Source organism: Cibotium barometz, chromosome 24 (genome assembly GCF_041138505.1).
Source record: "Cibotium barometz isolate CiBa-2024 chromosome 24, ASM4113850v1, whole genome shotgun sequence".
Classification (NCBI taxonomy): Eukaryota; Viridiplantae; Streptophyta; class Polypodiopsida; order Cyatheales; family Cibotiaceae; genus Cibotium; species Cibotium barometz.
Genome location: NC_141069.1, coordinates 10,001 through 145,000, shown reverse-complemented (window position 1 = coordinate 145,000; position 135,000 = coordinate 10,001). Strand labels below are relative to the sequence as shown.

At 43.4% G+C, this 135,000-nt stretch overlaps 1 protein-coding gene across 3 annotated transcripts; it reads left to right on the top strand.

The window, feature by feature from the left end:
• Positions 1-14,645: 14,645 nt before the first annotated feature.
• LOC147624771 (E3 SUMO-protein ligase SIZ1-like) lies at positions 14,646-77,871 on the top strand. 3 transcript variants are annotated; one of them, XM_086817991.1, is made up of 18 exons: positions 14,646-15,031; positions 15,831-15,911; positions 15,996-16,059; positions 16,307-16,382; positions 46,255-46,414; positions 46,602-46,732; positions 48,726-48,794; positions 49,099-49,186; positions 49,324-49,399; positions 49,511-49,584; positions 49,677-49,784; positions 66,957-67,124; positions 67,267-67,371; positions 67,628-67,708; positions 67,799-69,032; positions 69,206-69,415; positions 69,539-69,660; positions 77,194-77,871. In XM_086817991.1, the coding sequence occupies exons 1-16, from the start codon at positions 15,005-15,007 to the stop codon at positions 69,352-69,354; spliced, it is 2,691 nt and encodes an 896-aa protein (XP_086674117.1). In that variant the 5' UTR covers positions 14,646-15,004; the 3' UTR covers positions 69,355-69,415; positions 69,539-69,660; positions 77,194-77,871. The 3 variants fall into 3 exon arrangements, with proteins under 3 accessions (XP_086674117.1, XP_086674118.1, XP_086674120.1); XM_086817992.1 differs by having other exon boundaries at positions 77,185-77,871; XM_086817994.1 differs by having other exon boundaries at positions 77,078-77,547.
• Positions 77,872-135,000: the final 57,129 nt, after the last annotated feature.

Below are 135,000 nucleotides of genomic sequence, written 5' to 3'. Positions count from 1 at the left end.
CTTCATAGAGTAACTTGCTTTTATATTGGAAGGACATGAAGAGTTCATAGGTGCATAACATGAGATCTTTGGATGTAAACAATGGGGTGAATGCTTGCTAGAGTTTTCTAACACACACCATTTTGGAGACCTCATTGATGGCATTATGGGCATGACATGGCTAGGGTATTTCATGGTAGTTACATGCTACTTTAGTGCACCATTGATGGGCAAAATCATGGCAATTTTGGAGCCTTGAGAGGTACTATGCAGTTTTGGGACAAATTTAACATCATTTAGAATGTGCAAATTCTTGGATGTTTCTTAGATGTCATTGATGCCACATGGCAATCTTATGATGCCTACACTTATATGGGTTTCATTATGATCATTTTTAGCTTATCACATGTGAAACTCTTGATAGGTCATGCCTGTGAGATGAATGCTTGTGGCAAAGTCGCTCACATCTTAGAACAACTCCATGATGCACCAAAATCCTGGGTCTCGATCAATTATCTCATCACACTATCAAAATACATAGGGAATCGATGCCAACAAGGCCTCCATGTCCACATGCATGGCCGCCATGTAGAAGAGCATTCCAAATCCAAATTAAAATCACCACAGCACAAAGTGTGGGAACACACCTCATAAAACACCCAAAGCGTGTGAACACCCTAAAGTGTTTTGAAGCATGGGAGAAACCCTCATGGTCAAATAAAGTGTGGTAATCGAATGCTCATACTAGGTGGACAAGAGAGAAATGCTCAGTGATAAAGTCGCAATGTGAATGAACAAGGGTAGAGAAGTGTGAAAAGGGCAAGGTTAGACAATTGTGAAAAGGGCAAAGTAAACCTTAAGATTTAATGGAAATATGTTCCCCTTCTTTCTTCTCAAGAAAAGAAAATTTCTCCTTCTCCTTATGCTCTACAACCAATGGCCCTTCTCCCGCCAAGCACTATATGCTACCTAGGGTCTATAGTGCTCTATGTTGTTTACATTTGTGAAAATAAGTCTCCTTTATGTAGCTCACTTTGATTGGCCTGCATAGTGCTGTTGGAGGCAGGCTTCTTCTTCTTTTTGCTAAGCTTAGAGCTTTGTGAAGCTCTGTGATAGGCCGTGATTAGCTATGCTATGATGCATTCACTTATGGTTTGTCCAACCTCACAGCAGGTAGTCGCTTCCATTAGTGTAGATACTATCCTAGTTAGAGATTTGTTGGAAACGACGTAATGTTGGCGATTCAAAACTATGATTCAGGACTTTGTTGGAGATGACATAATGTTGTTGCTCTAGATTAATAGCCATGTAGGAATGCTTTTCTCTAATATACCTAGAAAGCTCGAAGCTTTATCTTCCCCTTTTTCTTTATGTTGGCGTTATGCTTCACAACAACAACAAGCAAGAAAATTCAAGAGCAGCTTTCTCTGTAAAGGCACTTTTAAGGGCACCTTTCAAACAATGATAGTGTAAAGGCACCTATCAATTTGTGTCTCCTCTCGAGTTCCCTCTAACATCAATTCCTATCAAGGTGTGCCTCCTCCCATGCTGTAAAATCAATTCCTCTTCCTCCTCGTCTTCATCTTCCTTTGCATTCTTGTAGCAGATGGCTGAATTTTTTTCCATTCTCTTCTCTTCTCCACAACCATAACATAAAGAGATAAGAGTACATACCATAAGGGAAAGTACTCTCCTACTATAACTTACAAAGGTTGGTCCAGAGTGTGAAGGTTCCCAAACTACTACATGAGCTGGCGCTATACTTGAGCATTTACAGAGTTTCTCTATGCCCAATACCTTTTTGAAGATGTAGCCGCCTAATCTCCCTCACAAAATAATAATTCACCTTAATGTGCTTCATCCTTATCATGATGGACTAGGTTATTGGCCACAGTTATATGCTACTCATATTGTCACAATAAATGACAATGGTGCTATTCATGGGTTCACCCATATCACCAAGTAGCTTCTGAAACCAAGCAACCTCACAAGCTACTACCTCATAAGATACCATAGCATCACCCCCCTGTACTCTGCCTCTGTACTGACAAGACGACTGCTAATGCTATTTCTTACTGGTTCAACTCATAGCAACACTCCTAAAAGAAAACATAAAGCCATTTGATGGATCTCCTTTTTTGAGACTACCAACCCAATCAACATCATGTAGTTAATTCATCTCTAGTCACATCCAAGCATGGCTTCCTAGGGGCCTGCATAAATTGACTCATAAGTCTAATAGCATAAATTGATCAAGGTATCCACTATGTGCATGTACATAGTGGGGTCCTCCAAAAACTCACATGTATCTACAGTCTTTGCTCCAATGGCATTTAAATAGGCGTATAACCTATCATACTATACTTGAACAATAAAATGGTATGATAGGTTTATAGGTTATTATACCATACTTAGACAACATTCCAAGCCATAATACCTCTGTAACAAAATGCCATCAGCTAATTTCACCACCTCCATACCAAGAAAATATTGTAGCTCACCCAAATCTTTCATCTCAAACTTTTTCTTCAAAAGTATCTAGTCAACATCACTATCACCAGTGATAATCAAGTCATCCACATAAATAACTAACATCATGATCCGATGTATATCAACATCACTATCACCAGTGGATCAAGTCATCCCACATAAATAACTAACATCTTGATCCCTATATCTATCTTTTTCACGTAAAATGAAAAATTTGCATTGGATATCTAAAATCTAATGGTAACAAGATACTCTTCAATCTTGTTTGATCATACTCTAGGTGTCTGTTTCAAGCTATACAAGGCTTTATGTAACTTGCACTCAAAACCTAGATGTGCATCACTCTCATAACCTGGTGGTTACATCGTGTAAACTTCTTGTAACATACAAGAATGCATTCTTTACATCCATCTGATGTAAAGGCTAACCCTTTGGTATAGCCATACTAATGATAGCTCTCATGCACCTGAGGTTAATGTCTCCTCATAGTCAATGCCATATGTCTAAGCATTACCCTTGGCACAAGTCTTGTCTTATACATGTTCACAAGGTTCACAGATCCATCTTATGCTTGACCTTATACACCCGCTACAAAGATAAGAGTACATAATATGAAAAGGTACTCAACCCGCTACAAAGATAAGAGTACATAATATGAAAAGGTACTCAACCAAATACATACTAGGGTTCTCTATAGTGTGAACCTAACTAAATGAGCTAGCGCTATAACTATGCTAGTCTCTAGAATGGCTGTCACACATCCCGTCATCCCACACTGGTCGCATATCACCCATGATCTCACCAACCATGCCAGTGGTGTAAGTGTGGGGCCTATCCCCTAGTAGGCGGGTCATCAATGTCCACCGCCTCACTAGATGAGCTCGATATCTCAACACTCTGGAGCATCAAACCATATGACTTGTCATGGTGAATGGTTTAAACATATAAAGCCAATGGATGTGAAAGGCTATGTGGAGACAGGTGATGATTCCCAGCTGGCATCTTCCCATTTTTTATTTCCAAGTGCTTGCTCAAAACAAGTAGGTAATATCTCCTATATTGCTTTAACAATGTAAGCATAGTCATGGGTTGTATATCCATTATATCTAAACCTATCATCTAACCTCAGTAGATTTTCATACACCTGGATCACTTTCGGGTGTCCTCAAAACAATCATGGTTCTTCTTGCACTAGGAGTAACCACACTGATGATGGAATGCCAAGAGTCCACATGCTGACAGACTAGGCATAAAAGGTTGATCTACCTTTTTCTTCCCTTTGCATGATACATGTATAATAACACCTATAGTACCATGAGATGATGCATCTACATTCCTTACATGTGTCCTCAACCTGCCTAACCATGGACTAGCATTGGGTTTGCTGCTAGAGGACTCTCCAAGTCCACTAAGCATCTGTGATTACTACTCTACATGTGGGACATCATCATTACTTCTTACATCTACATCTTCAGTTGCCTTCATTGGTGTATATTAGCTAATCATCTCATAAAAGACATCTCTGCTTACTCGCATCTTATGAGTGGTAGCATTGTAGCATCTATAATATTTTTACTCTAGATAACATTTTTCTACCTTTGGATCAGCTTGGTTCTCACTTCATTATAGGAACATGTAAATATGTAATACATGCAAACACTTTCAAGTGAGACACATTTAGTTTTATGCCTATAAACTCATGTTTAGGCATCATGCCATGAATAGTGCAGTGGGGGTCACGTTCATACTATAAACACGTTCATACTATAAACACATCAATTGTTGCTTTAACCCAAAAATAATATGGCATATTCTTTCCAGACATCAAGGCACGAGCAACTTCTACTATGTGCTTATTTTTCCTTTTTGTGACATTATTCTATTTACGGAGCATGTGAATTGCCTCTTGATTCCTTGTTTTCTCAAGAAATCACTGAACTCGTTGGAGAAATATTTTTCTCCACCATTTGATCTTTAGGCATTTGATATGTATACCTTTTTCCTTCTCGATCAAGGCCTCAAATCTCTGAAAGTGAACAAACACTTCACTTTTCTCTTTTATGAAGTACCACATCTTCCTAATGTTAGTGCGTGATGACGACTAACATACCCTTATAATCTTAGGCAAATTCACAATAATGAACCACACAGAGATATAATAAGGTGTACGTGTGTCAATTCATATATTCAATGTAAACTCTCTCTCTCTCTCTCTCTCTCTCTCTCTCTCTCTCTATATATATATATATATATATATATGCCAATTCAAATTTCAATGTAAATCTCAGTAAGTGTTGGTGGCTGACTCCTAACACTTTTTGGCGATCTTATTGTGCTTTCATTTTTCACAGGAAGGCGATGGCATGGTGGCCCTCTTTGCTTCTTACATCTACATCCTCAGTTGCCTTCATTGGTGTATATCAGCTACTACTCATCTCATAAAAGACATCTCTGCTCATCTCATAAAAGACATCCTCAGTTGCCTTCATTGGTGTATATCAGCTACTCATCTCATAAAAGACATCTCTGCTTACTTGCATCTCATGAGTGGTAGCGTTGTAGCATCTATAATATTTCTACTCTAGATAACATTTTTTCTACCTTTGGATCAGCTTGGTTCTCACTTCATCATAGGAACATGTAAATATGTAATACAAGCAAACACTTTCAAGTGAGACACATTTAGTTTATGCCTATAAACTTATGTTTGGGTGTCATGCCATGAATAGTGAAGTGGGAGTCATGTTCATACTATAAACACATCAATTGTTGCTTCAACCCAAAAATAATATGGCATATTCTTTTCAGACATCAAGGCACGAGCAACTTCTACAATGTGCTTTTTTTTCCTTTTTGCAACATTATTCAATTACGAAGCATGTGAATTGCCTCTTTATTCCTTGCTTTCTCAAGAAATCACTGATTTGATATGTATACCTTTTTCTTTCTTGATCAAGGCCTCAAATCTCTGAAAGTGAACAAACACTTCACTTTTCTCTTTTATGAAGTACCACATCTTCCTAATGTTAGCGCGTGATGACGACTAACATACCCTTATAATCTTAGGCAAATTCACAATAATGAACCACACAGAGATATAATAAGGTGTACGTGTGTCAATTCATATATTCAATGTAAACTCTCTCTCTCTCTCTCTCTATATATATATATATAAATATATATACATACATATATATATACATACATATATATATATATACATACATATATATATATATATATATATATATATATGCCAATTCAAATCTTCAATGTAAATCTCAGTAAGTGTTGGTGGGGCTGACCCCAACACTTTTTGGCGATCTTATTGTGCTTTCATTTTTCACAGGCAGGCGATGGCATGGTGGCCCTCTTTTCTTCTTCCATCTACATCCTCAGTTGCCTTCATTGGTGTATATCAGCTACTCATCTCATAAAAGACATCTCTGCTTACTTGCATCTCATGAGTGGTAGCGTTGTAGCATCTATAATATTTCTACTCTAGATAACATTTTTCTACCTTTGGATCAACTTGGTTCTCACTTCATCATAGGAACATGTAAATATGTAATACATGCAAACACTTTCAAGTGAGACACATTTAGTTTATGCCTATAAACTTATGTTTAGACGTCATGCCATGAATAGTGCAGTGGGGGTCATGTTCATACTATAAACACATCAATTGTTGCTTCAACCCAAAAATAATATGGCATATTATTTTCAGACATCAAGGCACGAGCAACTTCTACAATGTGCTTATTTTTCCTTTTTGCGACATTATTCTATTACGGAGCATGTGAATTGCCTCTTGATTCCTTGCTTTCTCAAGAAATCATTGAACTCATTGGAGAAATATTTTTCTCCAGGCATTTGATCTGTATACCTTTTTCCTTCTCGATCAAGGCCTCAAATCTTTGAAAGTGAACAAACACTTCACTTTTCTCTTTCATAAAGTACCACATCTTCCTAATGTTAGCATGATGATGACTAACATACCCTTATAATCTTAGGCAAATTCACACTAATGAACCACACATAGAGATGATAAGGTGTACCTGTGTCAATTCATATATTCAATGTAAACTCTCTCTCTCTCTCTCTCTCTCTCTCTCTCTCTCTCTCTATATATATATATATATATATATATATATATATATATATATGCCAATTCAGATCTTCAATGTAAATCTCAGTAAGTGTTGGTGGCTGACCCCTAAACACTTTTGGTGATCCTATTGTGCTTTCATTCTTCACAAGCAGGCGATGGCATGGTGGCCCTCTTTATAATACAATGTTTTTCTTTTTGGTGAATGGTGGTGATCGTCATGCTGGGGCATCTACATTATGTCCTTGACGACGTGCGTGAAAAATGTGCCCTAACGAGGGAGGCGACCTAATGCCAATGCATGAAAACCATGCCCTAACGAGGGAGGCAACCTGACGCCAACACATGATGGTGACGAATGATAGACCAGTATGATGATGTGAATCAATTCTTTGATTTTTCAGCATTCTAAAGGAAACTCTAGGCATGGCTAGTTTGCAACCTAGTTGTCAAGAGGAATATCTTAGTGATGAACGTCAAATTTTGGATATTCCACCACATGATGTCATTCCAGCCATGGATCCTTGAGTGGTGGTTGTCGCCAACTTGACATTGATAAACTGTAGTTCCCTTGACAGCTCTAGCAGCTCCATTATGAGAAAATAAAGTACATTATTTTTAAGGGGAAGCATTTGGAGAATCTTGATACTCATGTTAGTACTTTTGAGAGACAATGGTTCTCCAATGGTAATCAAAATCAATCGGATGGTTTAAAATGGAATGTGTTCACATCCACCTTAGAATTGCAAAGTTAATGTGGTTGGAAAAAGAACAGTATGCTAATGCATATTTTGCGACTTATGCAGCATTGCATGACACATTTCTTCAGTGACATCGCACTACTAAGACATCTTTGAAGGTGTTGTTAGATAAGATTCGATCTAATGGGTCCCTTCCTTCATCGAATCCCGCTCACCAAGGATATTGTGTGTAGAGAACCTTTATCTCTAAGCCTGTACATAAAGTTCCATGGTGGGAAGGGAACCATGAACAAGGTTTGGCACTTAATCGCTAATGACAACCTCAATTTCAATGGGGATTTGACAACATAGTTGTCCTAGAATCAGTGCACCCGACCCATGTGCTCACCTTACTCACTTATCAAAAGGTTTGGAACTACCACAATAGGGTGCCCCTCATCATCCTCGCCAAGCTGCACTTTGGCCAACTAACAACCTCTGGGCCGAAGCCTTCACTGAGCTCCTGGCAGAGCAAGCAAGGTACATTGCATACCCATGCTCTCTAAGATCCTTTGTCATGCCATTGACAAAGAGCGTCCCACCCCTATGCCTTGCCCAACCCGTTCATGTCTTATGGTGCCTCGTTCCACCACAGTTCCACCAATACCCCCAAGCCACACTCTCTTCCAAAGACACCCAAATGAGCACCATGCTGTAATCCATATGTTTCTTCTTCAAGGCCCAATAAACGGAGGAACCTTCAACTAGCTACTCACATTGGCTCTAGCCCAACTGTGACGTCAACCTCTTATCATGCCACCTTCAATTTTCCTTAGTCCACCCAAGAAGAAGAAGCTCCTCTTCGCTCCATTAGAGCCTTAGGACTTCTTCACCCCCCCTAAGGAGTGGCTTGCGGATCCCTAGCTCTAATGATGCCCATCGACAGAGTCACCTATTGACCCATGCGCGACTTCTACCACCCTCCCCAAATCCATCACCTATTCCCACTCCACACCACATCCGCTTTGGTTATCCTTCCACTTGTGGGAGCATCCCATAGGCACCTCCAAGACACCCTCACATATGCGACTAATTGGTCTCTCATGGACCATCTCTTTTCCCTAGGGTTTTGGCTTAATATTTTGTAACTTTTTCTAGTACTTCTGATCTTGACACTCATCAGTGGGTCGATCTTATCAGCCATGTTACTAAAACCTCCAGGAGCCACATCCTCTGGTAATAATAAGAGCTTAAGAGTAGGGATGCCTACATTGGGGAAGAGGGCCAGAAACTTACCCATGCCCAACAATTCCTTCAAGTTGCCCATGGGAAGAGTACCACGTTTAAAGCCAAACTCAAGAAGTCCTTGGGCAAAATCCATCGGCTCCAACATGAGCTTATGTCAGTCAAAGCAACCCGGGAGGAGCTCAGCCCCACACATGAGCAAGACCTCCGCCCATCAATGCCAAGCCCTCAAGACCACCAAGGTTGTGGCAACACAGGCACATGAAGCTGATAGAGACCAACTTCTAGACGAGCTCAAGCAAGAAAAAGCCAAAGAGGCCCAAGCGGTCCATGCAGCTAACCAATTTTCCAAGGAGTGTGTTGTTGCCCTCACCACAACACATGAAGCCACCAAAACCCTCACCGATTTCCAAGAGGAGTACAACCTCACAGCGAGCAAAGTGACTCCTCCTCCATAAGAAACCTTTATTTTTCGAGGCACATGCCAAAATTCATCACACGTAGACCCTTGCCTCAGATGATACCGCGTTGGAAGGGTGTGACTAATGAAATCTAGACATGCTTCTACCAACCTAGGCACATTGCCAACCATGACCTAATCTACCATGGATACCCTTACCCTTATCAACCGCACCTTGGTCCTATACTTCTACTAACCTAGGCACATTGCCAACCATGACCTGGATAGCCTTACCCTTATCAACCACACCTTGGCCCTATGCTTCTTTAGTTTAATATCTTTTAATCGAGCTATCATGTCTCCACTTTCCACACCATTTTAGCCCGCATCAATGCTATGTGGCACCCACCCTTGTAACCCTGTTATTCTTTGACCAAGCCATCTCCTTCATGGACACTACATTGCTATACTCTCTGGAGTCCCATCCACTTGTGTGTCATTTTTTCATCAATTCCATTCTCTATACCAAGGAAGACCATTTCCTCAACCTCATAGCACCACATGGCCTCAACTACCCCATTTATGTAGACTCACTTCACTCGGCCATGTTAACCATGTTATTACAGTTCTATTTCACATTGGGAATAGCCCCCTAGAAGGAAAGCTCTATCTCATGCTTGTAGGGATGATGCAAGAAGAAATCCTCCTTGGAAGAGAGTGGATGGGCCACAATAGGTGTCACATAGACTGGGAAGCAAGGATGGCCACACTACAACTTGCCTCCGGACAAGTTACCGTCCTATGGACAGACGAAGAGCCGTAGCCTATGAACTTCACTACAACAAGGCATATCATACTCGTTAGCAATCCTAGCCCCCAAGATGACTGAAAAAGATATGACTGTACCACCAAAAAAGTGAAAGATCCTTTACCATAAGCCTGGCCTACTTCCTACCCAATCTTTTATGGGCCTAGTTCTAGTACAAAGCTCTTGCCTAGGGATACCTAAACCAAAAAATAAAAAGGGAAAAAAAGAGAGAAGGGAGTCGAAGAAAGCAGAATGTAAAGTGTCAAAGAAAGTAGAATGCAAAGTGTCAAAGAAAGTAGAGTGTTGGAGTTTTCACTAGAAGAAGCTTCTACATATGCCCACCTTTTTCCCCAATGCCCATGCACATCACATGTGCAATATCCACGGGCTCTTCATGTAATAGGCACTATTCTTTCATAAACCTACATTGAGCCTCATCACTGAGAACTGTCTCCAAATACATTTTTAGATGAGGGGGACAATGGCGGCCTGGCCCATGGTATGACCCATCACTTGAACCTTCTTATATATAGTAGGACCCTTCCGTGCCTCGTCTTTGACCACCCCACCCATTCAATCCACCTACCTCCAGCCTACATGCGACAACACTAAGTCCATTGTGCCATATCTCCCTTGCAGGTATGGACACCACCATGCACAAATCTGCTCGTATGCCTCTAACAAGCTAGTGATCTCGACTCTCCCCAAGAAAAGGAATGTCAAGTAAATGCCAAAGAAAGTAGCAAAAAAAAGTCAAAGAAAGCAGTTGCATTTTTAAGTTTTTCTAGCCTAGTGTGAAAACTAGTCACTTGCATATAAGCCATTTTTTATCATAACCAAGAGATAATCTTTCCCTTGCAATAGTTTACTTGTGAGATCTATTTCTTCCCTCTCCTTGCTTGCTTGTATTCTTTTGAATTCATGCTTCCTTGACTCTTCCTTGATAATGCATGATTGAGTAGGTTTAATTGTAGGCTTTCCTCTTTGATTAGCTTTTTCTTCCTCTGTTTTTTGTGACAGAGTACTATCACATGAAGGATCCTCTTGCCTCCATCTAGGCATTCAAAGCTCTCCCTTCACCCCTTTGGCAAAGGAGCATTCTGGTGTGATAACAGAGTGAGGATGCGACGGGACCAGCTAGCACATCCACATGGGAAGTTATAATTACAGCTCTTAAACCCAATGACATATGCTTTGGCAAGGCTAAGTTCTTGACTTGAAAAACTCCCCACACGACGGAGGGTAGAGGTGGTATAGCTGGGATTGTTTGTAGGTACATTGCTTAGATAGCCTCATTGCCAACCCACCCGCAAACCCAAAACAAAATCCCACTACCACCAAACCTAAATCAACTTCAACTTCCACCTAGATCCTTGTAAGTTTTTGATGTGTCCCCTTCACTCACATCCTTTTGCCATCGACACTTGGGAACATAGAACCGGATCGTCCTTCCTACCTTGTGGTCGACTAGGCCCCCCCCCCATCCTCACACTCATGCCTTTCATAGATCACATCCATGGTCTCCACCACACCTTATCAAGGCACTCCGACATCAGATCCCATTCTTACACGCAACATCTATGCCCCATGCGAACACCTTGCATGTTTGCCTTCAATCTAGTTGTCTTGCATGGTGTAGTCTCCTTCCATCCATACCGGGCATGCTGGGACTTTATCAAGATGCCACCAAAGGATCCTCCATCTTGCCCAATCCCAATCACAATCCATGGAGATGTTCAAATTCATGTATCCAAACAACAATCTTCACACTCACACAACGTGCTTAATTCCATGAGGCATGCTCTGCATCTCCCTATAAGGCATCAAACTTGTCTACATCTGTGCCAAACAAGCGAGGTAGATATGCCCAAAAAGGTCAAAGCAACACTGCATGCCCAAGGTCTGGCATTGCTCGACAACCTCACTTTTCACCTCGAAGCCGCACAAGCTCTATAATGTTTCACTTCTTTCCACCATTTGCACCATGCTTCTTCACGCAAGTAAGGCCACAGAGCCACCAATGCTTCAAAAAGAGGCTCAAAAAGTGTTCGGATCCATTTAGTCATGTCTGACAAGCCACCACCCATAGTTCACGGTTGTACTTGTCAGACTAAGTGTCCCAAATTCTTCCCTTCTTATGGACGATCCAACATCATTCACACTCACCTTATTGGCCAACCCCATAACACATCCACCACCAATTCCTTATCTTAAACCACGTGTCAAAGAGTTGAAGAAAGTAGACAAATAAATGTCAAAGAAAGTAGAGTGTTAGAGCTTCACCAGGCCCATCCATTGCTCAATGTCCATGCATGTTACCTACAATATCCACAGGATTTGTATATAATAGACACATGGTGACGGGGGCACAAGCCTAGCCCATGGTATGACCCATCACCCTTCCTACCATCAACAAAAACCTTCCACTCTTGAGCCACTCTTCAACCACACCACCCCCACTGATCCACCCTGCCTCCATCCTAAGCGCTCAACAACTCTATCAACTATGGGCATAGCCATGCATAAAGTCTGTTGCCATGTCCTAAATTCTCACTCCCCGAGAAGAAAAGGGATGTCAAGTAAATGTCAAAGAACTTAGAAAAGAGAGTCGAAGAAAGCAGTTGAGTTGGAGAAGTCTTTGCATTAGCGAAATGTCCACATATGAGCACACCTTCCGCCCATTTCCTATGCAAGTCACCTGTATATTTCACTACGATCATGACATGCATATACACATACACTTGTAACTAACCTTGTCAATGCCAACCCTCTAGGTGCATTTCTGGATGGGAGAACCATGGCGGGCGCAAACTTGGCCCGTGGTATGACCCATCGCCTAGAGAACCCCGTACCTTCAATGAACCCTCATGCACATATTCTCTGGTTTGACTCCAATTCCATACCAACAAAAATCGCCCTGGATGATGTATTCGCGCGTCAACAAAGAAGTTGAATCTCTAAGCATCATGATGTGAGATCTGAGCATGATACTGTGTCATGCTAAGATGTCTCGGACCACCATCTACCCATGTAGATCATCCCATGGTTGTCTTGGTGCTCCTCATTCCACCTATTATTGAGTGCGGGCCACTTCTACCAAAACACTTCCACAACCATTAGGGCGGAGGCCTAGCATGAACAACCTTTACGTTGCCTATCACTTTCTATGCCACCTTGATAACCTGCTTGCCATCAGGACTACCCAAAGCTACATTTCACATTGCCTTGTATTTGGGTACAGATCGGTCCTGAACTATACCACTTAACCTCGGTTGCCACCTTCATGGCGTATCGTGGACCATCCACTTCTTGGCAATAGCTTCACCATCGACTTGGGTGATGTGAGGATGCGGTCACCACCAGTAGGAAGGGGGATATGTTAACCACTCCATTGATTAACATGGTTTCGCCTGCCTAACCTATTATAAGGTGCTTTGTCGTCTTACTTGCATGAAATGGCACTTAACTTTTGCATTTGTAGCTCAAAAGCAAGACCCAATGACACATTCTTCGGCAATGCTAAGGTAAGCTCTTGATTTGAACATGCAAAGAAGTAGCTAATTAGCAATGGACTATGTCTCAAGCAAATGTGAATCATGAATCATGTGTAGGATTAGTGTCATGTTACTTTTTCATGGTCCCAATTCATTAAAAGCAATTATAGTTAGTAAATATAAGGCCATAAATTGGCTCTATTATGTCCAACCTCATTTAAAGTGTGATCCTTGGCTAATTTGTTTGACATAAATGATACTTCATCCAAGAGTGGAGCATTGGCACCATGCTAAACCTTGTTTAGAGTGTGATTTGGCCAAGTTCTCTAGTATAAATGATACTTCTCCAAGATTGTGCAATTGGAGACTTATATGACTTCAAAAGTCCTCGAATCCTTTTTACAAATCCACAAAATTTAAGGATGTTTATTATCAAATAGTATGAGTCATTGATTCGCAAATCAAGAGAAGAATATACTATAAATGTTACGATGAAGTCTCGTTCGATAGTCCACATAGAATATCTCCCTTTCACTTATTATGATATCCCCACAATGCTTTCCAATGATCGTTCTTTTATATTCAAAGCACACAAATGCATGCATAGAGTTCATACAAGGAAAGCAGAAGGTAAACTCACCTCCCAACTGTAGGTTCATCTAGCCACCCCCAAGCTTGGGAGAGATAGATGCATGTACCACTTTAGCATGAGGCCTTTAGATCTTTAGACCATGTTACGACCAACCTACCATGTATGTCTCATACCACTATGGGAGAGATAGATGCATGTACCACCTTAGCATGAGGCCTTTAGATCTTTAGACCATGTTACGACCAACCTACCATGTATGTCTCATACCACTATGGTAACATCCTAGAGGCTTGGCAATTCGTTAACCCACCAATGTATACTCATGAGCCCTCCTCATGCTTATATAGGACTTTGGCGCTATTTTTATCCAATTGTATAGCTCCCTCAATAGTCAACTGCCTATGTGTGTCCCTCCCTTGGCCCATAGACATCGACTCATGCCCATGCCAAGAATGTAATACTGGGTCTTTGAGATGCCACAAAACAAGTCGATATCTTGAGGTAGTAATAAGGATTGCATGGTTGTGTGTTTGGTTAAGTGTCCTTTTGTCTACACTCTTAAGCTTGGCATTGCCCAACATTATGGATAAAAGTTGAGAAGTGTTTGGCCATGGTCCTTGTGCCTTATGTGCCCCCTCATAAGAATACCCTTGGTTGTGTGTTTGAGTGAGTGTCCTCTTGTCTTATCCTCATTCTTACACTCTTAAGCTTGGCATTGACCAACATTATGGATAAAAGTTGTTTGGCCATGGCTTATGCATGAAATTTCCCCAAAGAGAAGAACTGCCACGTGGCAAGTCCAGAATAGTCCCGAGAGGCTGTGGGTTCGTAACTAGTCGCACTTGAAGTGAAAAGGCATCGTCACGCTTGCCATGATCGCATGGTGAAATGTGCCTTTATAAGTTGTCAAATTGATTTTCTGTGACTCCCCTCTCCTCCTCGATTGCCATTGCCGGGCGTTACCGATCGTTAGTGAAGGCAAATCCCTTGGTCATTGATCTTTTTTCGTTAGCAAAGAGGGGGGCTCGTGTCCTGTTGGCCCCCTTTTGCTCCCTTCCTTTGTGGATGGCTCTGGTATTGCGGAAGGAGCAGGAGCGGCATCAGCACCAAGCAGCAGATGAAGATGTGCAGGCAATCCCCGCATCACTAAGCGGCTTAAAGGCACTCTCGATCGAAGCCATCGGCACCGCCCATTAACGCGCACAATCATGGATAAATTGGTCACTCTCTGCCAGGTACGGCATGCACTCATAGCAACCTCACTGCCTTATGAAAAATTTATCTGCTGGCATGTGTACAGAAGCGCGCAGGAGCGATTCTTTGCCGCACCCTACAACTAGATTTTTGATGTCTCTTGTCATTTGATTCACTTGGAACGATATTGTCGGCTGCATATATGTACATACAAGGTGCATTTGGAACAGTGGCTGCATATACCTAACAGGCGGACCTGCATACAAGGGCCGTGGGTGCACATACATAAAAGGCTCACTTGGAACATAATTGTTAGCTACTCATACGTAAGCCAAACTTTTTTGAGACATATATTATATATTTAGTTATAGGCGTCCAGTGGGTGTAGGCTGGCGTGATTCAAATCTGGGTTTGTGCCTGGCAAGTCTAATCCCTCTATCACCAGGCATTACGTTGGTGGACACACAAGTCACGTTTTGAATGGTATTGCTGGCTGCTCATACATACAAGGCTCACAAGGAACACTATTGTTGGCTGCACGTACATACAAGTCTTACTTTGAACAGTATTGTGGCTGCACTTACATACATGGCCTAGTATTCTTGGCTGCATACATGTACATACAAGGCTCTCATTTTTGGCTACTTTTATGCCTTGCACAAGCGTTTAGTCTTACTCTAGGGGTAGCATGGTTGCAGTACTCTCCTGCAGCCTAGTCAACTATTGTTTTTTTTTTTTTTTTTTTGGGGGGGGGGGGGTGGGGGCTAGTGGACATTTTACCTTATACAAAGTTTCATGCCCAAAAATGTGGTTGGTTTTGTGTGTCTTGGAATTTGGCAGGAAAAGCTTGAAACATTTCGTATCAAAGAGTTGAAGGACGTGCTCACCCGCATTGGTGCAGCAAAACAGGGAAAGAAACAGGTGACCTTTTGTGTATATCATAGTGCCAATAACGTGCATCGGTTTGGGTGTTTTATATCAACCTTTGCTGTTGAATGATAGCAGGTACTTATAGACAAAATAATGGCAGTTATTCTTTCTCCCGAAAGGCAACAGATAGGTTCAAGAGGTACATCTTTCCTCTTACACTGTGGCTGGTTACTGGTTTCATAATCTCTACATGATATTAACCACTTCACTATACACTTGACATCACATGGATTTTCTATGGGAACTCTTGTGTTTGTCCTTGTGCCGTGCATTGATCAATTGCATATTTTCTCAAGACACAGCTATATGGGATGGCTGTTCCTGGCCTTGAGATGATTGGTTATGGTCATCATTTGTTAACTTCCTGTTTGCCATGACCTGATCAGGGTCGAGGCCTGAAAGCTCAACCAGATATGCCTTAAGCCGTGAGGATGTTGCCAAAGTGATTGATGACATTTACAGGTCTGCATTTTCTCTGCAGCAGCTTGTTTTTCTCCATTTTTGCACAACACGCTTAGTATAGGAGGAGCATATGTTTGCAAGTTGAATCTTTGTTTTTGTAATGCGAGATACTCATATCTCAAATGTGAGCGAGAATGTCCTTACGAGTGATTGCTGAAGCCTGAGGCTCTGAGCAAGCACAACTTGCATTAAAGGGTTCTCATTACTACTGTCACGAATAAAGCGAGTCAGCCCTTTACTGTTTCATGTATGAAGATAATGGTTTTGTTAATAAGTTACGCTTAGCCGTTAATGGATTGAGTCCAAACTGAACCCTCTACAGCCTCTACAGAGGCTAGGAAATCGAGAGACATGAACACAAATATAAGTGGATATACATATCATTGAATATCAATGCAAATGTAGAATTGTAATTATAATTGAATATAAATATAAATTTGTATTTTGTTATAACTGTGAATGTAAATAATTATATAAAGAAGGGAGTTTAATCATGGATTATTATACGTACTTTACCTGATGCTAACTGCAAAGTTAGCCGGCCTAATGTTGGGTTAGGGGACCCTGAAGATTAGTGTAGCAGGCTGCCGTGTTGGAATTTGGGGGCCACTTCTTGGGAGGTAACCCAGTAGTGTTCATGCCACTGCGCGATTAACCTCCACCACTCTAATTCTTTCCAAGCCACGAAAATTAGTGGGGGAGGGATGAGAATGGCCCTAGTCTTCTATTACTTATAGATGATCCCATTGCTTGGGACTCTATGCATGTGGGATGTAGGCGGCCAGGCCACGACCTTCCAACACCCTCCCTCGCCTTCTTTTTGGCCCGTGATTACACCTGGCATGTCAGCAAGCTTGTCTATCCGCTCATACTCGCATTCGGCCTTCGTTCAGCTCCGTCAAAAGGAATTGGCAAGTTGACCGGCTCCACTAACAACTTCCCAACGTACCCTCCCTAGCATTGATACCATGTTGGAAATTGGGGCTACTTCCCGAGAGGTCACCCATCCCAATAGTGTTCACGCCACTGCGCACTTAACCTCCGCCACTCTAATCCCTTCCAAGCCATGAAAATTGGTGGAGGAGGGATGCGAATGGCCCTAGTCTTCTATTACTTATAGATGATCCCATTGCTTGGAACTCTATGCATGTGGGATTTAGGCGGCCAGGCCATGACCTTCCAACATGATGACATGGGCTTAGGGTGCTAATTAATGTTATCCTATAAGTTATAGTTATTTAGAGATCAATAGTGGCTATATAAGTGGGATGAGCCTATTGAGTGGACTATTGTATAATGTATTCTACCATACTGATGAATGATAGAGGCCTTTGCTTAGGCCTAGGACATGGTCCACTCCAAGCCTTAGCCCTTGTGCATTGGGGTGGCGTGATGGTGTAGGTGAGCTAGCCTAGGCAACCCTTAATTTGGGAACTAATCTTGTTTGTCCAATGTTTAGGAGATCTATGGGCATAAAAGTTGGTATGAGGGCCTGCCTAAAGCACGAGAGGACAATGTTGAAGCACGGACAAAGGTTTGTGTAAGTATTCACCTGGGTGTATCACATCATTGCACATATCCGGTACCATCTGCTGCTGCTGCTTCTGCCAGGCACATTGCTTCATCATCATCGCCTGACAGGACAGCACCTCAGCGTTTTATCATCTGGCCAGATCACGGGACAGCAGCCAGATCATGGGACAGCAGCCCACTCTGTGCTACAGACCGCACCATGGGACAGCAGCCCTCTTTGCTACATTCAGTGCTTACATCAGCGTTTTCATCAGCATTCTCATCAGCGTTTACATCAGCATATCATCAGCGTTTTACCACAGCTTATGGGACAGCAGCCATCTCTGCTATAGTGAAGCATATCGGCGTTTTTACCACAGCTCATGGGACAGCAGCCCTCTCTGCCACATAGAGCACTTCAGCGTTTTTCCTCAGCTCTCACCATCGGGACAACCCACTCTCTGCTACATCACGCCATCGGGACGACAGCCTTTTCTGCTCTTCACCTACCACCTCAGGTGAAACTGGCCTCTGGTAGAAACCAAAGTGCGGTAGACTAGCAGTCACCCAATCCAATTGTAGTCCAGACAATTAATTAAATAAACAGGAGCTAGAGTGCTCCAAAACAAAAAGGAGAATGACACCTGTTGGCCCCAAAGCTTGGCGCCCCTTTCGGTATTTCTTTATTCAATTTCAATGGAAAGATTTAGATGATTACAACATGGCCATCCATGGCTCGTATGTTTGCAAGTCCAATCTGCCAATCCTCAGTACCTCTTAGCATAGAAGTTACATAGCCTTGTTTCCCACGAACTGTTATCACCTCTAATATGTTAAGTCTGTACATCCATGAGGCTTTGAATAAGCATCTGATTGAACCATGCACATAGCCATAATCTCAGCCATGAAAACCAGTCCACAAACTCATCCAAAACAGCCCACAAACTTGTCCTGTTTCCACCCTTTGAACTGCCAAACCCTTCCTCTCACAAAGGGCTAGAGAGAACCACTCTAGACCAGTCTTGAGCCAGTGAAAAGAGAGACTTCAAAAGACATCACCTGCAGTCCCACTTGCTCACAAAGAAAGAGAAACTTACAATCTTGATGTCGGTTTCCACAATGAAGAAAAGACTCGAGGAAAAGCCCTGAACTGTCATGTCCTCTTGTCTTGCAACCGGAAGAGGGAGAGAACTTGTGAGAGAACCTGCTGTCCAGCCTTGTGTTCCCTTCTCACAACTCACACTTTCAAACTGACAACCATCTTCTTGCCAAAAGCAAAGGAAGGAGAGAGAGAGAGAGAGAGAGAGAGAGAGAGAGAGAGAGAAAAGAGTCTTGAATCTCTGTTCTGTAGCACAGCCAACAATCAGCCTTTATGATCTCCCTCTTGAAACCAGTCCAGTAAGCTCCTGTACCCTCTTCAGTCCTGAATTCTGCGCTGCCTACCTACAGTCCCTCTAGAAGGCAAGCATAAAAGAAGCGCAGCCCTGCAGCCCCTGAAAGAAACGCAGCCCTGCAGCCCCTGCCTGTATGCGCCTCTTTTTCAGAAAGATCTCCACGCCTGCAGCTTGTATGCGTTCTGTTTTCAGAAAAACTCTCCACGCCAGCAGCGTGTATGCGCTCTGTTTTCAGCCACGCCAGCAGCGTGTATGCGCTCTGTTTTTCAGAAAAGCTCTCCTCTCCCGTGCGCTGCCCGCCAGCCCTCTTTCCCAAAAGCAAGAGAGAGAATAGAGAGAGGGAGGCGTGTACTTCCAACAATGGAGTAGCCCCTTCTCTCCATAAAAATCCTAGGGCCCTTTTAAGTTTATTAAAACTTATGCCTAGGGGCCACCCAGGGTTATTAACATTAAAATATTAAATCCCTTGGTCCCCCTTCACACTTGGGGATGTCCACACATGTTACCATTTGTCCGGGCACCCAAGTATGAACAGTTAAATTTTTATCTTGCTCACCGACCACCATGCTCACACTTCTGCTGCACCCATTTTCACAGGGTCATGACATCAGGTACGTAGCACCCTTGTCACTAGAGCCTGCACCCCTCAGGTACGCAACACCCTTGTCACCAGAGCGTGCACCCTTCAGGTTTTGTAGCACCCTTGTCATTAGAAGTTGCACCACTACACCACTCGGGACGGCAGCCCTCTGTGCTCTTCACCTGCCACCTTAGGTCCCGCAACACCCTTGTCACCAGAGCTTGCGTCACCTCATCTTCCGTTGCCACTACCACCTCGGAGTGCCTTTGCATCCACCGACGCGAGCCTTCGACACCGACCACCTCTCGGAGTGCTTTGCCTCACATCGACGCGAGCCTGTCACCGACTGTGCTTCAGCTCCGACATAATCCTTGCTTCTGCGCTGGTCTTCTTCTCAAAGTCTCCTCACATTAGAGGGCTTTTGTACATATTTTGACTCACCATTATATATAGACTCACTCACCTATTTCATGCTGGGTTGTTTTGCTCTGATCTCTCGTACATTTGGTCCTTTTGTCCTTTTGCCCTCACATCCGGGGCCCAACCCAGTGGGCACCCAAATGACTTAGGCATGTGAAGAGGACAATTTAACTATACACTGTAAACACCCACGTGTGATGAAGGTTGGTGGAAAAAACTAATTGTCGAAGGCATGCAGGGATTCAAGAATGGCTTTCAAAAAAGGAAGGCAAGGCCATTGGAAATCGATCGCTTTTGCTCCTAGCTCTCCATACGTTGGTCACCTTTGCTACATGTTGCTGCTAGCCGTCTTTGTTACAGGTTGCTACTGGCCGCCTTTGCTACAGGTTGTTGCTGGTTGTTTTGCTATAGGCTGCTGGCCGACCACCTACAGGCTGCTGGTCGACTGTTTTAGCTTGGTCGTACAGCCCCTTCAGTTGCTGAAACCTCTTATCTACTTGTTGGATGCTCAAAGCTCTTCAAATTGGACATTATTATGATCTCTTGGCTGATAACCGGTTCCTTAAACAGGCCGGACAGCATCTTTATCTTCCAATGAGTCTCCTTCCACCGAGTGTACACAGTCGAGGTGCAAGTACGGGCACACCAGCATCGTGTGGGGACCCGGAAAACCAGTACCGTGACTGTTCACTCCAGTAAAGGGCGGGAGGATTTCTGGAGGGACATCAACTATGAAGGGAACACTTCTCCGACCGTCTTGTTTGGTATTTGTATTCACTCCTAGTGCATTCATGGCAAATCTGGCTTAAAATCCCATGGAACATTGTACAAACAAAATACTACAATAATATATTTGGTATTGAGGGGGGGTCAGCCTGGGATTCCAGCCCCAGTGTGGTGTCACTAAGCACTTTCTCTTTTCTAGTTTCGTCTTTGTCTTGCGCTGTATTTAAGTGTTGCTCACAATAGATCACGATACGGTGCCCAATACGTGATTACACCTTGTAGGGTGCATCACATTGGTATCAAAGCAGGGTTGTTTCCCTCTCTTCAGTGGGGAAACGATCTTGTGGGCTTGGACACCATGTTGATAGCACACTTGACACTATGGACAGCCAAGCAAGACGTGAAGAGGTGCTCAACTCTAGAGGGTACTCTAGTACATTGGCTGAGGTATGTAGAGGCTGTCAATGTACATTCAGACTTCTGCCAAGTCTAAAGGTTTATGAAGAGGAGCCCAATGCATTGAGGGCTGAATTGGATCATGTAAAGAGGCAATTGTAGGCAAGAGAAGAGGAGTTGAAGCTTCTTCATGAGAACCTGCAAGTTCACAAGCTTATTGAAGCCACCAAAGTTGAATGCATGGTGGACCGTACTTTTGACTCCATGGCCAGGTTATTGGGTGTGAAGCCAAGGGAGTTGGCCCTTACTTACCTTATACGGAATGGAGATGTAATGGAAGGTGAAGCGGGTGTTCTTAAGTTCAAAAAGCCTCCTCGCATAGAGCGAGGTGGTGCCATTTCCCACGCAAGATGGTTGTGTAGAGGTTCTATATAGATAGGCCTAGGGTGTAGGGAGTGAGGTGGTGACTTCTCGCCATGCTTCTTCACCACTTAATGCAAGGGAAGAGAGACGTGCTTATGCCAAAGAGGGTGGACAGCCAGGTGGTTATGCACATGCAGGACATGAGCATCATGTAGGACATAGTACTTTGCCCATAGAATTGGCTAGTGGGGAAACCACACATGGGCTGAAATTTTCTCGTTATACAGGTGATGAATATGATGAAAATTCAGCTCATGGTACTCATGCCCAAGAGTATTCCCGTGAGCATGGTGATGCAAGAAGAGATGTATTTGTGCATGCAGGTAGGCCACCGATTCAGAGGGCACATGCCACTGTGCCTCATGTATCTGGGCATAATGTGCAGGATGCCCATGCATCTAGGGCTGCCCCATTGGATAGGAGTAAGAGAAAGAGAGAAGAGCAACAGCCTAATACAAGAAGGCTTAGGACTTTTAAGTAGGTGACAAATCCATGAAGTTTAATTTTGAAGCTTACCATGGGGAGTATGATGCTTCCAAGGTGATGGCTTTTGTCGCTCTGTTTGACATTGCATTTAGTGACGAGGCTTTTTTCTGAAAAGTAAAAAATAAGACATGTAAGCGTGTTTCTTAAGGGGACACCCGCTCATTGGTGGATTGTAGAAAAGCTCTTAGGAACTCCTATTGCCACTTGGGAGGAGTTCAAGGAGAAATTTTATGGCCAATTCCTACCTCCAAATGCAGTTAGGCAAATAACTAAGAAGTGGGACAAGCTTGAACAGAAGGACAATGAGTCGGTCAAATCCTATATAGCCAAATTTTGAAAGGTCCTTTTCGAAGTTTCCCCATTTATGCATATTGGTGAAGCTGAGAAAAAGCGGAAGTTTGAGTTGGGTCTTTATCCGGTGTACCAATTGGGATTGGAGTTGCATCCAAACCACACCTTACAGCAGCTTATAGCTTCCGCATTGGCTACTGAGAGCAACTAGTGTTGAAGATGAAGCAATTTCAGAGGGATAGCCATGGTTACAGAGCAAAAGAGAGGGCACTTGAAAAAGGTGGACATCCTCTAAAAAGGGACTTTAAAGATGGCAAAAGCGGAGGGAAAGCGGAAAATCCTCCTACCAAAGATTCTCCTATCAAGATGCACAGGTTTGGGATCACTCCGAAGCAACGAGAACAATATGCAAAGGAAGGTAAGTGCTTCTCTTGTGGGAGTAAAGACCACATGTTTAAGGATTGCCCGCAATGCAAAAGGAAAGAGGAAGTATAACTATTTGGTCCTCCATGCTCTTTTCACATGATAGAACTCATGCCCGGATACATGGACAGGATGATGGACATGTGGAAACAGGGTTCCTAAAGTTGGAATTGGAAAAAGCACTCGGCTGGGTCAAAAAGTAGGAAAAAGCAAAAGTCAAACTTTGTTGACCAAAAAGCTGAGGGCATCGTTGGAAAGAGCTTGTCGAACTGAGTCAAAAAGCTATAAGCTGCTTTTTCAAAAAGCAGCTGCAGGGCCAAAAACCAAGGCCCTGAAGTTGTAAAAGTATAAATCAAACTTTGACTATTTTTTAAAGCAAAAGCACGGGAATAAAACAAAAGCTAGAGAATAAAGGCAAAAGCAAAGTATGGATCAAAGCAGGCATCCCCTCAAGTATTTAAAGGACCATGCACCCTCTTGGTGGATCATAGAAGACTCGAGGAGAACCTTGGAGAAAGAAGTTATGAAGACTCATCTTCATCATCATCCTCGCCAACTAACCTCTCCTCCACAACCGGCGGTCATCACCCCTTCAACCCCCGGCGTTCTGCCATCCTACGCCGCTATTTGGAGTATTCAGCCGACTGTGTGCCACCTGTACCTGCAGCGCCTTCATCCGACGACTTGTTCAGTTCTGTGTCGGCTGTACCCTACTGTGCCACCACCTGTACCTGCAGCGCCTTCATCCGACGACTTGTTCAGTTCTGTGTGTCGGCTGTACCCTACTGTGCCGCCACCTGCAGCATTACCTTTTCTGTTCAGCAGCACCACTGTCATCTACAGTAGCGCCGCCTCCTCACCCTTTTGTTTGGCTGTGCTAATTGCTCCTGTACAAACCCTATACCTCGTCTGTGTGCCTGCTGTCCAGTTAGCAAACAGCCCTCTGGCTGCGCTGCCCTTGTGCCACTTGTAGCCAGTTGTGCTACTACCTTACATCGCCGCCAAAACACCACCATATCTGTCGCCTGCCGGCCTGAAAAGTCTGCACCGCCAGCTCTCTGCTCTGTGTAGAGCCAGCAGCCACCATGTTAATTTTGTGCGCTGCCTGCGCTCTATTCTCTGCCCTAAAAAGCATCACAGCTTCTGCCCCTAAACCGAAGGTGTGGAAGCCGCTAAAGCTTACCTATGAGGTAAAGGGGTTTCCTTTAGAGAAGAACCCAGAGCCACCCGATCCATCACTTATGGAGGACAGAGAGAAGCTACCCCTAAACCCGCTTTATCAGATATAGCCTCTTCCGGCCAAGCGAAAGAGAAGAAGGCAAAGGAGCCTTCAACCGGCAAAGCAGACTTCAAGCCGGGAGAGAGAAGTGTAAAGTTTGATACCTTCTATGGAAAGCGGGACACTCAGAAAGCTCTATCCTTCATCAAATAGTTTGATGCCGCCTTTGGCGGACAAGACTTCTCCGAAAAGTCCAAACTCCGCACGGTTCGTATGCAGTTGAAAGATGCCTCCTTGAATTGGTGGCTAAAGGTGGTCCAAGAAGAGACTGAACCTATCTCATGGGCTGATTTCAAAACCATGTTCAACAAGAAGTTCCTTTCCGCTACCTTTGAAGCAGATGTGCAGAAGGAATGGGATGAGGTAAAGCAAAAAGCGGGAGAAAGTGTGGCAACATATCTTAATAACTTCTCAGCCGTCTCATTGAAGTTCACCTCATATACTCCTATTCCACCATTGATGGAAATGCGAAAGTTTGTAAATGGATTGCAACCAAAGCTTTATCAAGCAGTCTATATGATGGGACCTGAAAGCTTGGAAGAAGCCCAAGACAAAGCCTTGCAAGCCGAGGCTCTATATATGCCTTGGATGGTGGGCAAATCAAAGAGTGAGACTCGAGACTCGTCCCAAAAGAAGAAGTTCAAAGGGGGATCTCCAGCAAGGAACGAGCCACAGGAAAAGAAGAATAAAAATGAGGATAAACCCCCATTGTACCAAAAGAAGCTATCCGGCAAGCAACTCAAGGATTATGTCAAAGAATGTAAATGTTTCCAACGTGGAAAGAAAGGACATATGGTTGCAAAATGTCCTTGGGGCAAAGTGGCGAACCAACCCGTACTTATCCACTTCGATAGTGGTGCTACCCACTACTACATCCGTCCACGAGTGGTTGAAGCCATGAAGAAAGCTCCGCTTACAGATTGGAGACTATGTGGATCACGAGAACATTGTGATGCGATTTTGGGTATGTCTTGGCATTAGAAAATAGATCCGGCCATTGATTGGGTTGGAAATAAGATTAGGTTTCCTTTCAAAGGCAAGAATGTAACTTTTGATATAGGAGTTGGGGGGAACTCCATTCCACTCATTAGTCATGTACAAATTCCTAAAGCAATAAAGCAATCTATATATGTAAGAGATCCAAAGGAATCTGAGGGTGATGAATCACTCTACTCTTGATCATGAAAGAAAGACTTAAGGAAGTATGAGGATTGTTTTGTAGATACTCTTCCAGGAGAGCTACCTCCAGAGAGACTGGAAGATCATAAGATTGACATCATGCCAAGAAGTTCACCTCCTAATAGACCTCCTTATCGAGTGAGTTAGGCTCAACAAGAGGAGACTATGAAGCAAGTGACAGAGCTTTTGGAAAAGGGTTTGATTCGACCTAGCTCATCACCCTTTTGCTCCCCAGTTTTCTTGGTTCAGAAAAAGGATGGTTCTTGGCGTATGTGCATTGATTACAGGGCTCTTAATAAGATCACTGTAAAGAACAGGTTTCCTATTCCTAGGATTGATGATATCCTGGATAGATTGGATGGAGCCACTATTTTCAGCAGGATTGACTTGAAGAGTGGATACCATCAAGTCAGGATTGTTCTAGAGGACATTCATAAGACCGCATTCAGGACTACCTTTGGACTCTATGAATATTTGGTGATGCCTTTTGGTCTTACCAATGCGTCGGCTACCTTAAACCGAATGATGGAAAGAATATTTTGAGCACATATAAAGTTTGCAGCTACTTTCTTTGGTGTTATTATTGCGCATTCAAAGAATGAAGAAGAGCATCGAAAGCACTTGGATATGGTATTTCAGGAATTATGGAAGCACAAGTTATATGTGAATGGCAAGAAGAGTGAGTTTTTTTTGTCAGAGATTCACTACTTGGGCCATATAGTGTCCAAGGAAGGGGTCAAGATGGATCGAGAAAATGTCAAGACTATTGTGAAATGGCCAGAGTTGACTAGTGTGCATAAAGTTCGAAGTTTCCTCGGCTTATGCTCTTATTACAGGAAGTTCGTCAAGTGGTTTGCTGTGGTAGCAAGTCCACTTCATGATTTGACAAGGAAAGCTGTGGGATTTCGGTGGACCAAAGCTGAAAAAGAATCCTTTGAAGCACTAAAATTTTATGCTAGCAAAGGACCAATATTAATTATTCCAGATTTGTCGAAGCAATTCGTGTTAGAATGTGATGCTTCAGGAGATTGCATTGGAGCAATCTTGAACCAAGAAGGTCAAGTTTGATTGACAAAAACTCGCATGATTATTACAACCTTTGCCAATTTCCAACAATCCATGGGAAAGTATTGCTATGGACTTCATCTTTGGATTGCAAAGTCAGGATTTGGGAATGATGGAATATGGGCTATTATTTGACAGGTTTAGTAAGCAAGTCCACTTCATTCTAGTGAAGAAGACTATCTGTGCAGATCATATGGGAAGATTGTTTATTCAACAAATCTTCAAATACCATGGATTACCCAAATCCATTGTAGGGGATAGAGATCCTCGGACTACCAGTTTCTTTTGGAGAGCACTTTTTGACAACATGGGGACAAAGCTGAATTTTTCTTTGGCTTATCATCCTCAAACAGATGGGTAAAGTGAGATTGCTAACCTCACTATATTGGATATGCTAAAGTGTTATGCTCTCGAAGCGACGGACCAAAGGGAGAAGTACTTGCCATTGGTTGAGTTTGCCTATAACAACACTCTTCACTCTTCGATAGGCAAAGCTCCTTTTGAAGCAAGCCCACTTCATTCCAGTGAAGAAGACTATCCGTGTAGATCATATGGCAAGATTGTTTATTCAGCAAATCTTCAAGTACCATGGATTACCCAAATCCATTGTAGGGGATAGAGATCCTCAGACCACCAGTTTCTTTTGGAGAGCACTTTTTGACAACATGGGGACAAAGCTGAATTTTTCTTCGGCTTATCATCCTCAAACAGATGGGCAAAGTGAGATTGCTAACCTCACTATATTGGATATGCTAAAGTGTTATGCTCTCGAAGCGAAGAATCAAAGGAAGAAGTACTTGCCATTGGTTGAGTTCGCCTATAACAACACTCTTCACTCTTTGATAGGCAAAGCTCCTTTTGAAATTATCTATGGCAAACCATTATTGTTGCCTATTTTGAAGACCAAGAAAGTGATCTTCCATGCGGATGAGCTCGTTCAAGATTTGGATACGGCCTTTGCACAGGTTCGGAAGGCTATTGAGACATCTCAAGCTAAGCAAAAGAAAGCTGTGGACAAGCATAGAAGGAAGGTCACTTTTAAAGAAGGAGATTGGGTGTTATTGCGATTTGAAAAAGCAAGACTTAGAAAGTCAAAAGCTGAGCTCAAGGAACCCAAGCTTGCCCCCAAGTATTATGGATCTTTTCAGGTTACCAAGAAGATCAACGATGTATGTTATCGTTTGGACCTTCCAGATCGTTGGAGGATACATAATGCCTTCCATGTCAGTTTATTGAAACCATATACAGGACTACCCCTAGAGGAGCTTGTATTGGAGGATCCACCAGAAGTGGAAGAACAAGAAGAAATCTTAAAGCCGGAACAGATTGTATTCCATTGCGTGAGAAGCCACTAAGAAGTCAATGGACCATCTTAAGAAATGGATTCGAACCTTGTTTAACCTCTATGACTAGAACTAGTCACACAAGAAATAATGACAAAAGAAGTCCACATGTACATCACTTGTGTTTAAAGAAAAAATCCAAAAAGGGAGAGACCAATAGTAATCTAAAGGACCTTAATTCACAAGGAGTAGAGAGTACCATTTGCCACGATATCTTCAATAACATGACGATGCCATGACCAATCAATGTATTCATTTTTAATAATCCATAATTCATCAAAAGGTGCATGCAATTCACTTTGTTGTTTGTGTCCTCATTACTCCATATCCTTGCACTTAATTCTTACTAATAATTATTTTTACATCTTCACCATCACCATCTGTGATACTGGCAAATTAAGTGTATCATTCTGGATGCGAAATGGATGCCAGAAGAGTACTTCAAGGACTACCCATATATTCTTTGAGCATATAAGGAAGCAGCTGGTCCAGACGTATTTGAAGGACAAGCTTGTTGCGTCTTGAGATCAAGACAGATTTAAGAGGGAGGGATTGTAGCCCTAGCCCTCTTCATTGTATATATGTTTATACTGAAATGGAATTGATCATTATCTTGCTTATAGAATGATTTTGATTGGACATGCTCTAGTTTGGGTGGCAACATGCCAGAAGGCCCAAGGAGCAACATTTGTATATATGTTTATACTGAAATGGAATTGATCATTATCTTGCTTATATAATGATTTTGACTGGACATGCTCTAGTTTGGGTGGCAACGATGCCAGATGACCCATTGGATGACAACGATGCCATATATATTGGACTTCGCAGTCGGGCGGTCATTGCGACCAGATGGCCTAGATGACTGTATTGGACTACGCAGTCGGGCGGTCATTGCGACCAGATGGCCCAGATGACTGTATTGGATATCATAGTCGGGCGGTCATTGCGACCAGATGGCCCAGATGACTGTATTGGATATCATAGTCGGGCGGTCAATGCGACCAGATGGCCCAGATGACTATTTATGACTCTTGGGCGGTCCTAGAGACCAGATGGCCTTGAGGGAAGTTTGAGCGGTTCTAGTGACCAGATGGCTCAGCACGGTTTCGATGAAACCAGACAGGACAATCCATGAATAGTAGGATCATTACTTGTGCATTGCATATTGATGTATGTTTGAATTTCTTTGACTTTGTGTGCTGTTTTTGATGCGTGAACAATGCTTGGATTTATGGCATGTGATAGTCCACTGGGCTATCTGGTTAGTACTTGGAATACCCAGTAGATGCGAATGATGCATACTTGTTTGTTGACTAGCTTGTGTCTAGTTTTTGCAGAAGGTGAGTATGCATTTATTTCTAACCCCTGCTGCAGGCTATGGAGATCATGTACCATCAAGAACAAGTACATCCGTCAAAGAAAGGCATAAAGATGTTGCCAGAGGAGCAGAAGGCACCACATATATGAGGAAAGACCAGATGCACAAGAGTACCAGATGGGGCTAGTACCATATCTATGCCACAGTTGAGGACAACTGTGATATAAGAGGAGGGAATGTAACTATTTGGTTGTCATGTGCACAATGTGTATCTACCGTGTGCTACACGCACACAAGACTAGCTTTGAAGTTTGGGGAAGCTTGGAGCTAGGCTGATTGGCGAGCTGAGTTAGGGATAGACTAACGGGCGGGCACCCAAGTATGGACGGGCGGGCGCCCAAGCGTGGATGCCCGATGACCGGCCAAGAGCCTATAAAAGGGTGGCCAAGGTTTATATAGACACGCGAGACTCTATATGACTAATGACTAACCTTGGCCACCCTTTTATAGGCTCTTGGCCGGTCATTGGGCGTCCACGCTTGGGCGCCCGCCCGTCCATACTTGGGTGCCCGCCCGTTAGTCTATCCCTAACTCAGCTCGCCAATCAGCCTGCCTAGCTCCAAGCTTCCCCAAACTTCGAAGCTAGTCTTGTGTGCGTGTAGCACACGGTAGATACACACTGTGCACATGACTTTGGTCCTCCATGCTCTTTTCACATGATAGAACTTATGCCCGGACACATGGACAGAATGATGGACATATGGAAATAGGGTTCCTAAAGTTGGAATTGGAAAAAAGCACTTGTTTGGGTCAAAAAGCAAGAAAAAGCAAAAGTCAAACTTTGTTGACCAAAAAGCTAAGGGCACCGTTGGAAAGAGCTCGTTGAAATGAGTCAAAAAGCTTTAAGCCGCTTTTTCAAAAAGCAGCTCCAGGGCTTAAAAGCAAGGCCCTAAAGTTGTAAAAGTATAAGTCAATAACTGTGACTATTTTTTAAAGCAAAAGCAAGGAGACAAAGCAAAAGCATGGGAATAAAACAAAAGCTAGAGAATAAAGGCTAAAGCAAAGTATGGATAAAAGCATGCATCCCCTCAAGTATTTAAAGGACCATGCACCCTCTTGGTGGATCATAGAAGACTCGAGGAGAACCTTGGAGAAAGAAGTTGTAAAGACTCATCTTCATCATCATCATCGCCAACTAACCTCTCCTCCACAACCGGCGGCCATCACCCCTTCAATCCTGGCGTTCTGCCATCCTACGCCCTACTTTATGCTTTGCTTTCTCTTTTTGCTTTAGTATTTTAATAATAATAAAATATTATTGCTTTTCTAGCTTTAGGGCCTTGCTTTTTGGCCCTGGAGTTGCTTTTTGGAAAAGCGGCTTTTAGCTTTTTGATCTAGCTCAGTCCCCTCTTTCCAATGGTGTCCTTGACTCGCGGTCAACTTAGTTTGACTTTTTACTTTTCCTTACTTTTTGACCAAAACTGGTGCTTTTTCTTGTGCCAACTTCATGATCCTTGTTCCTATGCTTTTATCAACCTGTCCAGTGTTTGGGCATGAGTTCCATCTTGTGAAAAGAGCTAGGGAGGCCAAATAGTTACATTCCCTCCCTCTTATATCGCAGTTGTTCTCAATTATAGAATACAAGTGTTTCATATGTTCCAGGTACTAGCCCCATCTGGTGATTTTGTGCATGTGGTCTTTCCCATAGCTGTGGTGCCATCTGCTCATCTGGCAACATCTCTATGCCGTATCTTTGACCAATGGCTTTGTTCTTGATGGTACTTCTTTAGGGCTTGAAACACGTGTTAGATAAAATTAATGCATACTTACCTTCTGCAAAAACTAGATGTCATTGAAATTGGGGATCCGGAATGATAGACCAACACTTCAAATACCAGACACAGAGCATGAAAACACAACGGAAGAAACATAAACAATATAATAACACTGCACTGAGTTGGAACAGCCGCCCTCTGTAGGAACTTCTTTATCCGAGAGAAGTTTTATAGTAAACCAAGGTGCGGGTGCATACAACACTGGATTTTTCACAAATCATTAGCAAATCTCTTGCCCAGACATCCATCCAGTGCCAAGATAAAAACACAGCACCAAAAGCCATCCGAAAATTATCTCAAAACAGTCCCATGAATCAACTCACAAACAGTCCATAAATCAGCTTGTAACGGAGCCAAAAACAGCCCCGAACTCCACGTCAAAACAGTCCCAAAACAGAGCCTCAAATCAGCCCTAGTAGAGCTCTCAAAATAGTCCACTACTAAGCCTCCAACACAGCCCGAAGATCAGCCAGATCTGCGAGAGAAAAGAGGTCTTTTGACACCACACGTGTGGGTCTGTACGGCTGTACAACTGTCGTGTCTCTGCCGAAATCAAACGCTGCTGTATTAAAGCTCTGTATGGCCAGCAGAAGGCAGCCCAACTATTGTACCTACTGTTTATACGGACAGCACAAGAAAAACACCACCAATCTTGTCAAATCCCCATAGGATCTCCTCGTGGAACGCTCTTGGTACAAGACTCGAAACCTGCAAACAAACCAAACAAACAAGACGGCGGTGCAGGCCTGACTCACCTCCCAACCTTGACAGCCGTGGGCAATCCCACAAGACTTGGTTGTCCCCACCGAGCCACGAGGTGAGCTAACTAGATGGACGTACCGACCGATCTCTACCTCGTGACGTCCCATACCGCCACGAATCTACTCTCGCGGGCCTCGAGATTGCTGCCGGCCTCGGTTGCATGAAGCAGGTGCACGTCTGCACTAGATCCAGGCTCCTGACCATAGAGCTCTCACAAAGTCATGCGAGACTCTATATAATATGCCTAATGACTAACCTTGGCCACCCTTTTATAGGCTCTTGGCCGGTCATCGGGCGTCCACACTTGGGCACCCGCCCATCCATACTTGGGTGCCCGCCCATTAGTCTATCCCTAACTCAGCTCGCCAATCAGCCTGCCTAGCTTCAAGCTTTCCCAAACCTCGAAGCTAGTCTTGTGTGCGTGTAGCACACGGTAGATACACACTGTGCACATGACATACTCCCCTTCCTCTAAGAGATCACTCCTGAGCTCACTAAAAAGCCAGGGTATTCTCTCTGAAGAGTAGTCAATGTCTCCCATGTAGCGTCCTCCTCAACACGATCCTTCCACTTGATCTTATATTCCGTGATAAGCGTATTACGTAATCTTCTTTTATGAAATCCAAGAATCTTTTCAGGTTCGTGTGGAACAAATGTCATGTCCTCGACATCTATGATTTCTTGAGGAGTGACTAACTGGTCTGTTCCACCTAGTACTTCCTTAAGTCTACTGACATGAAATACAGGATGAACTTTCACATGAGAAGGCAAATCCAATTCATTTGCAACTGAACCAATCCGTCGTGTAATACGAAATGGTCCACATTATCTAGGCGATAATTTCGGAGATCGACCTGTCCGTAAAGTCTCGGAATCTTTCGGAACTCGCAAATACACCATCGTTCGTTCAGAGAACTCTCTGGGTGAACGATGTCTATTAGAATAAAATCTGTCTCGGTCTTGAGCACTTCTAATAGATTCCTTCGCAACTTGTAACATTTCTTGCATATCTTGCAAAAAATTACGTGCTGCATCATGTTGAAGTCCTGAGAATCCCACTGTAACAAGTGATCTAGGTTGAAAACCATACATAAGCATGAAAGGACTAAAACCTGTACTCGTATGCTTAGTACTGTTATATGCAAATTCTAAATAGGAAGATAATCCTCCCATGGACTCTGTCTTTTGGATACATATGCTTCAAGCATATCCTCCAAAATCTGATTCACTCTTTCAGTCTGGCCATCAGATTGAGGATGATCTGAGGAACTCAAATTCAAAGTTGTTTCCAACTTCTCAAAAACAAGTTTCCAAAAATCACTCGTAAACTTACAGTCCCTATCACTGACTATGTCCTGCGGTAATCTATACAGTCTAAACAATTGCTCGATAAACTGCCTTGCTAATTGCGTAGTTGTAATGGTTTTCCGTGTTGGTAAAAATCTAGCCATTTTTGTCAAGCGATCTACCACAACCCAAATAGAATCGTGGCCTTGATGTGTTCTTGGCAATCCGGTAATAAAATCCATGGAAATACTTTTCCATTTATTACCTGGGATTTGCAAAGGATGCAACAACCTAGCTTGTCTAAAGCATTCAGCTTTATTTGCTTGACAAACTTGACACTTGAGAACATAATCTTCTACATACCCTTTCATCTTTGGCCAATAAAAAGTGTGTTTCTCTAATGATAATGTCCTGTGTATCCCAGGGTATCCAGCAGAAGGGGTGTCGTGACACTCCTTAAGAATCTTGGACCGAATGTCCGGGATCTGTGGTACACAAATTTTGTCATTACGGAATAGTAAACCATTCCGCATTATCCAGTGGCCTCCTGCAGCCTGAATGGTAGGCTGCTCAGTCATCGAGTTTTGGTCAATCAATGAGCTCCCGTCTTGGATCTTATGCCAAAATGGACCAAAATAACTATCAGTCCTTCAAAGCCCTCTCAATGACTGAAATAAGTCAGTAGAAATCTCGGTGAACGACAAAGTATTCACCTCTCTAATTCGACGAAGCGCATCTGCAACACTATTCATGGACCCTTTTCTATAACGAATCTCAAAATCGAAATCTTGCATTAATTTAGCCCATCGAGCTTTCCTTCCTCTCGAATCGTCCGCATCACACACATACTTGATTGACTGATGATCAGTCAATACCACAAACTTGGAGCCATATAAATAATGTCTCCAAACCTTGAGAGCGTGAATCACAGCATAAAGCTCTTTCTCAAGGGTTGGCCAACGAGATTGAGTGTTGTCTAGCTTTTTACTTTCAAAAGCAACAGGTCTACCATCTTGAAATAGAGCAGGTCCCGATGGCATAGTCACTGGCATCAGTTTCAAGAACATAAGGCCAACTAGGATCGGGTAATGCTAAGATAGGTGCTTCCTTGACTTTATCTTTCAAAAGTCTGAAGACCATATCCAGATCATTATTCCAAGTGATAGGCTGATTTGACTTACGTCCACGACCTTTCAACAAGTCGGTCATCGGTAGTGTGAGCTGAGAGTACTCCCGCAAAGATTTCCGAAGAAAAACAACAAAACCGAGAAAAGAACGAAGTTGTTTCACTGTTCACGGTATAGGCCAGTCCAGAACCTTCTGAACTCGGTCATAGTGAATGCTCCATCCATCTCTAGTGATCTTGTGTCCCAAGTAAATGATGTCTGTCATGAAAAACTCACATTTACTTAACTTAGCATATAGTCGATTCTGTCTTAAAATAGTTAGGACAATCGTGAGGTGACTAACGTGATTCTCAAGAGTACGACTATATATCAAAATATCATCCAAGAACACAACCACAAATTTTCCCAAATGTTCACGAAAAAGATCGTTCATCATTTGCTGGTCATTTGCTGGAAAGTGGCTGGAGCATTGGTTAACCCAAAAGGTAATACGAGAAACTCGTAATGGCCATACCTAATCCCGTATCTGGTGATAGCCAGTACGTAAATATATCTTCGTGAAATATTTCGCTCGTGCTAACCGGTCAATCAGGTCATCTGATCTAGGGAGAGGATAACGGTTCTTAATTGTCAGCTTATTCAATCTCTTATAATCTATACACATTCTCCAGGTGTTGTCCTTCTTTCTCCTAAGCAACACAGGTGTACCCCAAGGTGATTTACTTGGACGGATCTGGCCCATCCTCAAATAATCTTCGAGTTGTTTAGCCAACTCATCTTCCTCAGCTTGGCTCATCCTGTAAGGTGGAATACTAACAGGGTGAGCACCAGGGACCAGGTCAATACGATGATCTACTGTCCTTTCAGGTGGTAAGCCCGATGGCAGTTCCTTAGGAAATACATCTTGAAACGAATCAAGTATCTGCTGTAATTCTTTGCTTTCAAATACACTTAATTCATTGACATCCATAGAAGGTATGAGAAATGAAGAAAGTGAAATCAATACACAATGGAAAGCAGTATACAAAGAAGAATCCATTATATTACCAAAATCAACTATATTTACAAGAGGTCCCTGAGAGGGATGTATACAATCACCTAAGATACTATACTGGGTGTTTTACTAAGGTTTAGCCCAAAAAAACGAAAGCAAGGTAGCATATTTTTTTTTTCCTAAAAAAAATCAAAATCTAAAAAAAAACCTTACTGACGGCTTGCTTTTTGAATTTCTGCTGTGCCTGCTTTTCTGCCACATGTGCGCTGCATGGGTGCCTGCGTATGCCGCCGCCTGCGTGTACCCGCGCGTGTTTTTGGCTGCTACCTGGCGGTGCTGCCTGCGTACCAGCACTTGCCTGTGCTTGCCTGGCCTGATTGCCTGTGTGCGCTTGTGCGCATACCTGGCCGCCTGCACAACAGAGGGACGCTTGAGCCAGTTTGCCATAGTCACAAGGGACGGGGGATGGTGACGGGGGACGGGGACGGGGACGGGGACGGGACGGGGGACGGCCATAAGTAGGGAACGGGGACGGGGGAGGAAACGACACTCAAAAAATACTTTTTTTAAAAATTTTTCTACTCTACACTTATTCTACTTTGGAAGTACATCAAAATGAGCACAAATTTACACTAAAATGGTAAGCTTTTGAGTCCTATTAATAATTAAGTAGATACAAAATGAGTCATGACTCAAGAGTCAGGAGTAAGGACTAAGCCTTAAGGAGGCAGAATACATGGACGGACTCAAATGAGTCAATGACAAAAAAGTGCTGAAGACTAGAGGCTAGAGGCTAGAGCTAAGTAGTAAGGCCCATGAATCATGATCCATGAATGATCATCCACGTGAAGTGCTCGCCTCATGGTCATGGGTAGCTTGTGCCAAAGAAGCATCAAGCTCATCCTCAGTCTCATGATTCATCCTCACTGGCATGGTGCTCCTGCACCTCATCCTCTTGTTGCTCTTGTTGACTCATCTCCCACTCAGTGAAGGAATCTGCCTTCTTGGTCACGCTCTTGCAAAGCATTTGCAAGTTCGCATTGACGAAGACAAGGTCATTGGCATGCTCTACCCCGAGTCGGTTCCTCTTCCTAGAGGCAATGTGGCTGTAGGTACTCCAAAGTTTCTCTAAGCAAGAGGAGCTGACGGCCTGGCTAAGTATGCGGATGGCAAGCTGTTGCAGCTCCGGTCTATCTGAACCAAAGGCCTCCCACCATAGAGCAGCACCAACTTTGGAGCGGTCAACCTGTGTATCATTACAGCCATAGGAGCCATGAAATGACCTGTACATCGAAAGCTGGTCCCTAATCTTACGCCTAACCGATGCATCAGGCACAAGACGATCCAAGATGATCCTCCATCCAGCGCTCACCTCTCGGTCGCTCTCCTGCTTGTTGCCTTGGAATTCTGGGTCCACCACATAAGCTGCTGCGTGCAATGGAGAGTAGTAGGAATTCCACCTTCCTAGACACAAGGCATGGATCTCCTCGTATCTGTCTTCGTCAGGCACGAAGTCTTTCAACTTCTCTATCATGCGATCCATGGCCTCGTAGACCTTGCCTATGCATGGTTACATAGCGTCTACAATCCTCAATAGGTGGACTATGGGCCTCACCATAGCATCTGTGGTCTTCACACGCTCCCACCAAGAGGCGTCATCCACCCGTAGCCTACACTCTTGGCCAGTGTTTGTATGGGACTCTTGCATGGCGACAAACTTGTCGCTAAGGAAAAGCCCCCTCAAAGCACCGCTACAATCCTTCAACCGGCCCAAACATGGGAAAGTTGTAGGCAAACCGGGTGTCGGAATATTTGAGGAGAGAGAGACAGGACCTCTTGTTGAACTCATGCCGAAGTCTTTGGTGGTTGAGGACAAAGGAGACCATGGTGTTAGCCTCCTCAATGAGCGTGCTGATCCATGGTAATGCCCCGATGTCCTTGAGGAGGTTGTTTAGGCAATGAGCCATACAAAAGGACACCGTGACATGTCCATACATACCTTGGAGAATAGCTCCCGCCGCCCTATTGGAAGGCTCCCCATCCACAACAAAGCCCACTACATGCTCGGGGCCAACGATCTCCATGGTGGTAGCCCACTCCGCCACAAGCACATCCGCGCTCTTCCCAGTGCCGGATGCGTCATGAGATGAGATGAAGTACATCTCTCCGCGGGAATATGCAACCATGCCGTGAATACTCCTCTTGCGGGTGTCACTCCATCCATCCACAATGAGGGAGACTCCGTTCCTCTCCCATTGCCGCTTTGTGTTGTCGGCCGCTTGCTCTACAATGCGCTTCTTCTTCTAGAGCAATGTAGTGCGCAAGCTCTCGGATGAGGGGGGTGTATAGGTTGAGCCATACTCCCCAATCTTCTTAACCATGACCTTGAAGTATTCCGACCTATTCAAGAAAGTAATTTACTAATGAGAAGGGGACTAGGATGATGAAAACATGAATGATGAAATGGCAATGATCGATTGCACTTACCTAGCCGCTTGAAAGGCAATGTGGTCGTGGAAGAAGAAGCGGGCCACCGCCATATCCACCTCCTCCTTCAACTTGGGGTTCCAATTCTCCCCAAGTGTAGATTGTCGCCGTGGGCCACGTAATGATTGAGAGGCCGTGGAGATGGAGGGTGCCGGCGTCGTGGATGGAGTAACATTCCGACTTGATGGTGAAGGTGATGGTGTGCATGATCCCGATCCACCACATGACTCCATTGTAGAGGCTTGAGTTCCTCTCCCCATCGTCGCGGGATCCACGGCCACTCGTGGTGTCCTTCGTGTCGCTTCGACCGCTTCGTAGACGCTAAGCTTGTCAAGAAGTTCCCGTCTCTTCTCGTCACTTTGTCGGCGCCACCTGTTCGCCGGTACGGGCAAAGCTTGCATACCCATGGCCGAGAACCGCCTCCATGAACGGATGGGGTGTAGTTAACCTCCTCCCACCATGTCCATCCCATTGTCCTTCTACGAGAAGCCCCGGCATGTGAGGAGGATGCCATGGTTGAAGATGGCTTGACTCTTGAGCCTTGAGGAATGAGAGAGAGAGAGAGAGAGAGAGAGAGAGAGAGAGAGAAAGAGAGAGAGAGAGCCTAGAGGCCTAGAGGCTAGAGCCTAGACTCTAGAGGCTTGGAAGTTGGAAGACTCAAGAGGCTTGAAAGTTGAGGGAGAGGTGAGAGAGAGAAATGAAATGAAATGATATATTAACGTCTCAAGAAGGCCAAAATGACCTATGAGACCAAAAAGGTTACAACAATTGGTTGATCTGATACACTGTTTGTGTAAGAAAAGCTAAAAACAACTAAACAACTAACTGAAACTGAAACAACTATGAGGAAAAGTACGGTACTAGGAGCTCCTAATGGATAACATCTGGGAGGAAAACTCCAGCAACAAAGGTAAGCATCATACACATCACTATCCAAAGATGTCTCTCATCGGTCGATGGCGGATATCCTCAATGTCCTCCATGGTGAGTACTCTGACTGGACGTCTCCCATGCCGTGCTAGTATGGTCCTGATCCTCTGCTGTAGTCTCCGCCGATATCGAGATGGGCGTTGGGGCGCCTGGACCGCCAAAGCTCTATAGCCCGATCAATTAGTGTACCTCTGGTGCGGCGATACTCTGGGGCTATCTTCAATGCCTGCTGGCCTGACTGCTCAATCTCTGGTCGAAAGAAGTCTGTAATCTGCCTCTGTAGGTGTCTCTCCCTCTCTGATCCCCTCCCTCTCAAGAGACCCTCTCTATGTCTACGAAGCTCCAGCAAGTATAATCCGAGGCATCTGTGATCCTGGTATCTCATGACTCTAGAAAGTGGTCCGAAACCCTCTCTAAACAGGTAGTGAAAACGGCCTCGTATCTCATAATATACTGGACAGTGACATATGTAATGTAACTCTGTCTCTAGCTCCATCTGGCACAGCTGACAAATCCTGGCCTCAGCTGGTACTCCTCTGAATCTTCCAATCTCAATCTCTAGCTGGTGTGAGGATGTGCGCATCTGACCAATAGCACACCGTACCCCATGAGAAAGATGAGTATCCATGTAGCTGGGTCTAATCACAAACCCATCCTGCGTGAGCTGGAGAAGATAATCTCTATAGAAAGCCATCTTCGTACCAAGCTCGTGTCTCGGCTGTATCCATGTCCTCCTAGTGTCCAACTGAATCAAGTCCTGCCTGATAAGTCTGGTAATCTCTGCCCGTGTGAGAGAGAGGGAGGGTGCATCCAGGGAGTACTGAAATGGAGGTAGCCTGTCCATACTAAAGCCATGCAGCTGGAACCAAGCTGTCATCTGTGCATACCAACATGATCCGTCTCCTTGTGATGCCAACGGTCGTGAAAGATCCAGGGCTAAGCGAGCATATCTGTCTCTAGGGAGAGCCCAAGTGCTATGTATAAAGGAGACTGATCGAGTGAGTGCCTCTACTACCAATGGGGGGGCAGCCATCTCTGCACGGATAATATCATGTGGTTCGGAGGCCTTGGCCCTAATCATCCGGGAAATCATAGAAACTAAGGGCCTCTCCATACGTCTCCATCCATCAGTGCTACCAGCTCGACTGTGGTGATCCACTGAGGGTCCCCATATCTCCACTCCATACAGCATGGCTGAAGTGACCAAAGTGTCAAAGAGCCAGAGCTTTGTTCGAGGTTCCTGAAACTGAACCTGCGAACACATCCTCTCTAGTCTCCCCAATGCTGCATAAGCTCTGGTCAATCTGGTCTCTGCTGCTCTCCTCAAGGAAAATAGTGGGCCACTAAAAACCACACCAAGGTAAGTATATGCATCTGTATACTCCACTGTCTCCTGACCATATGTAAAGGTGGGTACTGACCTCCTAACCCACTGTGCTGTGGTGTTAAAACACCATCACCTTGGTTTTACCAAGGTTAACAGACAATCCACTGTCCTGTGCAAACGTGTGCAATGCATCCAAGTGACGCTGCATCCCCTCTGGAGAAGCTGAGATCAGCACAATATCATCAGCATACAATAACAACGGAATCCATGTCCCTGCTAGCTGTGCTCCTCTGTCACCCTCCTGCTCTACATAGTCCGAAACATCATCCACATACATCCCAAATAAGGTGGCTCCTGTTTCATGCCATAAGGCTGAAATATCATGCTCGGTATCTCCTCTAACTGTGGTATATCCATAGGGATATCTTCTGCCATCTCTGGCTGTCCATTTGGACCATTTTCAGCACCATTTAAGGGCTGGTTTTGCTGCTGTAATGGCTGATTTACAGCCCTTTGTTGTTGTCCATGATGTCCATCATCATCAAAGATGACTCTGCCAGGCTCCTGTTGCCTTGCAGGCTCCTTATACATGCATGTTTCATCAAAAATGACATCATTGCTGCGTATAATCTTTCTATTCACGGGATCCCAAAGTCTATACCCCATTTCACCTCTGTCACCATATCCTAGGAATATGCATTTGTGAGACTTAGGATCAAGTTTGGTGCGCATTTCCCTGCGTATGTGCACGTACGCAACGCAACCAAACACTCTCAAGTGCTTGTATGACGGAGGCTTCCCTGTCCATACTTCCTCTGGCACTTTCCCACCAAGCCTCGTGTTAGGTGACCTGTTTATAAGGTGAACGGTTGTCATAACAGCTTCAGCCCAAAAACCATGAGGTAATGCAGCATGTGACAACATAGAACGGACCTTCTCCTGAATGGTCCTGTTCATCCTCTCTGCTGTCCCGTTTTGTGGAGGATCATAAGGAGTAGAGAGCTCCCTCTTGATGCCTTTAGCATCACAAAAGTCCTGAAACTGTTTGGACATATACTCTCCACCATTGTCGGAACGCAAAGCCTTCAGTGTTTTGCCAGTTTGATTCTCAACAAGAGCAACAAACTTCTGAAACACTGAGAATGTATCACTCTTCAAACGAAGAGGATAGACCCACACCTTACGTGTGGCATCATCAATAAAAGACAAAGTATTTTGCCCCTCCCAAAGAAAGCTGAGGCATCTCACACACATCTGTATGCACAAGCTCTAACTGAGCATCTTTCTGTCCAAGAGCTTTCTTGTGGGGGCACTGTAGTTGCCTACCATATATACAATGCTCACAAAACTGAAAACTTGAAAACTTTAGAGAAGGCAAGTAACCCAAATGAGACAATTGCTCCATTCCCTTGACACTCATGTGTCCCAACCGGCTATGCCACATAGAAATTTCCGGCAGCTCGGTTGCATTTACATTAGCATGGTGACAAACACCTGCATGCATGAAGTAAAGAGTGTCCACCTTAGAGCCTCTGGCAACAACCAGTGAGCCCTTACTAATTTTCCACTTTCCACTACCAAATGTGGTAACATAATCAGCATCATCAAGCTGTCCAGTAGAAAGCAGATTCTTCTTGATCTCAGGCACATGCCTGACATCATGGAGCATAAGCTGTGAGCCATCTGAAAACACAAGCCTCACATCACCTCTGCCAAGAATCTTGCATGCATGGTTATCACCCAAATAAACCACTCCTTCATTGCCAGCAGTATACCTGACAAACAAGTCTCTGCAACCTGTGACATGAAAGGAGGCACCTGAATCAATGATCCATGAGTGCATACCATGACCACCTGTAAGAAGTGAATGGGCATCAAGTGAAGACGTAAAGAGGACCTCATCCTCACTGCCACTCGCATGTGACACATTGATTTCTTCAATCTTGACTCCACTTTTGTTCTTTGGCTTTACATCTTTGGCTTCATCTTTCTCTTTGTCTTTGCCTTTTCCCTTTTCCTTTTGATCATTTTTCCATTTGTAGCATTGCTTTTTAATGTGTCCCTTCTTGCCACAATAATGGCATTCCAAATCCTTTTTGGAGCGAGACTTGCTCCTTCCCCTTTCTTGGCTTTTCCCCCTTTGCTGGGATCTCCCACGTGCATTCATTGCATTGGACTTTCCAACAGAGTTGTTTTTCCTATTCATCTCTTCTTGAAGAAGAGCACCCTCAACATCTGCATATGACAGCATAGCATGCGAATTGCTAGTGGCTGTCCTGAATGTGTCCCAACTCTCTGGCAAAGTGCATAACAAAAAAGTGGCTTTGAACTCATCGTCCATTGCCAACTTTTGATTAATGACCTGGCTGACAATACCGTTAAACTCATTTAGATGGGCTGTCAGAGACGCCCCTTCCTTCATCTGAAGACCTATGAGTTTCTTCAACCAATACACTTTGCTTGAGGCACTTTGTTGGGCATACAAGTCCTGCAATCTCTGCCACATTCCCCAAGCTGTCTTCTCTTCACGAATGCTGAAAAGTAATGAGTCTGACACAGACAACATGATAGTAGATCTTGCCAACTCATCCATATCTTCCCACTCTTCAGCAGTAAGAGAAGTGGGCATTACACCCCTTTCTTTGATAGGCTTGTGCTGCTTTTTCTGGAGCAACACATTGTAGCACTGGGTTTGCCAAATATCATAATTATGCGAGCCTTCAAGCTTCTTGATGTGAAGCAATGAAGAGCTCTCACCTGTGGTTGCCATAGCAATATGCAACCTGTTAATGCCTGACTCCCTGCAAAAATGTGCAAACACTGCACCAAAAGCACACAAAGTGCTCACAGTTTTTCTCCCAAGCTTTATCTCCCACTGCGGAAGCACAAATGCAACTTTTCTCCCACTTTATGTGATGAAAGCAACAAAATCTGGTTGCTGCAGATTTTGGACAGCACCTTAAATGTGCTCTATTGCCCTTCCAAAGTACTGTACAGCAGTACCAAGTGCTAACCAATGATGTACCAAACCTGTACCGGCAAGTACAGCAGCTGAAATTGAACCTTTTGGTCACTCAAAACAGTGTACAGCCATGCCAAAACTTGCACAAAGCTGTGCCAAATCTGTACTAGCAGGTACAATAGCAATAAATGCTCTCCTGGCTGTCCAAATGAGTGAAAATCAGACTTTTACAGTCCTGTACACTGCATAAAACAGTCCCGAACAGAAATTGGGCAAAAGCCTCTTGACTGCAAGCTGATTTTTGAGGATTCAAGGCATAAATGTCTTGCCTGCTGCTTTGCCAAGCTCAACAAGCATACAAACTTGAAAAGCCCCTTGATTTAAGATCAATTTCTGATCATACATGGTACATTGACGCACATGAAGGCATCCAGAGTGTTCACGATGCTTCCCCCTGGCCACATATACATCAAATACATGAAACCCCCTTGATTTACAGGCACATTGAGTGCTTGTAAGGCATCAACACATTATCCACAGCATCAAATGCGATTGCCTGCATGCAAATCAATCCAATCGGCACAAAAGCCCCTTGATTTGTACTGCAATTTGCTGCAATTTTGCCCAAATGTGCGATTTTTCACATCATACAGCATGTATGAGTGCTTAATTGCACAATTACATCAAAAGCCCCAAATTTTGACATTCAATTTCTTGCAAATTGATCCTGATTGTGACCAATTTCCTGCAAATTGAGCCTGATTGTGACCAATGTCACCCAATTTTGCCAATTTTGCTCAAAAATTGAGCAATTCGGCGCCTGTATCTGCTCAATTGCAAATCCCAAAAAAAAAAATTTGAGGCAAATACCTTGATTTCTAATTTTCTGTTGCAGGAAAGTGGGGTTGATGATTTTTGGTGCTGTTGCTCCTGCTTGTTGCTGTGGATTCGAGAAGCAATAAGGGCAACGGCTTCTGCACAACTGAGGCGGAGACCTCTAGCAAGATGTTGGCTGATTGCACGTTCGCATATACGCCTGCTGTTGTTGGCTACGCGGCCAGAGTATGCGCTTGTGTTCGCTCCACGCTAATACGCTTTACTGCCTTGGACTCATGTTGCAGCCGACTCCATATGTGATTACACGCTTGCCCACGCCTAGCGCCTAGTGGACGTATTCGTTGTCTCCGCCTACTGCTGACGCCCGCCTGTGGTGTGCTACGCGTAGCTCTGCCTTCGCTCCACGTCACCCATGTTGAGCGCCGCTCGCCAGAGCTACACGGCTTTCGCTACACGTTCAGAGAACATGCGTGCTCTTGGGTGTCCCGCTACCACACTCGCCTGGCTGCTACACGCGACTTGAAATCAACGCTTCAGTCTCCTACCTGCTGCTCTCAATGAACACAGTGGCCTCTGCGTTTCCTGGCATGGTGGTGGAGACTTGAAGAAAACTGCCTCTTGTAGCAATATGGGAATGCACTCTCAAATTAGAGGAATCTTGAAACCCTAAAACACAGCCTGCTCTGATACCAGTTGTGTGGGAGAAACAGGAATTAGGGTTAGGTTAATTCATGTGGGAGACATACACAGAGAGAACAAGGGAGAGAGAGAGAGAGAGTTGTGGGGATAAGTCAACTCATCAAGTGAGTGTGTGACTCCCCTATCACACATGTATATTGAACTAGTACACATAGTGCACTTAGTACATTAAAAGTACTAAGTGTACTATGTACTATAACTTATGGGTTTGTACACACTATAAGGGTGGGCATAACGCCTTTACCCCAACACCATAAAATCCTGAAAAGAGGGAATGAGATTGGGTTGAGCCAGAACATAGTCCACTGTACTAGCACCATGCCGATGTGGAAAGCTAGTGAAACCGCCCGATGTCGTGAATCTCTGTAGGCCATTTAGGATGGCCAATCCATGTGCAGTCCCCATGTCTATCAAATACCGCCCATACACTGTATGTTCCTCATCCTGTGAGAGTCTAGATAGGCCCATATCCCTGACATCACTTTAAACCCGGTCTTGGCCATGACTTTTTGTAGAACTTCCCACAGCCAATGGACTGAAAATTAATCCATGACACCAGCGCGAAACAGAAGCAACAACAGGGAGAGGAGGGGGGGGGGTTTCAAGTCATGTAGGGGAAAGGGAAAGAGAGGAGATTCAGGAGAGAGAGAGAGAGTTATGTTGCTGCCTTGGGGGCCTGAGGAAGGGTGGGTGCGGAAAAGATATAGGCACAATAGCCAACCGTATCAAGAAAGAAACTTGATCCATATCGTGAGTCAAGGACTCTGATAATAACCAGACATAGGCACAAGAGCCAAGTGTGTCTCAAATATCCATAATTTCGTAAACCGAGTCAACAACTCTGATATTAATCAGACACAGGCACAAGAGCCAACTGTGTCCCAAATATCCAAAAATCCATACATAGCTTTGAGTACCTACAAAAAGAAAATAAGCAGAATACATAGCCACAAAACATCTTGCCATGCCATTGGACTGCAGAAGGACACCACCCCTATGATCCATACGCATGCCCAAGCCATATGGTTCACCAGGGCAACAACCCTTCCATGAAACCATACATGCTTGCCACGGTTTCCCCTTCCACGAGGCTTCACTCACCAGGGCAACTACCCTTCCATGAGTGCTGATAATACTCACTGGGGTTACCACCCTTCCATGAGTTTATGCGAGACTCACCAGGGCTACCACTCTTCCATGAGTTCACGCGACACTCACCAGGGTTACCACCCTTCCATGAGTTCACAGAATTCACTCACCAAGGTTACCACCCTTCCATGAATGAATCCATCCATAGTTGGCGCAGACACAGTCCCCTGCCAATGAGATATAGGGGCATATTTTAGTTTTACCTTGAAATCATAAGTTGGCCCCATGAATTCTGGTGGACTTGCTTATTCTGGCCGGGCAGTTTTTCTCTGAATAGGATACTCATGTCTTTCTTAACCCTGCGTTCATCTTGACCTCAAACCTGAGTGACATGGGTCTTATTAAATTTTTATTATTATTTCTGTTTTTCTCTGAACTTGTGGTCCAGTGTTTACTGATTTTACTCAACCCATTGGAACAGCTCTAGCTATAACTGGTGCGTTTTACATGCGTTTTGCTTGAGGTGGGGGACCTTGCATGATCTGCACCAGGTCTTTCATGATGTTTGTCTTAATGTGTGTGCTCAGCATGACTTAGCCTTTGTTTTAATCCTGTTTGAGGAACCAACCTTGTGGTTTCAGACTATAACTGATATTTGTTTTTCCTGTAATTGAGTTTTTCATGTGCTGCATCCACAGGAAAATTCGAGGCTCTAGTGCCCTTGACTTGGCAACATCAGGTGATCTCCTGGCTGGGACATCAACTCAATCAAGGAAACTCGAGGGGTCTGTCAAACATGAAGAGGCCAGAACTAGATGCCCCTGTGGCAGTAACGTGAAGTCAGATACCATGATACAGGTGTTCTCTCTTTCTTCTTGCTTTTTGTCTTTGATGCGGCACCATACCTGTGAGTCACTTTTGTTTGGACACTAGAGGGAACCCTTCTTGACTGTTTGCTTATGAAACTTGCTGCTGGCATGGACATGATAAAAAGGTGTAGTTTCAAAATGCAAATAAATGGCTGATATGTGGAACTTGATTGCAGTGCAATGATCCTAAATGCATGGTATGGCAACATGTCAGCTGTGTTCTTATCCCTGAGAAGGAGGGATTGGAATTGGAACCTCCTTCCTCACAGTTTTATTGTGAGCTGTGCCGCATACAGCTTGGAGATCCGTAAGTCTTTTTAAGACTTGTCTTTGACGCTTGTTCTAAAAAGCATGAGATATTGATTATTGCCTTAAGTTTAACTTTCAGTACTTAACATATTAGAAAGCTATTCATCTGCATAGAATTAGCTATACCACGGGCAATCTGCTTCTTCAAGGGGCCACCTTTACCAACATTTTGGAAGGGCTTATATTGGGCTAAATTTGTCTCTGCAATAATCTCGGCATAATCTAATTTTTTTCAGAATTCTGTAATGTGTCATGACTTGAGAGGTATCCAAGTTTCCATGTCACAAAATTTGGATATGTCAAGTTAAACTTCAATACACTTCTTGTTTCTCCAACCCATGCACACATTAGACAATGGTTTTCACAAGCTCGTTTTCTCACTCTGCTAGATATATGCTTGGTAAACCAAGGACGTTGGTGGCTCAGGACTCACACACACATATATATATATACATATACATATACATATACATATACATATACATATACATATACATATACATATACATATATATATATATATATATATATATATATATATACATATGTATATATGTGTGTATATATATATATATACATACATACATATGTATGTATGTTTGTATATACATATATACAAACATACATACATATGTATGTATGTATATATATATACATATATACATATATACATATATACATATATATATATACATACATATATACATATATATATATATATATATATGTATGTATGTATGTATGTATGTATGTATGTCCTTCCTACACGATGATCGAGACCGCTGCCTCAGCATGGCTCACATCAATCATGGCCCCCCTCAACCCCCTCCCCTCAAACCACATCATCCGACCCTCACACATGGCAAGCATGCATGATCGTGGGCATGCACTGTGTACACCATGTGTGCTTTACTTTTAACATGCTTTTTTCTCCAGGGAACTGTACTACAATCATCATCTTGGTCAGTCTGCTAGATATTATTGGTAGAGCCAACGACATGTGACAGCTGTGCGCTCTTACTTCGCTCACATGCTTGATCATCAACAGTGCCTGCTTAACCATGGTTTAGATCTGTTATGATACTTGGGGACACTGCACGTCTTGAGCATTATACTTCTTATATGCTTTTATATTTGCTCAATATGTCCCATAGATAACACTTTGGTCTCCAGAGGACAAGGATACAAACATCTGATCTTATCTCATCTCATGGCTAGTGCATGATGACTAATGTTGGTGCAGCTCGCTCCTTGGCATACAACTCTTAAGCCATCTTTCTTCCATTATGGCCTTTTGATCCCTCCCTATCCCTTTTTGTCTGCATGCACGTAAAGGAGGTGCTGATGCATGTGACAGGCCCTCTTGCCTGTGTTTGAAACATGGTTTGTGGATCTTCTCCACTATCTAAATATAAAGTCTGATTTATTGTCGATGTGTGGTTGCAACATTTTGAGCGGGGTCTAAATTTACTCATCTGCAATGTCACACAAAATTGTTAGAGTGCTGGTTCTGCTTTTGGTATGGAGTTTAAAGTCCATTTTTTTTTACCACTTCTAGTTTTTGGAAGTGGTTCTGGAGTTTATTGAGTCTGTGTCTTTGGAAAGCTTAGTGTTGTTCTTTACTGGAAGAAGCTGTTTTTCATGCTCAAGCAAAGACAAAGATGGGCCTGGTCCAAACTGCACAATGTTTTGTCTGAAGCTAAGAAATCTTAGAAGTCTCAGATAGAGTTGCTGGAGGTTGGTTTCTCGGTTTGTGTACCACACTTCCGAAGCTGTATACTGAGATATATGCCTAAAGGTCCTGAGGTTACCTGTACGGAGGTCCTCAGCCGTTTTTGCTGCACGAGCTGAATGCTCAAAATGATGTTTATTGCTACAAACGGAACTATTGTATCAGGCACTTCTCTGACCATTTCATTTTGTTTGGTGTTATAATGTCTTTGCTTTTCGTGCAGCTCTTTTCATTGAGATTTTCTGTAATGCTGGTTCAGGTATTGTGTTGCTGTTTCCCACCCAATGCTGCCAACTAAAATGGTCACTGCCCTTCCTGGCTCGGAGGGGTAAGGCATACTATCTTTGTAAAGCTAGTATTTCCTTTGTTTAGTCTGTATGTCTTTGGACATAGTCACATTGATCAGCAAGTATGAGCTGATTTGTGGTCTATGGGGTGACTCTTTCGATAGTTTCTTTTTTTGCCCTATAATTCCATGGAGAAGAGGCACAAATGTACAGGTTTTTGTTGGGTTTAGATAGTTCTGCTATCTGAGGTGCTCAGTTGAAATCTGCTATGTAATTATGGTATGTCTAAACTTATATCCCTTGTTAGGATTTAACCCTTTTGGGCCTGCCTTGTGGTTCATGCAGGTCAAATCCACTACAGAACGTGGAAAAACCATTTACGCTCAGCTGCACTGATCAAGACATGTTGCGGAAACCTCATTACGATCTTCAGGTCCAGGGTTGCTTTTGTGTAGTAGTTGCCACTGACTTCTCGTGTGTGTGTTGGCTCTGGTTTAAAGCTCATCCGAAAGTTTTATAGGTAGCTCCAAATCCTCTCAAAACATATTGTATTGTTGGGTCTACTTGCAGATCTGGAGTGTGCTGCTCAATGATAAAGTGGCATTCCGAATGCATTGGCCATTACATGCAGAATTGCGTGTGAATGGTGTGTACTATATGCTCAGGCCCAGGCCCATCCCTCTTTATCAAACATAATATAATTTAGTCACAGAGTTGGTGCTTTCTTCTGATTCGTTTTGTATTTCATGATGACCAGGATGTCCTGTACGTGTAACTAATAGACCAGGCCATCAGTCTCTAGGAATAAATGGTCGTGATGATGGGGCTGGGGTGAGTTCCTGACATTTATGAATATGGGTCTATTCAAGTATCTGATGCGGTTTATCTTGGGACTTGTGGATGAGATGGTTTATTTCTTGCAGATTTCAGATTATGTGAGGGAAGGAAGCAACAGTATCTCTATGTCTGCATCTGATGGACGCCCTTTTTGTATAGGAATCCGGATGATACAGCGTTTAACTGTAGATCAGGTTCAACTTCTTTGTTCATTCTCTAGCTTTGTATTGAGCGCCTATGTGTGATACATAGTTGCCAAAAGGAATGTGCGTGCACACTCACACAAATTCTCACTTGGAAAGAAAGGTTTGCAATATATACGCGTCCCAGCTTTTGTACATATATTTTATACAGAGCAAGACGGAAAGCATGCTCAAAGCATGGAAGGTGTCATTGTTGATGCATGAGCAGCATGTATGGCAGGACCTGTATCAGCAGGGTGGTGGCAGCATCTATTATTGAGGGGGCTGGTGGGACAGATCAAGGTGGATTTAAACATCGGAATTAGATGAAGTAGAATGCCATTAAGTAAACATGAATTCGACAAATATCTTATGGAAAGCAAATACATGTATTTTTTCACATGCATCATCCACAGTCATTGGATGCATGTGCCATGCTAGACTAACAATTAGGGCTAGGGTTAGGATTAGGCCACTAGTAAGGGTTTAGTTTAGCTGAAGAATCAACCCATGTTATGAGACCTAATCTAAAAGGGGACTAAAGAAGTTATGGGTGAATCCATATAACACAAATTGTGGGTTAATGCTAGTTAACGCAACTAACACAAATTAATTCTATCAGACTAGTTGGGCTACTACTGACTTGGCCTACTTTAATAGGACCCTCTCTCTTTATTTTATACATTTTCTACAAGCCTTTGGGAGCAGTCAAGAGAGGAGAACAAGTTCTGAAGAGTAGCAGATTCAGCCTGAATAGTAGCAATGAATGCAAATCGGTCCAAGGCTTAGTCCAAGGCTTCCAGCTCGGTAGATTTGGAAGAAGGTTTCCTTGCTCGAGACATTAGTGAGAAGTTAAGTTTCTAATAGATTTAGCATAGCTGCATGGAATGGGGAATGGGAGCTGGAACGGGTGTAAAATATAGGAGTATAGCATGGAACAGGAATGGGACAAGTTAGGAAATGGGAATGGGACAGAAATGGGAATGACAAGGAATGGGAAATGGCGTTTCTATATTCCGTAGGGCTGGAACAGCCGTTTCTTGTAACTATGAGATACAAAGATTTTGCTTTGGGTTACCCTATGCACTCATGAGCAAGCAACATCCCACCCCCCTTTTTATTCAATGCCATACCTGGCCGTAGAAAACGGGATTCAAATCCAGGTCATCCAGTAAGATCTGTTGTATATATTCAGCTTTGTAATATACAACCTACATCTTATAAATTCGATCACTTGGTATCCTTTAAACTTACTTGCTGGAGTAGAATGGTCTTAGGCCATGATAACCTCCAAGCAGAGGATGACTTTGATATAGTGGCCAAGTTTGTGGACTTGGACATGGAGAATATGCCTTTTGACAGATATGTCTCGGGCGGGGCAGCAGGGCATATGGATGCTCTGACTTTATGCGGATTCTTTATCCGAGGATTAGCCCGAGATCATAAGCTCTAGGTGAGGAGTGACCATAGCAAAACACTAGAGGATGCCATCTGATATGCTATGATTTATGAGGAGACAGTGGCTAGCTAGAATCAGAAGAACACCCCTCAGAAACCTCAAGCCATAGACACCTGCTCAGAGGCTTCCAGGCGTAAATGAAAGTTAAAGTCTGAGAAGGCTTCATAGTACCAAACCCAGCATGTATCGTGTGAACGTAGTGGCGGGACTTGGGACAGATGTGGGACATGCGTGTGTCTGAGTTATTGCTATATATTTAGAGCTATGCGTCCATGCAACCATGAGAATAACTGAATTGACACAACAGTTTGTTGAGCAGCTTTACAGATTCTATGGACTACCTTGTGACATAGTGAGTGATGGGGACTTGGAGACACTTCTGGAAGCTAGTTTCAAGGTATTGGAGACTATGCTGAGTTTGAGTTCCTCTGATCATCCTTAGTCCGATAGGCAGACAGAGAGGGTGGGATGAGGTTTTAGAGGTTATGCTTGTTCATATGGCTCCATGTGACCATTTTATTGGGAGAGGTACATCCCTATGATTCTACTGAGCATATGGTTCTGGCAATAACTAGAATATGTTTGGTAGGAGTTGGGTTAAAACCCATATTCCCTTGGACTTTGATTACTTGTAGGAGACATAGTTGTAGTGCCTGACAGTTAGAGGAGTCTTTGGAGAGGGAGGTATGATATCTTCTAGGAACAAGGATTTATGAGAGATCTTGAAAAGGATGGGTATTATATTGCAGCTAGTTGATAGTTGTCTCGGCATTTTCAGATTTCCAATTCCCTGGGGAGTTGAAGGATTGAAGGATGATTTATATTCTTCAACTGTATTGTTCCCATTGATGGTCATATGCTGGAGGAACAATAGCTTTAGTTGAGCTAGTTATGGCTGTGTGGATTTGATAGACAGGTATAAACTTGATTTCGGAGACAGTTGATGCAGGTAGCTTGTTTCTTCTTCATTTATTTCCAAGAGTGGAAATGTTCCAAGTGGGGAGGAATGTTATGTACCTAGAACTAATCCTTGGGGTTAGAGACTAATCCAATAGGGTTAGGGGAGCCATGGACTAGGGAAAGCAGACAGATTCTTGTGGCCAGGGTTCAGATTTAATAAAACCAACGTTGTATATTTATGACTAGAGTGCTATTTATAGCAGCAATAAGGACTATATAAGTGAGTATTGGGTTATTATCGATTATTGTGGTTTGGACTTGGACCAAGAGGCTTACTCTTGCCATGCGTGTGGTCAGTCTGGACCTGGACCAAGAGGCTTACTCTTGCTATGGACATGGAGGATTAGAGGTGGTTTTGCCGAGGGTCTCTTAGGAGTGGCTTTGGTGGTATGGGATGCCAGGGCTGTTTGACTTGGCTTGTGGGAGTGGAATCTAAGCCCTGGCTTGGGGGTGGCCATGGATGCGACCTATGGTTGGGTGGTGAGCTTGCTTGTGCCCTTCTATGTTGTTTGTACTAACCTTGTTTGGCGTGTGAATTAGGGTTGAATCTTGGAGCGATCTTACACCTAGCCATGAGTCATTGCCCCAGTAAAGGTGGTGTAAGCTTAGGTCATCAATCAACATCATCATTGAATTGTGCAATCACTGACTTGCTTTTCCCAATTGAGTTTGTTCCATCTTTCTCTCACTCTCTCTCTTTCTACGTACACACCATGGGAATCTTCCATCCCCCCTAGCTTCTTCAATTGGTATTAGAGCGAGTTAAGGTTAGGGTTTATGCTTCCTGTCAATTCTGCTCATTGCCTGTGTAGTGGAGCTCTAGCTTCTTAAATTGGTAAACGACCTACAACCTTTTGCGCCTGGCTGATGTTGCTGCCACTACCGTTGCAGTCTGTTATTGCCGTTGCCAACTTTCAGTCTTGATGTACCACACTCATCGTCAACAGCAGCGACATTGTCTTTGCTCGCCGCCTTTGATTGCCTGGCGTGGCCTGCCCGTGAGAGATCATTGCCATCCAATGCTTGCTACTAGCAGAAGCGCCACCTTTGACTGCAGTTGCCGCCTTCGAACTACTGTGACTTGGTGCACCTAGTCGTCACCATGCTACTACTCCTACCTGAATCCTTTGGTGCCGCCTTTCCGCTGTTGAGTAGTTGGACACTATGCATGGTGTCCTCCCCGTGTGCTGCTACACGTGCGGCACTCTTTGCACTAGCTACTAGCCAATTTCCCGTTGCCTGTTCGCCAGTCGACCGTTTTGAGTTTGTGCCCTCTTGCATGGCCTATTCTCTACCACCATGGACTCTAGAGATTGGGTATCACCTTCGAAAGGTTTTCAGTCACTAACTTCACTAAACAAACAAAGATCAGGTTGCTCTTGATGCGTGATGGGCTATGGAATGAGGTGAAAGGCACCATGATGAGAAACCCAAAGGTGCAGAAAGATCTACACAAGTTCAAGCTTGGGATGACCGAAATGACAAGGCACTGGCACACATTGGCCTCGGTCTCGCCAACAATCTCATTCATCATCTTGATGTGGATAAGCTGGCAAAAGTGGTATGGGATAAGTTAGAATATCTTAACAAAATTAATAATTCCAATGTTTTCTTAGAACATAAGTTTTATGGTACTAAAATGAAAGAATGTGAATCTCTCCAAGAACATTTAAGCACATTAGGCTCAATCATTAAGTAGCTCACTGCTTTCAAAACTTAAAGTATGATGAAAGATCGAGGTCTACGAGCAGGACTCAACTTCGACAAAGCTTTCTACGAGAAAGACAAAGGCAAAAGCAGAAAGTCATGAAGTGCTCCTTTTGCAAAAAGCTCGGTCACACCGAGGAGAGGTGCTTCAAGAAGATGGCCAAGGAGCAGTCCAAGGACCACGCCAATCTTATTGCAGAAGTAGACAAAGACGATTTCAAAGAGGCAACAGAAACTTCAACAACTGAAGAAAAAGCTCTTAAGATGATGGCTATCTCAACGAGGAAGATTATGACTGGACCATCTAAACCCTTTCTCCCTAAGTGTCAATAAGGGTTCTCTTCCGGGTTGTCTCCTGAAACTTGATTGTATCTATTTGTGTGCTTGTTCATCTATGTGTTCTCCATCCTATGTGTAATAATTGTAAACCCTTCATTCTCTACCCCTCTTTAGATCAAGGGTGTGTTGTTTTTAAGTAGACTGATGTAAGAGAAAGTCATGAGTGGTCAAACTCTTTTGGCACTTGTTCCCTAAACCTGCGAGTCTCTGTTTGTCCATGCTTGTTAAGCCTCTGAGCCATGCTTGTTGAGACTCTGAGCCTTTTGTGCCAAGCACACTAGCCTCTGAACCACACTTACTAGCCTCTAAGTTTGTAGCAAGAAACATGCCTTAGATGGAGCATTAGAGTGGAGTGTTGAGCCCAAATCACAGTGGCTATTGAAGGTCTATCTCGAGACATCTCCGCCGGGGCTTTGTTGGTTTTTGGAGTCTTCATGTGTGTGTACCGGCTTGTGTTTGTGTGTGAACAGCCCTTGTATGTGTGTGAACACATACAAGGGCTGTTCACTTACATAAGTGAACACTCACTTATGTGAGTAGTTGAGTATGTGTGTGAACAACATCTTGTAGCCATTTTATGTGATGTGATAAGCAATGATGTCATAGGCCTCGCCATGTGTCATGGCCCCAGTAAATCTGATGTGTCAAAGATAAGGCTTTTAAGCCTATAAAAGCATGTACTTGGTGTAAGCTTTAATCATCAATCAACATCATCATTGAGTTGTGCAATCACTTTCTTGCTTTTCCCAATTGAGTTTGTTACATCTTTCTCACTCTAGTTAACTAGAGCCTTGTATGTGATTTATCTCCACATTATAGAGTACTTTGTACTTTTTTTTCTTTTGTATCCATTTGATGTCCATTGAGACATGATGATGATGTACACAGGTTTTGTCTCATAGGCCGTTTTTGGCCTTTAGAAGACGTTAATAAAATCTTTCTTTCTTTCTTTCTTTCTCACTCTCTCTCTTTCTACGTACACACCATGGGAACCTCCCACCGCCCCTAGCTTCTGCTCATTGCTTGTGTACTGCAGCTCTATCTCCTTCATGCCAAGGCAAAGGGAAAACAACGAGTTGTAACTTTTGTAAGATGCTCGGACACATGGAGGATCGATGCTTCAAAAGAATGGCCAAAGAACAAGAAAAGACACTGCCAACGTTGTCCAAGAAGAGACGAAGATGAAGACGTAGCAGAAGCTTCCATAGCAAAAGAAGACAACATTCATAGCAATGGATAATCTTTCTCTCAATGAGGAAGATTATGATTGGGCCTTTTGAGCTGTTCTGTGTGTGTCATGGGTTCTCTGCTTGGGAAGTCCCCCAAAAACTGAATTTAAATAATCTCTTTGTGTGTTCTTATCTTTTTGTAATGCCTTTATGTTATAAAAGGTCCTTCAAGTCCTTTTTAGTTGTCTCTCTACCTTTTTGCAGGTTTTGACCAGCTTTGGTCTTCCCTTTTCCCGTGCTAATATCAATCTTAGATTGCATCAATTTGAGATTAAGGTTCTCCGAAGCCAAAGCTGAATTAATGAGGAGTTGTAAAGTGGGGTAGATTTCAAGTGCAGCTTGAAAGAATGGGTTGAAGACCCGACTCAAATTTTCTCTTCTTTTCCTCTTCATCAATCTTCATGAAGGGAATCACCTCCAACATTACCTTCCAAAACTTTGATACATGTGAGGTTATTGATTCACTCTCTTTCTGACCCAACTAATCCCACTTTTTTTTGGCAAAATTGGGAGGCATTCTCAGCCACTAATGTGCAGTGGTTTCTTCAGCTTTGCGGAAGCAGATCCAAAAAGGTTGGGAAGGTGGCTTCTTAAACATAAGCTCGCCCTCTTTTCCCTTCACTGCATCACCTTTATGGATGAGAAAAGAGAGTGCCATCTCTCTTGGTTTGATGCCCAATTCCAATGCAACAGTTTCAAATGCCTCATTCACAAAAGCTGAGCACCATCGTGCATCCAACACTTGCCTTACTCTTGGATCTGCATGCAAACGCTTCAATTGGGCATCTTTCTTACGTAGCTGCCTTTGAGATTTTCCATAGTGTTGTGCACCTTCTTTTTACCACGAGACGGCTTTTCCTCAAGCACATAGGCTCCATGGTCTTTCCCTTTACCACGGGATGGCTGTCCCTCATCACCATGGAATACGTGATAAGACATTTTCAGAAGGGTGTTCTTCACGTGCATAATTCCACTGTGTACATATTCTGTTCTCCACGGGCTCACTTGCATGATTCCACTGTGTACATCTTTAACGACCTATTCTCCACGGGCTTACCTTCTTGAATTTACATTCACTCCACTACCTATATGGCTGGCCATTATGTTTAAAAGCATTGTCAATTAGTGTATGCAAGATAGGATCGTCTTCCTTAGAGAAAGGAGGAAGATCCAAGGCTTTGACACCAATAAAATACCACCAAATAGGGTTCAAGACAATCGTGGCACACACTTAAAACTATTAATACTATTTTTTTTTTGGAGTAAAAGAGGGCTGATTATATCACCACAAAATCCGGTACAAACACGTGCTAAAGTGTTAAAAGGTACAAGTGTGACCAATTCTTTCTATTTGCTACTTCCCTTAGTGCTAGGCTTCATTATGGCTGAGCATACTATGCATAATGGAGTTGATAGTTATATAGTCCTGTGGGTTGACTACCATGAGTATATAACATGCACGTTCCTAAAAGGTGAATTTGGGCATGTTCCTGGATTCATCTAGGTATATATATACAAGTGCAACCAACCACACTCAAAGGCAAAATTTATGCCAAAAAACAAAACCTATACAAAATCTCAGGCTGGGAGATAAGAGATGCAGGACATAAACCAGTGTGGAGGAATGTACTTCCACTGTGGGGTATTGCCCTGCACGTGGAAGAAAATCTGGTGATGACTGCAAGTCTCCAGGAAATGTTTTCTCTGCAACTCACCAGACCTAGAGGAGAGAGTTATCAAATAGTCCCATTCACCACAAAGGGTGTGAATGGTGTCGTACCAAATGTCTGCCAAAATTTGATGAGTGGAAGAAGATTCTCCTCCAAGATGTGGCGGCATCTGGCCCTCCAAATGCACCAGCCAATAATATCGCCTATGATATTAAAGGTCTTTGAGCTATTCGATGATTCATGAGAATGCAGAACATGATGAGGGATATCAAAAAAACGCACGTGAGCAAAGATCCCATGCTTGATGCGGAAAACTAAATCATCCACAGCAGCCTCGTATCCAAGATGCCAGCCTACCAAATTCGGCTGCAACCAGCAAAATGCACTCCAAGTAATGTACCTGAGGTCTGGAGAAATTTGTTAGAGAAGCCGAGAAACACCTGTCCACACCATTTGAGAGGAGTGGCAAGACCAAAGACAATGATGAGTCGTCTCCAGGATCCCATTTGAGCAAATTGAGCATGTGCTGGGAATGACTAGCCAATTGCCCACCGGTAGACCAGCATGTGCCAGCATCCACATAAAGTAAGTTGTCCTGTGTGGTCTCCACGAATCCCAAAGCTGCCTCCAAAATCTCTCCAAGGAAGCCGGAGAAATCCCCTCTGCATGCCAATGAAGGGCTCTAGAAGGGGGGTGTGTGGACTGTCTGAGCAATACGCGACACCCAATCAGGCAGTGTACTGAAAGAAGGGAACAGGCTCTTGGCCTTGCCATAATGGAGGCTAAGACCTCTCACGTGGATCCCAATCTAAGTCTGCCAAAGGTTGGTTCTCCCACAACCACTGTCTGTACTCACATAAACTAGAATCAATCAACATAGGGTCAATAAACCACCCCTTGCCGTGAGAGGCAACCACCCTAATTTGCAGCCACATAAGAGTATCAATCTCTGGGACTGAAGGAGGATCAATCTTGTGTAAGTGGCCTTTGTCACCCACTCAGAAGTACGAGGTGCCATAACCAGCAACTCCTCTGGTACTCTCGGTGAGAAGTGGGCTTGCCAAAAGGGCTCGAAATCCCCCTCGCTCACCAATCATGCGCCCAGAAGTGTCTTTGATGTGGGGATTGCATAGGATAGGCTGTCGCTCAATCTCCTCTGTAAGAGTGGGCTTTGGGCGAAAGAGGCATCGTATGAGAGAATGCCAAACACGCAGTAAACTACAAAGAAAGGCTGAACGAGGCGGCTGATAGCTGACAACAATGAAAATCCATCTGGTAGAAGCCTCCAATCTCCACCAAGTTGAGGGTGACAATGACACACACCATCCAAAGAAGATCTTCCAGGTGTGATCTCGTGGAGTGAGCCCTCGAACCATGAATTTCACTAGTAAAGCCTTGCTCTACGTCTTAGGGTCTATGATGCCCAAACCCCCTGTCACGATTGTGACTTAATCCCTCTTAATTACCCATATTTACTCTTAATCACTCTTAACCATTGAAGAGACACTAGTGAAGGTGTCACATGGGTCATCACCAAAGGACACATCTATTCAAAGAGACCTCTATTCATCAAAGGAAGTCACTAATAGTCTCATAAGTCCTCACACCCCCATCATGTGTCTGTAGAATAGCCGTATGCGAAGCCACTCTAGCTCTCGTATCCGAAGTGCCATCCGAGCCAGCCCACAAATAATTTCGGATCAACCGTCGGAGCTGAGAGATGGTGGCCAAGAGAACCTAGTTAACTACCAAGGCCTTGCCAGCCAAAGAAAGTCTAATTGAATTCCAAAAAGAGGAGATCACCGGAACAAATTGCTGGGCTATGTTAGAAGTCATCTCCTGTCTATTTGTATACACCAGGGCCTCTGTTGTGGGTGTGCCCACCCGTATATTATTTTTCCACACTCCCCGTATTTTTTCCCTATTTTTCCCATTTTTTCCTAGTGGCTGGAGGGCTGCCAGTTGATGCCAGGAGCACTCTGAAGCTGGCCGACTGCATCTGTATCAGTCGTGGGCTGTAGGAGTGCTGGCCGACTTGTTCTGTCCAGGCGTGGGGCATCTGATGCTGGCCGACTGCTATATTCAGCAGTCGTGGGATTTTGCTCAGTCGTGGGCCCTTTCTAGTGCTGGCCGACTGCCCTCATGGGCTTGTATATATTGCCCCCCATCCTCCTCCACTTTCTCATTCAGTATCTTCGGGATCTTGTGTATAGAGAAGAGTTTACACACATCTCTCTGTGTTTCTTGTGCTGATTATTTTCTGCAGTCTACTTGCTCTTGTCTACCCAAGTTTGGTTATCATTTCCGCTGCATATTCTGACATGGTATCAGAGCCCTAGGCTCTAGGAGATCTTGGGCGTTTTTCTGAGCAAGAGGGGGAGCAACAGGTTGCTGATCGGTGGACTGTTTCGGGCTGAACGGGAAGTGAAGGTGCAAGAGGAAGGCGGGCAAAGGGGCTGGACAGCCACTTGCATATTCTCAGATTTTCAGATTTTTCCCACCCACCCACCCTTTCAGGTTACTCTCCGAGATGGCGGATTTACTCGAGATGGCAGAGAAGCACGTGAAGATTCCGACTCTCCCCACGTTCCCAGTGGATCGGCAGTTGGACGGGTCCAATTATGGCATCTGAAAGGTCATGATGGAGTCAGTTCTGGAGTCATATGATCTTGCTGATTTTATTATCAAAGGGGTGCCAAGGCCGGAAGCTGAGGAAGGGGAGTTATTATTGACGAGGAAGGACCGAGAGGCACAGGCACAAATGTGGGACCGTGTCAACGCCAGGGTCCGGTCGTTTATATTCCTCAATTGCACACCACAGGTGATCAACCATGTGAAGCACATGACGCTGGCGAGAGGCATATGGGAGCACTTGGCTTCTTTGTACAACAGGGTGTCACCCATGAAGCGGATATCCTTGGAAGTGCAAATGCGGGTTATGAACCCTGCAAAGTCTTCGACGATGCGGGAACACATTAACAAGCTGCAGGCCCTTCAGCAGGAAGTCCTTCAAGCTGGGAAAGAGATATCATCTGAAGATATGGCCATCACGTTACTTTCCCACTTGCCTGGTCAGTATTCTGCTTTCTATTCCTCGTTGATCACGAGTGGCAGGCTCAGCACCATTACTTGGGAGGAGCTTGTGCCAATGGTCCTGGACCAGGAGGAACGTTTCACGAACCCTCCTCACGGCAGAGGTTCGGAGGCCTTAACTGGCCAACGGTCGAAAGGCCGGAATACCAACAAGGGCAAAGGGAAGGCTTCACCAGATAAGTCTTCCGAGAAGAAGCCTGATCCAGAACGAGAGAAGCTGAAGGCCGAAAGATCGTGTAATGATTGTGGCGAGAAAGGCCACTACTGGAGGAAGTGCCCTAAGCGGAGAGGGAAGAGTGCTGAGTCCTCAGCCTCAGCTGCGAAGACTCCGGCATTTGTGCACTTGGAGATGGTGGACTCCGATGCTTCATCATCTTCGAGCGAGGAGGCAGTTGGCTTCACCGCAAAGGATACCCGGGAATGGATTCTCGACAGTGGTGCTTCCAGGCACATGACTCCATCCCGTGACTTCTTCCTGGATCTGAAACGGCAGTCAGGTCGTATCTTTATCGGCGATAACTCCACTATTCCGATTCATAGTGAGGGCCGGATGGAGATCATTCCCGACGGCAAGGGGGGCAAGCATGCTTCCCGTGTTCTTTATGTCCCTGCTCTGGGCTTTCATCTTTTGTCAGTGCATGAGGTATGCAAGATTGGCTTTCGGGTGGAATTTGAGGAGCATTCAGTTGCTCTAAGGGACCGTGAGACAGGCAAAGTTGTTTGGGAAGGCGGTGTGGAGAACGGCATCTACAAGCTCTCTGCACTCTCCTCACTGACAGGCTCTCAGGTCGGAGATTTGTGGCACTTTCGTTTTGGCCACTTAAATGTGGATGCTTTGCGGCGCGCCTTCCGGGACCAGATGGTGGTTGGCTTGCCAGATGTTGGTAGTAGGCAAGGATGTTGCAGTTCTTGCATACGTGGTAAGCAGCACAGGGAATCCTTTCCGAAGCAGGCTTCCAGGCGGGCTTCGAAACCTTTGGAGTTGATTCACACTGACTTGTGTGGACCACAGCAGATACCATCCTTGGGAGGATCTCTCTACTTCATGCTGCTTGTTGATGATTGTACCAGATTCACGTGGGTCTACTTTCTTTCACAGAAGGACCAGGCTTTTGCTCGGTTCAAGGATTGGCACGTGATGGTGGAGAAAGAGTCTGGATTTCAGGTCAAGACTCTCAGGGCTGACAAAGGAGGGGAATTCTCCTCGACTGTATTCTTTCGGTTTTGTGCAGATCATGGCATCAAGAGGGAATTGGCCAATACCGGATCGCCTTCGGAGAGTGGAGTTGTTGAACGTAAGAACAGGACTGTGGTGGAGATGGCGAGGACCATGTTGGAGCATCGAGATCTTCCTCGTCCACTTTGGGGTGAGGCTGTGGCAACAGCTGTCCATACCATTAACCGCTCTCCGACGACTTCTGTACCTCATATGACTCCATTTGAGGCATATTTTGGCAGGAATCCCGATGTCTCGCACTTCCGTGTCTTTGGGAGTGACGCGTATGTACACATTCCAAAGAAGCAGAGGGGGAAGCTTGACTCCAAGTCCCGCAAGCTGGTATTTGTGGGGTATAACTCTCTTTCCAAGGGATACAGGTTGTATGATCCAGAGAGGAACGAGATTGTTGTCAGCCGGGATGTGGTCTTTGACGAGCATGTTCCAGCATCCACTGTCGAGGAGCCGCCACTTCTTGGAGATCCACAGTCTGATGATGATTCCTAGTCTACCACTCCAGTTGATCCACCTCAGTCATCACAAGAGGTTGAGCCCGCAGCTGGAGTTGAGCCCCCGCGAACACAGGAGGCTCCACGATCTGTTCGAGTACCTAGGTGGTTGATGGACACCCTTCGGGAGTCAGGTGTCACGGAGCTACCCTCCGAGTGGACCACAGAGGACGGCCCTCGAAGATCACATCGAGTTCGTGATAAAAGCAACACGGCGGAGCTTCTTCAGGTGAACTATGCTCTTATGTCTCGTATCATGCGGGATAAAGAGCCCACTTCCGTAAAGGAAGCCCTTTCACAGGATACTTGGAGGGAAGCCATGCAGGTGGAACTTGACGCCATCGAGAAGAACAACACTTGGGAGTTGGTACCGAGGCCGTCGAAGCGGTCAGTCATTGGTGTCAAATGGGTCTTTAAGACCAAGTACGCAGCTGATGGGTCGGTGGACAAACACAAAGCCAGGCTCGTGGCTAAGGGTTATGCTCAGCGGCCAGGCATCGACTACGAGGATACCTTTGCACCGACAGCGCGGATGACCACGATTCGGACCGTTCTTGCCCTTGCTTCTTCTCAGAGGTGGCCCGTGTACCAGATGGATGTAAAATCGGCGTTCCTTAATGGTGACCTGCAGGAGGAGGTGTACGTTGAGCAGCCTCCAGGCTTTATTGTTCCAGGATCGGAAGGGATGGTTTACAGGTTACGTAAGGCCTTGTATGGTCTTAAGCAGGCTCCGAGGGCTTGGAATCAGAAGATTGATTCCTTCTTTATTCGGACTGGATTCCAGAGATCGGTTGCAGATCCGAACCTGTATCTCTTTCGGGAACGCGGCATGGTCACTCTCATCATCCTTTATGTGGATGATCTCATTCTCACCGGCGGTCATGTGGAGCACATTGGAGTGACGAAGGCTGCCTTGTCAAAGGAGTTTGAGATGACCGACTTAGGCTTACTCCACTTCTTCTTGGGATTGGAGATCTGGCAGACCCAGAGGGGGTTTTTCGTCTCTCAGCAGCGGTATGTTCATGAGTTGCTTGAGGCCTTTGGGATGGAGAATTGCAAGCCTATTACTTCGCCGATGGACCCGAACACAAAGTTAACCGTTACAGATCCTTGTGAGCCAGTTGATGCCTCGCAGTACCGGAAGTTGGTTGGTTCATTGATCTGGTTGCTGAACACCAGATTGGACTTGAGCTTCTCCGTGGGGCTGTTGAGCTCTTTTATGCAGACGCCATTGAAGACTCATTGGGACGCAGGATTGCGGATCTTGCGGTATCTGCAGAGTACGAAGGATCTGGGACTCTTTTACACAGGAGGGAATGGAGTCAAGCTCCAAGGTTGGAGTGACTCAGATTGGGGAGGAGATCCAGACACGAGGAGATCTACTTCAGGATACACTTTTACCCTCGGCTCAGGAGCGGTTTCTTGGAGCAGCAAGAAGCAGCCAACTATTGCCCTTTCTTCGACAGAGGCAGAGTATCGGGCTGCTTGTGGTGTTGCTTGTGAGGTTGTATGGCTGCGGAGGCTGCTTCGCGAGATGGGGTTTCCACAGAGGGAGCCCACAGTCATCCAGTGTGATAACCAGAGTTGTATAGCTATTGCTCGGAACCCGGTTTTCCATGCCCGGACCAAGCATATAGAGATACAGTATCACTTTGTTCGTGAGAAGATCTTGGCGGGTGACATCTTGCTACTTTATTGTTCGATGGAGGACAATGCGGCGGACCTCTTCACGAAGTCTCTACCTCAGGCTACGCTCAGGCGGCACTCCAGCTCCCTGGGGCTACAGCCAGGAGCTGAGAGGGGGTGTTAGAAGTCATCTCCTGTCTATTTGTATACACCAGGGCCTCTGTTGTGGGTGTGCCCGCCCGTATATTATTTTTCCACACTCCCCGTATTTTTTCCCTATTTTTCCCATTTTTTCCTAGTGGCTGGAGGGCTGCCAGTTGATGCCAGGAGCACTCTGAAGCTGGCCGACTGCATCTGTATCAGTCGTGGGCTGTAGGAGTGCTGGCCGACTTGTTCTGTCCAGGCGTGGGGCATCTGATGCTGGCCGACTGCTATATTCAGCAGTCGTGGGATTTTGCTCAGTCGTGGGCCCTTTCTAGTGCTGGCCGACTGCCCTCATGGGCTTGTATATATTGCCCCCCATCCTCCTCCACTTTCTCATTCAGTATCTTCGGGATCTTGTGTATAGAGAAGAGTTTACACACATCTCTCTGTGTTTCTTGTGCTGATTATTTTCTGCAGTCTACTTGCTCTTGTCTACCCAAGTTTGGTTGTCATTTCCGCTGCATATTCTGACAGGCTACTGATATGTCAAGGCCAACGTGCAAACCTAAATAGCGAGCAGTTCACTTGCGACCAATCCAAGTGAATCCCCGTTGTTGACCTCGAGTACAAGAAGCCAGAGGATTGGTTAGGAAACCCAAAGACTTGTTTCAGTTGATCCTTGCTCCTACTACCAAGCAAAAAGTATGAAGAACAACTTGCACATGCTCCAAGACCTATGCATTATCCTCAACATATAGAGGTGTATCATCGGCATACTCTGCATCAAGGAGGTCCTAAGATAAATCCAAAGGTGGTTAACCTCACGCCATTAATCCTTGTAGTGCTATCTTGAAGAAAATAAGACATGGCCTCAGCAAAGAACAAAAACAAATAAGGAGCAAGAGGACATCCCCGTCTCACAGACCGCTGCAAGTGAAAAGAATCACTCATACGGCTTCCAATAGTCACTTTACTATTGGCACAACGATTAAATCCCAACAACCCCAAATCCACTCCTATGGAAAGCCAAGCCTGCTAAGAATGCCCTCCAAGAAAGACTAGTCCACTTTGTCGTATGCTTTCTCGAAATCCAACAATAACATGGCCAGAGGTTGCCTTCTCTGTTGAGGCCGCCTTAAAGAAGGTGAAGATACTGTCCAAGATGCTCCTATCTTGGACAAAGCCTATCTAAGTGTCATGAATAAGCTCTGGGAGGAATAGGCAAAGTTTGCTGCAAAGCAACTTTGCCAACCCCTTATAGGCGGTCGACAATAAAGTGATCGGTCTCCACTATGGCAATTCCAACTTATCACCCCCCTTAGGAAGGAGACAAATCAAGCCGGATATCATGCTCTGTGGCATCCTACGAGAGTAGAAAATCCTTTGAAAGGCCAAAAGAAGAGGGGTCTCTAGCCATTCCCAAAAGGAGAGAAAGAAGGCTCGATAGAGACCATCCTCACCTGGACAAGTGTGTGCACTCTGTGATACAAAAGCAGCTACCAACTCCATTTGTGTGAAAGGAGCCATCAAATGCCTACCCATCTCCTCTGTGACCACCCTATGAGTGCAACTCTAGATTCTCTGTCTAGCGAATTCGACCTCTGGAGAATTTGCCTTAGTAGAGAACAAGGTAGAGTAGAACTCAGTGGCCACCTCCAAAACCTTATCTGGTGGTGTACGGACTGAGCCGTGGCAATCTCTCAAAGCCCTAAGCTGATGTCAACAAGGCTGGGGTCCATGAGTCTTGAAAAACTTGTTTATTCATTTGATCCCCCTTGCGGGCCCGGAATGAAGCAGAAGTGTGAAACTAGAACTCACATTTGTTCTCAAGTATGGCATTCAAAGTTGCTTTGGCACGAACCTCGTCATCCTTGGGAGAAGGAACACCAGGATACTGCTGTTGAAGTCGCTGGATAGAGGCTAGAGACCACCTAATAGCTGTTTCCTCCTCTTGCATGCCTTTGCCATCTCCTGACAAATGCGGCTTGACTCGAGCAAGGTTTGGGCCACCCTCTCTGGCACATCCTCTGTATCTGACCAATCTCTATCCCATAGTAGCCTAATGGCCTCCTTGACCTCCCCGCACTGGAATAAATTATTAATACTAATAAACAAGATGGCATGGCATAGCATCAAACAAGATAGTAATGTTGTAATTTAGATGACACAAGCAATAGGGATGGAAAGGGCCAACCCCCTTGTAACATGATTGTATTATCAAGGATTCCTCAAGATCATATGTAAGAATTCCAATGGCATTCGTGCAATAAAAACAATTTGCAAACATGATTTGTCGAAATCGATTTTGAAGCTTTTGTTGCGCAAAACCTCACTCCCGAATCCCCAGTGCCTTGCCACAAGCAACTATGCTTCACTAGCATCCATACACAAGCATGCATGTGCGAGGCTGTGACATAGGAGACTTGTATGGTCAAGCATGCGGATGTAGAATAGGCAAAAATAACTCATAAAAGCTCTTACCAGTGAATTTGCTGTAATTTGCAGGTACAAATCAGCTTTAGGTCAAATTTTTGACAAAATAAATGCTCAATAGCATTTTCAGTAGGATGATTCCTATGAGATAGCAGTTGAAAAGGAGATAAGAGGGGCTGGCGCAGGGTGGAGGAAGGGGCCGGCGCAGAATCGCGCAAGAAAGAAAGGCTCCAAACCAAGATGTGGACAATGTCTCTTATGTTTTTCCACATGTGTTGAATCTTGATGAAGTTTTTATTATGAAATCATGGTGTTGGTCCAACCATGCACTAAGCAGCATCCACATATATGTGGATGATGAGGGGAGTGGCGTTAGAAATCAATGCTCCACATCCTGAATGGGTAAAAGAAGTCGGTTATAGGGCTCCTTATAATTAGGAGAAGCCTTGTGAGCAGCTGAAGCTGGGGGTCAAGCTCAGTGAGTCAACTGTAAGTGGCATCTGCTTGTTGGCTGCCCATTGAAGGCAGACCTGCAAGCTGAACCGACCCACAACTATTCCGAGGTGTGTACTTGTCCTGTAAAAGTGCTTCCCCATTCTCATCTCCTACAGCATCTCTTTAACCTCTCCCTTCGATTGGGAAGATGTAATTACATCTTTCTCATGCGTCTTTTTGTTTACAATTCATTTTAGTAACTTCTATCCTGCAAGACCTACCTTCAGTATCAATCAGTGTGCAGTGTTTGTGTTGCTTGTCATTGACAGGCATGCAGAGGGAATGACACAGTATCTTTTGGCAGGTTCTAAACCATATACCAAGCGAAGCTGAAGGTGAACCTTTTGATACAGCTCTTGCTCGCATCCGTCGCTGCATTGGTGGTGGCAGCGGTGATGTAGATAATGGTAATGACAGTGACAGTGATCTCGAAGTAATTTCCGAATGCGTCTCTGTGAACCTTCGCTGCCCGGTAAATGTGTGCTTGTTAAGAGGTTTACATTCTTTTATTGTATAGACAAATCACAAATAAAACTTTTGGTGGATCTTCTTGGACAAATGTGGTAACTTTGCAGTTTGTAATACTACATTTATTCACGTCTTTCTGCATGTAGATGAGTGGGTGTAGAATGAAGGTGGCTGGAAGGTTCAGACGATGTCTACATATGGGTTGTTTCGATCTACACACATTTGTGGAGCTTAATCAAAGAACACGCAAGGTAGCTCCCGATCTGTGTAAACTATCTATCAAAAGGGTCAAAAGTATTTAACTTCGAAAGCTGTCTTTTTATTAACCACCGAGTTTTGGATAATCCAATGCTCATGCTGTGGCACCTTGCAGGGCATGATAAGGCTAGTACTTTGTTGGTTAACCTTTGAAAAAGTTCAATCTACATTTGCTTCTTTTTGATAGAGGGACCTAACATGTGCTAGTTCAAATATTGTTTTCATGTTGACCTTTGTACTTTCTTTCAGTGGCAATGCCCGATCTGTTTGATGAACTATTCCCTCGATGATCTGATTATTGATCCTTTCTTAACTCGAATACTCAAAGCAGTAAGTAAAATTATTTGGCCACGTTAACTGGTGTACTAGTTTTGCGTGCATTTACATGAATTTTTGCTCTAAATGTGATATTACAATCAGATGAAAAGTTATGGAGATGATGTAACTGAAGTTGAGATGAAGCCTGACGGACTTTGGAGGCCTAAATTAGAAGGTGATGCTAAACTTCAAGAGCCATGGCGCTCACCAGATGCTACATTTGGTTTAGCAAATGGTCAAGAACGATCTACAAGTAAAGACGGGGCTTTAAAAACTGTGAAAATAGAAGAAGGCCTTCTGGTCGAAAAGGTACCTCTTAAAATAGGTATAAAGAGGACACGGGATGGTACCTGGCAAGTGAAACAAACGAAAGGACTTCCAAGCTCTCTTACCAATGGTTTATATGAACAGAATTCAATGCTCCTAGGTGGCGATTATTCTAGGAGTAGCAGCATGACCGCTGACACCACTGAAGGTCCCAGTTCAAGTCAGGATCCAGAAGAGACGCTCAAGCTGTCTAAATTTGCTGATGTTGAGGTTAACTCGATCCTTACGGAAGCACCAGTTATTCCTCTTCGACCCATGGGTCCTGTGATTGCAGATTCAGAACCTATAAGGAATGCAGAGGTGATAATCCTCAGTGACACAGAGGAAGAAAACATAGATGAGTACAATTTGGGAGATGAAAGTGCTGCTAGGTTGACAATGCTACAGGCTGCAGTTCCAGTGCAAAATAAGGCACAGGATAATGAAAAAGCTCCGGAAACAGAGGCTTCATTTTTAGAAGTGGAACCTTTTCAGGAAAATACTGTGGATTTTTTTGAGGCTGATAGAGGGGAATTGACACCAGCAGTAGATCCCTGGTCACCACAGGCACATAATCCATCCTTTGAAGTTTTGCGTTCTTCTAGAATTGTTGCTAGAAAAGATCCAAGTCATGAACATACAGCTCGTTCTACCTCTGCACAAACAGGTCAAAGGCCAACTTATGGATTTTCAAATGAGCAGTATAGGCGAAATGGCATGTCAACGACGAGTCTGTTTGGTTATGACAGGCCAACTGAGTACCAAGGTGAACTTTCAGAGAATGAAAGGGGATTGGCCTCTACAGATACATCAATACGTCTTTTTTTACCACATCAGCCAGCCAGAGCTTTGGTTCGGGGTAGTATCCATGAGCCTGCTGCAACTCCTAGGGAGGATATTCAGGATGGATGGTTTTCTTTACGTTTGGGCGGTGGTGAAAGGATGACAGATAGCCATTCTAATATAAGAGCTTCCTCCTATAGTGCTGAACATGCTTCTCAGGAAAGGTTCGACCCTGTTGCTGATCCAGGTAAGGTGTCAAGATCTCACTGTATTTCTAGTTTTTACGGTCTGAGTCATAGTCATCCAGACATGGACCAGTCATAGTGCATTTCTCAAGTGGTGGGTTTTGAGGAATGTGTTTTGTTTTGATCAGCTGTAAACAACTGCTGGCATTGAACGTGTGTTTTGATTCCTTGGCAGCATCAGTTCTTCTTAATCTCAGTAGTCAAGGAACTCCAGCAGCAACTGGTGGCACAACTGCACAAAGAAGAACTACTGGTGTTGCTCTACATCGTTCTTCTCATCGCTCGAGAAGTTACTTTCGAGTGGATTCTGACTCTGATGACTGATAAGAAGCTGGTCTAACAGGCTTGGTCTTTGGCTGGCAACCTTTGCTGATAGAAGCCCTTGGTATGTATCTTTACTGGTCCGTAACAAAGTATAGGCGCACTCTTTAAACCATTTCTTATTAGTTAGATCAGACTTATGGAGACGTGTGCTTTTCAACACCTTACAGCAAGTCTTTTACTGCAGGTGCTGACTTGGGAGAAGATGATGTGTATGGTATGCTTTGAACAAGAAGCTACCTTCTTAACATGTGTCACTCCACCACTTATATTTTGAGTGGGCTAGCACAGTCTCTTTGATCACAGCAGGTCCTTTACCATACTAAACGTCCCATTTACGTCAACCTTTTCTCCCAATCATGAATAAAAATGTAGTCGAAATTTCATTTTTAAAGAGCATCACCAATGACATTAGCACAGGACAAAGAATTGTGTAATCACATCCACTCATTGTACTCTTAGGAGGGAGTTGACCTTGACCCATGGGATGGAGTGTCTTCATGAAGATGTCATCCAGCTTGCCATGCAGGCCATTCCACTTTGTTAACCTCATTATGGCTGCTTAAGCAGAAATGAACGAGGCAGATTTCTACTGTGAGCTGGGTTACGAATGTGCAGGTTGTATGGCCAGCTGTGGAGGGGCTGAGAGAGAAAAAAAGAAAGATTTTATTTATGTCTACAAAAGACCCCGAAGGGTTTATTACATATGATCCGTGAGTAAACTGTATGTCAACAATATGAGAGGAAACAAATTCCTGAGAGAAAAACAGGCTAAAATGGAATCTGCGTAAAAGCCTCAAGTAACACCAAACAGCATGCATCATCCTCCTCAATGATATAATATAGGGAAGTAATGTCCACCACCTGGGGAGGTGCTGCTCACAGTGCTGAAGCATCTACCGAATGCGGAGCTGGTGAGAGGATAGACTGGATCTTGAGGGGCGGGGGCGATTGGATCTCTGAAGGGACTGTGTCTGATCCCTGGTGACTGTGTGTACGAGGAGCAAGTGAATCTTGGTGACGGTCTTGGGTGTTTCATCCAGGGTCTCTTCCTACTCTGATGTCGAGTGAGCTGATGAGTATCTCTGAGTCACCTGGGGGGTCCTTAAGAAATCTGTCATGGATGTCTGTGTGATGTCCTGCCTCTCAGCCTGCTGTCTCAGTAGTCTCTCACCTGGGGGGTCCTTAAGAAATCTGTCATGGATGTCTGTGTGATGTCCTGCCTCTCAGCCTGCTGTCTCAGTAGTCTTTCTCTCTGGTGACTGAGCCCAGACATCTCTGATCTTCGTAACGTATCACCGTGACAAAGGCCCAAACCCCTGTCTGACAAGACAGTGGGCACATTCCCGTATTTCTTAATGCTCCTCTGACTGTGTCTCCCTTGTACTGAATAATCTGCATATCGGCCTATCCCTCTGCTCTCCCTCTGCTCTCCCTGTTTCAATCTGAAGGCGGTGTGAAGGTACTCTTAACTGCCCAATCAGCATCCTCATGGCATGCGACATATGTTTGCAAAGGTATCTGCACCTCTCAATGAGTCCATCCTGCGTGGTCCTCATGAAGTGCTCTCCATAGAATTGAAGCTTCGTGGAGAATTGATGTCCAGTCTATGTGAAGCTGTGTCAGATCCAAGCGAATGATGCAGTTAATTCCCTGTGATGCAAGGGGCCATTTGAAGGCCATGTGACTCAAGTCAACTCTTAGTGCATGCATACCAACCACTACTATGATCCTCCTGTGCCAACTGTCCAAGAGGACTCCATATCCAGCCATGGGAGGTGAGCTTTGTGTAACGTGTATGTGAGTCTGGAACGTGGCATCAATAACCAAAGGGGCTGATCTAAACTCCGCCAGTACTATAGCATGTGGACTGAGGGCTTACTCCTGATCATGTATGAGAGCATCATAACTTGCAGTCCCTCCACTCTCCTCCAATCATCCACTCCCAAATCTGGCCCCCAAAAGGGTTCCCAATACATCACTGGCGAACCAAAGTATCAAATTAGGTACTAGGTTAGGGTTTGTGGGTTGTTTTATGGCAATGTGCATGGGCCAATTGGCTGCGTTTTCAGGGCCTCGTGGATGTACCTTCTTGGAAAATTAGAGGTGAAGAACAATGTGGTGTTTTGAGCACAGGGCTGTGTGAAGCCTCTATGCTGAGAGGACCAGAGGACTGGCAGTTTGGACATGCATATGTATAAGCCATGTTTGGCCATGTTGTTTTCAGTTGAACTCTTTCTTGAATGTGAATAAAGAAATGCCGAAAGGGGTGCCAAGCTTTGGGGCCAACAGGTGGTGTTGTTTTCTTGTAGGAGTGCACTAGCTCCCTTTTGTTTGTTTACTTTGCTGATTTACAGCCGTGTTAGGGCGACAATTTGTCTGCCGCACTTGGGTTTCTACTAAAGGCCGGTTTCAAGGGGGGGGGATATAACCACACGGGTGGTTTGTAATGCCAAGTGGGATTCGAGCCAAATGCTCTTGATGGACTACGCAGGCGGATTGTGGGTACCCTCGATGGCTTTGCTGCATCTAGCTCGTCATATGTGCTAGGTTGCAATGCTACAACAAATCTCCTATCTCAGACATGAGCCCGGTCTCCGGTGGTTTGTAGATGGGACCAGGACTAGAACTGCCAAAATGCGGAGGTGAGAAATGTGAAGGGAAAGCCCCCCACCATCCTCCTCCTAATCCTTGACAACGTCAGCATCCGTGACCCAAGTGACTGTGAGAGGCCCTAATGTACTACTGCTGCCGAGGTGCCATCAATTTGTGGCATCTGGATCCTGCAGCCTAGCCGTGTTGTATACGCAAAGTGGGATATGCCATGGACATTAATGTATCAATTTGGTCTCATAGGTCTATTGGGTCTTTAGTAGATGCAAAACCAAGGTTATGGTCTTCAACACATCTTATGCAGTTGCCTCATGATTTTCTTTCATATACAGAGATGCCCCAGTGGAGATTGTGCAGAAGTATGTGTATCTAGGAGTCACTTTTACAGGCCCTTTGTTTTGCATGACCACAGTTGCCACTGACCGACTTGCGAGGGGCATGCCTCCCTAGCCAGTATGGAGAGATAGTGTTTCCAGGCACATTTCCAAGAACCCCGCACTAAGTGCTGGCTCTTTCATACTCTAGTACGACCAGCAGCTATGTATAGTGCAGCCCTTTGGGGGCCAGGCCTAGGGAAGGATACTGGAGGAGCATAGAGAGGCTACAGGTGATGATGTTGTCACCCATGATCAGGAGTAAGCCATCTGGTACCACATGACATTCTACATGCAGAGTTTGGGATGGCCCCACTGGTTACAGAAGCCCCTTTTCAGATTGTCACTTATATTCAGCATGTATACACGCTTGAAAGAGATCGCCTCCCACGACTAGCACTAGAGTCCTCTATGCAATTATAAGGCGAGAGGGAGAGGGCGCGATTGAGACGAGTTGGACTGCCCTCCTCCTCAGTGGCACGGCCACCACCATTACCGACACATGCATGGTACTCTGAGGTAGTCAAGTGGTTTCATGCACATGGCATACGGATGGACCGTCCCCCCCCGTTTCAGTATAGCCTGGATTCCCCATACCTTGATCTCTCACATAAGGAGATCAACTGGATCATCCGGTTAGATCTACTCGGGCTACACATACACCAGACATGGGTGTCTCCGTCAGAGATTGGTAAGAAGTCTACAAAGATCACTTCTTGAGACTCTCCGAGGATGGATTCTTTGAGATCCCGGGATACATACAGATACACATGTCATGTGCCATGCGTATCTCGATTGGCCAGCTTAGGGTATCCTCCCACTGCCTGAGAGACTGGCAGAGCTGAGGATATCTCACATGAGGAGAGGACATGCACAGTATGCATCACAGGAGCTGTAGAGGATGAGGCCCATTATATGCTCAGTTGCCCAGCTTACTATGAGATACGGGGGAGATTCCATTGCCTCTTCCGAGAGGGATTCGGACCGCTCACATGGGTGATACAATTTGAGGATCAAAGGTGCTTGGGCATGTACTTGATGGAGCTGAGACGACACAGGGATGTAGTGTTGAGGTAGCATGCTGAGAGACAACCCCGGCTCCGACAGGACACCTCATAGAGAGCCATCACAGATTTCTTTGTAGTACATACATCCACATCGGAATCTACTATCCACAACAGTTCCTCTACTACGACATCAGAGCCCACCACCCTTACCCACGCTCCAGCTCCATGCCCTAGAGGAGTTCTTAGTAAGAGAGCTCGATCCATTCTGCGAGCTAGACGTCCCCGACCTAGAGCATCATGACTCTCCACCACACAGAGATAGATTTGTGAGGTTCTCCGCCGACATGTCATACTCCCATCACATGTCTAAAGGATCATGACCATGCAAACCTGTACACCTGGTGGACACAGATAGAGAGACCACAGGCCCTCATGATGGCACGCATGATACGCAGCAAACCGTCAGTACCTCATGACATTATCCGAGCAGAGTTTGCTGCGCCTCCTATGATGGTAGAGGCCATATTTCAGACTATATGCCTGCTAGACAGATTTAGAGAGATGCCACAGGACAGATTATCATACAGAGCTTTTCAGGCATCTAGACAGTTGGCTGAGGCAGGAGACAGAGGATCATGGTATGCACAGGTCACACATTGGTTCTCACAGCATGGCCTAGACATGGATCATCTACCACCATTCCAGTATGACAGGGATGCACCACATATCCGTCTCTCTCATAGTGAGAGGAACAGAGTATTGAGACAGGATCTATGGCAGCTCTATACACGAGAGACATGGATATCGCCTACACAACCTCTTCCACCGAAGATGCTATACTACAGAGATCACTTCATGAGTATCACTGATGATGGATTTATAGAGAGGCCTAGATACATGGAGGGCTTTTTACCACACGGCTCCCGAGTGGCTATTGGTCAGCTTAGAATTTCATCACACCGATTGGAGATTGAGACTGGCAGAGCAGCACGGATCCCCCGAGAGGAGAGGGTATGCAGATTGTGCAGAGAGGAGGTGGAGAGTGAGGAGCATTATGTATGCAGATGCAGAGCATATACAGCCATCAGAGAGAGATATCCCATTTTATTCAGAGAGCCACATTCCCTACACCAGCGCATACTGGGGAGATACATTCTAGACATACAGCGCCACAGAGAGACATTATTACAGGCTCAGACAGCTCCAGAGGGGGGGGGGGAGGGGGGGGCGACAAACACAAATTACTACATTTTTTCAGAGATCCATACCCCTCCCAGCCCCTACACGGCAGGGAATTACTCTCCAGAGAGCAGAGACACTTAGAGCCCGCAGGAGACAGAGGACACCCGGCTTTCGGACACCACGCCTATACCAGAGAGAGATGACAGAGATCAAAGCTCAGTTTCACAGAGAGGGTGTGGAGCGACTGGCTCGCTTCAGAGCACACCCAGGCATGTTCTTCAGGGAGCTGTGGGCACCCCCTTCACTGATGTATACCATTTTATACCCCCAATATGGTACAGGATGGAGCTAGCTAGGTTGCATATCATGATTGTATACTCCATGCATATAGCTTTGCATTCTCCTAGTAATAGAGCTCCATCCCCTGCACACCCAGATTCAGCTTTTTTATTCAGTACTTTTTCATTTTGTTGGGATGACAGAGGATACCCCATACAAGTACTCCGATTTGTCTCATAGGCCGAGTTCGGTCTTTTGGAAGACGTTAATAAAATCTTTCTTTCTTTCTTTCTCTCTCTCTCTCTCTCTCTCACACACACACACACACACACACACACACAGGTGAGAGCTGCAGCCAGAGGGGAAGCGAAGGAGAATCTGCTCTCTCTCACACCAACTCTCTCTCTCTCTCTCTCTCTCTCTCTCTCTCTCTCTCTCTCTTAGTGAGAGAGCTATATTTATGTTTTCATTCTGTTTTATTTTCCATTCCATGATGAGATATGCCATGGACATTATTGTACCACTTTGGTCTCATAGGCCCATTGGGTCTTTAGTAGATGCTTAATATATCTTTCTTTCTTTCTTTCTCTTTTTGTGCGCACATCTGTAGCCCGCCTTGTTGCTCTATATGCGCACCAACCTGCACACCTCTGCCCGCCTCTCTGCTCTACTCTGTGCACACCTCTGTAGCCCGCCTCGCTGCTTTGATTTGTGTTACACCCCTTTTCCCACCCACCCTTACTCAAGCCCCCAAGGCAGCAACTAGGGGAAAACATGTCTCAACCCCTGGATCGCCATGGTGATGCGCCACACCACACGACCCTTCGGAATCTTGCCACCCTTTGCCTTTTATAAAGAAGCGATTCAGTTCGCTTTCCAGAAAGCAAGATTTATAGCAAAAACGCATTCTTCCAAATAATATTATTTTTAAGCCTTCAAAGGTTATTAAACCTTATAAACTTTAAAATCCCTTTTGTCCCCTTTCACACTTGGGCTGGCCACCATATATGGGTTTCCTTTTTATATCCAAACTAATGCCTGTTCACACTGTGCATCCTGTGCCCGTGCCCGTGCCCGTGCCCATGCCCACCTGCTTGTTGTCGAGAGGGAAAAGCACAGGGTCATAACATAGCAGGTACTCGTGGAAGCACGGCACATGTTTTTTAAAACTGTGCAACTCTTTTTTTCTCTGCTTACTGTGGGTCACGCATTTTTGACCATGAAAAAATAGTGTTTATGAAATGTGCCCAAACGCCTGTTTGAAACGCGTTTCATGAAGTACGAAACACGAAACGTGTCTCATACTTTTTGAATCACGTTTCATTGCTATGATGGCCCTTTCTCACCCATTCTAATTGACAGAGCGAGTGCCATGATGTGCAATTTTGCATACTTGCCGCCATTTGACTTGGCTCTCATCAATCGAGATGTGATGCTATGGTAGCTTGAGAGGCATGTAGAGTGTTCTCCATAGGGGTGCAGGGGACTGAGCAGCATACTTTTTGGAATGCCTAGCTTCTGCTATGGGTTCACGTATGCTTTCCTCACATCGTATGATCTTTGCGGGCATCCACTGTTTTCTATTGTGGCAGTGTAAGACCACATTGATCTTGCTGCCTTTATCAAGGAAGTGTTGCATCACAGGGAGGCACTTAACGGACACAGAGCTAGACCATTGTGGGGGCCCAACACGATTAATACCAAATGAAACTTGGATTTCATTCTCTCAAACACAACTTCTTTCCCAGATGTTTTATTTTTCATGGCAGATTCTTATAAAAAATTGGGCCCAAAACTAGAGTCTATGACTTAGCTGCAGTCTGGGGTTGGGTTTCAGCTCCAGTTTAGTTGTAAAGGTACAACCTTTAATTTGTAGATTTAGGTGACTATCCTGTTCACAAAGGATTTTAGAAGTGGATTTTCCAAATAGTGAGAAGTGATTGACAAATGAAGAGGGTCGGTTATTCAACGATGGGCTTTTGATGGAACACGTGCACCCACGCACACACACATGTATGTATGGATGTATGCACCTATATAAACACATGCACATATATAGACATACATTATGCATGTATATATGTATGTATTTATGTATGTGCGTAGGCGCATGCATGCTTGTATTCATTTATGCATATAACACACATATACATGACACTAAACACAGACATCATCTGCATCTACATACAAACATACATGCATGCATATATATTCTTGTTTCTTAAAGCTGGGCTCAAGAAGTGGGCACTTATTCATCATCCTTTCATGCAGACTTTCCATCAGTCCTAATGTTTGCAATTGTTCAGGAAAGCGTTTCTAATACTTTTTGAATGACCAAATCTCAAAACTGTTGTGGCTCGTTTGTTTCTGAACTGAAGCCATTTCAGGCAAGAGTTTTTAGACAGAAGACATGCAAATAAGTGCGTAGAGACCCCAGAGGATGGTCCAACCTACTAGGAGTTGATATGGGTCACTACAGGTTTGAGATATGTGGCAGACACATGGATGGTTCACAACCTGGATCCTTAAAAGATGGGATTTGCTGATGCCTATGCAATCAAGTCATCCTTAGAGAGTATTTTTTTGTGGCTATGGTGGATGGGCACCTAGCCAGAGCTTAATGTTTCATCTGATGCTCATTTTATTTTGTGTCAATGGCTCTAAGGAAATGCTAGATACTCTTCCTCTTACAATATTTTATATAGACTCTACAGGCTAATTTATATTTTATTTTTATGGCACTTTTGGCTGTACTTCTGTCCACATCATTGTGTTTTCACTGTCTGGGGGAAGGCTGAGCTTAACTTTGCCCGAACACACTGAAATACAGAATAGTTGACAGCAAGAAACTCCTGCATCAGTTGGCACAGTTGGAAAATTCCAATTAGAGAAAGTTGGAACCTGGGACGAGCTGAGGCTGGAGTATTCTTCTCTAACCTTCTTCCAGTTGAACTATATAGTTTTTTGGGCCAGTTAGCTGGTCAAATGTACTTTAGGGTAGGACCTGACACAGGTTCAATGTGAATTCGAATTCCTCAGAAATCTGGAAGGATGATATTTCTTAATAGGATCGTGTGTGCATTATCCCATATTGGTTAGTCACAGGCTTTCAATCTGTTATGCACTGTTGCTTGTAAGATGTAATAGTGTGAATGTACGTACATAGATTGAATATCAATGCTGATGTTCGAGTTGAGTTGGGATGCACAATGTCTGGGCCCTAGAATTGTTCCTCATCTTCTGGTCTTGTTTCTCTTGCCTTCATGCCTATGTAGTGGTTTAAAGACTTAACAAAGGCATTCGATCACAGAATGTCCATTCAGCTAAGCAGGCGCTGTGTGATATATTCTGATGTCTGAATCTGGAAAGCATGAGAAATGGGCAAATAGAAACTTCTCAGAGACAATGCCGTGTAAAAGACTGGCACCCTTTTGTTCATGTGAAGGTGCTTTTACTGTCCAGAAAGTTAAAGGCTCATTTGATGAGAGCATAAGGTGCTGTTGGCACTAGAGAGTCGAATGATGCAGTAAAAGTGTACGTGTAGCATTGGAATTTTGTATCCATATTGTTTCAGCTCTCAAGGTTTTTGGATAAATTCCTTTTGGTTCGCTGATGCACCTTGAATATGGCATAAGACAAAAAGACTACCAGAATGCTTGAAGAAGTAGAGAACGATAAACACGTGGTTAGCAGCTGGTGGACTTACATCAAGCTAAATTTAATTTTCAGGTTCTTGTTTTGAGCAAACGTATGTCAGCCAAGAGATGCTATCCCCACAACTAGAAAGGTTTGCAGGAATTTCTCAATCTACATGCCTAATATATCTGGGAATTCAAAAATCCCCGGGATTTGTATTGCAGAAACTTTTGACCACTTAAAAACGCTCCAACTGGCAGTGGATATGAGAGATCCACAATAAACATTGTATCTGTTGGATGAGGTTGATGGATGCTATGGCGTCGAGTTTTTTTTGTTTTGTCCATAAACTGTAGCTCATGGGGAAGGCTACCTTAGCCTAAGGGTGACATTGATTGTTATATTGACCACTTTCCAGTAGTAGGTACCCGACATTGGCTTCTACAATCTTCTCGGTGAATGAGAGACTGACTTTCAAGTGTAGGGATCTGGGTACTAGCTAGCTATGCCAATGAGAGGCGTAAAATGGGTGTTTTGGCAGCCCTACTTTTTTTTTTTTTTTGGGGGGGTCTTGCAGGCTGAGATGGCCTTACATTGTATTTACGCGTATTGAAGGAGCAAGAGTTCATCTACATTCTACTTTCAAATGCATTATGGTCCCATGTGTTATGTTCACAAGGTGCTTCGTCTTGCACAGTAGATATGATCAATTTAAGAAGTGGCAAGGTATGGTTGTCTGCGTAGACTGCAAGTAGCAGTCCACATGAGAAATAAAGATAGAATGATACGCCTTCTCTCTTTGTGAAACAGAGCACATCTTTTACTAGGTGTATGGTCAATGATGTAAGGCGCACAGGTCTATTGGGACTCCTAAGTTCTAAGAATTTTAAGCTTTGCATGTTGTGGAGGGCGAGTACAAAGCACTAGAGGCAGCTTTTAGGCTAAATAGCATCCACGTACAGTTTGAAATCTTTTGTGGCCTCAGACCCAATTCGAATTCAGCCTTACATGCAAAATGGTGATTTTGAAGGCGAGGCAAGCTTAATGGTTTTTTTAATGTCTTTTGCAATCCCAAGAAAGTGTTTGTATAGTTTGTGAGTAGGGACAGTTGAATTAGGCATGTTAATCGCTCTCTTTACATTGTAGGAATACATCAGCAGTAATAATACAGCATGCACAAAAAGCCCTTAAATGGGGCTACAGTCCTTGCTAAAATCCATACCAATCCTTGTCTTCATGATGACGCATCCAACCCTAAAGTGTCAGGATCATGGCCAAGTTATGGAACCAATAGTAGCATGACATGTCTACCTTGGATTCGACAAAATATTATTTCATGCTACATTGTGGGTTGCACCCACCAATATGCTCTTCCTAAAAAGAGTATAAATCATTCACCATCTTCTTGCAATCATCGTTTGTGTTGGTGTAGAAGATTTCACCCAGCATATTCAGACAAATTATTTGATATGTATTAATTAAATGCCACTAGCGTGGCATTTAATTAATATAACTTTAGAAGATGAGTTTTCCCCAGCTCCTTCCGTAGACACAGGGACACCTTCTTGAGACACAGGCCCTAGCCACCCCGCCCCCTCCCTCGGCAGCCAACCATCACCAGTTTCTTCCGGACCCAAAAGGTGGAGGAAACCGACATAGTGGATCTTGTGGACCCTCCACGAGCTGCTCTGGACCTACCTCGCCCGAGAGGAGTTACCTCGGACCGAGCCTCTACACTCTAGCGTGCCCGACGCCCTCGATCCCCCGTCGCCCACGATCACCTCATGAGCTCCAGATCCAGGACATGCTCCACTGCCATCGAGCTACTTTCCATGTGACATAGCTGAGGGAGACCTCTCGGCCATACTCGTCAACCCCATGCTTGACATTTTGGAGAGTGGTATACCATCTATTCGGAGCTGATGTTGCTCCCATGTTTTTATGTTCTTAGTTTTCCATGACGAGTTTCCATGGACATTTTTGTATCACCCCAGTGAGATAGCTATATTTATGTTTTCATTCTGTTTTATTTTCCATTCCATGATGAGATATGCCATGGACATTATTGTACCACTTTGGTCTCATAGGCTCATTGGGTCTTTAGTAGACGCTTAATATATCTTTCTTTCTCTCCGCTCGTGCTATGCACCCTTGTTGCGTTGCGCTTGGCGTTGCCCTATTCGTGCTGTGGTGCGCCTATTCGTACCCACCCACCCGAGCTGCCCTGCTTGTGCTGCGCACCCTTGCTGTGTTGTGCCTGGCGTTGCCCTGCTCGCGTTGTGCTGGCCTGTCCTCCATTGCCAGAAGTACTCTCTCTCTCTCTACTATGCTCCCTCTCTCGCTTCTCTTTGCCTGTGGGAAGCGCTGTAGAGTAATCTCGAGGAATGGCTTCGAGTCTCCAAGAGAAGCTCAAGGCTCTCGAGACGGTAATGAAGGCACTAATCAAGGAGAACAAGAAGACATCCGATTCCAACCTCAATGAGGTGGAGAACAAATTACACCGGCACATCATGGCCCTCCAAGTTCGGGTCATGGAACTTGAACAAGAGAACACGTCACTCAAGGAGGAGGTGAGTGCATTGAAAGTGGAACTGGTAGCCGTCAAGAACACCGAGAAGAAAGAAGGGGAGATCGATGACAACACTCTCACAGCCATCAAAGAAGAGATCTCCTAGGAGATCACAAACGACATGGAGGGGAAACTCGAAGCCAAGCAATCAGGATGTTTGAAGTGGTGAAGAAGAACATCCGTAAAGAAGTGAGGGATGAGACTCAAAGGGAAGAACACCAAATCATTCACACCACCATTGAAGAGGAGAAGATGAGGCAGGCCCGTCGCCTCAACATTCGACTCACATGTATAGCTGAGACACCCGACTCCACTCTCGAGAAAGATGGAAAGCTTCTATGCACACGAAGCTCGGCTACAGGGAAGAGGACCTTGTCCCCTTCACCAAAGCATGGAGAGCCGAGAAAGACTCAACACGCAACCGAGCCCTCATCCTAGAGTTTGCAGGAGAGACGGAGAGGGCCACCTTCATGAGGAAGAGGGTGATTCTACGAGGATTACAGGGAGATCTCATCTATTTGGATGATGACCTTACGAGGATGCAAATAGAACACAGGAAAAGATGCATGCCGAGAGTCCTACCGCCTCGGAAAGAGGGCAAGAGCATATTCTATCGGGATGGCCGTGTCATCATCGATGGCAAGGCCACGGATTAGCGCCAGGCGGCCTATGGGACATTGGCTATGGAGGATCTAGATTCACAGATACACATAGCAGTTTGGAACTACAATGGAGCACTTTGGACACATCCTGGGAGGATGGAGGAGGCCATGGAGGGACGGGACATCACACTACTTTCAGAGACGCACTAGAGCCCAAAGAGGGGGCTACCCAAAGTAGAGGGTTATCAGTGGGAGTCTACACACACGGGTACCACACGACAGAGCACATCGAGAGGATCTGGAGGCATAGCGGTACTCTTCCGGCGAGAGCTACATGAGCGCCTACGGGTGGTAGCACGTGACCAAGAGGCTATATACATGTGGATCAGACTGCAGCTCTCGGCAGACAGGGTGTTATACATTGCTCTATGCTACTTCTAGGATCGAGATATCCCATGACAGAAGAGGAGAGAGTAGAGAGGAGGAGGAGGACACAGGGCCATTGGGAGAGTCACCATATGCACCCCTTTTAGATGAGATCATACACTACTCCAACCTAGGGGAAGTTGTCCTTATGGGGGACTTCAATGCACAGACACAAAGCTGATAATGCGACATTTATGATTTCGAGCACCTTGAGGTGATGCCCACACTAGAGGTGGAGGACACAGGAGCGTAGAGGATCTTCGAGCTCAACGGAGACAGAGAGCACCACGCTACCAGACCCCCAGACTTCATCTGAGAGAGATCACTCAGTTCCGGTCTCGCCACCAGCTTTATGTCCAGGAGAGGCTCACACATTTTTTATCAAATCTAGGGAGGATCCTACAGGAGGTCTTTGCTCCTCCCCTACTGATGTACACCATCCTACATCCGTATGGTACTGGGTGGAGCTAGCTAGATTTGCATAGCATGATTGTATACCCGATGCATACAGTACTGCACATTGAGCCCCTAGTGATAGAGCTCCATCCTTCCCTTGTCAGTTTTGATGGTCCACTCTCCCATCGATCCTTAGCTTTTCAGTTTTTAGCTTTTCAACTTTGTACCTTGTACCTTTTTCTATTATCTGGATACCCAAAGGACTTTGACAATTGTATATTGTTTTGTCTCATAGGCCGACTTCGGCCTCTAGTAGACATTAATAAAGCTTTCTTTCTTTCTTTCTTTCTCCCTTTCCCTACTCCTTGAGTGAGCCCTTTGAGGCTTTCTGTAGAGAATTGTGGACTTTAAATAGAAAGGATATGGGTGAATGCATGCAAATAGAAACTATATGGGGGGTTATCATTTTATTGCCATAAATAGATAGGATTGCAAATAGAAAAACAGTCTTATTCTTGAAAATCTCAGATAAACAACAAGTAACAAGGTGTTCATTTCATCGCTTTTGAAGTAGTGTCCAAGCTTTTTCATGGCCACTTTTGGCTATCCTTTTGTCTTGGGTTTGGAAGAGGAGTGCTCATTGTGGCACGAATCATCCTCCTCTCTTCAGGTTGAGGAGTGTGGGCTCTTAAGTTCCCAATCATCTAGTTGGATAAGTCTCTTCAAAGTGAGATTTTTCTTATAAAAGAGAATTTATCACTCTGACTTCTGAGGATAACAGGGCTATGAGGCTACTATGTGTCTCATGCAATGATATTTGCGCTCGTATCGCTTGGAGTCAGGCTTGTACCTACTAATATGTAAGGGATATGGATTGATCCTTATCTAGGCATTCATCTGATGGGGTCAAAATGAAATTGTCACCTATCACATGGAAAAAATATTGTGGTGTGACACTGGTGATCCATGAAAGGCCAACTGTTATCTCCTACTGAATCTTCCTTCACTACATCTAGCAATGTGGAGTTTGGTTGGATTTGTTCTAGATGCAAAGGCTCTAGGATTGACTTTTTTTGTAGCCTCTGAGGTTCCCTTAACTAGTTCTATGTGATCGATTGTGAAATGGGGTTACGCTCGGGTGGGGTCAATGGTTTGTACTCAAGCACTTGCTCAAGTACTAGCTCTAATTCAAAGCTTGTACCTTCCTTATAAGCTCTTGGGCTTGTTTCATTCGCTCTTTCTGTGACATGGAGTCGGGGTACTCTTTAAGTTGTTTCTTTACAAGGTTTGCATAAAAAGAGCTGGTTTGAGTGGGAGATCGCTCCTTGTCTCCATAAGAGGGAAGCATCTTTAGAGCGATTATCTAAACCACTTTCAATGGTCACTAGATCATTGCCTTTACAATCGTACAAGATTTGCATTTTTGCGTGCTCTTCAAGGTTTTCTTCTTTTGGACCTTTGGTTCTGGTCCTTTAGCCTTTACATATATAGCATTTGGGCTTGCACATCTCAAGCTCTTTGGGTTCCTAGCTTTGGGGTTGAATCCCGAGCTTTTCTGCATCCTAGTTGCCTTCGTTGTTTCCTTGGGTAATTGCCCTCATCTTGGTCTAGAGCCTTGTGATGGCATTAAGGGGGACTATATGAATAATCTTTCTTATACACTTAACAAGTTAAACTTGTGGAAGTGGTTGATGCTCCTGCCACTGGGGTGATTGTCACCCTATTAGGGGTCTTTGAAAGCATGTTTAAATCCACACTTATAGCATGTGCCTTCATATGGAATAACATTAGGGCTTGGCATTGGATTTGGGAATGGAGTTGGTAGTAGATTTGGGACACTTGATGTGACGGCTCTATGAGGGCACTTAGTAACATGATATAGGCCCCTACAATGGAAACATTGAAGAGGTGGCTTGCATAATGTTATTCAAGTTTCTTACCCTTTGTTGCATCATAGCTTCAAACAAGGAGGCATAGTTAATGGATGGGGTTGTTCTCCATATTCATATTAATGGTACTACTCATATATGACTCGTAGCTCTTCGTATGACTTGTACTACTCACATGACTTGTAGCTCTCCTGTTTTAAACTTTAAAGTCTGCTAGCAAAGTTCGCAAGTATTGTTGCATTGATGCAGTTCTAGGAGAAAGCAGTCAGGGTGGTATGGCATTGGTGGTAGTCTCGGTGCATACCTCGGTATAAGATTCTACTAAATGGGCACTGGATTATGTGCCAGCTCAAAAGCATTTGGTATGGGTGGTAGGGCTAGTGGTTTTTTTGGCATCATTAAGCTTAGAAAAATGAGATTAACCCAATTACATAAGATTAGAGTAATGAGCAACATAATGACAAGAAGATGATAAGAAAGTGAGAGTGATGTACTCTTCCATTAGATGTGATCCTCTTAAGTAGGTTGGAGTACAAGTGATTATTACGACATGATTAATCTTTAAGCAAGACCCTAAGAAACTCTTGAAGTGAGCACCCATTACCTAGTTTTGAGGGAAAGTGAGATCCTCCTTAATTTGTAGAGGGCGCCCAGAATATGCTCATTTGGATCTTGCTTTGCAGAGGTTTAGCAACATCCAAATATGTAGATTCAACCATGAAATGCCCAAGGAACCTCAGATCATTAACACTAATCAAGGTATTAGTAAAAGTAAATTTTTTGTCAACTGTGCAAAAAATACCATGATTTGTAGAGTACCATCATAGGGGTAAATCAAGGGACTTTCTCAAGATGAAGCTTTGGGAGGGTACAACAGGTCCCCAATGGTAAGATTGAACCTCCAATGGTCCAAAATCACCTCAATGATGAGCATTAATCACTTGATTAGAAGAGGTAATTAACTGTTTGCTCTACAGAGAATGGGTTAACTTGGAGTGATGATCTTGAATAGATAGGGCAATAAAAGAGAAAAAATCTCTTTGTGGCCTTCAATTGTAATGGATTAGTCATAGTATGGATCCATTAATCAAGTCATTAACCTTTTTAAGCATGGATTAATCATAGCTTTACCAAACTAGGTCTTTGAGGAGGACACAAGTTGAAGGCGGCTTCAGTGGTTGACTATTCACGAATCCAATGCTACAGGTAGATTCACAACTATCAAAAACCCCAAAGTGTTGATCAAATTAGGTTGAAACTCTACGATTGGCTTGCCATTGCATTTCTCCCCAAAAACGTAAGTGTCTGCAAATCAGGTGCTGCTAGCGTTGTTCTGTGCGAATCTCTTCAATTGAAGTGTCTTATGGGATATCGGGGCTGGTTTGGCATGGATCTATGTGAGTGAGCTATCTCCAGAAGTCATCAACCAAACAAAGAAATAGGAGATACATCATTTAAGCCTCAATGACTAAGGGTGCCTAACTAGCACCACCTAGAGTCCTAGTCAAAGACATGAGCATGGACGAGTTGGCAAAAAAATTTATCAACCAATTAGGCAAGCATGTTCAGCCCTAAGGGCCAACCCCAACCAAATCCTTAAGCGGGACACCCACATTTATTTCCACAAAGGGATATGATTCAATGTGCAATTTGCTAATGAAACTAAAGTGTTTGCCCAAGGGCTAAACAATAACAATATTGTGCTCATTGCCATGGGAAGCATGATACAACCCATTGTTGGTACCAAGGAAACCAAACACCACAACCTATGATCATGGCGCCAAAAATAACCACTAGCCCTAGCACCCATACCAAATGCTTCTCAGTTGGCACATAATCCAATGCCCATTTAGCAGAAGCTTATACCAAGAGGTATTCACCGAGATCGCCACCAATGCCATACCACCCTAACTGCTTTCTCCTAGAACTGCATCAATACAACAATACTTGCGGACTTTACTAGCAAACTTTAAAGTCTAAAACAGGAGAGCTACAAGTAACGTGAGCAGTACGAGTCATATGAACAAGAGATCTACGAGTCATATGAGTAGTACCATTCATATGGATATGGAGAACAACTCCCTCCATTGACTATGCCTCCTTGTTTGAAGCTATGATGTAACAAAGGGTAAGAAACTTGAATAACATTATGCAAGCCACCTCTTCAATGTTTCCATTGTAAGGGCCTATATCATGTTACTAAGTGCCCTCATAGAGCCGTCGCATCACGTGCCCCAAATCTAGTGTCGACTCCATTCCCAAATCCAGTGCCAAACCCTAATGTTATTCTATATGGAGGCACATACTATAAGTGTGGATTTAAACATGCTTTCAAGGGCCCTAATAGTGTGAGGATCACCCCAATGGCAGGAGCATCAACCACTTCCACGAGAGTAACTTGTTAAGTGTATAAGGAGGACTTATTCATATAGTCTTGCTTAATGCCATCACAAGGCTCTAGACCAAGATGAGGAAAATTACCAAGGAAACAACGAAGGCAACTAAGGAGCAGAAAATCTTAGGATTGAACCCCAAAGCTAGCAACCCAAAGAGCCTTAGATGTGCAAGCCCAAATGCTATCCATACAAAGGCTAAAGGGCCAAAACCAGAGGTCCCAAAGAAGAAAACCTTGAAGAGCACGCAAAAATGCAAAGCTTGAATAGTTGTAAAGGCAATGACCTAGTGATCATTGAAAGTGGTTCAGATGATAGCTTTGATGATGCTTTCCTCTTATGGAGACAAGGAGCGATCTCCCACTTAAACAAGCTCTTTTTATGCAAACTACAACTCAAAGAGTACCCCAACCCCATGTCACAGAAGGAGCGAATGAAACAAGCCCAAGATCTTATAACAAAGGTATAAGCTGTGAACTAGAGGTAGTACTTGAGCAAGTGATCGAGTACAAACCATTGACCCGGCCCGAGCGTGTCATAATCCCATTTCACAGTCGATCATAGAACTAGTAAGGGAACCTTAGAGGCTACCAAAGGTTGTAATAAAACCCATGGCCATTGTTAAGAAGCCACAAAAAGAGTCAGTCCTAGAGCCTCTACCTCAAGAACAAATGCAACCAAACTCCACATTGCTAGATGCAGTGAAGGAAGATTAAGTGGGAGGTAAACGTTGGCCTTTCATGGGTCTTCATAGTCACACCACAATATTTTCTCCCATGTGGTAGGTGACGATTTCATTTTAACCCCATCAGATGAATGCCTAGGGAAGGATCAATGCATATCCCCTACATAGTAAAGTACAACCCTAATTCCAAGCGATACGAGCCAAGTAAGCATGAATATCATCGCACGAGACACATAGTAGCATCATAGCCTTCTTATCCTTGGAAGTCGAAGACTTCATGATAAGTTGTCTTTTATAAGGAAAATCTCACTTTGGAGAGACTTATCCAACTAGATGATTGGGAACTTAAGATCCCACACTCCTCAACTTGAAAAGAGGAGGATGATTCGTGCCACATTGAGCGCTCTTCTTCCATACCCAAGACAAAAGTGGCCATGAAAAAGCTGGACACTGCTTAAAAAGTGATGGAATGAACACTATGTCACTTGTTGTTTACAAAGAAACATTTGATACATACTAAAATGAAACCTTAGAAAAACGCTCTTATTCTTGAAAATCTCACATAATATATTTAATGAAAATGCAAAAAACATTTTGGTGTCATATTGATGATGAATGTAGTATAATGTCACAATTTTGATGGTCTGGGATACACATAATCTCAACCTTACATTTTCATGCATGTAGGGGAGTGTTCACTATTTGTATTTCATCTTTACATATGGCACTTGCAACACAAGCAACATGTAAAGGAGGTGAAAGATTGGACAAGAAGAGGTACCATTCTCATGCCATTATGAATATGGTAGCAAAATGTTTTTTTGCATTTTCATTAAAATATATTATGTGAGATTTTCAAGAATAAGAGTGTTTTTCTAAGGTTTCATTTTAGTATGTAATGAGATTAATGCTTGAAAGAATCAATGAAATGATGACCCCCATATTCTGTCTATTTAAGGCAATAAAATGATGACTCTCCATATCATTTCTATTTGCATACGTTCACCCCTATGCTTTCTATTTGCAATCCTATCTATTTAAGGAAATGAAATGATGACCCCCATATTCTGTCTATTTAAGGCAATAAAATGATGACTCTCCATATCATTTCTATTTGCATACGTTCACCCCTATGCTTTCTATTTGCAATCCTATCTATTTAAGGAAATGAAATGATGACCCCACATATAGTTTTTATTTGCATGCATTCACCCATATCCTTTCTATTTAAGGTCCACAATTCTCTACAAAAACCCTCAAAGGGCTCACTCAACGAGTAGAGTGAGGGAGAGAGAGAAAGAGGAGAGGAAGGGATTGGAGAAAACTCATCTTTTAAAGTTGTATTACTTAAATGCCACGTTAGTGGAATTTAATTAATACATATCAAATAATTTGTCTGAATATACATATCAATGAAAATAAAATAGATTTATTGATGTGTATCATTGACAAAGAAAGCATTGGGATCTCATTGTGGTCAAGCAACACTCCATTACGAATAGCCTTTATTGTAAAATTTTAGTTTCACCCTTGCATGTGGAGGTAGCACTTGGTTATTTGTTTTAGTGGTTGCCAAATACAATACATTTAATCTACCAGCGCTATTTTAAGCCATTGAGACAAAGAAATTTGTGTTGACTTATGAAGAAAAGATACTACCAAACTAGTTTGTGATTGTAGTTTTTTTCAAGAGGAGGTCATTGATAGATGATGCTGTTAATTCCAAACTCATCTAACTTAAATGAATACACCTTTTTTTCAAATTAAAAAATAATTTTGGTAGCTTTATTTGTAAGTGCAATTTAGACGACTAAATATTTTTGAGATGGTAAGATGTGCAAAATATCTACAGCCATGGCAAATCGAAATCCTTCTCTAAGAGAACTAGCATCAAATTTGGCTTACTTGAGTCAAAAGGGTAGATTACTATGCAAGATTCCCTTACTTCCATGCATAATGTCACTTAGGCAATAGCTCGAATTTAATTTGCTCTTTTGGCACTCTCTCTCGAAAGAAGATAGGAGGTGGAGAAAGTGGAAGTGGAATAATATGGAATTTCTAATATTAGTTACAATATATGTAAGCCACTAAGAAGCTTCAAAGACTGTTCACGATGCCAACAAGGATGTGAGATCCCACTATCCCCTCTGCTGCGCACCAGATTCCCGGTTGGTAGCAGCTGAAGTAGTTTCCTCTTGCGCGGGGCAAGGTTTCCCACTTGGGGCCTCGCCCTCAAATGTCCGGGAACGAGACTAATCTGGTGGTCGTTCCGAAACCGAAACCGAGAAAATTTCCCTTGCCCGAAAAACGGGGACCAAGGATTTCACTGGCGTAAATGAGAACATGTAAACATATTAATAACATATGTTAATAACACAAAAAATCTTGTGATCACATGTTATATTCACAAAGCTTTCATAAGGGCCTAAAAAAATTATCTTTGTCGGGCATAAAAAATCTGCTTAGGTGGCCACTGACCTGCTATTATGTGAAGATGGTAACATGATGAGAACATGTGAATAGCTTATTCCCATTTGTAGCCAAGCTTTTAAGGGGTTCTCAAATGGCAAGTGACCTGTTATTTTGTGAACGATAACATGAGAACATGTGAATAACTTGTTCACATGTGTTATTATCACAAAAAATCTTGTGATCACGTGAATATTAAATCCTTGACGGGGACGATTCCACCTTTTTAAATTTCTTAACGAATTTTCTAACGAGGTCAAGAGACTAACCTTTATCTGATAGAAGAAAAATTTATTACAGACTTAACTTGAAGGAATCAACGCTTTTTTTCTAATTGAATCAGGCATAGCCGTTGATCTATTCATTTGAGAAGTCTTCAAGCTTTTATTCAACTACTCGAGTTCTAAGCATATTCCTATTAATCAATTTTATCATTAAAACTCTACTGATTCCAGCATCCGGCCCATGGGTTAGCCACCACCCAACCTTTAGAATTGGTAGAACCAGACAAGTACTCACCCACCCATAATTGAATGCCTTTCTTAACTTTTGCTTTAGAGTATAGATACGCACACACTCCTCTTTAAACTTTAATTTATAAAACAATCCATTGACAAACAATTATTGGTTACAAATGTCATAGCTCAAAATTTCCATCCAATCCTTATTTCTCACAAAAAATTGTATCACTCTGGACTCTCCGTTGAGTCCAGCTGGTCAGCTGAGATCCAATAACAGAATACAATAAACATTGATTTATCATACAATATCTTCCACGACATATGCATGGATATCCTCGGCATTGCGAGCCCATGCATCGCCTAGTCAGAACCCTCCAGGATCTTCCTTAGGTGGCCTCGTACTTCACTCAAGGAGGAGGACTGCTTCGTCGGCCCTCGTCCATCGTACCGGAAGCGCACCATTTTAACCGTACCGAGGCTGGTCAAGACCTGGGCAGGCTTTGCCACGTGAGCTGTCCTTTGAACACTCTCCACCAGATGTTGCAACCGAACTTCCCTTAGAAAAACACATATACCAAATGCTTCCTCCAACATTCTGGCGTAAGATAGTCCTTTAAGAAAATAGGGTTTCTATGCAAGTTTTCAGTTTTGATTTTCTTTGAATATAATGAGTATATCTTAAATCCGTATCCCAAGACTTCTTGATCGTCGCAGGTCTGAATTCCAAACAGAATTCCTCGAATTCTATAACCTTGATCCTCAGATCAAAATCAAAGGGTCTCAACTTAGTTTCAGATTCGGTGGGTGATTTGAGTGTATTTTCTTAAACTGGTCACATCGTCTTTCCTTGAAACGAAGAGTTTGGTCTTGGTCAAAGTCTGATTCTGGGTTCGAGTCTGGTAAGGTTCTTCTTGAACTACCTTTCTCAAAAGGGAATGATATTTCAATCACTATTTTACTGAATTTCATTCATTGAATATTCACTTAACTAAATTCTAAACTAATCCATCACCACGAATTCCTATGAGAAATAAATTAATCAATTTATCTAAATTTTCGACTTCGATAGATTTTTTGAATTTTCTCATTACCATCCGAGTGAATATGAAACGATAGAATTTTCTCTCATTCATTTATTGATTATTCATGGAAATTAAACATAGAATCAAAGAGAGCTCTAATTTTGATATAAAAATTCTTTATGCCTTTTTTTATGCATAAAATCCAACTTCAATGGAAATAACACTTTTATATATAAAAGAAAATTCTTTTATGCATCTTTCTATGCATAGAATTTAAATCTAATGAAAATCACTCTTTTATAACTTTAAAAAAAATTCTTTTATGCATCACTTTATGCATAAAAATCAATATTGGTGAAAGTAACACTTTTATAATTAAAAAAAATCTTTTATGCATCACTTTATGCATAAAAATCAATATTGATGAAAGTAACACTTTTATAATAAAAATATTTTCAATATGCATCTTTCTATGCATAGAAATTAGTTCTAATGAAAATAACGCTTTTATAATAAAAATATTTTCAATATGCATCTTTTTATGCATAGAATTTAATTTTAATAAAAATAATACTTTTATAATAAAAATATTTCCAATATGCATCTTTCTATGCATAGAATTTAATCTTAATGAAAATAACACTTTTATAATAAAAATATTTTCAATATGCATCTTTCCATGCATAGAATTTAAATTTAGTAAGAATTACACTTTTATAATAAAAAAATATCCCATATGCATCTTTTTATGCATAGAATTTAAATCTAATGAAAATCACACTTTTATAATAAAAAAATATCCCATATGCATCTTTCTATGCATAGAATTTAAATCTAATGAAAATCACTCTTTTATAATAATAATTTTTTTAATGCATCACTTTATGCATAAAAATCAATATTGGTGAAAGTAACACTTTTATAATAATAAAAAAATTTCTTTTATGTATCACTTTATGCATAAAAATCAATATTGATGAAAGTACCACTTTATAACAAAAATATTTTCAATATGCATCTTTCTATGCTTAGAAATCAATTCTAATGAAAATAACGCTTTTACAATTAGTAGAAATATTTTCAATATGCATCTTTCTATGCATAGAATGAAAATAACACTTTTAGAATACACAAAGGGAGGAGATTACTCTTTTTGAATAACATAAAGATAAAACTTATTTCCATAAATTTAAAAAAATTTTACCATAACGTCCTTTGTATGGCTGACCATTTCTCAATTTTTACATTTTAAATCTATTTAGAATATACCCCAAGACTAATTTAGCACTTTAATCTAATCAGTTCTCATTTTTTTAAGAGTAAACAATACGAAAAGTTTAACTCTATTTATTTGATTACACATCTTGGATAAAGAAGGGCTGAATTCAATGAAGAGAAGGGGGAAGCCTTTCCATAAAGGTATAACATCCAATTTCACATTAAAAAAAGTAAGAAATCTGAAAACCATAGAATAAAATTTTTTAAAAAAATAGAATTTGTAACTTACATGGAGTTTTGTGAGCTTTCCTTTGGCTTGAGAGATTGAGGGTTCTACTCTTGCTTGGATCAAGAGTGGCCACCAATTCTTTGTAGAGGAAATAGTCAAAAACAAGTGAATTATCAATGAATTTAATGTTTTTGGCTCTGGGGAGGAGTAGAGTAACAGTGTATAAAACACTATTAAGCTTCTACAAGAGGGAGGCTTCTATTTATAGGAAAAAATAAGCCTCTAACCAAGCAAACTGAGTCGAGATCAGTTTGGTCAATTTTTTATCATTTTTGGGTCAATTTAGTTCACTTTTTGGATCCAGTTTTGAATTAGAAGAGAGAAGAGATGAAATATCTAATTTTATTGATTTAAAATTAAAAAGAAATGATGAAAAAAAGACGCCTACTTCATGAGGGAGAATCCTTATCCTGAGGTGTCAAAAATCAGTTTTTTAACTATTTTCCTTGGTCCTTAGTACACTCTTCATCTTATGTAAACATTACTTCATTTTTGGGAGGGTTTTTCTTTTATTTTTTAATTTATCTCCTCCCTACATTTGGATTAATCTTATTGGTCCATATGAACCTTAATCTGAAATTTTCAAAAAATCTAGACCCTTAGGCTAAGGCCTTTTTGAACAGATTATAATTTATTTCTAATGCACCTTTTGAAATTCTTTTTGAACTTCTGTTTCGAAAAAAATTATTTTAATAAGGAGAGATATTTTTCCATTCAAAAATATCTAAAAACTGAATAATCTCTCTCTAGAATATTTTCTCTCTCTAAGCGAAAATAGGTAGAAACAAGATCTTTTATTATTTTGAAGAGGGGATTGATTACAGGGGAAGATATTGGATATCTTGAGGGCTGGGGAGGAATCTTACATTCTCTCCCACTTGAAAAATGCGAGATGTCTTCATCTCGAAAACTGGGGGTAATCTCGCAATAGTTCAGCTTCTTTCTCCCAGGTGGCATCTTCAAAATTATAGAACTTCCATTTGACCAATAATTCTCTTAGAATTGTGTTCCTGAGAACCTTCTCTCGAACATCAAGGATTTCTTCAGGTTGGAGTTCCATCTATCCTTGGGTTGAAGAAGTTAAGATTTCATCACATCAGCACATGATTCCGGCTTGGTACATACTTTTTAAGTAGGTTGACATGAAATACATTATGTACTTTGAGATGAGGAGGCAGAAGAAGCTCCTAGGCTAAGTCACCTATTTTCTTTGTAATTAGATATGGCCCACAGTATCTGGGGAATAACTTCTTGTACTTCCCAAGAGATAGAGAACTTCTTTTGGGGCGTACTCGAATGAAGACCATATCTGCTTCTTCGAATTTTCTATCTGTCCTCTTCTTATCTACATACCGCTTCTGTCTATCCTGGGCAGCTTTTATATCTTTGTGAATTGACTGCATCTACTGCTCCATGTCGTCAAGCATCTGTCTGGACATCTCGAGACCCTAATCAATGTGTCGGACCAAGTTAATGGAGTTAAGCAATCTTGTCCATACAGAGCTTTGAAAGGGCTCATCTCGATACTTCGGTGATAAGAAGCATAGTAGGCAAACTCGACTAGGTGCAGATAGCTTAGCCACTTCTTGGGTTCCCTGCCACCCACAGCATGACCAAAGTATATCTTCGATTACTTGGTTCACTCTTTCTATTTGACCATCGGTCTCAGGGTGGTAATAAGCTGTGCTGAGATCCAAGAAAGTTTCTACTGCTTCAAAAAATGCAGTCCAGAATCTTAACGTGAACTTGGGATCTCGATCACTTATTACTATATCAAAGGGAATCTTTGACCCAGTAGGTAATGTCTCCATAACTTCAGGGCATAGACTACTGAAAGTAGTTCCAGGTCATGGACAGCATAATTCCTGTCATGCGTTCTGAGTTTTCGGGATTCATAGGCCACTGCATGACCTTCCTGCATGAGTGCACATCCCAGGGCAAAACCACTGGCATCAATTACTGCCTCAAAGGGTAAGAGAAATCTGGCAATTTCAGAACGGGATTGGTTACCAAGGCGGTCTTCAGCTTATCAAAAGCGCTCTGACACCTGGCAGACCATTGAAACGGGGAATTCTTCTTGAGAAGATTAGTCAGGGGGGGAAAGCTATGAGAGCATACTTTGGTATAAAAATTCTATACCAACCAGTCAGTCCCAAGAATTCCCTAACTTCTTTCACTGTCTTTGGTTCAAGCCAATCTATGACTGCTTAGACTTTTACGAAATCTAGAGAAATTCTATCTTTGGATACCAGAAAGCCCAAGTATTCAACATGGTCTCGGTAGAGAAAGTGCATTTGCTCTTTTTTGCAAAGAGTTGGTGCTTTCTTAGAATCTCAAGAACTTTTCGGACATGAGCTTCATGGTCAGCTGCATTCTTTGAGTAAATCAGAATATCATCAAAGAAAACAAGAACAAAATCATCCAAGTATTCCCTGAGAATGTCCTGCATTAGGCGATTGAATGTAGCTGGGGCATTTGTCAATCCAAATGGCATGACAGTGAATTCATAATGCCTATAGCGAGTATTGATGGTTGTCTTTGGGATATCTTTCTCATTAATCCTGATCTGATAATACCCTGATTTGAGATCTATCTTTGTGAAGATCTGGGCTCCACTTAGCCTATCCAGAAGCTCATCAATTCTGGGAATAGGATATTTATTCTTAACTGTCAGCTGGTTGAGACCTCTGTAATCCACACAGAGTCTTAACATTCCATCCTTCTTTTTCTGAAAGAGAACTGGCGCTCCCCAAGGTGAAACACTGGGTCTTACAAACCCTTGTTCTAACAGCTGTCTAAGCTGTTCCTTGAGTTTGATGGCTCAGGAACTGGCATTTTGTACGTGCGCTGGGCTATTGGCTGAGCTCCGGGGGTCAATTCTATCACACGATCTACTTCTCGAATCAAAGGCATCTCTGTTAGCTCTGCTGGGAATAAATCATCATATTCACTTAACCATTTAGGTTCTTTAGCTTTTAACTTTGTGTCTACCGGATTCATTTTGACAACATAAATGAGCTGCTTCTTTCTAAGTCCTTTTAGTAGCTTAGAAGCTTTTACTAATTGACTTGGGGATCTTGAAATTCCTGTTCCTTGAACTTTGTTTCCGTGAAGGTCATGGAAGGAAATGGTTCCATTATGACAATGAATGTCAGCTTGATTTTTGTGGAGCCAATCCATTCCAAGGATCCTGTCGAAAACTCCCAAAGGTAGGACTCTGAACTGACAGTAGTCAGTTACATTCCCATCTAGATTGAACTGAATATGATTTGTCTCATGGTGAGTGAAAAGGCATTAGGAATTTTTTGGACTCAAAGAGGGCCTCTTGGATTAACTTTTGATTAGGAATGGACCAATAGGAAGAGGGTTGGGTGCACATTTTTGACTTCTTTGACCTAGGGGGCCTAGGCTTTGGTTTGCTATGGGGCCTAATTACTACTCTTGTCCCCTACCTCTTGGATCCAAACTTAGAGGTCCCCCCACCTAGAATCGCGTAGATTAAAAACCCTAAAAATTAAAATTTTTTATTTTTTCTCAAAAGTGTGTTTTCCCTCTCAAACTTCCCCCCAACATACTCTAGGTTTGGAAAGCTCATTTTGAACCTCTTTCTTCCTCTTCTAAGCTCTCCATTGTTATGCAGAAACTCCATACCTCAAGCTCTCCCTCCTTGTCAAGCTCCCTCAGTCTCAAGCTCCCTCTCCCTCGTTCTTCCTTTTCTAAGCTCTCCGTTGTTGCAGAAACTCCATCCCTCAAGCTCTCCCTCCTTCTTCCTTTTCTAAGCTCTCCATTGTTGCAGAAACTCCATCCCTCAAGCTCTCCCTCCTTCTCAAGCTCCCTCCCTCTCAATCTCCCTCTCTCTCTCTCTCAAGCTCCCTCCCTCTCCATTGCGGCAGAAACTCTATCCCTCTTTAGCCTACTCTAGGTTGTTCAAGAAGCCTATTCTCAAACTCTATCCCTCTTTAGCCTACTCTAGGTTGTTCAAGAAGCCTATTCTCAAACTCTAACCCTCTTTAGCCTACTCTAGGTTGTTCAAGAAGCCTATTCTCAAACTCTAACCATTGCTGCACTGAAAACCCTGAACTTTCTCTCCTCTCCACTCCTCTGTTGTAAAACAAGCTTTTATTTTTCCTTCCTCTCTTTTCTTACCACCATGGCCTCTTCCAGTAATGTGAGAAGACCTAGGGAGAAGGTGGAAGAGCTTGTGCTGCATAACACAAGAGATGAGAATGGAGTTTGGGCTCCAACAAGATTCAGGGTTAGGGCTTGGGTCTACATGTAGCCAAGCTCCAAGGGACCACATCGAGTGCATCAACTGGGGAATATGCTACATCATTGGAAGGGGCGGCTAAAGGCTTCAATCATACTAAGAAGGAAGGACTTGTTGCCATAGTGCAACATGTGTGTACCCTTGGAGACCTGTACATTCAAGGCCAACGACCAAGGTTTCCTTCAAATTGTCAGTGTAACATAAACACAGCTTTAACAATATGCTAATATTGGATTTTTTCTTTCAATTTTTCTTATGATTCTCCATTTTCTTATGTCTCTCTACAGATATTTCCCCCTCTAATTATGTTGAGGAATAACCACTCCAAAGCCTCACTGGAGTTTTCTATGCTATGCATGCATCCATTGGAGAGGCAATGTTTGTATCTCAAAGCCCAAGTGATCTTGTACAAAACAATATCTTTTTCTTTTCTCACTCATATTTTGTAGATAAAAAACCAGGTTTATTTGGCAAGCTAGAAGAGATTCCCAACCCCCCTCTTAACAATCCCGAATGGCCTAAACCTGATGCTTGGACCATCTTATGCTTAAAGTTTAAGATGGTAAGTGATATCAAGACATCACTCAAGTTTTTAAAGGCATCTAGGTCAGTAGGGCTAAATTGGTTTTGTCCTTTACATGTTTTTGTGCACATGTTCAATTCCATGCCAATGCACCAAACAAAAACAATGTATATTTGTAAAAGGAGGTACGGTCTGACCTCATTTAAGGATTACTAGGAGAGGGTTGGGAGGTTAATGAGGGTTCACATCAAGGTGATGTGTACAAGTGCAATGTAGTAGATTCTACAGTGTCTTTCAGGTTCTTGAAGGCACGCTCTATTTTGTACATACGTCTGCACTACCAAAGATGGATGCAAAAGCACGGGACATGGATCCCACTTCAAGCCTCCAAAAGTAGAAATTATGCCTATTGAGGTAGCTGTGATGATGCAAATTGAGCGAGTAGCAACAAGCAAGCATTGGAGCCAGCAGACCTGCGTCAACACTTTAGCATCATGGGCTTTGACAATGTGGAAGAGTCAAGTTTCAAGTTGATGAGAAGAAAGGTATATCTGCTTCCACTATATGTCTAGAATTAACCCTTACACTTTTTGGTTATTGTGCCACTTTCTATATTTTTATAGATTGGGAAGCGTAAGGAGGGGACAACCATGGTCTTAGAATCATGGCAAATGGGGAACCTTGAATTTTCAGCAACCAAGCAGCAAGGTGCATAGCCCTACCAACACATAGTAGGCATGTGGAAGAGCTTGAAGATGAACTGAGTATATGGAAAAATAGCCTTTGTTTTGATGCACGTGAGGGGCAAGAGTTTCAGGATCGAGATGAAGGCAATGACAAGCTTTCAAGTCAACAAGGAGATGGAGATCAACATGAAGTAAATGTCACAAGAGGGGCAAAAAATGGAGACATTATAACAATTTTAGATTAGATGACATGCTTGTAATTTTGTAGCAGGCTCTTTTTTAACCAACCTTTATTTAATTGAAATCTTAATATTTTTACAAAGGTGCCTTCTTTCTCATTTTCACGCGATAGAAACCAAGCACGAGCTCACACTATCTCTTTGCATTCACATGGCTACCCACTTTGACAACTTCTGTGAGTTCCTCTCAACCACCCCGTGGGCGGGCAAGAGCGAGCTCTTTGTCATGTTCTCTCGTGAAGTCGACTTTGAAAAGTTGCTTACCCTTGCGTCCCAACATTATGAGATGTAGATTGCATACATGGAGCAATACTTGGCTCCCCACTCCATCTCCTTTCCGCATTGCCCCAATGATCGATGGGTGCCTATTGAGCTGCTTAAGTACATTCAACAATATGTCCGCCCCTACATCCAGCACCTTAAACGCACCAAATGTATAGTTCTGATTTAAAAATCCCTTGCCTTCGATGTTTTTGGTTCTGGATTTAGGAGTAAGCTTCTTAGGTATAGCCAAAAGCACAGGCATAGAGGATCCTCAAGAAATAACCCAATCACTCCTTGAGCACACTCTGCCCAATAACAAGAGAAGGAATCTCAATATTGTAAGAAAGCTTTTGTAAAGATGATGTATCACTTCTTATTATGAATACAATACAATTTTTGCAAACTTATTTTCATCAAGTATATCATTGTTTTTTCTAGTTTGTACCATCAATATTTTTGTGAATGCATCAAAAATGACCCTGGGAGCCTAGGGGAGCAGTGCCAGAACAGTGCGAATTCTGTAATTCTACTTCTAGGGATAAAGCGACTAAGAAGCCTAAAAACTTGGCAAGAAATTCTAAAATTCCTAGGTGAATGATTAAAGAGTTGTACATAATGAACAACCCCTAGCCTCATCAAGATCATGGCTAAGGAAATATTTTGCCTGAGTCTCTGATACTGATTGGTATTGATATTAATACATCTTCCTCCAGAGAACCACATATACCAACGTCACTCTATAGGATCAGGGAAGTATAGATCCTCAAAGTGAAGTATACCAACGTCATTCTATAGGATCAGGGAAGTATAGATCCTCAAAGTGACGGGTAAGCCTCACTCTGCTTACTCGAGTTGTAGCAGAGTTGACGAGATGTTCGCAGGCAAAGGCGATCATATCCTGACTCTGGGAAAGTCCAAGAATGCTAGACAGATTTAGGGTATCCATCTAAAAATCCAATTCAATTTATGAGTTTTCTATTTATGAATTCATTTCAAACATAATCTTAGCAAGTGAAAACATTTTTTTCGCAGATTTACTTTAGAATTTTAGGCAGTTTCTGCTGCTATTTCATAAGTTTACAATAGGACTCTGATACCAACTGTGAGATCCCACTGTCCCATCTGCGTACCGGATTCCCGGTTTTGGTAGCAGAGCGGAAGTAGCTTCCTCTTGCACGGGGCAGGGTTTCCCACTCGGGGCCTCGCCCTCGAATGTTTGGGCACAAGACTAATCTGGTGGTCGTTCCAAAACCAAAACCGGAAAAATTTCCCTTGCCTGAAAAAGGGGGACGATTCCACCTTTTTTAATTTCTTAACGAATTTACTAACGGGGTCAAGAGACTAAACTAACCTTCATCTGATTAAATCAGATAGAAGAAAAATTTAATATAGACTTAACTTGAAGAAATCAACGCTTTTTTCCTAATTGAATCAGGCACAGCCACCATTAATCTATTCATTTGAGAAGTCTTCAGGCTTTTATTCAACTACTCGAGTTCTAAGCGTATTCTTATTAATCAATTTTATCATTAAAACTCTATTGATTCCAGCTTAACCCCATCCGGCCCATGGGTAGCCACCACCCAACCACGGGAATTGGTAGAACCAGACAAGTACTTACCCACCCATAATTGAATGCCTTTCTTAACTTTTGCTTTAGAATACAGATACGCACACACTCCTCTTTAAACTTTAATTTATAAAACAATCCATTGACAAACAATTATTGGTTAAGAGATGTCATAGCTCAAAATTTCCATCCAATCCTTGTTTCTCACAAAAAACAGTATCACTCTAGACTCTCCGTTGAGACCAGCTGGTCAGTAACAACGAGATCCAGTAACACAATACAATAAACATTAATCCATCATACAATATCTTCCCCACGACATACGCATGGGTGTCCTCGACACCGCTAGCCCGTGCATCCCCTGGTCAGAACGAACCCTCTGGAATCCTCCTTAGGTGTCCTGGCACTTCACTCAGGGACTGCTTCGTTGGCCCTTGTCCATCATACCGGAAGCGTACCATTTTAACCGTACTGAGGCCGGTACAAGACCTGGACAGGCTTTGCCGTGTGAGCTGTCCTTTGAACACTCCCCGCCAGCTATTGCAACCAAACTTCCCTTAGAAAAACACATATACCAAATGCTCCCTCCAGTATTCTGGCGTGAGACAGTCCTTTAAGAAAACAGGGTTTCTATGCAAGTTTTCAGTTTTGATTTTCTTTGAATATAATGAGTATATCTTAAATCCGTATCGCAAGTCTGAATTCTAAACTGAATTCCTCGAATTCTGTAACCTTGATCTGCAGATCAAAATCAAAGGGTCTCAACTTAGTTTCAGATTCGGTGGGTGATTTGAGTGTATTTTCCTGAACTGCTCATATCGTCTTTTCCCTTGAACGAAGAGTTTGGTCTTGGTCAAAGTCTGATTCTGGGTTCGAGTCTGGTAAGGTTCTTCCTGAACTACCTTTCTCGAAAGGGAGTGATATTTCAATCACTATTTTACTGAATTTCATTCATTGAATATTCACTTAACTGAATTCTAAACTAATCACGAATTTTTATGAGGAATAAATTAATCAATTTATCTAAATTTCTGACTTCAATAGATTTTTTAAATTTTCTCATTACCGTCCGAGTGAATATGAAACGATAGAATTTTCTCTCACAGTGTATTTACTTATTCATTTATCGATTATTCATGGAAATTAAACATAGAATCAAAGAGAACTCGAATTTTGATATAAAAATTCTTTATGCCTCTTTTTATACATAAAATCGAACTTCAATGGAAATAACACTTTTATATAAAAGAAAATCCTTTTATGCATCTTTCTATGCATAGAATTTAAATCTAATGAAATCACTCTTTTATCATTTGAAAAAAATTCTTTTATGCAGCATCACTTTATGCTTTAAAATCAATATTGGTGAAAGTAACACTTTTAAAATAAATAAAATCTTTTATGCATCACTTTATGCATAAAAATCAATATTGATGAAAGTAACACTTTTATAATAAAAATATTTCCAATATGCATCTTTCTATGCATAGAAATTAATTCTAATGAAAATGACGCTTCTACAATAAAAATATTTTCAATATGCATCTTTCTATGCATAGAAATTAATTCTAATGAAAATAACGCTTTTATAATAAAAATATTTCCAATATGTATCTTTCTATACAAAGAATTTAATTCTAATAAAAATAACACTTTTATAATAAAAATATTTCCAATATGCATCTTTCTATGCATAGAATTTCATTCTAATGAAAATAACGTTTTTATAATCAAAATATTTCCAATATGCATCTTTCTATGCATAGAATTTAAATCTAGTAAGAATCACACTTTTATAATTAAAGAAATATCCAATATGCATCTTTCGATGCATAGAATTTAAATCTAATGAAAATCACACTTTTATAATAAAAAAAATATCCCATATGCATCTTTCTATGCATAGAATTTAAATCTAATGAAAATCACTCTTTTATAATAATAAAAAATCCTTTTATGCGTCACTTTATGCATAAAAATTAATATTGGTGAAAGTAACACTTTTATAATAAAAAAAATTCTTTTATGCATCACTTTATGCATAAAAATCAATATTGATAAAGTAACACTTTTATAATAAAAATATTTTTAATATGCATCTTTCTATGCATAGAAATTAATTCTAATGAAAATAACGCTTTTACAAATAAAAATATTTTCAATATGCATCTTTCTATGCATAGAATGAAAATAACACTTTTAAAATACACAAACGGAGGAGATTACTCTTTTTGAATAACATAAAGATTAAACTTATTTCCACAAATTTAAGAAAATTTTACCATAACCTCCTTTGTATGGCTAACCATTTCTCAATTTTTACATTTTAAATCTACTTAGAATATATCCCAAGGTGAATTTAGCACTCTAATCTAATCAATTCTCATTTTTTTAAGAGAGTAAACAATACGAAAAGTTTAACTCTATTTATTTGATTACACATCTTGGATAAAGAAGGGCTGAATTCAATGAAGAGAAGGGGGAAGCCTTTCCATCAAGGCATAATATCCAATTTCACATTAAAAAAAGCAAGAAATCTGAAAACCATAGAATAAAATTAAAAAAATAGAATTTCTAACTTACATGGAGTTTTGTGAGCTTTCCTTTGGCTTGAGGGATTGAGGATTCTACTCTTGCTTGGATCAAGAGTGGCCACCAATTCTTTGTAGAGGAAATAGTCAAAAACAAGTGAATTATCAATGAATTCAATGTTTTTGGCTCTGGGGAGGAGTAGAGTAACAGTGCATAAAACACTATTAAGCTTCTAAAAAGGGGGAGGCTTCTATTTATAGGAAAAAATGAGCCTCTAACCAAGCAAATTGATTCTAGAAGTTTCGAGATAAATTTGGTCAATTTTTGACCATTTTTGGGTCAGTTTAGTTCACTTTTTGGATCCAGTTTTGAATTAGGAGAGAGGAGAGATGAAATATCTAATTTTATTGATTTAAAATTAAAAAGCAATGATGAGAAAAAGGCCCCTAATTCATGAGGGAGAATCCCTATCCTGAGGTGTCAAAAATAAGTTTTTTTTAACTATTTTCCTTGGTCCTTAGTTCACTCTTCATCTTATGTGAACATTAACTCATTTTTGGGGGGTTTTATTTTATTTTTCAATTTATCTCCTCCCTACATTTGGATTAATCTTATTGGTCCATAGGAACCTTAATCTAAAATTTGTAAAAAATATGGACCCTTAGGCTAAGGCCTTTTTGAACAGATTATAATTTATTTCTAATGCACCTTCTGAAATTCTTTTTGAACTTCTGCTTCGGGGGAATTTATTTTAATAAGGAGAGATATTTTTCATCCAAAAATATCTAAAAACTGAATAATCTCTCTCTAGAATATTTTCTCTCTCTAAGCCAAAATAGGTAGAAACAAGATCTTTTATTATTCTGAAGAGGGGATTGATTACAAGGGAAGATACTTGACATCTTGAGGGCTGGGGAGGAATCTTACAAAGGAAGAGGACATACAATGTTTAGGTATCTAGATCACTGCTAGAAAAAAACGTCTCTTTTTCTCTTGCTCTTCTTGGGTCATGTTATGTTGTAACAAAAAATCAAGTGATGGTAGCATCACATTCATTGGCAACACAGTCTTCTCCATACACCAAGTGATATGGGTTATACCCAGTTGCATTCTTCTCAGACACCCTAAATTTCCATATTGCTCTGTCCAAATCATTGGGATGATCTTCCACAAGTTTGAATAACAATCTTTCCAACACTCCATTAAAGCTTTCTACCAACCCATTGCATTGGGGATGGTAAGGTGTGGTAACCTGTGCTTAATTTCTAATTTCTTGGTCAGATCTTTGACTAAATCTACTCTAAATTCCCTCCCTTGATTACTGACCAATGGCAAAAATATTGTGAATACTAGGTCTCCTACTAAGAGCATCAGCTAGAACATTTTCTTTACCCAGTTGATATGTTGGTCTAAAATGAGCTGGGCACTTATAAAACGAATTAGTCGGTTGGATAGCTGCTAGTCTTAGCCATCATGGATTTAACATAATCTTTTCTTAGAGCACAGGAACTTCTCTTTTTATAAATGTGCCTTGAGCAGTATAAACTTGTAATAAAAATCAGAACAATGCTTGTTGTTGGTTGTTTTGATCAGTCAAGTGTCATCTTTATATATCAAAACAATGGTTGTTGTTGGCTGTTTTGATCAGTCAAGTGTCATCTTTGTATATTAGTCTTTTTGGTAATATATCAATGCCGATTCTTGTAAATATATTCGTCTCTTGTCATTATATTTATGTTTTGTCTTTTGCACTTGTTTGTGTATTTGTTCGGCGCTACACTGGAGTATGTTGCGTGCATTACCAGAGAAAACTCAATAGGTTATTGGGCAGCGGTCACCCGATAACACTTTGGCGACCACAATGCGTCTTGCTTTTTCTACATGTTTTGCTTTCTGTGTGATTTTCTTTAATTTTGAGTTCGTCATTCTTCGCATGGCCAAGAGAATCCATGTCAACAAGTGAGTAGCACTATTTAGCGTGTCTACATGCTCGGGAACTTTCGTTTGTTGAATCTAGCTCGGAATCATCACACGCTGATGATTATGAGGATGCATCAACAACCCAAGAGGCGGGGTTGGAGCACTCCTAGATTGTCTAGCAGCAGAGCAGAACTCCACTTATGAGGATGACAAAGAGTCTGTAACTTGTCCATCCCCTCTAAACGTCAGGAACAACCCGCCACCGCAAAACCCACCACACTCCCGCCCCCCCTGCCACCCCCTCCTCGATTTCATCACTACAACACTAAGCACATCGGCCACTCCACCAATTTAAAATGTTCATCAAAGATGGGTACCTGTGCATGTGCTTCAAGAACAAGGATACTATGATGGTAATTGCATCACGTGGTTGCCAAAATCGAACAATGTGAAGAAAACCTTACCACCGACTTTAACCCCAACAACTTCACCTAAAGTGCGACAAGAATGGAGGCCAGCAATGACAAGAAAATCACTCAACAACTCTCGTGCATTCAATACCAACACAAGAGCTTGTTTGTTCAAGCAAACAATCAGCAGTCTTCCCTACTGTCTCGACAACATCTGAGTAATAAATTCAAGAATCAATACCCACATCTAGAAACGGAGACTTATGAGCGCATCAAGGACAAAATAATAATGCTCTTGTCACCCCTCTAGATGTGAGAAATAAGTGCACAAGGTGCTGTTGCTCACAAGTCATGACCGAGCTGACCCATTTTTAATTTAAAAAAAAACTATCAGGGTCAAAACTTGCAACTTCACCGAATTAGGCTATATCTCATGGAATAACCCTCAACGACCAAAAAACCTGCAATCTCATGAGTTCAAGTTTCTCACGAATTATAGTCTCACGGCTTAAGAACCTGCACTTTCACGATTTAAGCCTCATCATGGATTAAGCCATATCACGCATTAACACTTTTCCAACGATCTTCAATAGCCATTATATATCTGTTAAGCTTGAGAGTGAACCATTTGAAGCCATACAAGAATGACCCAGATTTCACTCCAATATGGAATGACATGTGCAGTCAAGATTGGAATCTGAATGGTAACTATTCTTATAATGAAAGTTATGGATTTTTTGAGAAGAAATTGTGCATAACACAACCATTTAGACACATGGTCATGGAAGAGATGCACCAACCTCCATATATGGGACATAGAGGTGTATCATCAACTCTCCAAGTTTCTCAGGAATTATAGTCTCACGGCTTAAGAACCTGCACTTTCACGATTTAAGCCTCATCATGGATTAAGCCATATCACGCATTAACACTTTTCCAACGATCTTCAATAGCCATTATATATCTGTTAAGCTTGAGAGTAAACCATTTGAAGCCATACAAGAATGACCCAGATTTCACTCCAATATGGAATGACATGTGCAGTCAAGATTGGAATCTGAATGGTAACTATTCTTATAATGAAAGTTATGGATTTTTTGAGAAGAAATTGTGCATAACACAACCATTTAGACACATGGTCATGGAAGAGATGCACCAACCTCCATATATGGGACATAGAGGTGTATCATCAACTCTCCAAGTTGTGGTAAGAGAATTTTATTGGCCTTTTATGAAAAATGATATTGCTCAATTGTGCATCCCTTGGGCTCAGGGGGTGGATGAGTTTATGCCTGATTTATGCATGTTTATGTATAACAAATTATCTAGAGAGATCTTAGGGTTTTAAGAACAGATGTAGGGGGTAGGGAAGGTGACATCCGGCTATCTTTTGATGTAAAGAATCGTTCAATTTACAAAAAGAGAGAGATTAATTCCGTGTAAAGGGATAAATACTACAAGTGGGAGACTTTAATGATAAGAGTGGGATACTCCATGACATCATATAATTAGAGGTATCACACAACTAGATGCTTAGCTCACGGAGGAGGCTACACTCATGGAGTACATCAAAAACTTAATTGAGATGGAAACATGCATGGTGTACATCAAACACTTAATCGAGATGTACACATTAAATGATTTACTAAAATTTTATGGAAAGGAATTAATGGAGATTTTTATTTAAATTTTGAGAGAAAAATTAGTAAAAATTTTCTTTTTGCATAGATAAATTTAAATGATGAAAGAGGAATTCCCACCACATTAGAATTCAAATATTTAAATGAGGAAAGTGTAATTCCTAGTGTAAAGGAATTAATGGAGATTTTTATTTAAATTTTAAGAGAAAATTTAGTTAAATTTATCTTTTTGCATAGATAAGTTTAAATGATGAAAGAGGAATTCCCACCATATTGGAATTCAAATATTTAAATGAGAAAAGTGAAATTTTTAGCTTAATGGTACTAATGGATATTTTTATGTAATTTCGAGAAGAATTTTAAATAGATTTAATTTATGGTAAAAGAGGAATTCCCATGATAATTGGATTGCACTCATTAAAATGAGAAAAAGAGGGATTTCAAGTTTATTAAAAAAAAAGGTATGATATTTAGTTAAAAGGAAGAATTTTTCTCTCCAATCTCCAAAATTTTACTTGTTTTCAGATCATACCTTATCCTTTTTCCTTTGGGTCTATCAACAAACAAGTCTTTACACCCTCTATGTACCAGTCTTGTCTGGACCTCATTACAATAAGCCAGGGCCTTCCTAGTATGATAGGATATGCCCCAACCCCGGCTGGCATTATATGTGTGTCAATCACTGCCTTCTGCCCTAATACATTTATCTCCATGGCCTCAATCACACCCAGGCATTTGACTTCAAAACTGTTGGCCATCTTAACACTAAAAATGGATTTTCCTGTCACTTTCAAACCCAAGTCATGAACTGCTTCCTTTGTCATAACACACACTTAGGCTACACCATCTATATACACTTTATGTACTTTTCTACCCCTTCTGACAATGCCCAGCTTATGCCACTGTCTTCTTATACTTGAGTTCAGTGCAACAGCAGAGGATGGCCATAAGTAATGTCTGCCTTCTTATTATTAACATCTCACAGGAGACTGTAAGGAGATTCCCCCTCTCCCAGCTGAAAGTTATCCATCCCAATTTTCCTCCTTCTAGCTGTAACTCTCCCCTGCTTACTGGACTCAGGCTTCTCCATAGGTGCCTTCCCTTTTTCTCTTTTCTTCTTTTCCCTTGTTTCCTTACCAACTCCCTTTGACTCAAATCTTTGCAACCTTGTTCTCTTGTTAGCTCACATGTCTGCCTCATCTAACTCTTCTTCTTCAATAGTCTCAAGCATATGTACATTTCCTAAAGAGTCTTGAGGTGGTACCTGCCCTTGTACTAGCCCCTGGTTCCTATTATTCATCTCCCTATTTTCCACTCCTTTGTTTCCTTCAGGCCTTTGAATTATGGGGTATACATCCCCTGGCTCCCTCCTTGGTTGGCTACACTGTGGAGGGGAGCAATATGCCCCCTCTCCCCATAGCTAAAACACTAGAAGTTCTCCATTCTATTTCTTAGTGGTCTCTCACCCTGTGGCCTCCAGACGTGATTCTGAATGCCGTGCATAGAAAGGTTCAAATTCCTAATTTTCTCAATCAGCCTCTGGATGTCCTGATGCAATCCTTCCTAACCTCTGTCTCCAACCTCTACTGCCCTAGGAATCTCAACACGACGGTCTCTTTCTACATGTACTTCAACCAGCAATGTCTCAACAACATGACCACACATACCATGTTCATACCTGGCTGACAGAGCTGAATCTCTCTCTTTACGAGCCAACTCCTACCTCCACACCCTCTTCTTCCACTGTTTTGATGCAAGCCTGACTACCTCAGCATAGGTATTAGGGTTTTTTAGTTCAACTTTATTCTTGATAACCCCATGCAACAGTCCTATATGAATCTATCCTTCTTCGAAAAATTGGGAGGTATCTGATTCTCCCCTAATACCCTCACAATTTTCCTCCAAACTCCTTCAAATTTGTTTACAAAAGCAGCAATTTCCTCTTCCTCCCCTTGGTACAGCTCATTGAGCTCCTTCCAAATCTCCTCTAGACTCTCTGTCCTCCCATATTTCCTTCTTAATGCATTTCTCAAATAATCCTAATTACCCCTCTGTTCCTCTGTCAGCACATCTTCATATCATTCTTTGGCAGTGCCTTCCAGAAGCAATCCCATCATCCGAGCCTTATATGCGCATCATCATCCATGTTGTTTCTCAGTGGTGTCAGCTCAACCTTCCTCAAGAACTAGGAGACATTTTCTCCCCTCTCCCCTCTGAGTGGTTATGGCAGAATCAGCCATATGTCCTGAGTAGATCTACAAGTGGTTTCCAACCTGCAAATCAAAGCCTTAAGCAAGAGATTTGTGGTCCTTAGTGGGGCCACCACCAGAGCATGTGTGGTGGCTGGGTAATGGCTCTATAACACCACTAGTAGACACACAAGAAGAAAATATATACTAGGATCCTAACTCAAAAGGTATCAATCAGCTTTGACTCTAACCTCTGACCTTCGATTGGCACAAATGGACACCTCTACCCCCTCACTCTCCAACTTGGTTGTTACCTCCAACTATCCTCCTCGGTCAGATCAAACCTCAAAGACTTGGTTGTTACCTCCAACTATCCTCCCCGGTCAGATCAAACCTCCAAGACTTTTGATCTTTAGCCTAAATGCCTTGGCTGACCCTAGCTGACAAGTAGCTGACCAAAATCTCTCTCTCCCAGATACCCCAAACAGATGAGATATTGATTGTTACCCAAATCAGACACTAACTGATGACCCTAGGTAAAAAATCATCTGCCAATACAAACACACTTCAAAACCTTACTTCAGAACTCCATAGCACTTGTCAACACCCCCTTACTGACCTGAATTCACCCGCAGCTAATACAAAAATGACACAAAACTGCCTCCGAAATCCTCTTTTTATCTCTAAACCAAAATGAGTCCTAGAGGATCCGCTACAATCCTCCAGTATAGGCCAACCTTATAGCCACAAACCCAAAGGCTTACCAAACTCTTGGCCAACCCTCTTCTGACCTTCTGCTCTAATAGAAAAACTGATTGAAAACTACCTCTCTCAGAAGTCTGGCTCAGAAATTATCTAATTCTGATCGTAGTTTAGAACACATTCCTGCACACAGATTCCAGACAAAAACACGTCCGCCTGACCTTCAGAGTGTCCTCTAATGACAACCAACTACAAGCACTTGATCTTGAATTTCTTAAAACCTGAACTGACACTAATAGCTACAATTGAGCAGAAACTGGTCTAAGCCAAGTCTCTAACAGAGATTCTCCTTAGAAATCCTAGGGCAACCACATCCTATCTGACTCTCTGGTCTTCAGCGCACCCTCTGATCTGAATCAAACAAACCTTCTCACACTGCACTAGTCTTCTCTGTGACTTTCACAATCTGTAGGACCTCAGCTTGCAACCTTCAACCAAGAAAGCCGACCTGCATGTCACCTATTCATCACTACAGTCCCCGCTCTCTTCACTTCTTCTCTATATGGTGGTCCCTCTAGCCACATCGTCTCAATAAACTACCCTTCTCCAACTTGCACAAACCAAAGCCATCCTTCTACACCTTCATCTAATGATATCTGATGCTTAGCCGACCTTATCTAACTTTGTACCTTCTCATCTGATTCTGACTGAGTCAGCAGTAACTCAACATCAGCTCACCAAACATCAGACTGACACACATAGGTGCTCCATTTCCATAAACTCAATCAAAACAACACATACACCACAACTAAAACATCAAATCAAAAAAAACTTGACATCCATTCATAATTGACACAATCCAAACTCGTTGACTTCTTCATATAAACAAAAGCCCATCAACGTCTCAACAGCCCTAAGACATGGACTCAAACACACAAGAACAAAACACCAAAAGATTTAGGGTCCTCTAGAGGAAGACCTCAGAAACCATTATCCACTAAACCATCTTCACATCCACAACTTCAAACCTTATAGATACCACTTCCACAAACAGCAGGTCTTTCTCACACACAAACCAGCATTTAGCTGACACTGAGCAGCTACATTTGAGTAGGAACTGGTGTGAGCCAAGTCTCTAACAGAGATGCTCCTCAGAGATCGTGAGGAAACCACATCCTAGTTGACTCTCTGGTCAGCACACCCTCTACTCTAACTCAAACAAACCTTCTCACACTAAATTGGTCTTCTCTATGACTTTCAAAATCTGCATGACCTCCAGCCTGCAACCTTCAACTAAGAAAGCCAACTTGCAAGTAACCACTTCACTGCAGTCTCTGCTCATTTTACTTCTTCTCTCTGGCGGTCTCTCTAGCCACAACCTTGATAAACCACCCTTCAAAAAAATATCCCCCATCTTTAACCCATCGCCACCTTGCTTTCTTCTAGAATGTTTTGCCGCCTGGTTCCTTCATTTGCCCATATTCTTTCCTTTCTCATTTCGCACGTGTGCATATACACTTGGTTGCCATGCGTCGTTTTTATCACCTAGGATCCACTCCTCACCATCTTATATACATTTCATCTTCCTATACATCGTGTTTGGATTGGGCTCGAGATTCTCCTCACAATGTGTAGGTGCCTTAGAAGAGGAAATGTTGCTCGGACGAAGCTAGATCTGTGCTATAAATTGCAAAGTCAATTGGGAGCAAAGGACTGGGGGCTATAGATATGCATTTCTGCTACGGAATGCCACAAAGCCCAAAACCACAATCTCAAATTTGAGAAACTACAGCCACCCCAAGATGTTACTATGTCCTCCACCTAAGGAAAGTAGAAAAATGTGAGAGGGCAAAGCTCGAATCCCACCCCATACAAAACTCTAAGAAAGTGTAGCCTCCTGTTCATCACTATTAGGTTCCCAAGAGATTGTTAAAAGCACAAGGATACTATGAAGGGAATAGGAAAATATGGGTACCCAAGTCACGAAGCCTTGTGGAAAAATCATTTGTGAAAAAACCTTAAGGCAAACAACCACACCAATTGCAATCACCAATCACCCCAACCACCACCACCAAACCCTCCCAAGCAAAGTGGTAAGAGAGATAAGAGGTAGAAATGGGTCCCAACCAAGCACACCACTCTACTCAAGTAACAAAGTAGGTATGGGTGCCCAAAACAAGACCAAGTCTAAGACCTAATCTCACTAAGCCAAACTACAAGGTCGAGACTAGGTGGGAATGGAGATGGAAGTCAATGAGACTACTAAAAATGTGACTAGGAAAAGCCACAAACCTTCCCAATGCGACATCACAAAAGATGCCTAGCAAACTGTGGTAAACTAGGTGAATTATCAGATTCCCTGCCCTAAAGATAAGGCTATCATAGCATACCCACAAGGCCACATGTCCAAGAAAGACATGTTCACATAGATACCTACTATAGATTCTATGGACTTGCTGATTCAATGGATGGAGAAAGATTTGTTGTGTTCCACAAAATGAGCTACAAATATTACACCAACACACCCCCTCTACATCAAGAGCTTCATCCAGGTATGCTTGGGCATCTCCCATGTAGCATCAAACCAACAAATCACAATGATCCTGCACAATAGGCCTCAAATGACTAACTAACTAACACCCTCGTTGACAAACTCAGATTCACCACTATGATTCATTAGAATCATGGCTGCCATGATTTTGAAGAATCGTGTCACATCACTTCTTTCCATAATCATCTTGGAAGGATAAAAATAGTCTCACCAATGTGCATCATGACCCAATTTAAACCTTATCATGGTCAAACACTCACTGGCTTGACATACTGATTCTAATAGAATCACATTGTCATGATTCTCCCACTTATAGAATCATTGCACAAAACCTAGAGTGAGATCTGCAAGTCTGAGTGGCCCTAACTCTCTATATTTCAGTTTTTTTTCTTGGAAGAGCCAATCCTATATATAAGTACTGGGTTTCCTTCCTATGCATAAGTACTAGTAGGTCTTCTTCCTGTAGCTCCTTAGATTTTAGATTGTGGTCAAACAGCCGTTTGCATCTGAACTTTTCTATTATCATGCCATGTAGAGCAATTACTATAGTCTCATCAAAATTTTCTAATTTGATCAGTCTTTTAGCTAGAGCATTCTCCCTTAGGTGTTCCTTCATGATTATTCTCAGCTGGGCACACAAATATTCTATAGGCATCATTGCCTCAATTCTGTAGGTGAGCTGAAAAAGGAGTTTGTCTTGTGGCTACCCTATAGGAGGTCCTATAGACCCACATTATGACTGTTAGCTTATGCTCACAATCATCTCAACTAGATTCCAACTATACAAAGGACTTTATTTGTGCTCTTTTCTTGTTCATTAACTTTAGGGTAGTAAGGTGATCATTTGTGGTGTACCCCCATACATACTATCAACAGGTGTTCAATGACCTCGTTTATAAAGTGGGAGCCCTCATCGCTATGACTAGCTCTAGGACACCCAAATCTAGATATGATATTCTCTCTACCTATCCCTTAGCTTGAGGGTAGTAAGGTGATCATTTGCGGTGTACCACCATAAATCCTATCAACAGGTGTTCAATGACCTTGTTAATAAAGTGCGATCCCTTATCGCTTTGACCAGCTCTAGGGGACACCCAAATTTGGATATGATATGCTTGTATAAAAATATAGGATTTATACGAACATCTACCTTTCGAGTAGCTTTCACTTATGTCCATGTTGTGAAATAGTTAGTAGCCACAATTATATATTGGGCTTACGTCTGTCATGCAACTGGACTAATAGGTCTAACAAAATCTATTTCCCATCTCTCAAAAGGTTGTTGCATAATGATCGTCAAAACCAAAGGCATTCTTTCTTGTCCATGGGGAATGTTTAAGTGCTGACATTTGTTCATAGTGTTTAATGAATTCCATGGCATCACCGAACATAATTGACCAGCTAGCCAAATATAGTTGGCCAGGTAGTTGGCCAGCTTGCAAGATCTTCATTTTGCCATGTTACTTTGCCCACAAAATGTCCACCTGGTGATTCCACTATGAGCCTCTTCTAAAATGGTCAGAAACTCATCCTCCCTCTGATACATCGTCTCAACACTTGATCTTTGTTGAGCTTACTATTAACTAATAAGGTATTGTTAACTTAATAATAAATTGACACATTCTATCCTTGTTTAATGTCTTGTCTTGTGGAAATCTACAGGAAATATACTCAAAGATTTCTTCACTCCACTTCGGTGTGAGATCTAATTTGAATAGAGCAGCAACACCAGTGGTGGCAGATTCTCCATTAGGTATTCTCAACATGTGGTCTACTAGTACATGTTGTGAACCTTTCCTTACTATGGCAGTAAATTCGAACTCCATTAATACAACAAACACCAAGACGAGTAATTTGCCAAGTCATGCAAGGTTTGTTGGATAAGATATAACAAATCTTGATGATCCAGAAAGAAGATGAACTTCCTAGCCAACAAGTAGCGCCTATACTTTTTCACCACACTCTCCATGGATAGTCCTTCCCTCTTGGTTGTGGTATAATTTATCCCAGCTTCATTGAGCTGTAAACTCATAAAGCAGATTGGGTAATCCAATTTATGATCTCCTAGGATATGCTAGAACACACCCAATTGCAAAGTTTGATGCGTCAATATGCACATGGAACACCGAGATCCCAATTTGGTGGTCTCAAGATAGGTGCAATGGCTAATACCCTCTTTAATTCATTGTATGCTTACTATTAACACTCGTTAAATGGATTGGAGATATTAGAATATAACATGATAAACCTTTGGTAATAGCCTATGTGTCCCATAAATAATTGTACTCCTTTGTAGTTAGTGAGTATTGGCAACTCTAAAATGAGTTTTACCTTACTATCATCTGTGGAGATCCTATTTTTAGACAAAATGTGCCGCAATATCACTCCATGTTTCACTCAATATCCCTCCATGCTTCACCCAAAATAGGCATTTCAAAGTGTTTAAGGAAATGCGATACAATCGATACCTCTTAAATACCTTTTTAGGCAACCTAGATGCTCCCACCATTGCAAATGTACATAGAGATCATCAATGAACACCTCCAACCATTTCTATAGGTAATCCTTGAATTATGTGCTCATTAATCTTTAAAAGGTTGCAGGAGCATTGGTCAACCCAAATGGCATGACCTTATATGCAAAGATTTCCCATATGGTGGTGAAAGCAATTTTATGTTGGTCCTCAGATGCAATGGTGGATACTTTGTGAAAGCAGTGTTATGTTGGTCATCAAGTACAATGGTACTTGGTGAAAACAATTTTATGTTGGTCCTCAAGTGCAATGGATACTTGGTTTTATCCTGAGAATCCATCCAAAAACCTATAGGCTTTTGCACTGTTTGTCACCCTTTCCAAAGTGTGCTCTGCGTATGGCAATGGTGAAGATCTCTATGGATTATTGTGCATTCACCTTCTTCAAATTGATGTGAAGATTCCCGTTTTTCTTGGGTACAATCACAATGGATGATACCCAATCCATGTGCTCAATTTTGTAAATAAAATCTACAGACAACAATGACTTTATCAATTTCCTCCTTTACAATTGCTAAGTATTTCGGATTTTTTTATAAGAATATTTCTTGACTGGCCTTGAACCTTCCATGATAGGGATTGTGTGATGTACCACTTCTAGCAGAACTTCATTCATGTCTTTTAGCTCCAAGCAAAGTAATCCTTGAACTCTTTTAAAAGAGTTATCAATGCCTCTTCCTCCTATCGGGTTAAGTCCATGGCAATGAAGACTAGTTTGGGGTCCTCGCCAAGCTCTATAATATCTACCTCTTTCTCACTTCTTTCACCTTGTAGGTCCATCATATGAGGTTCTTATTTGATCACCCTTTGATGGTTGTGTCCATTGTAGGTGAAGTACTTTTCTTTCATCAACATCAAAGGATTTGTAATGGCTTGGAACCTTCCACAAATCTGGCTCCTCATCATTCTCCTCCTTTCCTGCCAAAGCTCTTTTTGCTTCTTGCATTTCGCATTAGTCAAAGCTTTGTTTTGCTTTCTTCTTGCAGATCTTGTGAGCTTAGGAGGGTCTTGGATCACTTTTGGCTCTTGTGGTATGTGTAACATTACTTGGCTTAACTCATCTCCCCACTTCTTAAAAAATTTCTTATGAACTTCAATGGCTTCAATGTATCTTAGCCATTGTGAATCCGTGGGCCTTTGTCTAAGAATCTCATTGCAATTAGGTCAATAACGTTTCTTTTTCAACCATTTCTTAAATTTTAACCTTGTGGCTAAAATCAAGGCTTCTTTTCCATCATAAAATTCAGACTCTTGCTCATTTGAAGAGATTTACTCTGATTTGGCTCATCACTAGGGGTCCCATCATGCGTATTGTGGTAACTGGCTTCACATCTTTTTCTCATCAGGTTATAAGCTACACCATCCTTCTCCTAATGCAATAAACTCGTATCTTGTTAGACTCCAAGCTTTTTGAGTGGTAGCTAGCTCCACTCTCTTGCTCCTCCTCAAGCTTTCACCACATGAGGTTACCATTATTCATACAAGGACATTCACTCCTCTCTACTCTCACACTCAAGAATACAAACATAAGAGGAACATTCACCAAGAATGTAGGGGGTGGGAAGGAGGCCCTTCCCGGGAGGGGGGAGAGAGGGGGGAAGGGGGGAAGAGAGGAAGAGAGGGGGGGAAAGGAGGGGTGGGAAGGCAGCCCTTCCCGGGAGGGGGGAGAGAAGGGAGAGGGGGAGAGGGAGGGGAGAAGGGGGGAGAAGGAGAAGAGGGGAGGGTAGCTTGAGGGAGATGTTGAAGGAGAGATTGGATGAGACGGGAGAGGTCGTCTTTGACACGAGAGAGCCTTTCCTGAATGAGAGTATTGACGGCTTTCTCTTTGGGGATTTGTTCGGCCTCAAGGAGAGCGTCCTCTTGAGCATCTTTGCGGAGGGTGACGGCTTTTTTCTGGACTTGTGCTTCCAGAGAGGAAGTGACAAGAAAGTGATTGATTTCAAACCGAAAGGCCGAGAGAGATTCTAGACGCCAAGAGTGGATTTTGGCAAGCCACCAAGAAGAGGGAATGTGGTAGAGGGGAATGGAGGAGAGGATTTTGCAAAGCTCATCAAGCCGGTCGGAAAAGGTGAGGTGAAAGGAGGAGAGCTTCTCGAGGAAGGAGTTAGAGAGAGATTTTTGTGCGGAGAGGAGAGCGGAGGCACAATTAGCCTTATAGGCCTCAGTGAGACCAAAAAGCTCTCCATCAAGGACTTTTTGGGCGTCAGGGTCGTTGATGGTGAGCTTGGGAGGCTTGAGCTTGAGATTGTTGGGGACGAGGCCTTCCGAGATGATGCTCTTGAGCCTTGACTCAACATCAAGGGCTCGAAGATGCTTGGAGTGGAGTTTTTTGAATTCCGCGACGGATGCAGAGAGGAGAGTTTTCAGCTCTTCAGGATGAGGAAAATCTGAGAGGAGAGAGGAGGGGGGGTTGAGGCAAGGGAGGGAGGGGCTTCAGGGAGAGGCTCTTGGGGCTCGTCGAGGTGGTTTGAAGCAAGGGAGGGAGGGGTCTCGGGGGTGAGCGGCACTTGCGGCTCATCGAGACGGTTTTCCCGAATGACTTCGATCTCATCTTTGGAGAGGTTAAGACCGAGATCAAAGGAGGGGGCGTCAAAGGAGGCGTGGTGAGGTAAAGGGTGCGTGGCCTTTCGGACTCCACGGATTTGAAGCATAAGGTTGTCAAAAACGGAATCAAGCTCCGCCCGCGAGCTGAAGCAGGAAGGATCTGGGAGAGAGCAAGAGAGGGGTGGTAGAGGGGGGAAAGAGGAGGAAAAGGGTGGGAATGAGAGGGAGCAAGAGGAGGCCGGGAGGATAGGAAAGGCGAAGGAAGCGGAGACATGGGCATGAAGATCGGGAGAAAAAGGGGGAAAAAGAGGGCTGCTGATGGCGGGGAGGGTGCCGGGGGTGGCAGGGCCACGCTAGAGAGAGGAGAAAGAGGAGGAGAGGGGGGCTCTGTCAGCATAGGAGGAGGAGGCGGAGGTGAAGGCCGCCATCCCAGAGCCGGTGGAGGAGGTGGCTGCCAACACAGAGCCGCCGCTGGTGGCGGCAGTCGTGGCCACGGGCAGAGGCGGCGGCCCACGGCGGGGGCGGGAGCGGCAGCCACGGCGGGGGCGGCCTGTGCAGCCGGAGGAGAGGCGAGGGCGGGGGCGACCGGGGCATCTGAGGCGGCCGGGGCACCGGAGGGAGCGGTCGGGGCAAAGGGGGGCCCACGGCGGGGGCGGCCTGTGCAGCCGGAGGAGAGGCGAGGGGTCGGGCCAAGGTAGCGGTGGCGTCGCTGGGCCCAGGGCGACGGGCTGCCGAGAAAGAGGCTGCCAAGGAGGAGGCTGCAGAGAGGGGGGAGCCACGGCAGCAGGATAGGGAGACGGTGGCACCGACGGGGCGACAGCAAACGGCGGCGGTGTCGTCGAAGTCATCGGAGAGAGGCGCTGCGATGGAGGCACCGGCGACGATGTCGGCGTGGCGAAGAGGAGGCGCCCATGACAGAGGGCGGTGGCGGCAGTGGCGTCGTAGGGCGCTGCAGAGGCGGCGGCGGCGGCGCTACAGCCGGAAATCAGTCCGCCACTGCAGAAGAAGAGGAAGAAGAAGAAGATCCAGCCAAGGGGGGTGCCGCGGAGGAGGGGGCAGCGATGCCGGAGGAGAGGGAAGCCGGAGACGAGGAGGTGTTGAGGTTGGAGGAGCCGGCCGGTGGATGGGAGGAGGTGGCGAGGGAGCCTCCTGATGCTGCGGTGGGGGGGGCGTTGAAGCGAAGAAGAAAGTCGGAGGTGGAGAGGGGAGGGTAGGAGTCCCTTGGGTGGAGGAAGGAGGATTGTGGCGGAGAGGTGAAGGAGACTCGACGGGCTCGTAAGGAGGGTGAGAGAGAGTCCCGAGCATGAATGAGGGAGGAGAAAGAGGGGGAGGGGGGGAAGGGAAGAGAGGGAGGAGGAGGAGGAGGGGGAGGAGGAGGAAGCAGAGGGGGAGGAGGAGCTAGGGGCATGCGCAATGTAGAAAGCTTTAGAGTTTAAAAATTTAAGTTTAAAAACAAAGGCAAGGCGAGCGGCCCTAGAGGGAGGTGAGGGAGAGAAGAAGAAGAGAGGGGGGGAAGGGGGGAAGGGGGGAAGGGGGGGAAGGAAGGGGGGAGGGTGAGGGGGGAAGGAGGAAGAGGGAGAGGGAGAGGGAGAGGGAGAGAAGAAGAAGAGGGGGGGGAAGAGGGAGAGAAGAAGAAGAGAGGGGGGGAGGGGGGGAGGGGGAAGAGAGGGAGAGAAGAGGAAGAGATAAGCCTTGATGCAAACACTTTTAAACTTGCAAACTAGTTTCGTGCATTAGAGGCACTCATCAGTGCAATGAAAAAATGAGAGTACAAGGCTTGCTTAAATAGGAAGAGGAGGGGGAGGGGGGGTGCATAAAAAGGAGGGAAGATTGCCTCAAAGTGAGGGAAAAAGGCCTCAAAGTGAGGGGAGATGGGGGCTACTAAAAAAGGAAAGTCAACAGTTCCAAAAGAGGCAAGATTGCCAAAAAAGGAGCAATGCCAAATAGGCGAGTCAACTTTACCAAAACAGGCAAGGAGGCAAGGAGGTGAACCGTGCCCAAACAGGCAGGGTTTTTACAAGGGGCGAGGAGAGGTTCATGAGGGGTGTCGACGACGAGGGTGAAAAGAGAGTCGTAGACGAGGATAAGGACGACCGATTTTGGCACGCACAAGGAAGTTTTTGAGCTTCTTCCCGTTGCGCCAACAAATCATCGGAAGAGGGAGTCGGGCCATCTTGGGATCTTTCTTGAAGCAGGAGCGGAGTTTAGGGTTTAGGGAAGCCCCGAAGTTTAAGGCCCTTGTCGCGGGGGAAAAGGGGATCTTAAGAACAACGGGGGTCCCATGGCCCGAGCGAGAAGAGGGTTTGAGAAGAAGCTTGCGGCAGGAGTAAGCCACCTTTTTGAAGCACGCCTTTAGGAAGGCAGGAGGGTAGCCCGCGAGCGCGAAGGCGGGAGTAGAAACGCTGTCGGGGGCGGAGGTAACCTGAGAGGGAGCTCTCACGGATGATGTAACGACGGAGCTCCCCAACGACGAAGGAGGTTTTTTGATGGAGCGGATGGAAGGAGTGCCACTGGAGATAGTTGTAGTTGTTGAGAGGCTTTTGATGGCATTGAGAGTCGAGAATGCCATATTCGGAGAAGAGATCGCCCTTGAAGAACTCGATGTTGAGGATGGCTACTTTGGAGTGGGAGAAGGAGGCATCAATCTTGATATGGCGCTTAAGAGGATGGCCATAAGAATCAAGAAAGGCGCGGAGAGAGGGAAGATCCCCTGTCCAAACTCCAAAGGCATCATCGATGTATCTGCGATAGAAGGCGAGGGAGGGTGAGTGGAAGAGGGGATTTGAGTCCTCGAGATGACTCAAGAAGAGGCAAGCATAAACCACTGCAAAGTTACTACCCATGGCTGTTCCCTTGGTTTGGAGCCAGAAGGAATTGTTGAACTCTAGGAAGTTGTTACGTAGCACAAGCTCCGAGAGACGAACAATGAAAGAGACCATGGGGGGGGGAAAGTGAGGAAGGATGGAAGATTTTAGGGCTAGCAGGCCTTTGGCGGTGGGAATGTTGGGATAGAGAGAGATGATGTCGAAGGTGAAGAGAAAGCAGTGAGGAGGAAAGGGGGTGTTGGAGAGGAGGTTGATGAGGGTGAGAGAATCAGGGAGATGGAAGCGATGGGAGAGGAGGATGGGGAGGAGTTTGTGGTGAAGCCACTTGGAGGCTTGCTCAAAAACATAGCCATTATAAGAGAAAATGGGGCGGCCAACAAGAGAAGGCTTATGGATTTTCGGGATGATGTAGAAGGAGCAAACCCGAAAGCCGGAGGGGGGGTGAGGGTGAGGAAGCGAAACTCCTCAAAAGAGAGGAGGGAGAGGGTGGAGAGACATAATGATTTCAAGCGATCATGCAGAAGGGAGAGAGGGACCTCAGGAACCGAGATATAGGTAGAGGGGTCCTCAAGGTGGCGGAGGCATTCTTGGACATACCACGACTTGTCAAGAAGGGTAATGCCAAGGTTTTTGTCCACGGGCTTGATGATGAGGTTGTCGTTGGATGAGAGCCTTTTGGAGATAGGAGTGCAAGCCGGAGAAGGAGTGGGAATCAAGAGAAGAGGAAAGGAGGGAGAAGGCATCGAAAATGGAATTGGAAAGGGAGGGAGCGGGAGGGGGGGTGAAGGAAGGGTTGGGAATGTGGAAGGGAGAAGGGGAAGAGTTGGAGTTGAAGAGAAGACGAAGGCGGTAGGAGCAGTCGAGATTGGAGAAGGCAGAGGCGAGGAGGGGAAGGGGAGGAGGGATAAAGTGGAGGCTGAGGCTTAGAAGCTTCTTTTGGGCGAAAGAGAGAGGGAAGGAGGAGAAGTTATGAATAGAGAAGTTAGAGATCCTAGTGTCTACTTGGGAGGGGGTTTTGCGACTGAAAGAGATGGCTGCGTAGAGCGTGGGATTGAGAAGAGGGAGCCAGAAAAGGTTTCTTTGCCTTTTCCCTTTGGGGGAAGGCGGTGTTTTTGGTAAAACGCCCACCATTCCTCGGGAAAGAGCGGTGCTTTAGAGAAGAGGAGGTGGAGCCAGGAGGAGGGGGGCGGGGGTTGTGGGTGAGGAGGGGGGAGAGGGGATTTGAAAAGGGGAGGAGAGAGGGGGGTAAGGGGGGGTGGGAAGGAGGCCCTTCCCGGGAGGGGGGAGAGAGGGGAGGGAGGGGGAGGGAGGGGGGAAGGGGGGAAGAGAGGAAGAGAGGGGGGGGAAGGAGGGGTTTAGGGTTTAGGGTTTAGGGTTTAGGGTGAGAGAGAGTCCCGAGCATGAATGAGGGAGGAGAAAGAGGGGGAGGGGGGGAAGGGAAGAGAGGGAGGGGGAAGGGGAGGAGGAGGAGGGGGAGGGGGGGGAAGGGAAGAGAGGCAGGGGGAAGGGGAGGAGGAGGAAGCAGAGGGGGAGGAGGAGCTAGGGGCATGCGCCATGTAGAAAGCTTTAGAGTTTAAAAATTTAAGTTTAAAAACAAAGGCAAGGCGAGCGGCCCTAGAGGGAGGTGAGGGAGAGAAGAAGAAGAGAGGGGGGGAAGGGGGGAAGGAAGGGGGGAGGGGGGAAGGGGGGGAAGGAAGGGGGGAGGGGGAGGGGGGAAGGAGGAAGAGAGAGAGGGAGAGGGAGAGGGAGAGAAGAAGAAGAGAGGGGGGGAGGGGGAAGAGAGGGAGAGAAGAGGAAGAGATAAGCCTTGATGCAAACACTTTTAAACTTGCAAACTAGTTTCGTGCATTAGAGGCACTCATCAGTGCAATGAAAAAATGAGGGTACAAGGCTTTGCTTAAATAGGAAGAGGAGGGGGAGGGGGGTGCATAAAAAGGAGGGAAGATTGCCTCAAAGTGAGGGAAAAAGGCCTCAAAGTGAGGGGAGATGGGAGGCTACTAAAAAAGGAAAGTCAACAGTTCCAAAAGAGGCAAGATTGCCAAAAAAGGAGCAATGCCAAATAGGCGAGTCAACTTTACCAAAACAGGCAAGGAGGCAGGGAGGTGAACCGTGCCCAAACAGGCAGGGTTTTTACAAGGGGCGAGGAGAGGTTCGTGAGGGGTGTCGACGACGAGGGTGAAAAGAGAGTCGAAGACGAGGATAAGGACGACCGATTTTGGCACGCACAAGGAAGTTTTTGAGCTTCTTCGCGTTGCGCCAACAAATCATCGGAAGAGGGAGTCAGGCCATCTTGGGATCTTACTTGAAGCAGGAGCGGAGTTTAGGGTTTAGGGTTTAGGGTTCAGGGTTCAGGGTTTTTTCAGGTGTGCGGTTGTGGAGTGATAAAGATAAATAACCGATAGCTGCGGCAGCTAAAAGTAGCTGCGGCAGCAAAAAATAAATTTTTCGGGGGCCGGTTACGTGATGTCAAGTGGAGTGTATGTAAGATATGATGTTGAGGTGTGAATAGTATGAACTTAAGATGGCCACACACTATGACCAAAAAGTCCAAAATCCCACCTCACGAGGACAAACAGCTAGCCGAAAATACGACCAGTTGCCCACGCAAACTAAAGGCTAAGATGTAGGGACAACAACTTGCCGCAAAAGAACGACTAGTTGTCCACCAAACCAAAGGCTAAGACATGGGGACAACAACTTACCGCAAAAGAACGACTAGTTGCCCTCAAAAATAAAGGTAAGGGGAAGGGGAAGGGAAGGTGCATCAATCGAAATGACACTTAGCATGCCACGCAATATGACATTATGCCAGATCGAAGGAGCATACTCAGCAGAAAGACACTAAACCAGCCTAATTAATGACCAAGTACCTCTTGCTAAGCACCAAAACAATGGCCTTACTCACACACACAAGAAAGACACTTTACTAGCCCAAAAAAGGACTAAGTGCCTCACATACACAAAACACAAGACAAAATTTGATTTAAGAGACAAAAAAGACTTAAAAAAGTCGATTTCTTGTATTAACTTGAGGGTGTAGTTCCAAACTAGTTTCGCTCTAGAGTGAGCTCTTCAGTGGAACACCCAAGTTTGAGATTACAAGAATGAGAGCTCTCCCTTATGTAGAGAGGGGAGGGCTAGCTTTTGCCTCTTTGCATGTGGGATAATTCAGCCTTTTGTTGTGAAAAAGCAAGCTTAGGACATGAAGAACCCAACGCAACAAATGGCGCTCGAATCGGATAAGTAGAGCTCTCTAAACAAGTAAAAGAAGCTCAATAGCATCTTCGAGTGTTGATGATGTCTTCCAGAGGATTCCAATTCGGGTTTGCAACTCGAAAAGGAGGAAGAGGTCTATCTGGTGCATTTCTGAAAAACCATCGAAGACGAAGTTGTCTTGCAAAATTATCATAGTCTTTGGCTAGACGTGTTGAATCCGGAAACTTTGACGGAGGAATATATCCCAAACCAAGTCCTAGAAGCTTTTTCTCGCTAAATGAAAGCTTGTACTGAGAGAGATTGTGGATGGCAGTGTTTGAAACACGTTGATCCACCTCAGTTGGGGTCTTTCTAGAGAAAAGCAATAGAGCATAGCGCTCGGGATCTTGGAGAGGGAGCCAGAAGAGGTGCCTTAAAGCACCATGATAGCAAAGGTTTAGGGTTTAGGGGTTTTTTCAGGTGTGCAGTTGTGGAGTGATAAAGATAAATAACCAGTAGCTGGGGCAGCTAAAAGTAGCTGCGGTAGCAAAAAATAAATTTTGATAGAACGGTTGTCTTGACCTTCGTTTGCTGCCTCTCGGATAGTGTTCAAAGGCACCATGATAGCAAAGGTTTAGGTTTTAGGGGTTTTTTTAGGTGTGCGGTTGTGGAGTGATAAAGATAAATAACCGGTAGCTGCGGCAGCAAAAAATAAATTTTTCGGGGGCCGGTTACGTGATAGTGAAGTGATGTCAAGTGGAGTGTATGTAAGATATGGTGTTGAGGTGTGAATAGTATGAACTTAAGATGGCCACGCACTATGACCAAAAAGTCCAAAATCCCACCTCACGAGGACAACAGCTAGCCAAAAAATACGACCAGTTGTCCACGCAAACTAAAGGCTAAGATGTGGGGACAACAACTTGCCGTAAAAGAACGACTAGTTGCCCACCAAACCAAAGGCTAAGACGTGGGGACAACAACTTGCCGCAAAAGAACGACTAGTTGCCCTCAAAAATAAAGGTAAGGGGAAGGGAAGGTGCATCAATCGAAATGACACTTAGCATGCCACGCAATATGACATTATGCCAGATCGAAGGAGCATACTCAGCAGAAAGACACTAAACCAGCCAAATTAATGACCAAGTGCCTCTTGCTAAGCACCAAAACAATGGCCTTACTCACACACACAAGAAAGACACTTTACTAGCCCAAAAAAGGACTAAGTGCCTCACATACATAAAACACAAGACAAAATTTGATTTAAGAGACAAAAAAGACTTAAAAAAGTCGATTTCTTGTATTAACTTGAGCGTGTAGTTCCAAACTAGTTTCTCTCTAGAGTGAGCTCTTCAGTGAAACACCCAAGCTTGAGATTACAAGAATGAGAGCTCTCCCTTATATAGAGAGGGGAGGGCTAGCTTTTGCCTCTTTGCATGTGAGATAATTCAGCCTTTTGTTGTGAAAAATCAAGCTTAGGACATGAAGAACCCAACACAACAAACGGCGCTCGAATCGGATAAGTAGAGCTCTCTAAACAAGTAAAAGAAGCTCAATAGCATCTCATGCAAGCTATGGGAATTGCCTTTAGTTTGCGTGGGCTAGCTGTTGTCCTCGTGAGGTGGGATTTTGGACTTTTTGGTCATAGTGCGTGGCCATCTTAAGTTCATACTATTCACACCTCAACACCATACCTTACATACACTCCACTTGACATCACTTCACTATCACGTAACCGGTCCACGAAAAATTTATTTTTTGCTGCCGGCAGCTACTTTTAGCTGCCGCAGCTACCGGTTATTTATCTTTATCACTCCACAACCGCACACCTGAAAAAACCCCTAAACCCTAAACCTTTGCTATCATGGTGCTTTTGAACACTATCCCAGAGGCAGCAAACGAAGGTCAAGACAACCCTTCTACCAGCCAGGGAGCATTTCAATTTGCTAGTGGAGAAAGAGAACGTGCTAAGCGAAGAATGGATGATTCCATAGATACTGCTAATGCACAAAACCAATACAGGTTTACACTTGGTGCTTCATCATCATCCTATGATCACCTTTTTGCTCTACCTACTCTTCCCATCGCTCAACCTTCTCACCTTAAAGATTTCTTGAAGAAGTCTATCGAGGAGTACAAGAAGATGTTTTTAGCTTTTGAGAAAAGTCAAGCTTACCTCAAAAAGCTTAGAGAGCAAAGAGAAGAAGGCACCGTACCTAACAGTCTTCGACTCAAACCACCCCGCCTTACTGTGCAAGATGAACAAGGACAGGCCTTTGTCAATCAAACTCTACAAGATCTTTGTAAAAATTACAGGAGCAGCTGCTTGGAAGTCCTCATTGAAGCCCAGGCAAAGCTGGTAGAGAATCAAGAAAAGAAGATGGATGCTTATGCCTCCACTTTTGAAGCCAGTCTCCAGGAAATCTTGAACCTCATGGCTGCTTTAGAACTCATGGACAGCCCACAAGCTTTATGGGAAAACACCATGAAGACTTGGAAGAACAAGCTGGTCAAGGATTTCAAAACTGCCATAAATAATTTGAGGGTCTCTCATCTCCTTAACTCTAAGATCAAGCAAGCTACTTTCACCAAGAGGAAAGCTGCACAGGATCAAGCCATGGGAGATGCAGAATCTCTTCCTACTGAACCCTCTATAGCCAAGCTAGTCAAAGAGCAAGTTCAGAAGCAAGTTCAAGCACAGATCAACAAGCTAAAGAAAAGTCTAGCAAATGACACAGGTTGGACAAACAAAAAACGGAAAGATAATCAACAAAAGAAAAGCCAGAACAATAGCCAGAACAACAACAAGAAGAAAACTAGAAGCAACCAAGCTTCTAAAAAAGGCAATCAACAGAAAGACCGGCAAAACAACCACCAAGGTAAGCAACAAGGAAACAAGCCAAATAAAGGCAAGTCTACCCAGCCAAAAAACCGGTGGGGAAACCGGCAAGGGGGTGGAAATCAACCTCAAAGGAAGAAGACTTCCACCCCCTCCTCTGCACAGCCTTCCTCTTCTCCACAAGGCTGCAATACCCAGAAATCTGGTTCGGGACAGAAACAAAATCGAAAAAATTTACGAAGCTGATCCGCTCCACCGAGCCGATCTCGGTCTCGAAATCCCCGGCGTTAAGGCGTTCTTTTATGGCAAGTTGTTGTCCCCACATCTTAGCCTTTAGTTTGCGTGGACAACTGGTCGTATTTTTCGGCTAGCTGTTGTCCTCGTGAGGTGGGATTTTGGACTTTTTGGTCATAGTGCGTGGCCATCTTGTATTGCAGCCTTGTCGAGAAGAGGAAGGCTGTGCAGAGGAGGGGGTGGAAGTCTTCTTCCTTTGAGGTTGATTTCCACCCCCTCGCCGGTTTCCCCGTCGCTGGTTTTTTGGCTGGGTAGACTTGCCTTTATTTGGCTTGTTTCCGTGTTGCTTACCTTGGTGGTTGTTTTGCCGGTCTTTCTGTTGATTGCCTTTTTTAGAAGCTTGGTTGCTTCTAGTTTTCTTCTTGTTGTTGTTCTGGCTATTGTTTTGGCTTTTCTTTTTTTGATTATTTTCTGTTTTTTGTTTGTCCCACCTTTGTCATTTGCTAGAATTTTCTTTAGCTTGTTGATCTGTGCTTGAACTTGCTTCTGAACTTGCTCTTTGACTAGCTTGGCTATAGAGGGTTCAGTAGGAAGAGATTCTGCATCTCCCATGGCTTGATCCTGTGTAGCTTTCCTCTTGGTGAAAGTAGCTTGCTTGATCTTAGAGTTAAGGAGATGAGAGACCCTGAAATTATTTATGGCAGTTTTGAAATCTTTGAGCAGCTTGTTCTTCCAAGTCTTCATGGTGTTTTCCCATAAAGCGTGTGGGCTGTCCATGAGTTCTAAAGCAGCCATGAGGTTCAGGATTTCCTAGAGACTGGCTTCAAAAGTGGAGGCATAAGCATCCATCTTCTTTTCTTGATTCTCTACTAGCTTTGCTTGGGCTTCAATAAGGACTTCCAAGCAGCTGCTCCTGTAATTTTTACAAAGATCTTGTAGAGTTTGATTGACAAAGGCCTGTCCTTGTTCATCTTGCACAGTAAGGCGGGGTGGTTTGAGTCGAAGACTGTTAGGTACGGTGCCTTCTTCTCTTTGCTCTCTAAGCTTTTTGAGGTAAGCTTGACTTTTCTCAAAAGCTAAAAACATCTTCTTGTACTCCTCGATAGACTTCTTCAAGAAATCTTTAAGGTGAGAAGGTTGAGCGATGGGAAGAGTAGGTAGAGCAAAAAGGTGATCATAAGATGATGATGAAGCACCAAGTGTAAACCTGTATTGGTTTTGTGCATTAGCAGTATGTATGGAATCATCCATTCTTTGCTTAGCACGTTCTCTTTCTCCACTAGCAAATTGAAACGCTCCCTGGCTGGTAGAAGGGTTGTCTTGACCTTCATTTGCTGCCTCTGGGATAGTGTTCAAAAGCACCATGATAGCAAAGGTTTAGGGTTTAGGGGTTTTTTCAGGTGTGCGGTTGTGGAGTGATAAAGATAAATAACCGGTAGCTGCGGCAGCGAAAAGTAGCTGCGACAGCGAAAAATAAAATTTTCGGGGTCCGGTTACGTGATAGTGAAGTGATTTTAAGTGGAGTGTATGTAAGATATGGTGTTGAGGTGTGAATAGTATGAACTTAAGATGGCCACGCACTATGACCAAAAAGTCCAAAATCCCACCTCACGAGGACAACAGCTAGCCAAAAAATACGACCAGTTGCCCACGCAAACTAAAGGCTAAGATGTGGGGACAACAACTTGCCGTAAAAGAACGACTAGTTGCCCACCAAACCAAAGGCTAAGACGTGGGGACAACAACTTGCCGCAAAAGAACGACTAGTTGCCCTCAAGAATAAAAATAAAGGTAAGGGGAAGGGGAGGTGCATCAATCGAAATGACACTTAGCATGCCACGCAATATGACATTATGCCAGATCGAAGGAGCATACTCAGCAGAAAGACACTAAACCAACCAAATTAATGACCAAGTGCCTCTTGCTAAGCACCAAAACAATGGCCTTACTCACACACACAAGAAAGACACTTTACTAGCCCAAAAAAGGACTAAGTGCCTCACATACACAAAACACAAGACAAAATTTGATTTGATTTAAGAGACAAAAAAGACTTAAAAAAGTCGATTTCTTGTATTAACTTGAGGGTGTAGTTCCAAACTAGTTTCGCTCTAGAGTGAGCTCTTCAGTGGAACACCCAAGTTTGAGATTATAAGAATGAGAGCTCTCCCTTATGTAGAGAGGGGAGGGCTAGCTTTTGCCTCTTTGCATGTGGGATAATTCAGCCTTTTGTTGTGAAAAAGCAAGCTTAGGACATGAAGAACCCAACGCAACAAACGGCGCTCGAATCGGATAAGTAGAGCTCTCTAAACAAGTAAAAGAAGCTCAATAGCATCTCATGCAAGCTATGGGTTTTGAACTCATGACCCCTTTCATTAGAGTCACAAGCCTTAACCATTAGGCTAGAGTGGACATGTTGACTCTCCATGCAAAAATAAGTTACATAAGACTAGAGAAAGCATAAAATAGGTGGAGGGTTTTCCCGATAGCAAACCACATAAAGAGGTCTATCTTAAGTTCATACTATTCACACCTCAACACCATATCTTACATACACTCCACTTGACATCACTTCACTATCACTTAACGGGCCCCCGAAAAATTTATTTTTTGCTGCCGCAGCTACTTTTAGCTGCCCGCAACTACCGGTTATTTATCTTTATCACTCCACAACCGCATACCTAAAATAAATCCCTAAACCCTAAACCTTTGCTATCATGGTGCTTTTGAACACTATCCCAGAGGCAGCAAACGAAGGTCAAGACAACCCTTCTACCAGCCAGGGAGCATTTCAATTTGCTAGTGGAGAAAGAGAACGTGCTAAGCGAAGAATGGATGATTTCATAGATACTGCTAATGCACAAAACCAATACAGGTTTACACTTGGTGCTTCATCATCATCCTATGATCACCTTTTTGCTCTACCTACTCTTCCCATCGCTCAACCTTCTCACCTTAAAGATTTCTTGAAGAAGTCTATCGAGGAGTACAAGAAGATGTTTTTAGCTTTTGAGAAAAGTCAAGCTTACCTCAAAAAGCTTAGAGAGCAAAGAGAAGAAGGCACCGTACCTAACAGTCTTCGACTCAAACCACCCCGCCTTACTGTGCAAGATGAACAAGGACAGGCCTTTCTCAATCAAACTCTACAAGATCTTTGTAAAAATTACAGGAGCAGCTGCTTGGAAGTCCTCATTGAAGCCCAGGCAAAGCTGGTAGAGAATCAAGAAAAGAAGCTGGATGCTTATGCCTCCACTTTTGAAGCCAGTCTCCAGGAAATCCTGAACCTCATGGCTGCTTTAGAACTCATGGACAGCCCACACGCTTTATGGGAAAACACTATGAAGACTTGGAAGAACAAGCTGGTCAAAGATTTCAAAACTGCCATAAATAATTTCAGGGTCTCTCATCTCCTTAACTATAAGATCAAGCAAGCTGCTTTCACCAAGAGGAAAGCTGCACAGGATCAAGCCATGGGAGATGCAGAATCTCTTCCTACTGAATCCTCTATAGCCAAGCTAGTCAAAGAGCAAGTTCAAGCACAGATCAACAAGCTAAAGAAAAGTCTAGCAAATGACACAGGTGGGACAAACAAAAAACGGAAAGATAATCAACAAAAGAAAAGCCAGAACAACAACAAGAAGAAAACTAGAAGCAACCAAGCTTCTAAAAAAGGCAATCAACAGAAAGACCGGCAAAACAACCACCAAGGTAAGCAACAGGGAAACAAGCCAAATAAAGGCAAGTCTACCCAGCCAAAAAACGAGCGGGGAAACCAGCAACAAGGGGGTGAAAATCAACCTCAAAGGAAGAAGACTTCCACCCCCTCCTCTGCACAGCCTTCCATGGGTGACTGGGAGATAGACCTGTTGATCTAGAAGTTGCCGATCACCTTCATTAAGATACCATGATTTATCAAAGGTACTAATTTTCAAACCACAGGAAAGCTTTCTACTAGTTGTTTTCAGAAAGAGCTGAACAGGTATCAATACCTCCCTTTCTCTTCCTGGCACCCTAGTCATCAAAAGGAAGTCTTCATCATTGGAGAACTTAAGCGTTATGTCATCAGGGAAATAGTGGTTCTTGAGAACAAGAGAGGCAATTGTCATGATGAGGTTGAGCTCTACATGGTTGAAGTCACCCTGTATCCTCATCTTGAGGGCATGCAGTCCTTCATTGGTGGGAATACTGGGGTACAGAGATTCCACATCAAATGTGAAGAGGATAATTTCTTGTGGTAGATGAAGCTCAGATAACTCTTTAATCAGAGTGAGGGAGTCTTTTAGATGTTGCTTTTATTGGAAGAGAATGGGGAAAAGCTTATGATGAAGCCATATAGACGCATTCTCAAAAACAAAGCCATTGTAAGAGCAGATTGGCCTTCCGACCACTGTAGGTTTGTGGATTTTGGGCAAGAAATAAAGAGAGCAAACTCTGAACCCTTGCTCTGGCTTCTGCAAAATAAACTTTGCTTCATCCCTTGAGAGCACACTAGACTTTTGACAAATGCAAGCAAGCCTATCAAACAATTCAATCAATGGAGCTTGGGTGACTGGGAGATAGACCTGTTGCTAGAAGTTGCCGATCACCCTAGGCTTAACAGCATATGAGACCTCCCATGCTTGGTTCTGCTATCGGGAAAACCCTCCACCTATTTTATGCATCTCTCTAGTCTTCTAGTTACCTTATGTAACTTATTTTTGCATGTAGAGTCAACATGTCCACTCTAGCCTAATGGTTAAGGCTTGTGACTCTAATGAAAGGGGTCATGAGTTCAAAACCCATAGCTTGCATGAGATGCTATTGAGCTTCTTTTACTTGTTTAGAGAGCTCTACTTATCCGATTCGAGCGCCGTTTATTGCGTTGGGTTCTTCATGTCCTAAGCTTGCTTTTTCACAACAAAAAGCTGAATTATCCCACATGCAAAGAGGCAAAAGCTAGCCCTCCCTTCTCTACATAAGGGAGAGCTCTCATTCTTGTAATCTCAAACTTGGGTGTTCCACTGAAGAGCTCATTCTAGAGCGAAACTAGTTTGGAACTACACCCTCAAGTTAATACAAGAAATCGACTTTTTTAAGTCTTTTTTGTCTCTTAAATCAAATCAAATTTTGTCTTGTGTTTTGTGTATGTTAGGCACTTAGTCCTTTTTTGGGCAAGTAAAGTGTCTTTCTTGTGTGTGTGAGTAAGGCCATTGGTTTGGTGCTTAGCAAGAGGCACTTGGTCATTAATTTGGCTGGTTTAGTGTCTTTCTGCTGAGTATGCTCCTTCGATCTGGCATAATGTCATATTGCGTGGCATGCTAAGTGTCATTTCGATTGATGCACCTTCCCTTCCCCTTACCTTTATTTTTGAGGGCAACTAGTCGTTCTTTGCGGCAAGTTGTTGTCCCCACGTCTTAGCCTTTGTGGTTTGGTGGACAACTAGTCGTTCTTTTGCGGCAAGTTGTTGTCCCCACATCTTAGCCTTTAGTTTGCGTGGGCAACTGGTCGTATTTTTCGGCTAGCTGTTGTCCTCGTGAGGTGGGATTTTGGACTTCTTGGTCATAGTGCGTGGCTATCTTAAGTTCATACTATTCACACCTCAACACCATATCTTACATACACTCCACTTGACTATCACGTAATCGGTCCCCCGAAAAATTTATTTTTTGCTGCCGCAGCTACTGTTAGCTGCCACAGCTACCGGTTATTTATCTTTATCACTCCACAACCGCACACCTAAAAAAACCCCTAAACCCTAAACCCTAAACCCTAAACCGGCAAAACAACCACCAAGGTAAGCAGCAGGGAAACAAGCCAAATAAAGGCAAGTCTACCCAGCCAAAAAACCAGCAGGGAAACCGGCAAGGGGGTGGAAATCAACCTCAAAGGAAGAAGACTTCCACCCCCTCCTCTACACAGCCTTCCTCTTCTCGACAGGGCCGCAATACCCAGAAATCTCTCTCAGTACAAGCTTTCATTTAGCGGTTGATTTTGTTTAGGGTTTAGGGTTAAGGGTTCAGGGTTCAGGGTTACGGTTCCGGGTTTACGGTTTACGGTTTACGGTTCAGGGTTCAGGGTTCAGGGTTGCAGCAACCGGTTTAGGGTTTAGGCTTTAGGGTTTAGGGTTTAGGGTTTTTAGGGTTTTTAGGGTTAGGGTTTAGGGTTTAGGGTTTAGGGGTTTAGGGTTTAGGGTCTAGGGTCTAGGGATCTAGGGTCTAGGATTTTAGGGTCTAGGGTTTTAGGGTTTTTTAGGGTTTTTTAGGGTTTAGGGGTTAGGATTTAGGGGTTTTTTCAGGTGTGCGGTTGTGGAGTGATAAAGATAAATAACCGGTAGTTGCGGCAGCTAAAACTAGCTGCGGCAGCAAAAAATAAATTTTTCGGGGGACCGGTTACATGATAGTCAAGTGGAGTGTATGTAAGATATGGTGTTGAGGTGTGAATAGTATGAACTTAAGATGGCCACGCACTATGACCAAGAAGTCCAAAATCCCACCTCACGAGGACAACAGCTAGCCGAAAAATACGACCAGTTGCCCACGCAAACTAAAGGCTAAGATGTGGGGACAACAACTTGCCGCAAAAGAACGACTAGTTGTCCACCAAACCAAAGGCTAAGACGTGGGGACAACAACTTGCCGCAAAGAACGACTAGTTGCCCTCAAAAATAAAGGTAAGGGGAAGGGAAGGTGCATCAATCGAAATGACACTTAGTATGCCACGCAATATGACATTATGCCAGATCGAAGGAGCATACTCAGCAAAAAGACACTAAACCAGCCAAATTAATGACCAAGTGCCTCTTGCTAAGCACCAAACCAATGGCCTATGCACAAAACCAATACAGGTTTACACTTGGTGCTTCATCATCATCCTATGATGACCTTTTTGCTCTGCCTACTCTTCCCATCGCTCAACCTTCTCACCTTAAAGATTTCTTGAAGAAGTCTATCGAGGAGTACAAGAAGATGTTTTTAGCTTTTGAGAAAAGTCAAGCTTACCTCAAAAAGCTTAGAGAGCAAAGAGAAGAAGGCACCGTACCTAACAGTCTTCGACTCAAACCACCCCGCCTTACTGTGCAAGATGAACAAGGACAGGCCTTTCTCAATCAAACTCTACAAGATCTTTGTAAAAATTACAGGAGCAGCTGCTTGGAAGTCCTCATTGAAGCCCAAGCAAAGCTGGTAGAGAATCAAGAAAAGAAGCTGGATGCTTATGCCTCCACTTTTGAAGCCAGTCTCCAAGAAATCCTGAACCTCATGGCTGCTTTGGAACTCATGGACAGCCCACACGCTTTATGGGAAAACACCATGAAGACTTGGAAGAACAAGCTGCTCAAAGATTTCAAAACTGCCATAAATAATTTCAGGGTCTCTCATCTCCTTAACTCTAAGATCAAGCAAGCTGCTTTCACCAAGAGGAAAGCTGCACAGGATCAAGCCATGGGAGATGCAGAATCTCTTCCTACTGAACCCTCTATAGCCAAGCTAGTCAAAGAGCAAGTTCAGAAGCAAGTTCAAGCACAGATCAACAAGCTAAAGAAAAGTCTAGCAAATGACACAGGTGGGGACAAACAAAAAAACGGAAAGATAATCAACAAAAGAAAAGCCAGAACAATAGCCAGAACAACAACAAGAAGAAAACTAGAAGCAACCAAGCTTCTAAGAAAGGCAATCAACAGAAAGACCGGCAAAACAACCACCAAGGTAAGCAGCAGCAGGGAAACAAGCCAAATAAAGGCAAGTCTACCCATCCAAAAAACCAGCGGGGAAACCGGCAAGGGGGTGGAAATCAACCTCAAAGGAAGAAGACTTCCACCCCCTCCTCTGCACAGCCTTCCTCTTCTCGACAAGGCCGCAATACCCAGAAATCTGGTTCGGGACAGAAACAAAATCGGCAAAATTCACGAAGCAGATCCGCTCCACCGAGCCGATCTCGGTCTCGAAATCCCCGGCGTTAAGGCACCTCTTCTGGCTCCCTCTCCAAGATCCCGAGCGCTATGCTCTATTGCTTTTCTCTAGAAAGACCCCAACTGAGGTGGATCAACGTGTTTCAAACACTGCCATCCACAATCTCTCTCAGTACAAGCTTTCATTTAGCGAGAAAAAGCTTCTAGGACTTGGTTTGGGATATATTCCTCCGTCAAAGTTTCCGGATTCAACACATCTCACCAAAGACTATGATAATTTTGCAAGGCAACTTCGTCTTCGATGGTTTTTCAGAAATGCACCAGATAGACCTCTTCCTCCTTTTCGAGTTGCAAACCCGAATTGGAATCCTTCTAAAGTTTATCAGCCTCTGGAAGACATCATCAACACTGGAAGAGTCATACTTCAAAATTCAATCTCTTCATGTGAGCGACTTCCTCAGAACAAGCTTTCGCTTCATTTGAGAAGAGCCCTTAACAGATTGATAAAGAACCATAACATCATTATCAAGCCAGCAGATAAAAACCTTGGTTTGGTAATTCTTGATAAATCATGGTATCTTAATGAAGGTGA

What these genes read in the sequence shown, in the direction of transcription:
- LOC147624771 (XM_086817991.1), top strand. Translation starts at nt 15,005, where the DNA reads ATGGATAAATTGGTCACTCTCTGCCAG. An exon ending in AACCTCATTACGATCTTCAG is followed by an intron (nt 49,187 to 49,323) that starts GTCCAGGGTTGC and finishes GTCTACTTGCAG; the next exon opens with ATCTGGAGTGTGCTGCTCAA. An exon ending in CGACCCTGTTGCTGATCCAG is followed by an intron (nt 69,033 to 69,205) that starts GTAAGGTGTCAA and finishes ATTCCTTGGCAG; the next exon opens with CATCAGTTCTTCTTAATCTC.